Source organism: Molothrus aeneus, chromosome 22 (assembly GCF_037042795.1).
Source record: "Molothrus aeneus isolate 106 chromosome 22, BPBGC_Maene_1.0, whole genome shotgun sequence".
NCBI classification, from domain to species: domain Eukaryota; kingdom Metazoa; phylum Chordata; class Aves; order Passeriformes; family Icteridae; genus Molothrus; species Molothrus aeneus.
In genome coordinates, this window is record NC_089667.1 from 4,428,826 (window position 1) to 4,530,780 (window position 101,955).

Here is a 101,955-nt window from a genome sequence, read left to right on the forward strand (position 1 = left end):
AAGTCGCTCGTGAAAAAAATGTTTGAGTTTGGAGCTTTTCCAGGTTGGAGCCTTCACGTCCCTGTCAGCAGAAGCCTCTGAGTTAAGAGAAAGAAATTTGCAAAAATCTGACACCTGCCACTTTCCATTGAGCTTTGGGTGGAAAATGTCCCTGGCCTCTTCCATTTTTAATGTCAGAGCCAGCCTGGCGGAAAAGATTACCTCAGGTAAAGTCATTGGGAACAGGAGCTGCTGCCAAAGCCCTCCCTGCTCACAGCTCCTCCTTCTCCAGGGATAATCCTCCACAGGGAGCAGCACACAGCCCCCACAGCCAGGATTTCTGCTCTCAGCGGGGATTGGGAGCCCGGGAATGAATCCTGATGGGATTCTCCTCACCAGAAAAGGGGCAGTGTCCTCTTTGAAATTCCTTCACAAGAAAAAACATCTCATTTCTGGAGCTGGAAGAGAACAGAAGAGGATTTGTGCTCTCCTGGTGCATTTGGGAGTCCAGGATCCAATCCTGATGGGATTCTCCTGTGCCCTCTGCAATTCCTTCACAAGAACAACCAGCTCATGTCAGGATCTAAAAGAGAGCAGAAGAGGATTTCTGTTCTCGGGGGTATTTGGGAGCCCAGGAGTGAATCCTGGTGGTGTTCTCCTCACCAGGAATGGGGCAGTGTCCTCTTGGAAATCCTTCACAAGAAAAACCAGCCCATTTCAGGATCTGGAAGAGAACAGAAGAGGATTTCTGCTCTCAGGGGGTATTTGTGAGGCCAGAGCCCAACCCTGATGGGATTCTCCTGGCCAGGAATGGGGCAGAGTGTCCTCTTTGAAATTCTTTCACAAGAAAAAACAGCTAATTTCAGGGTCTGGATGCTAATAGAATAGGATTTCTGTTCTCCTGGTGTATCTGGGAGCCCAGAGCCCAACCCTGATGGGATTCTCCTCACCAGGAATGGGGCAGTCCTCTTTGAAATCCTTCACAAGAAAAACCAGCCCATTTCAGGAGCTGGAAGAGAAGAGGATTTCTGCTCTCAGGGGGTATTTGTGAGTCCAGAACCCAGTCCTGATGGGATTCTCCTCACTAGGAACAGGGCAGAGTGTCACTGACATTCCTTCACAAGAGAAAACCAGCCGATTTCAGAATCTGGAAGAGAACAGAACGGGATTTCTGCTCTCAGGGGGTATTTGGGGGCCCAGGACCCAATCCTGATGGGATTCTCCTGTGCCCTCTGCAATTCCTTCAGAAGAAAGACCAGCTCATTTCAGGACCACAAAGAGAACAGAACAGGATTTCTGCTCTCCAGGTGTATTTGGGAGCCCAGCATCCAATCCTGGTGGGATTCTCCTTGGCAGGAATGGGGCAGGGTGTCCTCTCTGGAATTCCTTCAGAAGAAAACTCAGCTCGTTTCAGGAGTTAGAAGAGAACAGAAGAGGATTTCTGCTCTCAGGGGGTATTTGTGAGGCCAGAACCCAGTCCTGGTGGGATTCTCCTCTCCAGGAACAGGGCAGGCTCTGTGCCCTCACTGAAATTCCTTCTGGCTCCTTTCAGGAGCTGGAAGAGAGGCAGTGCAGGAACCTCCACTTCACAGGGATTTCACAGCTCTCAAATGCCCCTTTGAGAGCTGTCAAATGTCTTCAAGGGTAGAATTTCCTTAGGAAAAAGTCTGGTTTGATCCCAAATCTGTAGGATTGTGTATTTTAGCCCTCCCCAGCCCGGGGTCCAGTAATAATTAATGAACAGCCTCCTCCTCTTCTACATATCAGCACTTCCAGAGCTTTTTTTGTGCTGCAAACTGGGGAGAAAAAAAGCATCTGAGGATCTATCAGAGCTTCCTAGAGCCAGAAAATGATTGGGTATATTCCACATTTGTATAGAGGCTGCTCAGCTTCAGGTTTAAATAGATTTGGATTAGAAGCGAATCTCATGGAAACACTTGGATTCCCTCCTCAGTTCCCTGGAGAGACCAAGACCTCCATCCCAGCAGAGGCTGGAGACCCAAAAGGGCAGAATTCCTCCTCAGGAAGGAGCTCCAGGATCATCAGGGCTGTGCCACCAGGCTACAAGAAAAGCAGACAAATCCAAATTAAACTAATGCTGCCTTGGAGGGGATGCATTTCTGATTAGGGCTCAGTCCAAAGCCTGAAGGATGCCTAAATCTTACTAGACAACAACCAGGTCACTCAGACATGGAAACCTGGAAGGAACAAGGAATTCCTGAAGGAAACTCAGTAACAGAATAGTTGAAAAATGCTTCCCTTGTTATCTGTACAAGATAGAACAGTTGTGGCACGACTGGAGCAAGATGTTACCAGGTAGCACAGTAAATAAGGCTCATCTAATTAGTACTGGACTAATTACTTTAAAAAAAACCTTGGTCCTTCTGAAAAAAAAAATAGGATTTAAGTTCTGCCAGATCTCCCATCCCTGCCAGCACATGGAGAACCCAGCTCTGCTGTCACAGGCATCTTTTATGGAAAATCCTTTCCTTAGGATTGTTCCTCCTGAGAAGCTGAGAGGCCTGAGGAACAAAATGCAAACAATGGTTATCTGCTGCTGTGGAATGCAACAGGTGCATCTGGGATTGGGCTCATGTGGTTGTTTCTAATTCATGGCCAATCACAGCCCAGCTGGCTCGGACAGAGAGCTGAGCCCCAAGCTTTTGTTATCATTCTTTGCTATTCTATTCTTAGCCGGCCTTCTGAGGGAATCCTTTCTTCTATTCTTTTAGTATAGTTTTAATGTAATATATATCATAAAATAATAAATCAAGACTTCTGAAACGGAGTCAGATCCTCGTCTCTTCCCTCATCCTGGGACCCCTGTGAGCACCACCATATTCTGCTTCCTTCCCTGCATGGGCTCTTTGGGTATTCCTGCAGTCCCTGCTCCCCCCAGGACTCTCCAGGCTGGCCTGAGCCCCTGGCAGGGCTGGGCACCCTGACTCAGGCAGGAGGAGCCCATGGAGAGGGGTCAGGGCAGGCTCACACAGCCCCTCTCAGCCTAATGGATTCCTTTAGCACAACACAAATTCCCTTTTATAATCCAGTCCTCAGAACCGTGCTCCAAGTGCCACTTGGAGCTGAATATTATAACTTGAATGTTCCAAAATAGAAGGAAATAAAAGCAAAAGAGATGTCATTCTTTCCTCTCTGATGCCATGAGATACTGATGCTCTTTATTTATTGATGGAGCGCTCTCACTCCAGTCTAGCAATCTCAACATCTTCATGAATATTTCTGTGCACAGGGGAAGGAGATCCTTCTGCTTCTTGCCTTTCTGCTGGGACCATGAAAAAAAATTGGTTTCCTCTGAGATGCTGGGCTGTTGTCATTTGTCTGCCAAGGAACAGGAGCAAACTCACCTTGGCTCTCTGCTCTGCCTGAACTCCTTGAAATCCACAGAAATCCAGGTTCAAGTAGCCAGGAAGATCTTGGAAAAATATTAATTTAATGATGATTCATTCCCAGCATGGCAGGGGCCGTTCCAAACCCTTGAACCAGGAATGGTGACAGGAGGAGAGGAACAGAACAGGGACTCCTGAGGGTGATTTATCAGCCCCATGTGAAGGAAAAAAGGGGGAATGGGATTCCCTCATGAGTGGTGCTGGATGGGTCAGTCCAACACTGATCTGAAATGGGAATTCCAGCAGGAACCCGGGTCCAGAGTCTCAGAGAGGAGAGAAACAACTCTGCTGTCAGAAGAGATGAAACCAGAGCAGACAGGGGCAGCTCCTGCTCAGCTCCTGCCCCTCCTGGGGGGAAAGGGCAGCTCCCTGCTGCCTGGCCTGAGCAGTTATCCCAATATTCCCATTATTCCCTGTGCTATTTTCTGGGTCCCCCATGGCAGGAAGGAAAGAGGAATCTGACTCTATGTTCTTAGAAGGCTAATTTATTATTTTATTATATTACATTATATTAAAGAATACTATACTAAACTATACTAAAGGATAGAGAAAGGATACGGACAGAAGGCTAAAAGATAATAATGAAAAATTTGTGACTCTCTTCTCAGAGTCTGACACAGCCTGACAGTGATTGTTCATTAAGTTAAAACAATTCACACGAAACCAATCAAACTCTGACCAGTTGTCCAAACACCTTCCAAAGCAGCAAAACACAGGAGAAGCAATCGGATAATTATTGTTTTCATTTTTCTCTGGGGCTTCTCAGCTTCCCAGGAGAAGAAATCCTGGCAAAGGGATTTTTCAGAAAATGTGACGGTGACAATTCCCATTATTCCCATTAACCCCACTCCTGCCTCTCCCAGGCTGCCCCAATGCCCAAACAATTTGCTCAGAGCCCAGAGAAGAGCAGGGGAGCATGAGGGAAGCGATGAGACCTTTCCTGCTGTGTCCCTGCCTTTTTATTCCACTGCTCCAGCTCTTGTGAGGGCTGAATTTCATCCACTCCTCCAACACTGACAGGGAAACCTCTAAGAGCAGATCCCTTGTGCTCATTCAAGATTTCCTCTCTCCTCTCCAGTGTCCTCTGGGCTTAAATGGCTTTGATTGGTGCACCTGGGACTGTCAGGAGAGGTTCAGGGAACAAAATGCTGATTTGTATAATTATTAGTGAGCAGGAAGCTTCCCAGGTGTCCTTCAGTCAGTGTCACCACCCCAGTGGCCACACTGGAGCCCTGACGGGAGCTGAAGGAGCAGCTCTGGGAGCCCTCACTCCTGGCACTTCACATTAAATTAGTAATGCCCGTTAAATGGGGATCTTAGCTGGCATTATTTAAACATAACCTCGCAGGACATCGGCCTGGAGCAGCTGCAGCACAGAGTGAGGGGTGATGCAGCTCAGCCATGCATGAGTGTGCAGCAGCTCCTCTGTGCCTGGGGCTGGGGCCAGGCCCTGCAGGAGCTCCAGCAGGTTCTCAAGCACATGGACACCCAAACTCATTAAAACCAGGCTGAAAATCAGGATTTGGTAATGGATTCAAACATTTTTTAACAGCTTTGATATTGCATTTACATTGCCCCCAGATGGAGGAAGGAATGGTGAATCTGACTCTATGTTTTCAGAAGGTTGATTTATTATTTTATGATACTCTATTATATTAAAGAATACTAAACTATACTAAAGAATATAGGAAGGATACTTACAGACTATATTATATTAAAGATATACTAAACTATACTGAAGAATACAGAAAGGATACTTACAGAATGTTAAAAAGATAATAATGAAAACTTGTGACTCTTTCCAGAGTCCCAGCACAGCTTGGCACTGATTGGCCAATGAGTCAAAATAATTCACACTAGAAACCAATAAAATAATCACTTTTTGGACAAACAATCTCCAAACACATTCCACGTGAGCAAAACACAGGAGAAGCAAATGAGATAAAATTGTTTTCCTTTTTCTCGGAGGCTTCTCAGCTTCCCAGGAGAAAAATCCTGGGCAAAGGGATTTTTCCAGAAAATATGAATGTGGCAATTTGAGGCCTTCCATTTGTAGGTACCTTCCTTAAATATCAAGAATCTGAGTTTAGGTGCCCAAAAATCTCAGGGATTTCAGGGAATCTTAAAAGAAATAGAAGGAATATGGAAGGAAAACATAAGGAAATAGAAGGAAAATGGAAGTTAATAGGAGGAGGCTGGAAGGAAATAGAAGGAATGGAGAAGGAAGTAAAAGGAATAGAGAAGGAAATAGAAGGAATATGGAAAAAATAGAAAGAATATGGAAAAATATAGAAGGACAATAGAAGGAATATGGAAAGAAATAGAAGGAATATAGAAGAAATATGGAAGGAAATGGAAGGAATGGAGAAAGAAACAGAATGAATAGGGAAAGAAATAGTGAGTGCTGAGCCTCATTGAAGGGATATTTTCCTGCTGATACCAAATGACTAATTGTGCTTTTATAATCAATTATTGAAGCCTGGATGAGAGAGGAGAGCTCCTTCAACAACCACTGCTGTACAAAGCAGGCTCTGGCTCCCACAAAGTACAAATCAGCCTTTCCTCCAGTGGCTGATTGTGAAAAGAAATCTGTGTCAAGGGTTCTATTTCTCCCCTAACATTTTTTGTTGTCTCTTTTGAGGTTTGTTTGTGTCATTTGGGGTTTTTCCCCCCTTGTATTCTTGGTGTTTTATTTCAGTTGCCACCCCAAAAATGGAACAAAAATGGGTTTTTGCTCAAGAGATTCAAAGTGATGAATGAATTTTGTTCTTTTTTATCAAGAAGCTGCTCAGATCATTTAAATCGAGTGAGAGAAGTTTATACAGGCAATCTTGAAGAAGGGACAAAAAGGAATCAGCACCAGGGGGGAGTCAACAGCAATAGTAGGAGTTTTGGGCAGAAAATGCAGCTTTTGGATAAGTTTTGGGTGGTGGGGACATTAAAACACCACTGAGAAGAGAATGAGCAGCTCTGCAGCACTGGGGAACAGCTCAGGCTCAAGGATGTGATTCCTTGGAGGAGGAAGGGCAGAGTGAAAGGAATAAATTGATAGAGGGGCAATCAAAACTTCATTTTAAAATAAAGTTTTGAAGCTTTAAACCTTCTTTACAAATGAAGTTTTGTTTGGGGGAGGTGGGCAGGCAGTGCAGGGTGCCAGCACTCCTCTGCCTCTCCCTGGGGAGGAATTGATCCCATTAAATGCATCAGGGAATTCGCAGCAGAGCCAGGGACATCTTCTGTCACACCCCTAATGCACAGAGACAGGCTCAGTGCTGCCTGGCCTGCAGAAAAATGAATTTTTCTCCATTGATTCGTGTCCTGCTCTGAGAATCAAGGGGGGGTTAGGTGCATCATTAAGGAAATCAGGTTTGGTCAAGCGTGTGGGGAAAAGTTCTGGAGGAATCTTGGGATTTGGTTATGTGGGATGGACAGAGCTGCTCTGTGGGAACTGTGATATCCACCCAATCTAGATTAGAGTTGGCTAATCAGGCTATATTAGATAAAAATGCTGTTTAAAATGTTGTGATACAGGGAGGAAATCAGTTCTGGAGAGGAGGAGCCAAATGCTGCTCCTGTCTCCATCTGAGGCTGGAAGGGGCAAACAAAACTTGGATGAAACTGGGTGCACAAAGATGATTTTTGTTCTTTTACTCTCTCTGGATCTATCGAGGTTTTGTTTCCAGGACTCAAAGATCCAGATTCTGATCTTTGTTGTCTTCCCATAAATACCTGCAGAGCTCAGTCATCAACACCAAATTCCTTCAGAGCTTCCAAGAGTTGTGCCCCTCGTTGAGAGCTTCATAAATATTTCTGTATTTCATAAAAAATGAACTGAAGGTGACCAAAAGGATCACCAAGCCCAGCAGCTCCTGGCTTTGCACAGGGTTAGTTTTCATCCCTGGAGAGGCTGAGCAGCATTTTATCCCTGATTTTTTTTTGTTAGGCAAAGTATAGAGAAATGGTGTGTGGGTGGAGTAACACAGGGAAAGGAAAGAAAGCTTGGAGAAGTGGAGTGTGATGTCCCAAACCACAGGCTGGCAGCCTTGCCCATGGTTTGCTGCCTTCCTGCAGGCTTTACAAACACTTTCATAACTGTTCTGAGGGGAGGAATTTCTGCTCTGCACTCCAAGGCACCGAGGTGGGTAAATCTGCTTTATCTCCCTTCTGCTGTGCAGGCTGGGTGTTTCTTTATGGGGTACCTGAGGTAATTTTAAACATTTGCTCCTTTGCGTGAGGGTGAAGCTGAAGCTGGGCTTTAGAGGTGTAAAGGTGTCTCTTGTGTGCCTTAAAATGCCCTTTGGGAGGGAGTTCAAACTCACTCCCCGTAGCCACCAATTTCTGCTTGATTGAGCTTTGCCCTCATCGGTGAAGCGCAGCTACGACAAGAAATTAAATCAGTTTTTAGGGGATTTCTTTCCCTCCTGAAAACACAAAAAGAAAACCACGCAGCAGGAAGAGAGAGGGTTCAGCAAGCCTGAAATCTCCAATTTCCAGTGCAGAAAAGAGCCCAGAGCTAATGCATCCAGGGGAGCATGTTTGTCCTCCTGAGGAGCTTTTTCCAGGACTCTCCCTCCAACCCCTGAGTGTCAAATCTGATTTTTTTTTTCCATGCTGGATTTTTTTTCTCTTTTTTTTTTTTTTTTTTCTTGCCGCCTCCAAACTTAACTGTTTTGCCACTGGAGAAATCCTCTTGTTTCTCTGTTAAATATCTGTATTCTATGCTGGAAATCAAGCTCTACCTCACCCACATGACTGGTCTTCACTATTAATCCCAGCTGAAGGCAGGGAGGGGCTCTAGTGGGAGGCAGCCATGTGGTGAACATTGAGCTCAGTGTTTTCCCCCTGCTTCTCTCCTCTCCAGACAGGCAAAATTGTTCTGTGCTGCCGTGGATGTGAAGTCCTCTCCGTGCTGCTTCTCCCCCAGAAACTCCCAGGGCCTTGAATCTGCAGCCCTCAAAAAAACAAAAAAAAAAAGAAATCTGGCTGGATCTGGCTGGAAGATGGAGCAGGGGATGAATAGCAGGAGGGAAGAAAGAGTGAAGTTGGTGATTTTTCTGGCACATGGATGCAATTACACTCAGTGCATTCCAGAGGCGTTCCTGTGAATGCTCTGCAGGTCTGCCTGCTGTCCTTGGGAGAGAGGAAGAAAAAAGGAGGACAAGTCCCTCTTGCTGGGAGACGGAATGTCTGCATTTTCAATCCTCTTCTTAGGTAGGTTGGCTTTTTTTTGGTGTTGTTTGCTTTTTATTTAATCAAACTTCCACCGGTCTGCTCCGTGTGCCTGAAATTCATCGCTGGCGAGTTGGAGAAAAGGGCTTTGTAAGGAGGAAACTTTTGTGGAAAACTGTGAATTTCAGTGGTGTTTGAGCTCTGATCCTTTTCTGGTTGCTTTATGAGCAGGTTGACAGCCAGAGATCTCTGATTAATCCAAATTAATTTTAAAAAGTGCTGGTCAAACAGGCTCATTTGGGAACGTGTGTTTGTTGTTTGAAGAGAGCAGCGCTTTTCAGGGATAAAGGAGAGAGGGGCTTGGAGCTCTTGGGCAAAACAAGGTTGAATAAAATGTCTTTGTTTCAGGCAGAGTGTCAAATTTGTGTAACTGTGTGGAATTGTTGGGCACTGAGCGTTCAGATGTTGAAAAGAAAAAGGAGTTATTGTTTGCAAGGGGTGGCTGAGATTAGAAACAGATGTGTTGGAGTGCAGCAGGGGGAGAAAGGGATGAGAGAAGGGGGAAGGAGACAGAGAAAAGAGAGAGGGGCTGATTTGTTGAGGAGGAGAGAATGGGAAAAGAGGAAAGAGGGAAAAGAGAGTGAAGGAAAGCTGGAGGGAAAAGAGTTGGCAGCCCTGAGGTGTCTGAGGGGCTCCTGTGCCTCCCTCCTGCTCAGCCCGTGCTGCTGACAGCGCCAGCCCTGCCTGGGCAAACCCTGCCCCTTCCAGGACCTGCTGGGCGCTGGGACCTGGCACAAGTGTGGGCTGGGCTCTGCCTCCCTGCCAGGAGCTGGGGCAGGGGCACAGCAGAAATGGGATTCTTGAACAGCTCCAAAGGATTGTGGCAGGCAAAGCCCAGTTCAAGGCTCCCAGGTGCGGGATGTGGACTGGAGAGGGAGGTCTGGTGATCAAATTCAATCAATTTGTGCAGCTGCTGATAAATGGAGAAGTGGCTTTGGCCCTGGGGATTGGGAAGGTTTTTTTCCTCGGTTGGGCCCTGAGGTTTTCTGTGCTTTCTCTGTGCTGGGGTCTGGGTGTGCTGGGGGATCTGGGCACTGCAGGCAGCGCTCTGTGCCCTTTGTGCCCATCTGCTCATTTGTGCCTCTCTGTGGTGGGGAGCGCTTGAGAGAGGGCTCAGCCCTTCAGGACGTGGCTCTGTGGAAATTTGGGACACAGAGGGGTGGGTTGCTCACCTTGCTGATGGAGACAATGGAGACTGCAGTCTTTGATCCCATTCAGCTGCTGAATATTCCAATTTGTGGAAGGTTTAGGGTGAGAGGAACAAACTGTTGCTGCAGAAAAGGTGGGTTTGTCTGTAATATAACAACAACTCAGCTTTGCTGCTTTTATCTATAAAACACAAGTGGCTTTATCAATTGTCTTGGTTTACAAGGCAGCTGTTTGCTAGGGAAGGCAGGAAGCCTTCCTGGAATGGAGAATTTAAATTATCAACGTGTCCTCAGCATCTCCACCATGACAGGAACACAGGAATGCCCAACAAAAGACACTCTGCCCTCACCTGGAGTCAGCTTCCTCAGCCTCTCCTGTCCAAGCACTGGTGAGGGGAGAATTGTCCTCAAATCTCAGAGCAAAACTTGGAATTTTTGTTTCCTGGCCCTGCAGTGGGCACTGAACTTTACCTGAGCTTTACCTGAGCTTTACCTACCCTGCCAGCAGAGGACTTGCTCTTCCTGCTCCTTGGCCAGCTTTGCTCACCAATATTAGAAGCAAGTCCAGGGAAAAGGAAGGAAATGTTGTGGTTCCCTGCTCCTGGATCCTCCTGAGCACAGGGAGGCTGGGGAGTCTGATTTGCTGGCTAAAGCCAGGATTTTCTGCAGTAAAAATCTACAGAACTGCCAGGAATGTCTTGCTGCTTTTTTTTTTTTTTTTTTTTTTTGCTGATAAAGTGAAGACTAATGTGGAAAAACCCAGGTTTTAGAGAAGCCTGGAGAGGAAGGTTTGTGTTTTCATCATTAAACATCCCAGAAACGTGGCTAATATACACAAGTCTTGTCTTTTCCACTGTTTACCTCTCCGGGGCACACGAGCAGCTGTGTGAGGAGACAGGAAACAGGGGCCAATCTGTTTGAAGGAGACTTTACTCAAACAGGACAAGATGAAAGGCTTGGCTGAGTGTGGACAAGAGCTCACTTTGCCAGGAGAGGCTGAGGAGGGGAAGGTGGCCCTGTGAGCTCTACATGACTGTGACCAGCTGAGCAGTGAGAATCAGGTGTCACAAACTCCCTTTGTGCCACTGCACCCTCCAAAAGCAGAATTTTGAAGTGGTTCTTCGCTCCAGAGTGGAAAGAGTTCGTAATAGGGTGTTGCATTTTTCACCCAATAAAGAAGTAGCCAAAGTTTTCATTGAAATGTGTTCCTGAATTGGTTTAAATTTTATGGGGTGGGAAATCTCCGCCTTTCCCCCACTCCAAGTCAATCACGAGTGTTTCTAATGACTGACAATGAAGGAAACAATGAAGGAAAAAGATGATTTTTCTCGTGATCAGAACAGCTTGGAGGGGTGATTATTTGTATGCCTGGCTCTGTCACAGGTTCCATGTGCTTTACTGGTTCCATGTGCTTTGTCACAGATTCTGTGTGCTCTACCACTGGCTCCATCTGGTTCCATGTGCTCTGTCACTGGTTCCATGTGCTCTGTCACAGGTTCCATGTGCTCTGTCACTGGTTCCCTGTGCTTTGTCACAGATTCTGTGTGCTCTACCACTGGCTCCATCTGGTTCCATGTGCTCTGTCACTGGTTCCATGTGCTCTGTCACTGGTTCCCTGTGCTTTGTCACTGGTTCCATGTGCTTTGTCACAGATTCTGTGTGCTCTACCACTGGCTCCATCTGGTTCCCTGAGCTCTGTCACAGTTCCATGAGCTCTGTCACTGGTTTCTTGCACTTTACTGGTTCCCTGTGCTCTGTCACTGGTTTCTTGCTGTCACTGGTTCCGTGTGCTCTGTCACAGATTCTGTGTGCTCTGTCACTGGTTCCATGTCTGTCATTGGTTTCCTGGGCTCTGTCACTGGTTCTGTGTGCTCTGTCACTGGTTTCCTGTGCTCTGTCACTGGTTTCTTGCTCTGTCACTGGTTCCCTGTGCTCTGTCACTGGTTCCCTGAGCTCTGTCACTGGTTCCCTGTGCTCTGTCACTAGTTTCTTGCACTTTACTGGTTCCCTGAGCTCTGTCACTGGTTCCTTGAGCTCTGTCACTGGTTCCCTGTGCTCTGTCACCGGTTTCTTGTGCTTTTTCCTTGGCTGGGGCTGCTCTGAGTGCTCTGCCCTGCAGGCGCTGCTGCCTTTGGGGGTCAGAGCAGGAGCTGTGCCACCCCCAGCCCCTCACCCACCTCTGCCATCCTGCTGGGCACTGGCCCCTTCCAGCAGCGCTGGGGGCCACTCACCACAGTGAAGGAAAAGCAGCACCTCACCAGTGAGAGGAATGAGGGATTTGTCTTTCCAAACCAGCTGTGGGGCTGCTGGGAGATAAAACCAGCACTGGGAGATAAAAGAAACAATGGGAAGGATTCCACTGATTGATGAATGGAATAAGAGATTTGCTTTTACAGATAAACTGTAGGTTTGCTGATAAACAAAATTAGGCATTGGGAGATGAAAGAAACAATGGGGAAGAAAAACCCCTAAATTCTGTAAGAATTAAAAATGAAAAGGGAGGGTTATACATTAGAGGGGAATCTTTGAGAAATCTTCAGTATCAGGTGTTCTGGGAAGTCTGAACCTCTCAAGTACCTCAGAAATGGGGAAGAGAGAGAAGGCAAATGTGGCTGGGAAATTGGGATAAAAAGGAGGCTGCATCCTCCAAAAATTGAGAGACCCCAGGGGAATGGCCCATGGCCTCTGCCTTGATTGGAATAAAGTTCCAGGACTGCTCTGTCTCCTTTTTGGACATCAACCTCTGGTGTTTGTGGGTGAATTTTCCTAACACCAGCGATTCTGTGGGAGCCCTGTGGGAGCTGGGGTCACTCTGGGGCGCTGCTGAGGGTCAGGGTCCCTGCAGAGCAGCTCAGCTTTGCCCTGCACGCTCTGAGCTCAGGGATCTCTTTCAGCACCATCCCAGGGCTCTGACCCTGCTGTGCTGAGCCCCAGCTCCTCCTGTCTCACTGCACAGCCAAAAGGTTCTGGAGCAGCTCCTTGCAGGCCCTGCTGGCGTGAGGAATTGCCTCTGACAGCCGGCATTTGCCCAGGTATCCACGGCTGGTAGCTGGGAAATCTGAGCTGATGCAGAGCTGGGGCTGCCCGGGGCTGTGCTCTGCTGGGAAACCCTCCTGTTCCTGCTCCCAAACCCTCCTGTTCCTGCTCCCAAACCCTCCTGTTCCTGCTCCCAAACCCTCCTGTTCCTGCTCCCCAAACCCTCCTGTTCCTGCTGGGAGAGCACAGCAAACAGCAACCCCAGGCTTTGGCATTCTGCTCCCCAAACCCCCCTGATCCTGCTCCCCAAACCCCTCTGTTCCTGCTCCCCAAACCCCTCTGTTCCTGCTCCCCAAACCCCTCTGTTCCTGCTCCCCAAACCCCTCTGTTCCTGCTCCCCAAACCCCTCTGTTCCTGCTCCCCAAACCCCTCTGTTCCTGCTCCCCAAACCCCCCTGTTCCTGCTCTGAGAGCACAGTGTGCCCTGGCCTTGGAATCCTCCTCCCCAACCCCAGGCCTTGACATCCTGCTCCCCAAACCCTCCTGTTCCTCATGGGAGAGCACAGTGTGCCCTGGCCTTGGCATCCTGCCCCCCAAACTGTGAGAGCACAGACAACCTGTGGGGTGTCCTGCCCTTGGCATCCTGCTCCCCAAACCCCCCTGATCCTGCTCCCCAAACCCTCATGTTCCTGCTCTGAGAGCACAATGTGCCCTGGCCTTGGCATCCTCCTTCACAGCCCCTGGTCTTGGCATCCTGCCCCCCAAACCCTCCTGTTCCTGCTCCCCAAACCCTCCCATTCCTGCTGTGAGAGCACAGTGTGCCCTGCCCTTGGCATCCTGCCTCCCAGACCCCCCTGTTCCTGCTGGGAGAGCACAAGCAGCCTGTGGGTGCTGATCTTGGCATCCTGCCCTCTGAACTCTGCCATTCCTGCTGGGAGAGCACAGCCAGCAGCAACACCTGGCCTTGGCATCCTGCTCCCCAAACCCTCCTGTTCCTGCTCCCCAAACCCCCCTGTTCCTGCTCTGAGAGCACAATGTGCCCTGGCCTTGGAATCCTCCTCCCCAACCCCAGGCCTTGGCATCCTGCTCCCCAAACCCCACTGTTCCTGCTCCCCAAACCCCCCTGTTCCTGCTCCCCAAACCCCCCTGTTCCTGCTCCCCAAACCCCACTGATCCTGCTCCCCAAACCCTCCTGTCCTGGCCCACAACAAAGCAGAACCCACTGGGACAGTTGGTTTTTCAAGAAGTGCCCCCACTCTCAGTGGGAATTGGGGATTTAGTGGGTGTTTCTCCCTAGCATTTTGTGGAAACCAAGGGGGCAGATTTCAGAGAGCTTAAAAAAAAATGAATGGATTTTTATTTCCCAAAAACCAAAAGAGAGAGATTTCAGGTTCCTTCAAACAAAGTTTATGGTTCTGTATTCCTGCTGATTTCCCAGGAGTGAAAACCAAAGGAAATAGTTTTTAAGTTGTTTAGAACAAAGCTTGTGGATAGTTCTTAGGTTGTTTAGAACAAAGCTTGTAGACTTTTATTCCTGCTGATTTCCCAGAAATAGTAGAAAGCAAAGGAGATTGTTTTCAGGTTGCCTAAAACAAAAGTTAGGGGCCTCTATTTCTGCTGATTTTCCAGATATTTCCAGAATTTCTCAGTGATAACTGGAAAATAGCAAATATCTTATATATTTTTGTTTTCTTTGGCTCCTTCTCTTGCCTTTGACTGTTCCATGGTGTTGCAGGTTGGTGGTACAAGAGCTTTGCCTCACTTTTTTCTAACATTTAGCACCAACCTTGGCTCAGAATTGGTGTAGAAAAAAAGAAAAGAAAAAAGAAAATAAAAAAAAAAGAAAATAAAGAAAAAGAAAATTAAAAAAAAAAGAAAAGAAAAAAAAAGAAAAGAAAAAAAGCCAACCTGCAGCTGGGAAAAGAAGTTTTGTGTGTGATTTTGTGTCTTGATTTCACTTCCCTTTTGTCACTGGCTCCTGCAGGAATGCAGGGAACTTGGCGGTGTATTTAGCTTTTCAAAAGGACTGTTCTCCCCAGGACAGCTTCGTGGAATTGATAATAATTCTCTCAAATTCCAAGAGCAGGCAACAAAACATCAACTGTGAGCGATATTCATTATCTGTTAGAAGAATTAAACTTGGTTTTCCTTCCAAGCCTTCATCAGAGCACAGCTCTGGGAATACCTGAGGAAAGGGAATAAAGGAGAGCAGGGGGGATTAAAAGGAGCCAGACATGACTGAGCTGCTCTCTGGCAGAATATCAGGGTTAACTCTCCTCTGAGACACTCCAGCTCTTCCAAAGCCAGGGATGGTTTGCATCAAATATTTGCTGTCGAGACACTTGATGATGAATTGCCTGTTTTTCTCTAGTGGTGCTTTGTTTTGTATGAAATAGTTGGGATTTTTAACATCTAACACCAAATAAACTTTATTTTGGAGGGGTTTTTTTTAATCCAGAAAAGACATTTTACCATGAGGAGGAAAAGGAAGAAAACCTGCCAGAAAGAGGCAAAGCAGCCAAATTTGTGGAGGAAAAAAAAATTCATTATTATGGGAAGTAGAGGCAGAGGGGGGGCAACTTTTCTGAATTCCCCATGGAAAAAAAGCCATGTTTTAGCTTTGTACCCACCCTGGCTTTGTCCCCTCCATGCAGAATTAGTGGTTTGGTTCTGGGGGGCCTGGCCCACCTCAGAATGACATTTTTGTGTGAGAGCAGCACAAGTTTCTGGCCAGAAATGCCACTGCACAAGCAGTGGGGATCCTGGTGTTTGTCCTGAGGATCACAACCAGCACTCCTGCTCTCCTCCAGGCAAACACGGGGCTCTGTAGGGCATCCAGCACCTCTGCAGCCTGGGATTTGTTTTCACAGCCAAACAATAGAGATTTAAACACTCTTAAATGTGTTTGGAAAATCTTTGAAGTCTAAATCTTTGTTACACTGGGCTGAAATTTGTGTGTGATGCCAATAAAATTGGTGTTACAATGCTACAAATGGTGCTGCAAGCTGCTTTCTGTGCCTTTTCCCCACAATTTTACTCAAAACACACCTTGAATTCCTAATTAAACAGTGCCCTGTGTCAGCCCAGGCTGCAGGCAGAGTTTGTGCCTCTGAAATCTGTTTTATTGTGCTGCAGAAGAGGCTGCTCCGGGCGCAGAAGGAGCTTGGTGGTGCCTTGTTGAAAAGATGAATGGGTCTGGTTTGGTTGTTTTTTGTGTTTGGGATTTTTTTTTTTGGTTATATTTTCTTGCGTTGTTTGGTTTTTTGTTTTGTTTTTTGTTTGTTTGTTTGTAGGTTTTTTGGGTTTTTTGTGGGGCTTTTTGGGGGGTTTTTTTGGTTTTTTTTTTGATTTTTTGTGGGTTGTTTGGTTTGGTTTGGTTTTGGGTTTTCTTGGGGTTTTCTTGGTTTTGTTTTTTTTTTATTATTTTTTGTTTTGGTGTGGTTTTTTGGGGTTTTTTTTTTGTTTTGTTTTGTTTTTTTTCCCCAAAGCTGTGCCTTCATTTGTTTTTAGAAAAGCTCAGTTTACAGAAGCAGCCCAGCAAAAAGTCAAGGGTGAAGCCAGGTCAGGGAGGTCTGGGATGGAGCCTCAGACGCCAGGACAGCGCGGGATGCAGGGCAGGAAGCACAACAATGGAAAATGTGCGAGAAGTCACCAAGCACGGGGCTGGATTCCAGCACTGCTGGGGGCAGTGGCAGCCACCTCTGGGCTCTGCCACTTTTGGTCCAGCCCCACCAGGGCTAAAATGTGTTGGCTTTGAGTCAACAAGGACCTGGAGCCCTGCGCTGGGTTATCCACCCAGAATGAAGCTGCTCCTCCTGGCCAGAGATACCCCAGTCCTGGAAAAGGAGGATGGGCACCAGGCCAGGCTCTCCTAAACCTTACCTTGGCACCCTGGATTATTTATCTGGCTCCTTAACGAGCTCTGGCTCTTCTTTGCAACGAGTTGTAAAGAGAACAGAGCAGCTTGAAGGTGCTGGATGGACAGAAAGCCACAAAACCCATCCTGTCCTCATCGGCTCCTTCCCTTCCTCCAGGAAATCATTTGGCAGCTGAAAAAAGGCAAATATTTCACTGAGAACTTCCCAGCCCCAGCCCCAGGGTGTCAGATTTGCTGTCCCAAGGGGATCAATACCCATCACATCCTCTCTCTCCTCTCTGGAGCTGCCAGGTTTGGGGTTTTTTTGGGTTTTTTTTGTGGCAGGAAAACTGTCAGGATCTCTTGCTTGTGAGAGTGACCCCAAGAAGAGTTGGAAAGTCTCTTTTCCCAGCCTGGTGCTTGATGAAGGAGTCAGAACTCTTCATTTCTCTGTCTCAAGGTTGTTCATTGTTCCTTATCTATAAAATTCTTTCTCCTGCCCTGCCGAGGTCCATCCAGCAGGACAGTTCCAGGCACTCTGCCTGCCCCCAGGGCAGGGTTATGTCTTTATACTAAAAACTACCTGTACAATGTTTACAATTCCTTCCCAATACCCATCACCTGTGTTAGACACTGAGCTTCTACTCCAAACCAATCCCAAAGTGCCACCATCACAGCAGAAGATGGAGGCCAAGCAGAAGGAGAAAGGCTGGATGTGCCCGTGCTCACAGGGGTCTGAGGATGAGGGAAGAGACGAGGATCTGACTCCATGTTTCAGAAGGCTGATTTATTATTTTATGATATATATTACATTAAAACTATACTAAAAGAATAGAAGAAAGGATTTCATCAGAAGGCTGGCTAAGAATAGAAAAAGAAAGAATGATAACAAAGGCTTGTGGCTCGGCTTCCTGTCTGAGCCAGCTGGGCTGTGATTGGCCATTAATTAGAAACAACCACATCACAACATCACAGCAGAAGATGGAGGCCAAGAAGAAGGAGAAAGGCTGGACATGCCCAGATTCCTCCATCTTGCCCCCTGAACCCCCATTCTAAAAACCCCAAAATTCTACTTTTTCACCCCATGATAAATTCACCATCACTCTACTTAATTTGCCGTGGCTTGCAGATCTTCATCTAAGGTTGGTGATTTGCTCCATGGGTCATAATCAAACCCACAGGGGCATCCTGGGCTCTGTGCCAGGGTCTCTGAGCCCCCTGGCAGGGTCCTGGCCGTCCTGGACAGCCAGAGGGGTGTGCTGGGTTCCCAGAGCAAACCGGGCTGAGCCCTGGCTGGGTGCAGAGGTTGGAGCTCAGGTTTGTGCCTGCAGCTGAGGGAAAAGGTCACTGAGGATTGGGTGGGTTTGTGACATTGCCTGGCAGGAGGGAGGCTGCTCTGAAATGGAGCGTGCAGGGTTAGAGGCAAGGGATGACCACGGCTTGGTCACTCCAAGAGAGAGAATTTATTCCCTTTTTATTCCCTCCACATTGCACAGAGAGCATTCAAAGCACATCTGAGACAGGGGGAAGCTCACACACAGGTGGGTGCACGCTGCAGATGGTGATGGAGCACTTGGAACACCTCTAAATTAAAGTCATTTTAACTTAAAAGCATTTTCCTCCTGATCCATCCCCAACTGTGGGCACAGCAGTGATGTGCAGATCTTTAACAAACAGCAGAATCCAAGCTGAAATCCTTCACCTGCCACCTGGAGGGAGTTGGCTTTATTTTCTAAAAAATTCTGATATTTATCACCTATTAATGTTTTTTTTTTTTGTACCACTGTGCTGATGTTAAAAACAGGACCACACTCCTGGTACTGTATCTCTTCTAAGTCCCCTTTTAACTCCGTTAACAATAACCAAACTAACAGGATATTCTTAACAATTACCCACTGTTTTACAGCCGTTTCTAACCCATTTTTAACCCTGAGGAGCTCCACTGGTGGTGTGAAGTGCTGCTGTGCTCTCAGAGAAACCTCTCAGAAAGGAAATCCTGGGCTCTGAGTTGCTTCATGCTGCAGATGAAAAAAGGAAAATGAGTTTTTAACAAATGCGTGGAGCGTATGGTGGCTGTGAGCTCTTTTGAACAGATTCTTTCCCCACGTGCCTGGATGGGCTGTTAGGAGCCCTTTTCAGAAATGTAAAACAAAAAGAGAATTACTCCGTTCCACTCCCTCTGTGCTTCAGCAAAATATTGGAATGAGGTGGCTTTCCAGTATTAGGAATGTTGGAGGTGGGTGCTGATGAGTGTCACAGATTACTCAGCCTGTGGTTTTCCTTGCAGATGTGACAGAATTTCAAAGGTCACAGCAATGTTTAATAGAGACTTGGACTTTTATTGGCCAGGTAGGGCCAGAAATCACAGGGTGCCTTTGTGTGTGTTTGTGCTTTCATCCAACACAGCCAGCCTGGAATATTGAACTGAACCAGAGCCAGGCACTTCTTCTTTTTTTTTATTTCATTAAAAAAAAAAAAATTGCAGGGTTTTCAACCTTGAAGGCAAATCACTTTATGACTTCATTGTTTAAATTTAGGTTTTGTTTTGCGGGGGGATCGTTAGACTCGAAGCAAAAGCCTTGTAGCCCAGGGACTGTCACTTCTGATTACTTCCAGTGACACTTCCAATTATTTCCAATCACAATTCCAGGGACAAGAGGGAAAAAAAAAAAAAAAGGAGCCATGTTCTCCAACACCAGGGCTTTATTTTCCCTTTTCCTTTTCCTTTTCCCTGCACAGCATTTCTGGGAGCTGTGCAGGGAGAGGTGCAGAGGCGGGTTTGGAGCAGGAATTCCAGGCTGGATGTGCTGCACTGAGGCTGTGGGGTGCTGGGGATGCTGCTCTGGACCCTGCCTTGCTGAGGACATTGCCTGGTGCTGCCCAGGCCCTGGCTGGCACTGGCACTGCCCCCAGAGCAGCAGCAGCAGGCTCAGCATCCCTGCCCCTCCTGGGAGCTGCACAGGAGCTGCTCCTGCAGAGCAGGACACAACATGGGACACGGGGACCTGCTGGGAGAGCTTGGGTGAGCCCCAGCCACGCAAAACCCTGGGTTTGGTGCAGTGAGTTTGGCCCAGAGACACAAAAAATGCTGGGGGAGCTTGAGGGACAAAAGAATCTACTGGTAGAGCTTGGGTGACTCCCAGGGACACCAAACCCAGGATTTGGTGCAGTGAGTTTGGCCCAGGGACACAAAAATCTGCTGGGAGAGCTTGGGTGACTCCCAGGGACACCAAACCCAGGATTTGGTGCAGTGAGTTTGGCCCAGGGACACAGGAATCTGCTGGGAGAGCTTGGGTGACTCCTGGGGACACCAAAGCCAGGATTTGGTGTAGGGAGTTTGGCCCAGGGACACAAAAATTCTGCTGGGGGAGCTTGAGGGACACAGGAATCTGCTGGGAGAGCTTGGGTGATTTCCAGAGACACCAAACCCAGGATTTGGTGTAAAGAGTTTGGCCCATGGATGCAAAAAAATCTGCTGGGAGAGCTTGAGGGACACAGGAATCTCCTGGGGGGCTCAAGTGATCTCCAGAGACACCAAAACCCAGGATTTGGTGCAGAGTGTTTGGCCCAGGGAGGAAATAATCTTCTGAGGGAGCTCAGGTGACTCCTGGGGACACCAAAGCCAGGATTTGGTGCAGTGAGTTTGGCCCAGGGATGCAGGAATCTGCTGTGAGAGCTCAGGTGACTTCCAAGGGCACCAAAATCCAGGATGTGGTAGAGAGTGTTTGGCCCAGGGACACAAAAAAATCTCTGTGAGAGCTTGAGAGACTCCCAGGGACACCAAAACAGAATTTGGTGCAATGAGTTTGGGCCAGGGACACACAAAGGACCTTGGGACACTGAGCACATCCAGAGGGGACAGCGAGGCTGGAGAGGGGCTGGGAACACAAACCCTGAGAGGAACCCCTGAGGGAGCTGGGGGTGCTCAGCCTGGAGAAAAGGAGACTCAGGGGTGCCCCCATCACTGCACAGCTCCTGAAAGGTGCCTGTGCTCACCTGGGGCTGGGCTCTTTCTCCAGGAGCTGACACAACCAGAGCACACAGCCTCGAGCTGCACAAGGGAAATACAGGGTGGATAGCAGGGAAAAGTCTTTCCCAGAAAGGGAGATAAAGTTCTGGAATGTTCTGCCCAGGGAGGTGGTGGAGTCCCCATCCCTGGGTGTGTTTAACAAAGCCTGGATGTGGCTCTGGGTGCCAGGGTTCAGTTGAAGGGTTGGGGCTGGGCTGGACTCTGTGATCTTTAGGGTCTCTTCCAACCTGGTCATTCTGTGAGTTCTGTGATTCTGGGAATTCTGTGATTCTGGGAATTCTGTGATTGTGTGAAAGGAGCTGTTTGGATCCATCCAATTCCATGGAGATGCTCCCACAGTGCAGCTTTGTCTGTGGTCTCTGCTCTGGGCGAATCCTCTCCCGTTTCCATTGTTTCAAGCTCTTGCTTGGAGACAAAGGGAATTTTAGCCACACAAAGCAGAGCTTTTTGTGTTGACAAATGCCATGATTTTTAATTTTTTTTTCTATTCAAAGGGGAATATGAAGCAATGGTGAGTGTCTTCTGGTCAAAGAAGCATTCAGGATGTTGAGGTTCCAGCCTGGATTTTGCCAGTGATTCATGATTTAGCGGTTCAGGACTCATTTTTAAATGCCTGCTCATTGTGAGTGTCTCCATTTCACTGGAAATTGAATATATTTGGGAATTTGAGAGTGTGGGGCCACCCAAGCTGGGTCACACCGAAGGAGGTGGCACTTGGGGTGACATTTGATGTGTCCTTTAATCACCCCAGGTGTCTCAGTGTCGACTAAAGCTTTATATTTTTGTGGTTTAGATGTGTTAGGAAAATTCATCCACAAACACCAGAGGTTGATGTCCAAAAGGAGACAGAGCAGTCCTGGAACTTTATTCCAATCAAGGCAGAGGCCATGGGCCATTCCCCTGGGATCTCTCCAATTTTTGGAGGACTCAGCCTCCTTTTTATCCCAATTTCCAGCCACATTTCCCTTCTCTCTTTCCCCATTTCTGAGGAACTTGAGAGGTTCAGACTTCCCAGAACACCTGATCCCAGAGATTCCCCTCTAATGTATAACCCTGCCTTTTCATTTTTAATTCTTATGGAATTTAGGGGTTTTTCTTCCCCATTGTTTCTTTCATCTTTCAATGTCTAATTTCATTGATCAGGAAACCCAAAGTTTATTTGTAAATCTCTTTTCCCATTCATCAATCATTGGGACCTTTCCCATTGTTTCTTTTCTCTCCCAGTGCTGGTTTTATCTCCCAGCAGCCCCAGAGCTTGTTGGGAAAGACAAATCCCTCATTCCTCTCACTTAAATCAAGAGAATGTTAAATGAATTTAAAAAACTAATTATTTGCTGTGAGTGATTTACCACTGTGCCTTCCCACCCTTTTTCACCATCCCCTAACAGAGGCTGTGCTGGGCAGAACGTTGTCCTTTATTTGGAGCAATAAAATTCCATTTCCCCGAGGAGAACCCTTGGAATGCAAACCCTTTTTATCACTTTTCAATGGCACATGACATATGCAGGAGCCTTTCCCCCGCCCTGTGATGCAAACCCAAGTGTGCAGCATCTCCCTTTGCTGCTGGCTGCAGCTTTTCCCTCCATTCCTGCCCTCGGGGTTGTCCTCTCAATATTTCCTTTTCTTCCAGCCTGCCCAGACAAACCAGCAGCTCCAGCAGCCCCTGGCAGCCTCGGTGCTGGAGCTCTTTTATCTCTGTGTGCTCGTCTTCTCTCCAGGGTCTGGGGCTTTTAGAAGCTTTTCTGGGGTCTGGGATTCTCTGTTTCTGTTGTCTCTCCACACTGAAAGCTCCTGGTTTAGCAAGTCGGGCTCAGGAACAGCTTCAGCCCATGGAAGGCAAAATAATTTCCAGTTCCTGCAAGGATGGAGCTGATTCAGGCAGGAGTTAGCACTGCTCCTCCACCCTTGCTGCTGATTTAAATGCTGCTTCATTTTTTATGATCATCTTGTAAAAGCAGAACAGAGGGGGCGGGGGGGGGAAACTCCAAATACTAGAGAGCAAATAAATTGTGTTTTTCTAAAATATCTGTGTGGGGATTGGAACAGAGCTCGCTCAATGCTCTCTCCTGGAAAAGACGGAATAGGATCTGCCTGACAGGGAGAGTTAATTGCCTCAAAACTCCTGGGTTTAGGAGTTTGTGCTGTTCTTGCCCCTGAGGAGATCCAGTTCTCTTCTCCCCTTGCTGATTTAACGTCCCAGCTCTGTTGTGACTTCTGCTGTGCCTCTGAGAGCTTTTAATTCATGCAGGGGACGCAGTGTGTGGTCTCCTCGTTAGCAGAGCTGATAATCTTATCAGCAAGGGAGGGAGAGGCTGTCAGAGGCTCTGGGGCTGCTCTGGGTGAGGAGAAGGAGCTGGGTTTGGGTTTAGGCTGGCTCTGTGAGGAAAGGGCAGGAGCAGCTCTGAATTCCTGCTCTGCTCATGGTTTGAATTCATTCAGGGCTTTATTTTTCTGTGTCAGCACTGTCAGAGCCTATAATCCTCAAGCAAAAGAGGCCATCCCAGCCCAGCCCAGCAAGAGAAGGACTCGGTGAGGAATCCCCTTCAGCAAGGATGTGACAAGCAGACTGACAATGTAGAAGAAAGGGGGGGGGGAAAATATCCTGAGCCAATATGCATAAAATTAGGGCCTGATTATGAGGCAGAATTAAAAATAAACCGGGCAGAATTGCCCTGGTGGAGGGAGCTGGTGGAGCTGCAGCACGGGCAGCTCCTGGTGCCAACAGCAGTCATTGAGCAGGTGATGATGATGATGATGAGGGTGCCTAAAAATCCTCCCTGGCTGCTGGAGCCAGGCAGGCAGGGCTGGATGGAGCAGAGAAATGGAATTTCTTTTAAAAAATCACTTGAAACAGCAGCCACTGCTCGTGTCCTCCTGTCCTATGGAGTTGTGCATAATGGATGAACGTGCTGGGAGATGCCAGGGAAAATGTCCTGGGAGCTGGGGGGATGAAAAACCCGGGAACATCAGGGCTGGGCTGGGCTCTGGGGCTCAGACAGGTTCTCCTGGTGGGCAGAGGAGCTCTGAGCTGGATCTGCCCCTCAGGTGTCCTGGAAAACAGAGCAGGAGAGCAGGACACCCCCCTCGAGCTCCAGGTGGGGCTGGAGACTTCCTGCAGGAGCAGTGGTGACTGAAGCACAGAAAACGGCATTTAAAACGTGGGTTTATAGCAAAAAAGTCAGAATTCTTTGTAAGGAGGCAGGATGGGAAGACAGAAAATTGTGGTTTTTCTTCCAGTTCCAGTGGTGACCGTGTCATCTACTGGAATGAAAATTTTACTGCTAAAATTCCCTGATGTCATTGATTAACTCATCTCCTCTCATCCTGCTGTTGATGAGCTCATCTCACCTCACCTCCAGTCCCACAAGCTGCTTTTAACAAATCCTTTTGGAGCCCCAGTGGTAAAAATTTTTTTTTAAAAAAGGGAAATGTCTCATTATGTAATGGAATTTCTGGTCTTGAGACAAAATGGGGAGTATTGGTAAATAATTTGATGATGGTTTTTTATCAGGCTGCCCTTTTCAAAGGGCTCACAGCTGCTGTCTGCTTGCATTTGTATTTGGTGTCGCTGGGATGGAGCTGTGCCCTGACAGAGGCAGCTCTTGCAGCATTTAGGGAAGAAGGCTTTGAAATCTTAAGGAGCCACACGAGCCCTTGCCTGAATTCTTTATAAATTTTGTAGGAAACACACTCAACCAATACTTCCTAAAAGAGGAAATGCTTGAGTCCTGTCTCCTGTGTTTAGAATAAACAGAGTCCAGATAATTTAATCTAAAAGGAAAATGCTCTTTTGAGGATAAACAGCCTGAATAAAACATTTCTGAGCAAAGCCATGGTTCACATCCCCCCCAGAGCAGTTTGGATCCTGCAGGACGCCAGGAGCAGCTCTGAGCAGGGAATTGGCCTCAGCCCAGCCCAAATCCTGCTCAGGACACCCTGTCCTGCCTGGCACCTCCCAAAAACCCCCCTGCATCAGTCGGGACCCACAGCTGGGCACATCTGGTTCTCAGAAATGTCCAATATTGCCTGGCAGACACTTTGGGGCTGTTTCTGGAGGTTAATGAGGGCCAGATGGACACTGGGGCAGTCTGGGCTGCTCTAATCTGCAGCTCTTTGATTGTGTTGATTTTATTTTTATTTTCTTTATCCCCTCTCTACTAAGAAAAAATAACAAACAATTTCCAGTGGGATGAAGCTGTGGCTGCTTTCTGCTGAGCTGGCTGGGCTGGAGCAGCTCAGGAGGGCAAATCCAGGCTGGAAAGGGGGAAATGAGGGATTCCTGGCACTCCATTAAATAAAAACTCCTGATTTTATTTTATTTTATTTTTATTTTCTTTATCCCTTCTCTACAATGCAAAACCAGCAATTTCCAGTGTGATGAAGCTGTTGCTCTTTTCTGCTGAGCTGGCTGGGCTGGAGGAGCCCAGGAGGGCAAATCCAGGCTGGAAAAGGGGGAAATGAGGGATTCCTGGCACTCCATTAAATAAAAACTCCTGCTTTTATTTTTATTTTATTCTGTTATAAAATAAAAAGGAGTTTGAGGCTTTGTCAACCTCACCAGCTCTTTAAAATAACATTTAGCAAATGCTGTTTTTATTTTATTATTTTTATTATGATCTATTATTTTTATTTTATTTCAATCCCTTCTCTACTAAGCAAAAATAATGACGAATTTCCAGTGGGATGAAGCTGTGGCTGCTTTCTGCTGAGCTGGCTGGGCTGGAGGAGCCCAGGAGGGCAAATCCAGGCTGGAAAGGGGGAAATGAGGGATTCCTGGCACTGCAGATGCAGCAAGAAGAGCAAACAGGGATGGGAATTGTCAGGGCAAGAGTCACACATGGGAGGGTCCTGGGTGCCAGGATGTGGTACAGAAAGATAGGGACAGTCAGGGCTGGGATACCGCTGGTTTCCAGTTATTTCAAATTTACTACATATAAAAAATCTATATATAATATATAAAAATATAAATAAATATATATTATATATATAAGTATTTAAATATTAACTATTTAGAATAATGGGAATCCAGTAATTTTAAATGTTCCTTAGCATAAGGAAAAAAATCCAGCTAAAAGCCAGTTATTTTAGAAATATTCAATATTTTTAATAACTGGAAACTTCATAACTGATACTTTAACTTTGCCTGTTCGCTTGTTCCCAGTTATTTTAAAGATTTCTTTGCTTGTTAGCTGCCTTCTATTTATTTCAAATATTTTCTTAACTTGTTAGTTTGTTTCTAGTTACTTCAAATATTCACTTTGCCTGTTGGCTTGTTTCCAATTATTTTAAATATTTACTTAACCTGTTAGCTTGTTTCTAGTTATAATAAAGACTCACTTTGTCTGTTATCTTGTTTCCAGATATTTACAATATATCACTTTACCTGTTAGCTAGTTTCCAGTTATTTAAAATCCTCCTTTACCTGTTAGTTTGTTTCTAATTTAAAATATTTTAAATCTTTAAATATATTTAAAATATTTAAATATATTTAAAATATTCCTTCACCTGTTAGCTTGTTTCCAGTTATTTAAAATCCTCCTTTACCTGTTAGTTTGTTTCTAATTTAAAATATTTTAAATATTTAAATATATTTAAAATATTTAAATATATTTAAAATATTCCTTCACCTGTTAGCTAGTTTCCAGTTATTTAAAATCCTCCTTTACCTGTTAGTTTGTTTCTAATTTAAAATATTTAAAATATTTAAATATATTTAAAATATTTAAATATATTTAAAATATTCCTTTACCTGTTAGCTTGTTTCCAGTTATTTAAAATCCTGTTTCCAGTTATTTCTGACGCCTCAGCTGTTGTTTTGTTTCCAGTCCTTCCCAGGAGCAGGTTTGAGGCAATAACCCCCAACAGGGTAAAAGCTGCAGCGCTGCCTTTTCCCGGGCTGGTTTTTCCCCATCCCCAGGAGCCAATTCCCCCATTTTCCCTGGATTGTCCCTGCCCAGATCAGCCCTGGAAGGAAAATATTTCAAATGTTGCTGATACTGTTTTATTTAACATTTATTTACTGTTTTGTTTAGTTGATTTTTTAATTTAATGATTTATTTTTTTTAGTATTTTGCTGATACTGTTTTATTAAACTGTTTTATTGAGCTCCAAACCTGTCTTCTAAAGGATTTGAGGGACTGAGTGCTCAGAATAAAAATTAGGATTCTGTTTGGCCTTGATGGGATGGACCCAGCTTGTCATGGGAAAAAGGGAACCAGACTGGGGAGGGGACTTGAGCTGAGATTTTTCATGGTAAACATCTGAGTGAAAATAAAAACTACAGACAGTTTATGGATCTGAGCTGCTGAGTTTGAGTGGATCTGGTGTTGAGCTGAGATTTTTCATGTTTCATGGTAAACATCTGAGTGAAAATAAAAATTACAGACAGTTTATGGATCTGAGCTGCTGAGTTTGAGTGGATCTGGTGTTGAGCTGAGATTTTTCATGTTTTGTGGGCCAACATCTGAGTGAAAATAAAAACTGCAGACCCTGGCTGATTTTGTGGATCTGAACTGCTGAGTTTGAGTGGATCTGATGCTGGCTGTGCTAAAGGCAAGAGGTTTTCTCAAAGGGATGGAGGAGTTGGAACAAAAACGCTCTGAGGAGCCTTTGAGGGTCTGAGCTCTGGCTTTGGGACAGTTTTGTCAACATGGTGGAGGAACAAAAAGGGTCTGAGGAGCCTTTTGAGCTCTGGTTTTGGGACAGTTTTGTCAACTTGGTGGAGGAACAAAAATGGTCTGAGGAGCCTTTTGAGCTCTGGTTTTGGGACAGTTTTGTCAACTTGGTGGAGGAACAAAAATGGTCTGAGGAGCCTTTTGAGCTCTGGTTTTGGGACAGTTTTGTCAACTTGGTGGAGGAACAAAAAGGGTCTGAGGAGCCTTTGAGGGGCTGAGCTCTGCCTTTGGGACAGTTTTGCGCAGCCTGGGCGAGGATCTGCCCTCCCACAGCTCCCTGCAGCCTCCGGCCGCGCCCGGTGCCTCTGGCTGGCTCAGCACAGAGCCCGTGCGGAAACGATCAGAGCGTGGCGTTTGTTTAGGAGCCGGTGCCTGCAGAGCCTGGGCTCGGGCTGGGTCACGGAAAATTATTTCATTATTATATTATTTCATTATTATATCATTTCATTATTCTATCATTTCATTATTTTAATTTTATTATTTTCATTATTATCTATTCATTATTATCTTATCACGTTTTATTATTTTATCTACTATAATATAAATATTTATATTTATAATTATAAATAATTTAATATTTATATAAAATATAAATATTTATTGAATAATGTGTAATAATTAATAATAGTAATTTAATCTATAAAATATAGATTTATAAATAAATTTAAAATTTATATAAATATTTTCTATTTATAATTATATTTATTCAGAACAGGAATTTATTTATAATAATTTCTATTATAAATAAATATTTATAAATAAATATATTATATAAGTATAATAATAATATATTTATAATAATATTTATAATAATATTTATTATTATTATTTCTATATAATGGTATTATTATTTATTATTTTTTGTTATGTTTTTAAAATTATTTTATTTTATTTTATTTTAATCCTTTCGCTACTAAGCAAAAATAACAAACAATTTCTGTGGAATTTGTAGGCAACCCTGACAAGGGAAGAGATGAGAATCTTGACTCCATGTTTCAGAAGGCTGATTTATTATCTATGATATATATTATATTAAAAGAAAATTAGATAAAAAAGCTATACTAAAAGAATAGAGAAAGGAGACATCAGAAAGTTAGCAAAGAAAGGAATGAATAATAAAAATCTTGTGACTGACTCAGAGTCTGGCACAGCTGGCTGTCATTGGTCATTTATTAAAAACAATTCACATTCAACCATCCAAAGATGCCGCTGTTGATGAACATCTCCAGACTATATCCCACAGCCATCAGATAATTATTTTTACATTTATTTTCTGAGGTTTCTCAGCTTCTCAGAATCAAAATCCTAGCAAAAGGATTTTTCAGAAAATCTGTCACATTCCAGAGCAAATATTCCTGGCTGAGTGTGCAGGTGAGCAGCAGGCTGGGTTACACCCGCCCAGATGGACAGTGCTAGGATAATCCTCCCTCCTTTCGGGGAATCTAAACTCATGGAGTCATGGAAATTCCAGCCTGGCTTCTCGATGAGCCCTGGATCCTGACAGCACCTGACAGCTGGGGCTGGTCCATGCTCAGCCTGCCCGGGACAGGGCAGCCCCTGCTGCCCTGCAGAGCCTCTGAGAACCCTCCAGAACAGGGATTGGAGCTGGGAGTTTGGCAAATGCAGGGTAGAAACTGAATTTCAAGCCATTTTCTGTTTCAGTTTTCTGTTTCACAAAGAAAAAGATGCTGCTGGAGCTGCAGGCTGCAAATGCTGTGGTGAATGGTGTGGCCTCTGCCACACTGAAACCTGCTGGAACTCCATGGAAATCCCCAGTTCTGTCCTGACAGCTCTATTGCTAAACAGTGCAGTTCATTTCTGCAGTTTGATTATTGGTTGGGACTAAAATTGTGCACCTAGCATTGTTCACCCCATTTGAACTATTATGGGCTTAAAATCCCGTAAAATTCTGAGCTAAAGCTGCTTCTGCATCACCATCGAATGCAAATATAGGCACAGAAATTTGTTTTAATCACTGCACCGAGTCAATTCTTGGACTCTAAACCTGCTGAAACTCCATGAAAATCACCTATTCTGTTTTGACAGATCTATTGCCAAATGGTGCATTCAATTTTTTACAGTTTGATTACTGGTTAAAACTTAAATTGTGCACTTAGCATTCTTCACCCCATTGAACTGTTATGGACTTAAAATCTCTTAAAATTCTGAGCTAAAGCTGCTTCTGCATCACCATCGAATGCAAATAGAGGTACAGAAATTTGTTTTAATGACTGCACCAAGTCAGTTCTTGGACTCTAAAAATGTCTCTGCTGCACTAAAACCTGCTGAAACTCCATCAAAATCACCTATTCTGTTTTGACAGATCTATTGCCAAATGGTGCAGTTCATTTCTGCAGTTTGATTACTGGTTGGGACTTAAATTGTGCACTTAACATTGTTCACCCCATTGAACTATTATGGGCTTAAAATCTCTTAAAATTCTGGGCTAAAGCTGCTTCTGCATCACCATCAAATGCAAATATAGGCACAGAAATTTGTTTTAATGACTGCACCGAGTCAGTTGTTGGACTCTAAAAAAGGCCTTGCAGGTGCCTGACTCACTTTCCTGTTTTATTTCAGTTTGTCTCTTCAAATATCTTTGGTGACCCATCTCAGTCTCATATTAGAGGCCTGACTTCTCCTCAGCGTTATAATTTGTTCTAAAGATACCCACAAGGCTGCTTTTGTTCTCGTGAGAAACCCCAGGGAGTTTGAGGCTTTGTCAACCCCACCAGCTCTTTAAAATAACATTTAGCAAACACAAGTTCAGGAAAAATAAAGAGCCAGAGGGGCTGGAATGCAAGTCCAGGCTGCTGAAGGGGTGGCATTTAAGTGGGTTTGAAATTGCGAGGAGTTGCACTGCAAAAAAAAAACCCTTCAGCTGTTTGTTTTTTCCCCCAGCCACGCAATAACATAAATATTTTAATTCCCAAATTCTCTTTTATGTGTTTCCTCATCAGTCTTAACTTGCCTGGTGTCTCCTTTTGCAAACAAATATAAAGATGCCACAGTCACAACTTGGTTATTCTTTATGAAATACCTAAATAAGAGATATCCTTGGCACTGCAAAAAAACCTTCAGCTGTTTGATTTTTCCCCAGCTACTTAATAATATAAAGATTTTAGGTCTCAAATTCCCTTTTATGAGTTTCTTCATCAGTCTTAACTTGCTTGGTGTCCCCTTTTGCACACAAGTTTTAAGATGCCACAATCACAACTTGCTTATTCTTTATGCAGCACCTAAATAAAAGATATCCTTGGCACTGCAAAAAAACCTTCAGGTGTTTGCTTTTTTCCACAGATGCTCAATAACTTAAATATTTTAAGTCCCAAATTCTCTTTTATGAGTTCCTTCATCAGTCTTGACTTGCCTGGTGTCTCTTTTTGTACACAAATTTTAAGATGCAATAATCACAACTTGGTTATTTTTTATGCAGCACCTAAATAAAAGATATCCTTGGCACTGCAAAAAAAACCTTCAGCTGTTTGATTTTTTTCCCCAGTTATCCAATAACCTAAATATTTTAAGTCCCAAGTACTCTTGTATTAGTTCCTCCGTCAGTCTTAACTTGTCTGGTGTCTCCTTTAGCACACAAATTTTAAGATGCAATAATCACAACTTGGTTATTTTTTATGCAGCACCTAAATAAAAGATATCCTTGGCTAATGCCAATAATATCAAGCCACATCTCCAGCTGGCATCTGGAATTTGCCCAATTTTTAGCCAGAAAAAAGAGCAGAATTGAATTTTTGCTAAGTGGTAATTTGGCCTTAGATGTGAAAGCTTCAGATGTTCTATTTTTCAATGCCTCTGGAACAGAGTCCCCACATCCTTCCAAGAGCAGGGGAGGCTTGTTTGTAGCGTTTATCCTGAATTGTTTATTTATTTCATCTTACAAGTTCTTTGGGGGGAATCTCTGATCAGCTGGGCGATGGCAGCAAATAGGAAGCTGTGACATTAAAAGTAATTGACATTAAAATGTTGTGACATTAAAATGAATCACGTTTGATGGATGTTGGAGACTGAACCCACAGAGCTCGCGGGTTTGTGTTCCAGCAGGCTCCGACATTCACTCTGCCCCTCAGCTCCTGCAGCGTTTATGTAACTGCTCTCCCCTCTGGAACTGGGAGCTCCTGGAGGGCGCTGGGAGCGGAAGGAGAAGGGATTTCCTTGGAATTCTCCACCTGGGAATGGGAGGTGGAAAAGCCCTTTTAGTCCCCATCCAGGGAATCTGAGTCAGATATTCAGGATTGGCACAGACAAGGCCATGCTGGGGTCTTAATCAGCGCAAGATGAGGATAAAAAGGAAAATTTTGGGGTCTAAATCGCCATGAGACAAAGAAAAACGGGATAATTTTGGGGTCTTAGTCAGCACCATGAGATGAAAATAAAAGGGATCATTTTGGGTTTCTAATTAGCACCATGAGACAAAGAAAAAAAAGGATCATTTTGGGTTCTTAATCAGCATCAAGAAATGAAAATAGAAGGGATCATTTTGGGTTCCTAATCAGCGCCATGAGATGAAGATAAAGATCATTTTGGGGTCTTAATTAAAACCATGAGACGAAGACAGAAAGGATCATTTTGGGTTCTTAATCAGTACCATGAGATGAAAATAAAAAGGATCATTTTGGGTTCTTAATCACCATGAGACAAAGAAAAAAAGGATCATTTTGGGGTCTTAATCAGAACCACAATATGAGGATAAAAAGGATCATTTTGGGGTCCTAATCAGCACCATAAGATGAAGATAGGAAAGATAATTTGGGGTCCTAATCAGCAGAAGATAGAGAGGATCATTTTGGGTTCTTAATTAACACCATAGGATGAAGATAAAAAGTATAATTTTGGGTTCTCAATCACTGTGAAACCAAGAAAAAAAGGATCATTTTTGGTTCTTTATCAGCACCATGAGATGAAGATAAAAAGGATCATTTTGGGTTTTTAATCATCACCAAGACATGAAGATAGAAGGGGTCGTTTTGAGTTCTTAATTACCATGAGACAAAGAAAAAAAGAATCATTTTGGGTTTTTAATCAGCCCCATGAGATGAAGCCAGAAGGGATCATTTTGCTCATCCATCCTTGGGATGTTGGAGCAGAGCTGCTGGAATTGGTGTGGAGCCTTTGTTCCCTGTGCTGTGACAATTCCAAGCAGAAAAACCTTGCAAAAAAAAACCCCAAACCCCCAAAAAACCCCCTTGGCCCTTGCAGTGTAAACAGGGCCGTTTCTTGTTGCCATTTTTAGCAATAATGGGGAAATATTTCATTCCTGTAACAGCAGTGCCAGGTTCAGGAGGAAACATTCCCGGCTGCCAGCTCAGCTCCCGCGGCACCAGCACGGAGTGAAAAGAAATTGAGATTTTCCCTTCAGGGCCTGCAGCTCCTCAGAGCTGCAGGGGCCGTAGCAAACCTGATTTTACAGCCAGGAGCGTGGGAGTGCCAGGAATAATCATTAATTCCATATTTCTGGGGGCAAGAACCGTGTGAAAACTCCTCCAAAGTGGGGAGAGCTGAGGCAGAGCTCACCTAGAGCTTCTCCCTGCAGGCAGGGAGCGAGGCAGGGATGCAGCATTTTGTGCTTCCAGGACATTTTCCAGCTGCCTTTTTTAGCCATGTGGAGCTGGAGGGGCCTCAGAAGAAGGAAGGGATGGTTTGGGCAGGAAGCCAGGTGCCTCCTCACAGCCTGAGCTCAGGGCTGGCTTCGCTCTCTCTCTTAGCTGGAAATCAGGAAGAATGAGCTGATTTTGGGGGTTTTTCCCTTCCCACTGTGGGCTGTGTGAGATGCCAATCTCTGGATGTCAGCACAGCTTTTTTTCCCATGATACCTTGCACGAAACTCCATAAAATTTGTATTTTTTTGAAGCAGGAAGACTGAAGGCCATCAGTTAATCTGGAGTTAAAGCTTGGCCTCATTGTTAGGGGACTGAAATCTGCCAGCAGCCAGGTGAGAGGTTCCCTTGGCACGGAGCTTGGGGATTGCAGATTCATCCCAAAATCTGCCACAGGCTGGGTTCCTCCCAACCTTGTTACACCCTGAGTTACCCACTGTGCCTTCAATATCTGATTTTTTCCCTTGCAAACTGAAAGCAGAGAGAGCTGGGAGCTTCAGTGAAGGGAGCACAGAGGTTTTAGCAGGGGGGAGTTGTGATTTTTGTCCCTTTTTATTGCCCAGGTGGCACTGCGGGATGTCTTTGCTAGTGCAAGAAGTGAAAATAAAGAGGTTTAAAACAATAAATAATGCCAATACTGAACACAGTATTTCCTTTGCATGGAGCTTGTGCATTGTAGATTCACCCCAAAATCTGCCACAGGCTGGATTCATCCCAGCCTTGGTCATTCCTGTTGTATCCTGAGTCACCCACTGTCTGTTCAATATCTGATTTTTTCCCTTGCAAACTGAAAACAGGGAGAGATGGGAGCTTCAGTGAAGGGAGCACAGAGGTTTTAGCAGGGGGGAGTTGTGATTTTTGTCCCTTTTTATTGCCCACGTGGCACTGCGGGATGTCTTTGCTCGTGCAAGAAGGAAAAGTGAAAATAAAGAGGTTTAAAACTGTAAATAATGCCAATACTGAACACAGTATTTCCTTTTCTGGGCAATTTTCTGCTTCTCTTTGGTGCTACATCCCTGAGAGAGGCTTAGAGTTGGAAGGGACCCATCAGGATCATCAAATGCAGCACAGGACACCCCAACAATCCCCCCACGAGAGGTTATCCCCAATTCCCAGATTTGGGAAGTAAAAATCAGTTAAAAATGAACTTTTTTGGGGCTGTTCTGCAGAGGTGCTGGAGATTTCCAGCTGGGGATGCTGCCCTGGGTGAAGGGGCTGAGGGTGAACAGCAGAGCCCAGGGTGCTCAGTGCTTTCATCTGGGATTTCTTCTCCCTGAAAATGCCTTTGGAAAGCAAGGGGGAGAAGCTGGGGCGGCTCCTATTACAGAAAAAATGGCTTTTCATAGAGAATTCAAACCAGAAAAAAACCCCATGAGTGCTGCACAGAGCAGCCAAACATTTTGGTGGCTTCTCGTGGCCATTCTGGCTCCAGCACTCTGGGAATTTTCAAAGCCAGAATGGACCCGGTGGAACAGTAAATTGTAATAATTCAAATTCCTTGCAGGAAAGATTCTGTGGGGTTTGCAGATGTAAACCTGGGGCTGTTTGCATTTCCAGGCTCACAAGAGGGAATGGAGCCAAAGGAAGCAAACTGGGCTGGTTGAGTTTCCCAGTTCTTGCCTCAATTCCCCAAATTAAAGCTTTGAATAATATCAGGCACTCTGCTAAAATAAAACCTTAATATTTGCACATTTTGTGCCTCTTTTTGTGCTGCTTTGTGGCCAGTTCATGATTTATTAACAGTCATTTTTCTGGCACCTTGAAATGTCACTGCTGCCCAAGTAAATATTGGGAAAACCCCAACATTTCATGGAAGTTCGTACTTGAAAAGTCATAAAACAATATCAGGTGATGGATCTGATCACTCACTTGTTTATTTTCCTCTCTATGTGATGGGAAAAAAACCGGTCCTGGAGTGGAAGTGGGGACAGCTGGGACCTGTTCACAGATGCTGTCAGCACAAAAAGGGGCTGAAATCATCAAATTTCAGCGGGACAGAGGCTGAATTCATCAAATTTCAGCGGGACAGAGGCTGAATTCCTCACATTCTGAGCTCAGCTGTCCCACAGACCACCCAGGCCGGGTTTGGAGCTCATAGGGAGCCCCCTGTCCCTGCTGGGGGTGCCTGGGGTCACTGTGGTGCCACCAGCCGGGGCGTTCAGGGGCTCCTCTGCACTGGGCAAGAGCTCTCCGTGCTTTTGGGGCAGTTTAGGGGTTCCAGTGAAGCCTGGGGGTTCAAAGGGTGGGATTTGACTCTCAGGGATCTGTCTCTGACTCCAGGCTTGGAGCTTGGCACAGAAGAGTGGGAATTGGAAGGGATTTCTGAGGGTTTCTGGCTCCAGCTCAGCCAGTCCAGTTTGGAACAGCCCCAAGGATGCTGATCCCACAACCTGTGAGGTCTCATTCCATGATCCCACAACTGTGAGGTCTCATCCATGATCCCACAACTGTGAGTCCTTATCCATGATCCCACATGCAACCTGTGAGCTCCCATTCCATGATTCCACAACCTGTGAGCCCTCATTTCACAATTCCAAAACCTGTGAGCTCTTATTCCATGATCCTACAATCTGTGAATCCCCATTCCATGATCCTATAACTGTGAGCCCCCATTCCATGATCCCATAACCTGTGAATCCCCATTCCATGGTCATAACCTGTGAGCCCTTATTCCATGATTCTGTGAGCTCTTATTCCATGATCCTACAATCTGTGAATCCCCATTCCATGATCCCATAACCTGTGAGCCCCCATTCCATGATCCCATAACCTGTGAGCCCTTATTCCATGATTCTGTGAGCTCTTATTCCATGATCCTACAATCTGCGAGCCCTATTGCATGATTCCACAACTGTGAGCCCCCATTCCATGATTCTACAATCTGTGAGCCCCATTCCATGATCCCACAACCTCTGAGCTCATGTTCTGATCCCACAACCTGTGAGCCCCCATTCCATGATTCTGTGAGCCCCCATTCCAGTGCCTGACCGCTCTCACTGTGATTTCTTCCCCTGAAATCTGTCTGGGATTCCCCTGTTTAGGATTTCCCCCATCCACCTCTGAGAAGTCTGGCTCTGATTCCTTTAATTTTCTTGTTCCCCCTGTCAGCTTTACCCATTCCCCCCGAGGCACTGCAGCTTTTCTCACTCAGATTGGAAAGGACAGAAGCGAGATCAGAGAAGCTGCAGCTTGTCCAGGAAACCCAGCCCGTGCAGCAGGGCTCCAGATTCTGCTTTAGCTCCAGCTAAAACATTGTGTGAGACAAACGCTGCAATGAGCCCAGGCAAAGGTGACCAAGGGACTGAGGCTCTGCTTGGAGCAGGAATTTGGATTGGTGTTTCTTGGGAATTTTTTGAAATAGAATAGAATAGAATAGAATAGAATATACATTATGTATATATATTATATATAATATATATTAAAATATATATAATAAAATAATAATATACCTAATAAAATCTATATTTGGATTTGGAATTATATATATTGGAATTTGGACTTAGATTTCTTGAGAATTTTTAAAAAATATTATATTATATTATATTATATTATATTATATTATATTATATTATATTATATTATATTATATTATATTATATTATATCATATTCATTACATATATTATATAATATTATATATGCAATACATATATATTTGGATTTGGAATTATATATATTGGAATTATATTGGAATTTTGATTGGGGTTTCTTGGGAATTTTTTGAAATATTATATTCTATTAATTACATTACATATATATATATATATATAAATTATAATACAATATATTATAGTAATAATAATTTGAATTTTTTGACTCCTCTGTCCTGAGGTTCTAAAGCACTGCTGGTCAAACCGAGCTCTCACTTTATGGCAGGTGTTACAGGAATTCTCTTGTCCTCAAAGTGTGGCTCTGAACGATGATGTTTTGATCAAGCACAATCTAAAATAGCTGTTCCCAAGAAGGGAATGGTTTGGTACAGTCTGGTTTTTGTTTTCTCCAATCTTTTCCAATATTTCTTCAGCATCAGCTTTGTGATGTGTCAGGGCTGTGGCTGAAACCGCTCCTGGTGCTGAGGAAATCAGCTGCTCCAGCCATGGTGGGGACCTCAGCCTGACTCAGACATGGGAAACCTTCAGTGGTGGCTGCAGTGAGGTAGAAAAATCACAAAGAACGTTTTCATAAAACCTTCCTGCCCTGTCTTTCTTCCAAGGCTTTGCAAGTTCCCTGTGAAAGCAATCCTGGTGTGAGCAGTTTGTTAACATAACAATCTATTCCTGGGTGAAAAACAACCAGCACCTGCATAAACTGGTTTCACACAGTTAGAGAAATGAAAACTGTCTCTCACAAACAACTTTTCCTGCACGTACACCCCGGGGGTTGGAGTGACCAATCCAGAACTGGATTGGAGCGACCAATACAGAATTGATTATTAACCAAGAATTGGCAAGAAAGCTGCTGACCAATTGGAGTCCCACAGGAGGTCTGTAAAACTGAATAGAAAGGAGTTGTGTGAATAAACAAAGGGCTTTGCCACCATGAAGGAAATGGAGTCCATGTGTATTATTCCCATAATGGTGCTGGTTTCAAGGTTTCAAGGCCTGGGAGATGGGCTGGGAAGGAGGGGGGAGCCCAGCCTGGCTCTGAGAGCCCCCATTGCTCCTGGCCTCACTCCTCCATCCTGCCCTGACCTTCCCAGCGTGGTGGGGAAGATGAAACAGGAAAGCCTTATCAATGTGATTGCCTGGCAAAAGATTTTGGGAATATGGAAACTATAAGCGAGATTGAAATGAAAGCAAGCTTTGAGATCCCTCAGTTACTGAACAACTGGAAAACAATGGTGTGGCTGGGCTGAAGGTGATCCCCTTTTGATGGAACAACACCCTCTGCTTGCAGACAGGCCCAAGGGGCAGAGCAGACCCTACAGCTTGGCAGAAGGGGCCCAAAGAGGAGTTTTTAGGGTTTAAAATGTAACACAGGATGGTGATGTAATGATTCTTATAGGCTGTATGTAAATGCTGTAGGATTTGTATCTTGTACTAGATTGGTCAGTGAGAATCAGAATATTCAACACAGAAGAAGATTTATGGTATTGGAACAGGAACCTCGCTCTCTTACCCTTTTACTCTCTCACCCTCTCATCCTCTCTCCCCTCTCTTCTCTCAGTCCTGCTCTGAGCTGTGCCTGGCAGCTCCCAGCAGGGCCCTGCACCCAGGCCCTTTGCAATGAACCCCAAATTCCAGCCCTGGCTGCAGAGATCTCTCATCTCCATCCATCCTGACCGTGTTACCCCCCTCGCTCCTGCTCCAGCGTGTTTCCCCAAAGGTGCCTGACCTTTTCACATCCCATCAGCAGAACGCTTCAGCTGCTGCCTGAGTCCCATTTTCACCTCCTGCTCCTCCTCCTCCACTCCTGCTGGCTCAGTGCTCCTCTGCAGGGCTCCCTGACGTGCTGTAGCTCTCAGCCAGGCGTTTTTTAGGCTGATCCCCAATTCCTGAACTTCCAAAGGGCTCTGCCTCACTCGGGGCATCCCTGGCTGCAGGGATCCTGTGCCAAGGAGCTGCTTTGCTCTTTCCCAGCAAAGGTCACAGGAACACTTGGCAGGAGCCGTGTTCGACATCTTCTGGCTGGGGGTGGCCCCCAGCCATGGCCCCGGGCTTGCACGGATCCTCTGCTCTGCAGGACCCTTGGTATTTGCAGAATGAAAAATCCCTGTAACAGCTCAGCTGCTGGCAGGGGAGCCCGTGCTGGGCAGGGAGGAGCATCTGCTTCTTTCCCAGCCTTCACTCCCTGGCACTTGTTAGGAAAATTCACCCACAAACACCAGAGGTTGATGTCCAAAAGGAGACAGAGCAGTCCTGGAACTTTATTCCAATCAAGGCAGAGGCCATGGGGCATTCCCCTGGGGTCTCTCCAGTTTTTGGAGGGTGCAGCCTCCTTTTTATCCCAATTTCCAGCCACATTTCCCTTCTCTCTTTCCCCATTGTCTGAGGTACTTGAGAGGTTCAGACTTCCCAGAACACCTGATACTGAAGATTCCCCTCTCATGTATAACCCTGCCTTTTCATTTTTAATTCTTATGGAATTTAGGGGTTTTTCCCCATTGTTTCTGTCATCTTTCAATGTCAAATTTCATTGACCAGCAAACCTACAGTTTATTTGTAAAAGCAAATCTCTTTTCCCATTCATCAGTCAGTGGAATCCTTCGTCAGAAATGTGTTTTTTCAGAACATAGGGATGTATTCAGGTTACCTTGAAAATATTTTGGCACAACCAAAAGGCAGCCTGGAAAAGTGAAGAGGAAGTACTTAGGATGGTCTAAGAAGAAAGGAGAAATTTTTGTTTCTTTTCTCTCCCAGTGCTGGTTTTATCTCCCAGCAGCCCCACAGCTGGTTTGGAAAGACAAATCCCTCATTCCTCTCACACTGGGTGTGACATCAGTGCTGGGCTGAGCTCCCTGCCTCTGGAACTCATCCCTCTCTGGCCCCTCCTGCACTTTGCAGGTTTGATTTTCTACCTCAAGGAATGCCAAAGGTTTATTCTTGGTCTTCCCACCTGTATTTTTGACAGGCTGTTAAAAGTTGGAACTGAAAGTTGTAATTTGAGCGTCTTCCTGAGAGAAAGGAAATCGAGCTGCTTTCTGCTTTAGTCCTCCTGCCTTTTGCAAACATCTGACTTGGTGACTTAACTCGTGCTTTGAACTTTTAAAGATCCGGATTTTGGCACATCTACACTAAAACTGGAGAGGTTTCTAAGTAAATAAGCAAAAAAATCCCAAAGGCAACCAATAAACATGATTTGAAGAAAACCAACAAACACAATTTCCCAGAAGTTTTTAAATCTCCCAAAATTTTGATGGAAGCAAAAAAAAAAAAAAAAAAAAAATCCAATATTTCTTCATTTTCTGAGGCTGTTCCTTAGGCTGAAAATATTGCTGCACTTTTTATTGTGTATGGCCGTGCCCTTTTTAGGTTTGTGGGCTTTTGTCAAGTGGAATGGATCCAGAAGTTGGAATTTGGCATCCTCAGCTCCCAGGCTGGAACCCTGTGGGGAGCAGAATCCCCCTCGGGCCTTTTTCACTACAGGAGAACACCTTGGGTCAAGAAAACAAAACTATAAATATAAATATAATCATAAACATATATTGATATAAACATATAAATATATAAATATATAAATATTTATATATTTATATATACATATATAAATATATAAACATATAAATATATGAACATATAAACACATAAATATATAAATATATAAACATATAAATAAATATATAAATATATATTAGAAATATATATTAGAAATATGTATTAGAAACATATATTAGAAATATATATGTATAAATATATATATAAATATGCAGGAATCAATCATACTTTGTGTTAAATAACATTTTCTGTTTCCTGTGCCTGATTTTCCCCGAATTTCAGCATTTTAGGATCGCTTGCAGCAGCTGTGCAGCGCTGTCAGTTAAAAGAGCTGCTGTGCTCCCCTTTGGAGAGGGGGAATTCTTTCCAAATTGGGTTTTGTCTCATTTTAAAGTTCTCATGGGTGTTCAGTCCAATCCTTGGCTTGTGAGTGCTGTTGGGACAGAATTTGGGATCACCTGGGGCCAGGTGAGGCTCACACAGGGTGTGCAGTGAATTCCCTGGGAGATCCCAGCTCCCTGAAACGCTCCTGGGGTCCCTTCCAGCCCTTCCGTGGGGTTTGCACTCCTCAGCAATCCCCACTGGCGGTGCTGATTCACCGTTTGCAGCCCCACCTCCACGCTGAGCCCAGTGCGCTCTGCAGATGCCCCAAACCCTGCCAGGAGTGGAAAAAGTGAGGGAAAAGCTGCTCATGTTCTCAGAGTGCGCCTGCAGCTGGCACGGGGCTCTGCCAAACTCCAGGGGAAGTGCAGGGAGGGAGCTCAGCCCCTGGGAGGAGAACCAAAAATCTGAATTTCTGGTTCATACGAAAGCCAGTGAAAAATGAGGATTAAAGAATGAGGTTCCTTTCATTTTCTTACCTCTGGATTAGGAATATTTAAAATAACTGGAAACAAACTAACAGGTTAAGTAAATATTTAAAATAACTGGAAACAAGCTACCAGGTAAAGGAATATTTTAAATAACTGGAAACAAGCTAAAAGGCAAAGGAATATTTAAAATAACTGGAAACAAACTAACAGGTAAAGGAATATTTAAAATAACTGGAAACAAGCTAACAGGTAAAGGAATATTTAAAATAACTGGAAACAAACTAACAGGTTAAGTAAATATTTAAAATAACTGGAAACAAGCTAAAAGGCAAAGGAATATTTAAAATAACTGGAAACAAGCTAACAGGCAAAAGAATATTTAAAATAACTGGAAACAAGCTAACAGGTAAAGGAATAGTTAAAATAACTGGAAACAAGCCAACAGGCATAGTGAGTATCTTAAGTAACTAGAAATAAGGTAACAGGCTAAAGAATATGTTTAATAATGGGTAACTGGCTAAGAGGCAAAGTGAATATTTTAAATAACTAGGAACAAGCTAACAAGTTCAGGAAATATTTTAAATAACTGGAAACCAGCTAACAGCTTAAGTGAATATTTAAAATAACTGGACAAAGTAATTGACCCTGCCTACAACAGAATTGAGGAGAAGGAGGCTGCAAGCAGTGGGTTGACACTGTTGATGCCTCAGGATTTCAGCTTTTCTATTTTCCATCCATTTGTAACCTGCAGTTCTTTAGTGTAGAACTCTGAACTCCACACACAGTGGGAGCTGCTGCTTCCCCATTTGGGGCAGACACAACAATTCCTCTCCAGGCCTGGCAATCAAGGACACCTCACTGCCTCAGGGCCCAGAGATGGGAACAAAAGGGACTTGGGGGCAGCAAACTTGGGGTCAATGACTTCATCAGCTGAAGCTGGAATTGGCAGATTCACCCCCAAAATGCAAATGGACCAAACTTATAAAAGTGTGAAACCTGTGACCCATTGTCCATTTTTGGGTGTGGGCCCTGGAGGGCTTCATCTGCCCTAAATACCTGAAAACCTGAAGGAATAACAAATTTTTATCCTCTCAATTTTGCCTGGCCTCTGTTTTTAGGTAGCCCCAAAAGGCACCAGCGTGGCCGCCACCACTCTGGGCGAAGCTGCTGCTGCTCAGCCCCTGCAGTTGCACCTTGGCTCCATCTCTGGAGCCTTGCAGAGCTCAGCATCTCGCTCACAAGGCTTCTGGGGGTGATGGGGAGGAGCTGCTGCTGCTCACTTGGTGCCTTGGGGCGGCCGTGGCCGAGGTTTGAGGCTGAGTGGAGATGAAAAGTGACAGAGTGTTAATACATTAGGCATTCATTTTGTATCATATTAGTGGTGCTTGTAGTGGGTAAGTGAGATGTCAGAGCCTGTTATGTGCAATTAGGAGCCCACAACTGAACATCCCGTGGAAGTTACAGGGATGTGAGAGGAATGAGGGATTTGTCTTTCCCAACCAGCTGTGGGGCTGCTGGTGGATAAAACCAGCACTGGGAGAGGAAAGAAATAATGGGAGGGATTCCACTGATTGATGAATGGAATAAGAGATTTGCTTTTACAAATAAACTGTAGGTTTGAAGATAAATGAAATTAGACATTGAAAGATGAAAGAAACAATGGGGAAGAAAAACCCCTAAATTCCATAAGAATTAAAAATTAAAAGGCAGGGTTATACAATAGAGGGGAATCTTTAGTATCAGGCGCATCTCTGTACCTCAATCTGAACATCTCAAGTACCTCAGCCAATGGGGAAAAACCCCTAAATTCCATAAGAATTAAGAATTAAAAGCCAGGGTTATACATTAGAGGGAAATCTCTGGGATCAGGTGTTCTGGGAAGTCTGAACCTCTCAAGTGCCTGAGAAATGGGGAAAGAGAGAAGGGAAATGTGGCTGGGAAATTGGGATAAAAAGGAGGCTGAGTCCTCCAAAACTCGGAGAGACCCCAGGGGAATGGCCCATGGCCTCTGCCTTGATTGGAATAAAGTTCCAGGACTGCTCTGTCTCCTTTTTGGACATCAACCTCTGGTGTTTGTGGGTGAATTTTCCTAACAAGTGTCAGGGCTGAGCAGGGAGTGAAGGCTGGGCCTCAAAACTGCACCAAACCCTGCTGGAAATGGGACCAGAGGCATCTCTGCTCTGCACAGAGCAGCCAAATATTTTGGTGGCTTCTCATGGCAATTCTGGCTCCAGAACTCTGGGAATTTTGGAAGCCAGAATGAACCTGTGGGTGTAAATTGTGATATTTCAAATTCCTTGCAGGAAAGGAGATTTTGTGGGGTTTGCAGATGTAAACCTGGGGCTGTTTGCACTTCCAGGCTCACAAGAGGGAATGGAGTCAAAGGGGCAAACTGGGCTGGTTGAGGTCCCCAGTTCTTGCCTCAATTCCCTCCTGCAGGGAGGGATGAAGCTCACCCTGATGAGAAAAACCTCAAGTGTGAAAACCTCAAGTGTGAAAACCTTGTGTTTCCTGGTCCCTTTTTGGGCAAGTTCCGAACAAGCTGAATTTCCAGGACACCAAGCAGCAGAAGAGCACAAGCAGTTCACTGCCTTCTGATTGAAATCTTGATGCAAAGGGATGGGAAAGGGAGAATGAATCCTCAGCACAATAACATTTTTATTGGGAATCCTTATCAATCTCTCAAGTCTCTTCCAATCTCCTCAGTTTTCAGGGTTAGCTGATGCAACCTTCTCCTTGGATTTCAAAATGGGTGAGGAAAGATCTGATGGACAAATACTGCTTTGAAAACAGTTTTGTTGCTGTCTCTTTGGGTTTGTATTCTGGATTCTGCTCCGTGTCTGCCTTGGGCAGAGAACTTCATTTCTGTGTGCCTTCATTTGTGTGTCCCTGAACTGACAGCAACGAGAGATTCCCTGCGAGACTGAGGCCTAAGAATATTCCTCAGACAAAAGAAACCCTAGAAATGATCACTGAAACCATCTTCCTCCTCTTAATCCTTCTGAAAGCAGGTGAAAGAGTGAAATTTCTGATGTTTAGGGATGGAATTTTTAGGTCTTCTTGCCTTCAGACCTTTAAGGTACACGAAGCAACCCAAAAACGCCTGGGGAAAAAAAGGGAATATCAGAGAAACATAACAGGGAAATAAATAACAGGGAAATAACAGGGAAATAATAACAGGGAAAGAAACCCTAGAAACAATCACTGAAACCATCTTCCTCCTCTTAATCCTTCTGAAACCAGGTGAAAGAGTGAAATTTGTGATGTTTAGGGATGGAATTTTTAGGTTTTCTTGCCTTCAGATCTTTAAGGTACACAAAGCAACCAAAAAATGCCTGGGGAAAAAAAGGGAATATCAGAGATCCATGGGTGCTTTTTCCCTCCAGGAGTGCGAGATCTGCCCTGCAGGATTCCCAGCTGCATCGCTGAGGGGCTTGGCTGAGCTGGTGCTGGGAGCAGGAGACGCCTGGGCCAATGCCCTGATAAAATTACCTGGACCAAAGGCAAAGGGATTTCACACATTCCTGTGCACGGGCACTCCCTGAACCCTTAAACTGGGAGACGCAGGGCTGGAGCCTTGCTTTCTGCTCTTGGCTCTCCAGGGATGGAAAGCAGAATCTCCTGCTTGCAGTGGGGTTTTTAAAAGTGCAGGGAGAGAATGGAGAGCGCATCCAGAGCTGCTGCCTGCCTGGGAGGCTCCTTGGCCAAGGGAAGGCTGCAGTGCTTTATTTCCCAATATCCCCAAGCCTCTCTAGACTTTGGGCTCCGTGTGGGCTGGTGCTGCAAGTAAACTCTGCCATTTTCAGAGACAGAATTCTGCCTTTTTATTGCAAAATTTAGTTGCACGTGGTCGCTGGGTACTGCAGGGTTCGTTTTTCACTTGTCTTTAATCCATAAGGGAATCCTGAGGATTTCCCTGAGGAATACTGAACCTTCCTCTGGGGGCATTTGATGAACCACCTCGTTTAGACTCCAGGAACAGTGAATTTACACAGGGAAGAGTGAATTTACTCACACCACACTGGTGCTGTGCTGGTACAGCCACCCCAAATCCCCTCCCTGGCTCATCCAGGATTTCCAAGTGAAGGATTGCTGGGCACTGCTGATATTCCTGCTGGTAAAGCACCACCAGCCCAATTCCAGCCCCGCTCCTGTTGCAAACCTCTAAAAAGCAGAGGTTTTGCTCTGCTTTTGTTGGTTTTCCTGCTCTCCCTGGCCTTGCTCCCTCCTCTGCAGTCTCAATTCCAAACTCTTCACGTCACTGCTTGGAAGCTGGGCCGCGTGCAGGACTGTGCTCTGTTTGCACAGCTCCCCCAGCCTCAGCACATGTGGTTCCAATTCCAGAGGCTCTGCGGGGCTGTGTGCATGGGGATGGGGCCGGCCTGACCCCTCTCCTTCACCTCAGGGAGGGGGAGCCGTCCCTTATCCAGCATCTTTCCTATTTGGGATGCTCTTGCGCGGCCACCAAAGGGGAGGCGGCTGCAGGCAGCGTGCTGGGGCCAGCCCGTGGTCACTGGGAGCACTGGGGCTCTCTGCAGAAGACAACCCTTGGCCTGTGTGGCTGTGCCAGCCAAGGAACACAGCGAGCAGATGTCCCAGGGCACAGCCTGTGCTCCCTCAATGACCCTGGGGAGGCTGCGGCCGCCTCCAGGCTCCCTCCCTGGTGCAAGGAATGCACAGAGCTGTCTGCAAGGAGACGCTGCCTGCTGTTTATTTTGGCCTGAAATGCTGTCAGGGTAACTGTGAGGGCTGCTGTGGTCTGAGCATGAGTGGGGCTGTCGACCTTTTTGGGTTCTGCTCATAGCTCTGGGATGAAACAGCACAGCTTTGCCTCGTCCCGCTTTACCCACAGCAAAAGCTGGGGGAGGAATCCAAGGGGACGTGAAACTCTTTGTGTCTGACCAGCACAGCGGGGGAAGAGGTTTTGTTTCTCCAGAGTTCGATTTTAAGGCCCTCTGAGCCTCAAATGCTGGAGTGTGGAACTCTCTGCAGTGTCCCCCAGCTCCCCGGCCACGCCAGCAGCCCTGCAAAGTCTGACTGCACACGGAATTCCTTGGCCATAAAAGTCATTGTCAGCCTCCTGCTCCAGCAGCTGAAATCCTGAATCTGCTGATTGCAAAACGCTCAGGGCCTTTCTCGTCAGCACTGGATGGGGGGCGAGCTCTTGTTGTTAGAGCAACTCAGTAAATCATTTCCTATAAGGCTCCAGCAAGAGGAGACTCCAACAGATGTGAAACATCCAAAATTCCTGGCATGAGGGAGTGGTTCAGAGCTGCAACATGGCAGGCTGTCCTTTTTGTTTTGAACTCCCAAACACATCATTCTTGCACAGGCCTCATTTAGACACATCCTGTTTTCAGACACTTTGATTTTAGCACAAAACTGTGAGGAAAATGAAGGATTATCCAGCTGAAGGAACACCCTGGTGTAGTCCTGTGCATGTTTATTCTCTCTGGGCTGGTTTAAGTAGGAAGTTTTTGCTTATTTGTGTTGTTTTTACTAAAATGAAGTATTTCAGGAGTTCAGGTCTGGCTGAGAGCAGCAATAGCAGGGGATTTCTGCATGCACTGAGGTGTTTTTATCCAACAGCCTGGATTTTGGGAAGAATGGGTGAGTCAGGACCACAGGGAATTCATAAAATCACAGAATCCCCAGGTTGGAAGAGACCCTAAAGATCATAGAGTCCAACCCCTCAACTCAACCCTGGCACCCAGAGCCACATCCAGGCTTTGTTAAACACACCCAGGGATGGGGACTCCACCACCTCCCCTGGCAGAACATTCCAGAACTTTATCACCCTTTCTGGAAAAAGCCTTTTCCTAATAACCAACCTTCCTTCTTGTGAGACATAAACTTTGAGGAATTTAGGGATTTTAGAGGAGCTGAGGTTTTAGTTAGAGATCAGCTTTATTGGAGTTAATTGAAATCAATGGGTAGGCCCTGATGAAGTTAAGAGTTAGCAGTTAACTAATAATTGATTGCTTGGCAACACAATGCTGGGTTAACTGGGTTTATAATGAAGAATACAGAAACTGATAAATGGCTTTTAGGAGCATAAGAAAATTGTGGCCTCCTCTGTTCTGAAACCAATTGAAGACAGGAATGGGAGTTCTACCAAGGGTTCATTTGTCAGATTTGCATTGAAAATGTAGAAAGGCCAGAACGAGGAAGACTCCATTTACTTCCTCATTTTGGGACCCCTCCCCATGAAAGGGACCAGTGACCCATTTCAAGGAACAAACTGCACATGCTTAATGGCTTTGGAACTAATTACCATGCTTAATGGCTTTTGAACTAATTACCATACAGAGTGGGGAATGGGATGTACCAAAGTTATGAACATGTATTTGTATTTTGGGTATTCAATACCTGTATAGATAAAAGGGCTCTGTAATCACCTGTAAATTGAGGTGTGTATTTGGGAGCTATCCCACAATAAACAAACACTTTCTAACTCTAAACTCTTATAGAGTTTTTGGATATTGGCACTAGATCAATATCCCTATTGGGAATGGGATGTACCAAAGTTATGAATATGCATTTGTATTTTGGGTATTCAATACCTGTATAGATAAAAGGGCTTTGTAATTACCTGTAAATTGAGGTGTGTATTTGGGAGCTATCCCACAGTAAACACACACTTTCTAACTTTAAACTGTTCGAGAGTTTTTGTCTGTCACAATTGGATATCAGTACTGGATCAATATCCATATTTTTAATAAATCGCTTGGAAAGATCCCCTTTTCCCTCGGAGGAGTGGCACAGAGGTGAGGGTGACTCTTAGGGGGATGCCAGGGAGGGAAGCCCTGCCTGCAGGGGACAGCTCTGTGCAGGGAGGATGAGATGTGCCCCTGTCACACCTGCACCCAGCCCGGGCTGTGATCTTAACCAACAACAGCAGGCCCAGCACCCATCGCAGGTGAGCTGGGAATTGTTCAGACAGGCCACAAACTCTGTGTGTGTGTGTGTGTGTGGATAAATTTTCCTCAGCAGCAGATCCCAGGCGTTTCCTGAGTCACCTCCAACCTCTGGAGCTGCAGGAAAATCACAGGTTGCATTTCTGCTCCTCCCTGGACATCAGGAATATTCTGGTGCAAATCTCATCTTTGATAAAAAGCCAAAATAAATCACAAAAAGCGTTGCTGAAGGGAAAACTGCACAGATGTTCCTGAAGAAGCTGAAATTTTTCAAAACCTCTTCTGGATATTCACATTTTAAGTGAGCTTGGCTTGGCCTTGGGTGTGGTTTGGGCTGAGCTTACAAAGCTTTATTGTGTGTTTCTTTTATCCTGATTCTCTGAATCTTTTCTAGGCTGTTCCTCCTGATTCCAGCAGTTAAGTGATACAGCACAACCTATTACTTTTTAAATAGCAGAATCTATTTTTAGCATTGCTCCCTAATTCAAACCTTCTGAACCTAATGAAAGATTTAAGTCTGGAAGCTCTTTAGCTTTTAGGGTTGGGAATTTGCCCACAAATAAAAACGTCAGCAAAGCATTTGTTTCCCCTTTGATTCTGCTTGTCTGGTGATGTATATTTGATGTTGGGGTATGTGGGGGGTGTGTGTACACGCATTTAACTGTAACAGGTATGGAAACCCTCTGGGCTTCAGCACAGCATGGACATAAAAATGTGGGATCCTGGAAGGATTCAGGCATGAAAACTCTGCTTTGGGGGGGACAGAATTTGTGATAAGGCCAAACACAGCCTCGGTTCACTCAGCATTTGCTGCTTGCTGTGTTGCACAGGCTCCTTCCCTCTGCATCCATTTCAAAGGGCTGATTCTGCTGAAATTCAGCCCCTTTTATGACATACACTCACAATGAGGAGTCCTTAAAACATTGTTGAAACGAGTTCTGAGGAATTCCTCAAGCCTGACATCTTTGCTGAGGGATCCAGCCTGTTGTCCATATTTATTTCTTTTTAATTTATTTAAACTCTGCCATGTGTGCAAGGCAGAAGGGGCTGAGAGGGCTAAAAACCCCTTGGAGTCCTTCCCCTGATCAATCTGGGCAGTGTCTGGATGGTTTTGGGCTTGATTAAAATCTTTGTTGCTGTGTTTCCCTTGGAGATTTCAACACGGGGAGGGATGAGAGGATGGCTGTGGCTGTCTGCAGGGTGTGGGGTGAGTTATTGTCCCGGGAACAATGCAGGGAACAGTCACACAGGGTCACCCAAAGCCTTCAGGCCAACGCTTCCAAAAGCATTTTAAAACAACCAAAAAAAAAAATAAAAAAAGAACAAAAAAAAAAAAGAGTTGGGTAAGCAGGAAAAGCAATGCCACCTCCTCCTGGAGTCATGGGACAGGAGCTGAGCTGTGGCAGTTCCAGCTGTGGGTTTCTCTGGGTCTGGATCGAAGGCACTTGAGGCAGTGGCTCATGTTTGGACTCAGCTGTTTATTGTTTCTTCTCAGTAAAACAATTTCACAACCATGAGTTCTGCAGCAAGACACAAAATGGCCAACAATCTCCTGTTACAAGGACTTTTAAGACTAAACCATCCAATTAAGAGCTGACACCTGGATTATTTTCCCTTTTAACCCAATAACTGATCCCACAGAGCCCCCAGTGAGGACTTTTCTGCCCTATTACAAAATGCCACCCAAACCCATGGAGAAGAAGCAGCGTGAAGGAGAAACCCAGGACAGCGCCCTGTGCCCTCCATCTTGCTGCCATCCACAGCACACTAAAAACCCCAAAACCTAAACTGGGAGAATGAGTCAGGTCTGGATTGAAGGCACTTGAGACATCACACTCAGGTGTTCATTATTTCTTATCAGTGAAGCAGTCTCACTACTGTGAGTTCTGCAGCTTTTCATTAGAAGGCACAAAATGGCCAACAATCTCCTGTTCCAAGGTCATTTAAGACTAAACCATCCAATTAAGAGCTGACACCTGGATTATTTCCCTTTTAACCCAATAACTGATCCCACAGAGCCCCCAGTGAGGACTTTTCTGCCCAATTACAAAATGCCCCCCAAAGCCATGGAGAAGAAGCAGCAGCATGAAGGAGAAACCAGGACAGCGCCCTGTGCCTCCATCTTGCTGCCATCCACAGCACACTAAAAATCCCAAATCCTCAATTTCTCACCCAGTGATGCACCTGCACTGCTCTCTGTAACCTATTCCACACTTTTGTGGGTTCCAGTCTATCTTGAAGTCTTTAGGAAACTTTCTCCATGGATGAGGGTCGGAGTCAGTGCTGCCCTGGGGCCAGGGCACCCCAGAGCAGGCACAGAAATGTTCCCAGTGCCTGGGTTTGCACACTGAGTGAAGCCACAGGCAGCAATTCCCAAATTCCTGAGAGCACAAAGAGCTGCCCACAGGATGTGGAAGGGAGCAGAGGCTTTGCTGGGCAAGAACTGTGGAGCCTGCAGAAATGTGGCCCTGCTTTTGGACGTGATTTCTGGGAAAATCATCCCTTTTTCCATCCATCGTGTGCGGGATCCAGCCCTTGAGGCCACCCAGGGCTGGGGAGCTTTGTGAGGGAAGGTTTGGAGCAGCACAGGGATAAATAAATCCCTTTGCAGCCCCTGCCCTGTGTCCTGGCCAGTGCTGCTGGAAGGGGCAGACGCTCCTCTGGCAGTCTTTTAAATGAAACCTCAACTTTTAGCCATGGAAATGGTTGACACCTTATTTATCTGTTAAAAATCTCATTTACTTCAACTTTTAACCATGGAAATGGTTGAAACCTTATTTATATATTAAAAATCTCATTTACTTCAACTTTTAACCATGGAAATGGTTGACACCTTATTTATCTGTTAAAAATCTCATTTACTTCAACTTTTAACCATGGAAATGGTTGAAACCTTATTTATCTATTAAAAATCTCATTTACTTCAACTTTTAACCATGGAAATGGTTGAAACCTTATTTATCTATTTAAAATCTCATTTACTTCCACTTTTAACCATGGAAATGGTTAAAACCTTATTTATCTATTAAAAACCTAATTTATTTGGACTTTCCTTGCAAGGCCTCGCCTACACAAATACAACTTCAGAGAGTGTTTGTTCTTCTTTGGATAATCAAACCTAGAAGGGACCTGCATCCGTTTCTGCTCCTTTTTCTCTCCTGTGCCATGAATTCCTGCACATTTCTACACCTAAATCGCCATCTCATCCCTGTTTGCTGCAGTAAAACCCTACCCAAACTGCGGGGAATATGAGATTTGTTCATGTTGAGGTCTTTTGGGATTTTTTGTGGGTAATTTCTCTACCTGGCTCTCATGTTGGGTTATTGTAAGAGGCTGTTTTATCTTCCTTTCAGCATGAGGTTGACTGGAGGGAAATAAAGTGAGACTCCTGTCTGGAGAACCTGCAAAATTTAAACTCCTGTGGGAGTTTTCAGGCATTGGTAAAGCACTAATAAGGATTAAAGAGACAAATCAGTGGGTTGTAAATAAGATTTTTTTTTTCTTAATAGTGTTATGGAAAAGTTTGCACGGTGTGTGAGTTTGGTTATTGGGTCAGTGATGAATCAGCTCCAAATTATTTCTGATTTCTTTGAAAAAAATAAAGGGTGATGTGGAAATTTGTCACTATTCCACTGGATGTCTCCCTGGCCTTTCTCCCCATTTAGAAGAGGAGTTTATAAGCACAGGGCTCTTCCTCAAATCCACAGACAACTCCTGGGAGCAGCAAGAATCCCTCTAAGGTGTGAGCTCTGCTAAACCAAGCCTATCTAAACCAGAAAAGAACGAAAACTGCCATAACCTCGCAGAAAAAAACCCCATAATTTTACACGAAAAACCTCGATCAGGGTCAAGCTTAAAAACTCCAAACACCTCCCGAGGTTGTGCACGGACCCTCAGAGCTCCACAGGGCTTGGAAAAAGCGGCAGATGCGGCGTGAATGTCCCGGTTGCGGCGCCTAAATTAAGATTATTGATCAGCGATGTGGCTGCGCTAATGAGGGCAGCCCGCAGCAACGCGAGCTGCAGGGAAAAGCTGGATCCGTCCTGGGCAGGAATTGTGATTGTATTTGGCAGATGGAGCTTCGAGAGCAGCGGATCCAGTGATAAACTGGATTGTTTCTCCCTTTAAAGCAAGCAGCTGATGTGGCTGGGAAGGAGCTCTCACTGGGGGAGAGCTGAAGGCTCCACCTGTCCTAAAATTCTGAATATTTTATGGAGTGGATGATAATTCTTAGTAAAGTGTTCGGGAAGGAGAAATTAAATCTCCAAAGCTCAGCAGCTGAGGGATGGTTGTGGTAACTCGGAGGCAGAGCTGAGGATGGGAGCAGGGATAGAAGGAATTTTCTAAAAGTTGCTCCTGAAGAAATGGAAAAAAATGAGGGAGAGTCGCGTTGGGTGTCAATTTTCTGTCTGCTTTTCACTTGAAGGTTCAGGATCCACTGTTTAAATAGCATAAAAGTATATAAATAGTACATAATAATATTAAAAACACAGGAATAAATCCAGCCTGAGTAATTGGAACCTCTTGTGCTGCTGCTCTGTCCTCCAGGACTGTGTGTCCAGCCACACGTGGCACTTCCCAGTGCTCTGAACTTCCCCAGTTTTCAGCACTTTCGCAATATTTGGCCCAGGAAGCAAAATATTTAAATATTTCCTCCTACTTCATTTCACAGGGGGAAAAAAAAAAAAATAAAAACAAAACAGTTTTAGGGTTTTGTTCTGAACAGCAAAACTGCAGAACAACTCAAGAGAAGATCTGCACCCCACAGGCAAAGGGCAGCAGTGCCCCAGGGAAATCTGGGTGGGGAATTTTTGCTTTTGACCCCAAGGCCTGGAACCTTCCCTCGCTCTGATCTTTTGGGTCAGTTTTGACTGAGTTGGAGCTCCCCACGCTGGGCCCACGTTTCCAAGCTGGAGATGGGCACAGCCAGGAGCTGGTGGTGGAATTTTTGCGCCGTTTTCAATGGATGCAGAGCAAAAGCTCGAGCAGACAGCGCCCGAGGCAGCGCTGGCCCCACATCCCATGTGCAGCATCTCCGGGGCCGCTTTGGGGGCCTGCCCGGCCCTTTTGGGGGATTTGTCTCGCATCCCACGGGCTCTGCTTCCCTCTAGCGGCTTCGCTCGGCGCTTCCCTTTTTGTTTCTTTTTTAGATCCTGACAGACCAAAAAAAGCTCATAGGGTTTGGTTTTTTTGGCGCTGCTATTCAGAGTTACTTCCCAATCCTACTTATTCCACGCTTTTCTTAAGTTTAACCCTCTTCTTCCCAGGCTGGTTTCTTATTTCTGATGTGCATAATATTTATGATATAAATAATATTTCTGATATAGATATCTTTCAGAATACATAATATTTCTAATAAATATATTTCTGATATACATAATATTTCTGATGTATATATTTCTGATATGCATAATATTTCTGATATAGATATCTTTCAGAATACATAATTACATAATATTTCTAATATCTTTCTGATATACATAATATTTCTGATGTATATATTTCTGATATGCATAATATTTCTGATACCTATATTCCTGATATACATAATATTTCTGGTATATATATTTCTGCTATAAATAATATTTCTGATATGTATTTCTGATATGCATAATATTTCTGATATACATATTTCTGATATACATAATATTTCTGACATATACATATTTCTGATATGCATAATATTTCTGATATACATATTTCTGATATACATAATATTTCTGACATATAGATATTTCAGATATACATAATATTTCTGATATCTATATTTCTGATATACATAATATTTCTGACATATATATATTTCTGATATACAGTATTTTGAAGCATTTCCATATTCTTTCATGGTGTTAAATTGAAGCTGCTTGTCCCAAGCTCCCATTCTAAAAACCCCAAAAAATCTATTTATCACCCCGTGACAAACTAGCTCTTACTCTACTTAAACTTTCTTGACTTGCAATTCTCCATATAAAGGTTGGTAATTGTTTTTTCCAAGGGCTCAATCAAAGGCACAGGGGTCTGGGGCTCTGTGCCAAGGTCTCTGAGCCCCCTGGGCAGGGTCTCGAGTCCTCCAGGGCAGCCAGAGGGATTTCCTGGGTTCTGACATCTGGCCAATTTGGAGATTGAAATTTGAAATTTGTCTTCCAGCTTCCTGTTCCGTTTGGCTCAGCGAGGCTCAGACTGAGTTCAAGAGGGTGGCGGAAGAAAACGTGACCCTGCCCTGCCACCACCGCCTGGGGCTGCTGGAGCAGGGCAGCCTGGACATCGAGTGGCTGCTGCACATCTCCGAGACCGTGCAGAAAGCGGTGGGTTTGCTCAGAAAATCACTTTATTTCTGCCCTCACACCACCAGGCCTCCGTTTCCCAGCGCTGCTGTGATGATCTTTGCAGGCTGCTCTGATGAGGAGAGCAGGGTTGGGGGAAACAAAGCTGATTTAGAGAGATTTAGAATGTGGGAAAGTTATTCGATGCCTAACATGGATCAGGTTGGGTTACAATGGATTTTTTTATTTTTTTTTAATGTAGTCAGTCTTCATTAGGTCAGGTTCAGAAGCGCCCTTCAGGCTTTCAAAATAACCTTGGCTTTTGCAGGCCCAGTTTTTGATTCCTTGGTTTCAGGACAACGCAGATGTGAAAAACGCCAATCACTTGTTTTTAGAATTTTAAAAGTTTAATGGCAATAAAATGGTTATAAAAATAGTAATACAATTAGAGTAATAATAATTTGGACAATTGGAATTAGGACAATATGAGACAATAGAAACAAAGAGTTACAGACAGTCCAGGTACCTTTTTCTGGGCAGCAGAAAAAGGCCCCACGTTAACAGAGGATTAACCCTTAAAAGCAACAGCCTGTTGCATATTCATACACCTCATCCATGATGCAGAAATTCCATTCAAACACAGGATTCTGTCTGGGCAGTGTCAGCTTCTTCCTCTGAATCCTGACAGAGTTGTCCTGCCTCAGTGAGGCAGGCAGAAGTTCATTTCTCCTGATAATGGGGCAATAAATTCTCTTTCTCTGAAAGATTCAGGTGTCCTGTGGCTGCTATCTCACTGCAAATCCTTTCTTTAAGAAAAAAGTATCCTACATAATGTATTTTCTCTTTTAACATTTTGTTATAACCTAAAACTCTATTTACTACACTACTTAAGAGAATTAATCCAGCATTACTTTCTAACACAACACATCTAATATTCATTTGAATATTTGAGAAAAGCCAATCATAAAATACATGCATTTCTCACAACACAGTAGTTTAGTCTTTATAAAAATGAGGTCTGCAGGGACTTAAATTAGCACAGCCAAAGCTCCACGCTGCTTTGATGTGTTGTGGCACAAACTGATGCCTGTTTTCACACTTGTGCAGTGCCCAATATAAACGTCCAGCAGAAATAAATGCACTTTTTGCACCATTCTCAGGACAGAACCCAGGTTTTCTTCCCCACCCTGCCCCAGGCTTCCTGGGTGACCCTTGCCAAGTCACTCCCCTGAGATGTGCAGCTCCTGGAAATGCTCAGATTTGTTGTTCCACGTGAAAAGAAAACAGCAGCTCACTGTCTGCTCTGCTCCCAGGTGATCACCTACTCTGGGGGCCGTGTTTATGATGACCTGAACGAGGAGCAGAAGGGCCGTGTCTCCTTCACCTCCAACTTCCTGGCTGGAGATGCATCCCTGCAAATCATCTCCCTGCAGTCCAGCGACGCAGGGAAATACATCTGCAAGGTCAAGAACGCCGGCCAGTACGAGTGGGCTCGCATCACCCTCAAGGTCGTGGGTAAGGGCAGCTCCTTGTTCTTCCAAAAGGGGGAAAAAAGGAGAAATCCAGACTCAGTTCCTTGGGAGAGATTGGTTTCAGCAGGGTAGAAATACACTAGGACACCTCAAGATAGGGTTTCAGTGCTCAGCTCGATAGCTGCCTTTTCATTTTTTGGCCTCAGGAAGAGCCTAAAGAACTGGTCTGAGGTGTGATAGCACTGAACCAAGTACTGAACCCTCAAAAAAATCCATAAGGATCATCTCATGCACAATGGCTCCATCAAGGTTCCCATCTGATTACAAATCTTCCAGCAGATTCCTGCCTAGCACAAAGACACCTCGAGATCTTTATGAAGGAAAAGGAAAAGGAAAAGGAAAGGAAAGGAAAGGAAAGGAAAGGAAAGGAAAGGAAAGGAAAGGAAAGGAAAGGAAAGGAGAAAAATGAAAGAGAAGAAAGGAAAACGGAAAAAGGAGTTTTAGTCCCCTGAAATCATCACTGGTGCGATTCCTTCGCGCATTCCAGGGAAGGCAGATCTTTGTGAAGCTGTTTAAATGCCAAATGAAAGTTTCCAGAGAGCAAGCTCTGCTGTGATGCCCTGACCTGTGTTCTCCTTGTAGAGAAACCCTCCAAGCCGAAGTGCTGGCTGGAGGGGGAGCTGCTGGAGGGGAAGGAGCTGTCCCTGCAGTGCCGCTCCGCCTCGGGCACGGCCCCCATCTCCTACCGCTGGCAGCGCCTCAGCGAGGAGGACGAGAGGGCCGAGCAGCTGCCGCCCGGCTCCAGAGTCAGTGAGTCCGGCCTGGGCTTCCCTCGAGGCTGGGATCGCGGGGGGGATGCTCCAACACTGCTGCAACAGTGCTGCGGCTGCGCCGGGGGCTGCTCCACCTCTCCCCCTTCCTTCATTTCTCCTCTCTTTCCCCCTTCTTTCATTTCTCCTCTCTTTCCCCCTTCTTTCATTTCTCCTCTCTTTCTCCCTTCTTTCTCCCTTCTTTCTTCCTTCTTTCCCCCTTCTTTCCCCTTTCTTTCCCCCTTCTTTCCACTTTCTTTCTCCCTTCTTTCCCCCTTCTTTCCACTTTCTTTCTCCCTTCTTTCTCCTTTCTTTCCTCCCTTCTTTCCCCCTTATATCTCCCTTTCCCTTTGCTTTCCCCCTTCTTTCTTCCTTCTTCCCTCTTCTTTCTTCCTTCTTTCTCCTTTCTTTCTCCCTTTTTTCTCCCTTCTTTCTTCCTAGTTTGTTTCTTCCTTCTTTTCCCTTTCTTTCCCCCTTCCTTCCTTCTTCCTTCCTTCTTCCCTCTTCTTTCCTCCTTCTCTCTCTCTTTTTCCTCCCTTCTTTCTCCCTTCCTCCTTCTTCCCCCTTTTTTCTTCTTTCCTCCCCCCCGTGGCATTTTTCCGGAGCTGATTTCACCCCACAGATCAATTCGCTCCTCTCTGCACTGCCCACAGCTGAAATTCCTCCCTCCGTCTGATTAACCCCAGCGGTGTTTTCCCCTCGCAGACATCTCGAACCCCGGGCAGGTTCTGCTGAAGAACCTGACGCAGATGAGCACGGGGCTGTACCAGTGCGTGGCCACCAACGAGGCGGGCCAGGAGAGCTGCGTGCTGCAGGTGACGGTGCAGCGTAAGTACCGCCCTGGGCAGGGACAGACACCACAGACACCCCTGATGGCCGGAGAGGGGACACAGCAGAGATTTATTGAAATGTGGATATTGATCCAGCACTGGTATCCAACTGCGACAGACAAAAACTCTCTGAGTTCAGAGTTAGAAAGTGTTTGTTTATTGTGGGATAGCTCCCAAATACACAGCACAATTTACAGGTGATTACAGAGCCCTTTTATCTGTACAAGTATTGAGTACCCAAAATACAAATGCATGTTCATAACTTTGGTACATCCCATTCCCAATATGGATATTGATCTAGTGCCAATATCCAAAAACTCTCTGACAGTTTAGAGTTAGAAAGTGTGTGTTTATTGTGGAATAGCTCCCAAATACACACCACAATTTACAGGTGATTACAGAGCCCTTTTATCTGTACAGGTATTGAATACCCAAAATACAAATACAGGTTCATAACTCTGGTACATCCCATTCCCAATATGGATATTGATCGAGTACCAATATCCAAAAACTCTCTGACAGTTTGGAGTTACAAAGTGTGTGTTTATTGTGGGATAGCTCCCAATACACACCTCATTTACAGGTGATCACAGAGCCCTTTTATCTATACAGGTATTGAATACCCAAAATACAAATACAGGTTCATAACTCTGGTACATCCCATTCCCAATATGGATATTGATCTAGCACTGATATCCAACTGTGACGGACAAAAACTCTTTAATATTTTGGAGTTACAAAGTGTGTGTTTATTGTGGAATAACTCCCAAATACACACCACAATTTACAGGTGATTACAGAGCCCTTTTATCTGTACAGGTATTGAGTACCCAAAGTACAAATGCATGTTCATAACTTTGGTACATCCCATTCCCAATATGGATATTGATCGAGTACCAATATCCAAAAACTCTCTGACAGTTTAAAGTTAACAAAGTGTTTGTTTATTGTGGGATAGCTCCCAATACACACCTCATTTACAGGTGATCACAGAGCCCTTTTATCTATACAGGTATTGAATACCCAAAATACAAATACAGGTTCATAACTCTGGTACATCCCATTCCCAATATGGATATTGATCTAGCACTGATATCCAACTGTGACGGACAAAAACTCTTTAATATTTTGGAGTTACAAAGTGTGTGTTTATTGTGGAATAACTCCCAAATACACACCACAATTTACAGGTGATTACAGAGCCCTTTTATCTGTACAAGTATTGAGTACCCAAAGTACAAATGCATGTTCATAACTTTGGTACATCCCATTCCCAATATGGATATTGATCGAGTACCAATATCCAAAAACTCTCTGACAGTTTAAAGTTAACAAAGTGTTTGTTTATTGTGGGATAGCTCCCAAATACACAGCACAATTTACAGGTGATCACAGAGCCCTTTTATCTATACAGGTATTGAGTACCCAAAATACAAATACAGGTTCATAACTCTGGTACATCCCATTCCCAATAGGGATATTGATCCAGTACTGATATCCAACTGTGACAGACAAAAACTCTCGAACAGTTTGGAGTTACAAAGTGTAAGTTTATTGTGTGTGAAAAACGCCAATCACTTGTTTTTTTAGAATTTTAAAAGTTTAATAGTAATAAAATGGTGATAAAAATAGTAATACAATTAGAGTAATAATAATTTGGACAATTGGAATTAGGACAATATGAGACAATAGAAACAAAGAGTTACAGACAGTCCGGGTACCTTTTCTGGGCAGCAAAAGCTGGAAAAAGGACACCCGTTAACAGAGGGTTAACCCTTAAAAGCAACAGCCTGTTGCATATTCATACACCTCGTACATGATGCAGAAATTCCATTCAAACACAGGATTCTGTCTGGGCAGTGTCAGCTTCTTCCTCTGAATCCTGACAGCGCCTTCGAGGCAGGAAGAAGTTAATTTCTTCTGATAATGGAGCAATAAATTCTCCTTTTCTGAAAGATTCAGGTGTCCTGTGGCTGCTAGCTCACTGCCAGTCCTTTCTTTAAAAAAAGCATCCTACATGGCATCGTTTCTATTTCAACATTTTTTATAACCTAAAACTATATTTAGCACACTACTTAAGAGCATTAATACAGCATCACTTTCTAACACAACACATCTAATATTCATTTGAATATTTGAGAAAAGCCAATCATAAAATACATGCATTTTTCACATTGTGGGATAGCTCCCAAATACACACCTCAATTTACAGGTGATTACGGAGTCCTTTTATCTATACAAGTATTGAATGCCCAAAATACAAATACAGGTTCATAACTTTGGTACATCCCATTCCCCGCTCTGTATGGTAATTAGTTCAAAAGTCATTAAGCATGGTAATTAGTTCAAAAGCCATTAAGCATGTGTAGTTTGTTCCTTGAAATGGGTCGGTGGTCCCTTTCATGGTTAGGGGTCCCAAAATGAGGAAGTAAACACAGGATAACTTGCAGGACAAAAAGTAACTTTTGACATAAGTTAATCAGGTTTAGCCCTTTGTGTCCTGAGCAGCAGAGGCCAAAATCGCCCGAGGAGCCCCCCGAGGGTGTGTGCAGCCCCGGGCAGGGTGTCCTTCACATCTGCATACCGGGAAAGGGTGGAGGTCATCACCCCCAGCCAAACAATGGAGTTCAGCAGCTCCCGAAGCTGGGCCTGCTGTGATAAGTCTCCCAACAAAGAAGTCTCCTCCTGGAGATTCCACAGCTTTGGAATTTTTCTGCCCAGCCAAGCCTGAAATAACTGGAATATGGAATAAGGAAAACCGGTTTGCCTCGGGCATGTGAAGTAAAAGCGTCCAGGCGGCTTTTCTGGCAATTGGACTGAACTGGTTTAAAACCTCGCTTGGCTTTGCTAAACCCTCCCGAGGGACTGAGTTTAAGGAAACACCTTTCAGCCAGGCCCAGCCTGACCACTTTCATCCAAAAAGGTCGTCACAAACTATCAGCCAAGGGCCCATCACCCATGGGAAATGTTCCCGCATTACTCGGCTGGTTTGGATGAAAAAGGCCCTGCCCAGGATGGTTTCCTGTCCTGCTTTGTCTGCCTCAGCCAGGTCACTTACCCTCCTCATTTGAATAATTAATTTCAGAATAGGGCTGTAATCATTCAAGGGACTTGAAGGGGGGAACAAAATCCTCATGGGGAAACGTTAAGAGATTAAACATTCCTCTGCCATCACCTCTGCCCGGGTGCTGCCTGGCGCTGTGTTCCACACAGGGGCTGCCCTGGCTTTGTGTTTGCTGTGTTTTTACACTCTTAGAAGGGGATTTTTCCTCCTTATTTCAACTCCAATTTCAGAATAGGGCTGTAATCATTCAAGGGAGTTGAAGGGGGAAACAAAATCCTCATGGGGAAACATTAAGAGATTAAAAATTCCTCTGCCTTGGGTGCTGTGTTCCACACAGGGGCTGCCCTGCCTTTGTCTTTGCTGTGATTTTTCCTCCTTATTTCAACTCCAATTTCAGAATAGGGCTGTAATCATTCAAGGAGAGTTGAAGGGGGGATAAAATGGGGAAACATGAAGAGATTAAAAATTCCTCTGCCTTGGGTGCTGTGTTCCACACAGGGGCTGCCCTGCCTTTGTCTTTGCTATATTTTTACACTCTTAGAAGGGGATTTTCCCACCTTATTTCAACTCTGCCCCACAGCTGAAGGCCCAGCTCCTGTGGTTTCACCTTTGCAGAGGCGACTGCTTCACTCCCTGCCAGCTCAGCTTAGCTGGAGATAAACTGGTTCAACTTCTGTGTGGACACACACCTCAAAAATGAACTCCAGCGTGCTGCCCCGAGTTATTCCCTATGCTGGGACTTGCAGCACGGACTAAAAACTCACCACGCCAACAAGGGCTCACCAATAAATCTGGGTGTTTTTTTTGGACAACAGATGCACAAAACATCAGCATGATCGCCGGGGCGGTGTGCGGAGTGGTGGTGGGGCTCTGCCTCCTGTTCCTCGTGGTGAGGCTGACCATAAGGAGGAAAGAAAAGAAGAGATACGAGGAGGAGGAGGCGCCCAATGAGATCAGGTAACGCCTTTCGGTCAATGCCACCTCCCACACTCCCTGCCCGCACTTTCCCACCGCGGTTTTTACTACCTGCAGGCAGCTTTGAGCGTCCTCGCAGGTTGTTCTAAAAAGCTTTTTTTTTTTAAAGTCTCTGTGAAACATCGCGGGCAAATTTCGTGACTGTGAGAATCTTTGTGAAGACTTCCCGGAAAATCGGATTAAAGTCACCCCTCCTCTCCCCCGGCAAATTAGCACAAACCTCACCCAACCGTGCTCTCTCACATTTGTAATTTCGGTATTTTGAAGCATTTGCATATTCCTTTATGGTGTTAAATTGAAGCTGCTTGTCCTCGTGGTTCTGAGAGGGTTTGGGGCTGGTTTCCTTTCCTTCTTTCTTTTCTTTGTCTTTCCTTTCTTTCCCACTCTTCTTCCCTCACTTCTCCTCTTCTTTCCCCCCTCTTCCCACCTTCTTCCTTCCTTCTTTCCCCCTATTTTCTCCCTTCTTTCCCCCCTCTTCCCACCTTCTTTCCCCTTTCTTTCCTCCCTATTTTCTCCCTTCTTTCCCCCCTCTTTCCACCTTCTTTTCCTCTTCTTTCTTCCTCCCTTCTTTCCTTCCTCTTTCCCCCTCTTTCTACCTTCTTTTCACCTTCTTTCTTTCCTCTTCCCCCTTCTTTCTTCCTTCTTTTCCCTTCTTCCCACCCTCTTTCCCCCATTTCTCTCTTATTTTCCCTCTTTTCCCTTCTTTTCTCCTCTCTTCTCCTCTTCCCTTCTTTCCTCTTTCATTTTTTCTTCCTTCTTTCCACCTCTTCTTCCCTTCTTTCCCCACCTTTTTTTCCCCCATTTCCCCCTTTTCCTTCCTTCTTCCTCCCTCCTTTTCCCCTTCTTCCTCCCTTCTTTTCCCCCTTCTTCCTCCCTTCTTTCCCCCTTCTTTCCCCACCTTTTTCCCCCATTTCCCTCCCTTCTTTCCCCCTCCTTTTCCCCCTTCTTCCTCCCTTCTTTCCCCCTTCTTTCCCCACCTTTTTTCCCCCCATTTCCCTCCCTTCTTTTCCCCCTTCTTCCTCCCTTCTTTCCCCTTTTTCCCTTTCATTTCCAGCTCCTATCTGGCACACAGTTCAGCCACATTCTCTGAGCCCTCCTTGAGCCTTTGGAACAACTGTTCTCCCGGATTTAGCTCTGGATGAGCGCAGAGGGGGAGCAGGAGCGCTGGGAGCGCTGACTCCCGTTCCTGGAGCTCATCCGTTCCCCGCCCCTGAGCTCCGCTAAGCCGAGCCTGGGCTCCAGCCAAGCCAGCCTGAGCTCCTCAGGAAGGAAAGCGCTGGAAAATCTATTTCCAGGAATGACTCTGAGCTGCTGCTGCTGCTGCCTCCAAGAAGCAAAGCCCTGATCCATCTTTAGGTCCCCCTGTGCGGCCACCTGGCCCCGTGTGACATCTCTGCCCCACCAGGCGCTTCTGTAATCCCTTCAGCTGCTGATCCCTCTCAGCTCGTTCATCTTCTCTCCCCTTCTTTTTCCTCTTCTTTCTCCCTTCCTTCCCCTGCTTTTCTCCCTTCTTTCCCCCTTCTTACTCTTCCCTTCTTGTTCATTTTCTTCCCCCTTCTTTTTCCTGTTTCTTCCCCTTTCTTTCTCCTCTTCCTTCCCCCTTCTTTCCCCTGCTTTTCTCCTTTCTTTCCCCCTCCTTACCCTCCCCTTCTTTTTCATCTTCTCTCCCCTTCTTTTTCCTATTCTTTCTCCTTTCTTTCCCCCACTTTTCTCCCTTCTTTCCCCCTTCTTACCCTCCCCTTCGTTTCCCTCTTTTCCCCCTTCTTTTTCCTCTTCTTTCTCCTTTCTTTCTCTCATTTTTCTCACTATTTCCCCCCTTCTTACCCTCCCCTTCTTTTTCATCTTCTCTCCCTTTCTTTTTCCTATTCTTTCTCCTTTCTTTCCTCTGCTTTTCTCCCTTCTTTCCCCCTTCTTTTTCCTCTTCTTTCTCCTTTCTTTCCCCACTTTTCTCCCTATTTTCCCCCTTCTTACCCTCTCCTTCTTTTTCATCTTCTCTCCCCTTCTTTTTCCTATTCTTTCTCCTCTTTCCTCTGCTTTTCTCCCTTCTTTCCCCCTTCTTTTTCCTCTTCTTTCCCCCTTCTTTCCCTCCCCTTCTCTTCCCTCTTTTCCCCCTTTTTTTTTCCTCTTCTTTCTCCCTTCTTTCCCCCACTTTTCTCCTTTCTTTCTCTCATTTTTCTCACTATTTCCCCCCTTCTTTTTCACCTTCTCCCCCCTTCTTCTCCCTCTTCTTCCCCCCTCTCCCCCCCCTTCCTCCCCAAGGCAATCTCTGCCGGTTCCTTCCCCTTTTCCTGTCTCCTTTCCATCTGGAGCCTCTCTGCTATCACCTTTCACGCCTGCCCGTTCCATCCTCCCCCTCCTTGTCCCTCTCTCTCTGCCAGGCCCCGCTTGTGGCGCTTCTCTCCGTGCCCACGGGGCTGCTTTGGAGTGGATGAACCGGTTTCAGGCCTTCCTGCCCAGCCCGTTTGCCGTTCAGAGCCCACACAGAGCCGGGTGTGAGCAGCGTGTGTTTATTCCAGACTGATTCACCAGCACTCTGCGGGGCGGTGGGAGTTCAGTCCATCGAGTTACACAGCAGAGTCTGGACAGTTTGCAGGGCATTCAACTAATCCCCCCTTTCTTTCCCCGAGCAAATTAGCACCAACTGTTTGCTCTCGCGTTTGTGAGGTCGGTATTTTGAAGAATTTGCATATTCTTTTATGGTGGTAAAACTGCTTGTCCGTTGTGGTTCTGAGACGGTTTGGGAGTGGTTTTCTTTCCTTCTTTCTTCTTTTTTTTCTTTCCTTTATTTCCCACTGTTCTTCCCTTCTTTCCCCCCTTCTTACCCTCCCCTTCTTTTTCCTCTTATTTCTCCTATCTTTTTCCTCTGCTTTTCCCCCTTCTTTTTCCTTTTATTCCCTCCTTCTTTTTTCCTTTTATTTCTCCTTCTTTTTCCTCTTCTTTCTCCCACTTCCCCCACTTTTCTCCCATTTCCCCCCTTCTTACCCTCCCCTTCTTTTTCATCTTCTTCCCCCTTTTTTTTCCCTCTGCTTTCCCCCTCCTTTTTCTTCTTCTTTCTCCCTTCTTTTTCTTCTTCTTTCTCCCTTCTTTCCCCCACTTTTCTCCCTTCTTTCCCTACTTATCCTCCCCTTCTTTTTCCTCTTATTTCCCCCTTCTTTTTCCTGTTATTTCTCCTCTGCTTTCCCCCTCCTTTTCCCTCTTATTTCTCCCTTCTTTCCCCCTTCTTACCCTCCCCTTCTTTTTCCTCTTCTTTCTCCCTTCTTTCTCCTCTGCTTTCCCCCTTCTTCTTCTCTTCTTTCTCCTTTGCATTTCCCCTTCTTTTTCCACTCCTATCTCCTTTCTTTCCTCCACTTTTCTCCCTTCTTTCCCTCTTACCCTCCCCTTCTTTCTCCCTTCTTTCCTCCACTATTCTTCCTTCTTTCCCCCTTCTTACTCTCCCCTTCTTTTTCCTCTTCTTCCCCCTTCCTTTTCCCTCTTCTTTCCCCCTTCTTTTTCCTCTTCTTTCTCCTCTGCCTTCCCTCTTCTTTTTCCTCTTCTTTCTCCTCTTCTTTCCCCCTTCTTTCTCCTCTTCTTTCTCCCTTCTTTTTCCTCTTCTTTCTCCTCTGCTTTCCCCCTTCTTTTTCCTCTTCTCCCCCCTTCCTTTTCCTCTTCTTCCTCCCATCCTTTCCCCCTCTTTCCCGCACTCGGGGCCGTTCCCACAGCAATCCCCGGGTCACCGGAGCATTTCCCGCACCGTTTGACGCCCGTGTGTGCTGTGCTCCCTCGCAGGGAAGACGCCGAGGCACCCAAGGCTCATCTCGTCAAACCCAGCTCCTCCTCCTCGGGCTCCCGCAGCTCCCGCTCGGGTTCCTCCTCCACCCGGTCCACAGCCAACAGTGCCTCCCGCAGCCAGCGGACTTTGTCCACCGAAGCCACTCCTCACCTCACCCCGCCCCAGTACAGCCAGCGGCAGCTGGACAGGAAAGAAGAACCCAAAAAAGCCGATTACAACCACCTGGTGAAGGTGGCAGTGCCGGCCGCGATGGTGCCCGCGCAGAGCCGCGCGTTCCAAACCGTGTGAGCATCCCCGGAGCGTCCGTGCCCCGCAGCGCCGCTCGCACAGCACCGGGGAAATGCGAACATTGCCACGGCACCGGGGAAATGCGAACATTGCCACGGCACCGGGGAAATGCGAACATCGCCACGGCACCGGGGAAATGCGAACATTGCCAGGGCACCGGGGAAATGCGAACATCGCCACGGCACCGGGGAAATGCGAACATTGCCAGGGCACCGGGGAAATGCGAACATTGCCACGGCACCGGGGAAATGCGAACATTGCCAGGGCACCGGGGAAATCCCTCAATCGTCACAGCACCGGCCACTCAGCAGCGCTAGGATAGCGAGGGCTGCTCCTGGCAGCTTCATCGTGATCACTCGGGACTGTTCACACCGCCAGAACCCTCCCACTCCTTTCTGAGCGTCACTGAGGTTCAGACCCTTCTGATTCTGACACAGAAAGATTTGAGAAAGATCTTAAGGAAAAAATTATTGGAGAAAAAAGGGAGCTTCTTTTTAATTTTTTTTGTTAGTTTTTTCCCCTTTAAAAATGAGCATTAAAAACCTACAGCAGCAAAGCTGTGCTGTCGAGTAAAACTGTGTGAGTGAAAAGAAGCCAATCCTCTGATTCTGATAGAGAAAGATTTGAGAAAGATCTTAAGAAAGAATTATTGGAGGGAAAAGGGATCTTCTTTTTAAATTTTGCTGTTGTTTTTTTCCCTTTGAAAATAGAACATTGAGCATTAAAACCCTACGGCAGCAAAGCTGTGCTGTCAAGTGAAACTGTGAGTGAAAAGAAGCCAACCCTCTGATTTTGATACAGAAAGATTTGAGAAAGATCTTAAGGAAAAAAATATTGGAGGGAAAAGGGAGCTTCTTTTTAAATTATATTTTTTGTTGGTTTTTTTCCCATTGAAAATGAGCATTAAAAACCTACGGCAGCAAAGCTGCACTGTCAAATGAAACTGTGTGAGTGAAAAGAAGCCAACCCTCTGATTCTGATAAAGATTTAAGAAAGATCTTCTTAAAAAAATTATTGGAGGGAAAAGGGATTTTCTTTTAAAATTTTGTTGTTGTTGTTGTTTTTTTCCCTTTGAAAATAGAACATTGAGCATTAAAACCCTACAGCAGCAAAGCTGTGCTGCCGAGTGAAACTGTGAGTGAAAAGAAGCCAACCCTCTGATTCTGATAGAGAAAGATTTAAGAAAGATTTTAAGAAAGAATATTGGAGGGAAAAGGGAGCTTCTTTTTAAATTATCTCTTTTTTTTGTTAGGTTTTTTCCCTTTAAAAATGAGCATTAAAACCCTACGGCAGCAAAGCTGTGCTGTCGAGTGAAACAGTGTGAGTGAAAAGAAGCCAACCCTCAGGATTTTTTAAAAGGGATCAGCAAAGACTTAAAGATGCATAATATTCCAGAGAGGTTTTGTGGGCAGGGAGAAGTCTCTTGGACTGGGTTTGGGGACGTTTCTCGAAGATGTGCTGTCTTAGGTGAAGATTTTGAGGCTGAGGGTGTCCAGCCAGGTGCTCCACATTTTCTGCATTCAGTGAAATACTGGAGGCTTTAACTGAAGTGGAAATTAAAGGATCACCCCCAAAGGACAAGAGATGAAGCATTAAGGTGTCTGAACTAAACTCTACAAAAGACAAAGGACCTTTTCTGTCAAGAAAACAGAGGTGCTTTAATTGCCAGAATAAACTTCGGGCCAGGAGCCTGACTCTGCTTCCACGGGCAGCACTGCGGGGCCACGAGAGCCCCTCTGAGCCTTAGAGAGAGGAGAACTGGGCACTGAACCCAGCAGGGAGGCAGTGCCCACCTGGGGGGGTCACCAAGGGACCAGAAAGCCTGGATGGAGCCTTGGGAAGAGCTCTCAGCCGCTGCCAGCTGCAGGAGTGGCCAGGTGTGTGCTGGAGAAGCCTTAGGGAAAGTTCTCAGCCAGACCGAGGGAGCAGCACCCCCCAGCTGAGCCCAGGGCAGGCCCGAAGGGTTCCCTGGCCGAGGAAACACACCTGGGACAGGTAAACAAGCACAAAATGCTGCTCCCAGCAGGACACCCTTGTGTGAGCTCTCCCACTTCTACACCAAATGCTGGGCCAGGGCTGAGGCTCAAACCTTTAGCAAGACTCTTAAAAAATGGCAAGAATTGTAAAAACTACTTTTTGTGAGCAACCAGGTTAAGCATTTCCACAGAATATGAAGTTAGGGAAGGATGGGAGGTAGGGGCAGATGCAGAATTCTGTCACTGATTTCCCTCCGAAGGACTTGGCTCTGAGCACTGCTACACACAAGACACTGAGCTTGTAGGTTCTAGATTCCTGTATCCCTAGACTGGTGATTTTCTGTTTCAAAATTAGGGTGTTTGGGTGTTTTTTTCCCCTCTGGAGGGAGGGAAAGGGTTTCTCCAATTTGTGGAAAGAGCCTACAGAAGATGGCTGAGCACAGAAGAACCACAGATCTGTAATTCTTGCACTCCAGGACTGTCATTAATCTCCTTTTCTGACTGAGACCCAGAATTTCCAATTTCTATACTTCTAATTTCTATACTTCTAATTTCTATACTTCTTTGACAACCTGATCAAAGCCAAGCCCTGCTTGGGCTACTTCCACATGGGAAAGAGTTTCCAAACTTGCCCTGCACTATGTGAGAACTCCCCTTCCTAGGAGCAGTCCCTCAAAATTCCACTGCTTTCTCTACCCCAGATTTAACCCTTGGCAGGACAAATTCCTGGCGCTGTGCAGGGAAAACCATCCCAGTTTCAATAAGCCCTGGCATGAGGTTTTTGACAAGTTGCTCCAGCTGGGGGTGGATGCTCTGTCCTGGATTCCATCCTGGCCCAGCTGGGTGGGAAGCAGCAGCTCTGGGATCCCTCTGCAGTTGGTTTTCTCCTGAGCCCTGAAGGTTCAGGTGCTTCAAAGCACTCCTGGGCCACTCCAGAGCTGGGAAAATTCCAAAAGGAGGCACAGGATGGTGAGAGGAGCCTGGGGGTTGTTCTGTGGGTGCTCACAGTGCTGAACATTCCCTGTGCTGCGCCTCAGCGATGGCTTCTCCTTCAGCCAGGTTTTATGAGAGAACTTATCACACCTGAGATAGCCCAGCCACCCCAAACGGCACCAAATCAGCAGGATGGCTTCTGTGGTAGGGCTGGAAACAGAAAAAGATTTAATAAAAGGCAAAATAACAAAGCTCTTACAGAGAAAAAACGAGCCAAGGGCAAGAGGCTCTTGCTCCTGCTAAAACCCCCCACAAAAGGGGGTTCTCTTCTTTTTCTAGTTCTCCTCTATTTCTAGTTCTCTTCTTTTTCTAGTTCTCCTCTATTTCTAGTTCTCTTCTCTTTCTAGTTCTCCTCTATTTCTAGTTCTCTTCTTTTTCTAGTTCTCTTCTCTTTCTAGTTCTCCTCTATTTCTAGTTCTCTTCTCTTTCTAGTTCTCTTCGCTTTTTAGTTCTCCTCTATTTCTAGTTCTCCTCTATTTCTAGTTCTCTTCTTTTTCTAGTTCTCTTCTTTTTCTAGTTCTCCTCTATTTCTAGTTCTCTTCTTTTTCTAGTTCTCTTCTCTTTCTAGTTCTCTTTCTCTTCTTTTTCTAGTGAATTACCCAGGCCAGACCTCTTGGCCTCTGTCCACTCAGCCAGCCCCAGCTCTGAGGCGAAGTCCAAAAGCTCCTATGAGGCGTCTTTGTACCAAAACGGGAGAGAAACTTCTGGGCCTTTTGCCTTTTTAAGCAGACAAGGAACAATTCGGCCACTCTGCCAACAAAGGGGACATTCCCCAGCTGAGGATCCTCACCCTGAGCACAGAGGCCCGGGAGGGCTCTCCCTGAGTGCCTTCCCCGAGTCCCCAGGAGCTGCTCAGCACAAACCCAGCCCGGCAGCCCCAAGAGCCTGGGAGCCAAAGGGGCAGCCTTGATCCCAGCCCGGGCTGGCAATGAGCGGAGAGGAGCCTCTGCAGCCGGCAGGGAGCAGAATCTGCCCTGGCAGGATTTCCTGGAGCCCTTGGGCAGCCCTGGCAGCCTCTGCTGCTGCGGAACCTCGTGCTGAGAGCTCTGGGGGCTTGGGGAGGGTCAGTGCCTGAATCCTGCTCTGGGGGATCCATCCTGGCTGCTCCAGGCCCTGTTGGTTCAGAATTCCCAGGCCCTGGGATGGATGAAATTCTTGAAATTGCTTTTTCAAATAATTTTATACTTTGCTGTTTGAATAGCTTCTAAACGAGGGCTAGCATCCCTCCTTAGGGTGCTGAGGCTGTTTCTGTTCTTTTTACAGCATAAAATAGTTTGTGTGAAAGGTTAACACAAAATGCCCTTGAAGCTACTATTGGCCCTCAATCTAAAGGGTGAAAGGTTAACACAAAATGCCCTTAAATCCACTATTGCCCCCCAGTCTAAAGGGTGAAAGGTTAACACAAATGCCCTTAAATCCACTATTGCCCCCCAGTCTAAAGGGTGAAAGGTTAACACAAAATGCCCTTAAATCCACTATTGCCCCTCAGTCTAAAGGGTGAAAAGTTAACACAAAATGCCCTTAAATCCACTATTGCCCCCCAGTCTAAAGGGTGAAAAGTTAACACAAAATGCTCTTAAATCCACTATTGCCCCCCACCTATTCAATGCCCCCAAAACAACCATTCCTTTACTATTTGCTTTCCTTTTTCACTGTCACTCTGGGCTTGTTGGGATGCAGGAGATGTCCAGGTGTCAGCCTCAGCCCACACATCAGTGACTCACAGGGAAGGGAACAGTTCCTCACCAAAGGGATCATTCCAAGGGATTCCATTTTCCAAGCCCCAGCCCACCAGGAGTTGCACTAGGGAAGCAAACAAGCCAAACCTTGTTTTGTAAAATAGTGTATTAAAGCATTTACTGTCATATACCAGCTATTAATGAATTGTGTGATTAAATGCCTACATTTAATGTTACGTAGCTTTTTGTTTCTCAGCAGCTAAACTAAGCTTCCATCTCTGCTACCTGCTACGATTGGTGTACTTGTACTGTGTCTGAACAACTCAGAGGAAAGCAAATATTTATTATTGATTCCTTTGAATCAATGATTTAATAATTTTTTTTGGTTTTGGTTGGTTGTTTTATAAATAAAGGTGCTGCAGCTGAAGTGCTGCAGCTCAACTCAACTCGTACCATTTTCTGGGGTGTGATGGGTTTCATGCTGTCAAGCTGAATCCAAAGGGGAAAAAAAAAAAAGGCTGGAGTTAAAAATATCATTTTTAAGCTAAGCTAAGCAGGCCTATGTGCACATTTGCATGGGAAGCGTGGGGAAGCTGGGCTTTTTTTCCTGGGTATTTTTCAGTCTAAATGAGGTGACATTTCACAAAAGATGTGAAAGCCTGGGTGATGCATGGAGGCAAATGTGGTTTTATTTGGGGATAAACCCCGGATATTTGGGTATATCTGGGTATATTCGGGATATTTGAGGTTCTGGGATATTTTGGCTGAGGATGCAGGTGCTGGAAGCCACCCTGGTAAATAAATAATTTATTTATTTATATATATTATATATATATATATATATATATTTATATATATTCGGGATATTTGGGATATTTGGGGTTCTGGGATATTTTGGCTGAGGATGCAGGTGCTGGAAGCCAACCTGGTAAATAAATAATATCCGGGATATTTGGGATATTTGGGGTTCTGGGATATTCTGGCTGAGGATGCAGGTGCTGGAAGCCAACCTGGTAAATAAATAATTTATTTATTTATATATATTATATATATATATATATTTTTATATATATTCGGGATATATATATATTTATATATATATTCGGGATATTCGAGGTTCTGGGATATTCTGGCTGAGGATGCAGGTGCTGGAAGCCAACCTGGTAAATAAATAATATTCGGGATATTTGAGGTTCTGGGATATTCTGGCTGAGGATGCAGGTGCTGGAAGCCAACCTGGTAAATAAATAATTTATTTATTTATATATATTATATATATATATATTTTTATATATATATATATATATATATATATATATTTATTTATTTATTTATATATATATTTGGGATATATATATTTATATATATATTCAGGATATTCGGGATATTTGAGGTTCTGGGATATTCTGGCTGAGGATGCAGGTGCTGGAAGCCACCCTGGTAAATAAATAATGCCAGCACAACAACCCCTGGTGGCTTCACCCTCGCCCTGCCGTGACCTTCCTGCCGAACCGGCTCCGAGGTGAGCAGGAAACCTTGAGCTGCGCTCGGCCCGTCCGGATCTCCGCAGACAAACCCGGGGGGCAGCTCACAGCAATGCAGGCAGGGCGGGTGGGATTTAGGGGAGCTGAAGGGGCCGTGCTTGGTTCTCTCTCAGCCTTCTCTTCCCCCAGGGTGTTCGCGGAGGGGTCCAGACAGACATCGACAATCCTCCTGGCTGAAATTATTGCAAAAATTAATGCAACGTAATTAGTATTTAAAACAAAAGCGGGTGACAACACAGCGGTCTCGCAGGTGTGGCCTGTCTGTCCCTAATTCAAGTGCAAATCTGCTCCTGCTCCCGGTGGAGCTGGTGACATTAAAAACCCCGGTGAGTTCAGAGAGGAGCTGTGCAGTTGCGGACTTCTGTAGAGGATCGGGAATTTGGGGTTATTTTTAACCCGGAGCAGTTTGTCCTGACACGCTGAGAGGGGGGAACCCCTTGGGAAAGGGAAGGGAGGGCCTTGGAAATGGGGGATTTGCAAACTTCAGCGGATGCAAGTGTTATAGAAATGTAAGTGCTGCTGTGGTGAGCAGCAGGAATGCCTTTGATCGTCTCCCTTCTCCTCCCAATCCTGCTTCAAACGCTGAAAGAAGCAGTGCTAGATCCTCCATACACTAAATTCACTCCCCAAAATAACGTCTCAATCCATAATTAATAAAAAAAAAAAAAAAACCAAACCAAAACCAACTCCACACTGAATCCTTAAAGGAAATACTTCAGCCTGCCAAGCTTTAATGGATGTGATATCAAGCAAACGAGCTCCTTTTGTCCAGTTTAACAGCCTCTAATTTCTGACGGGATGAGTCATTGCAAACCGGCCTCCTCCCTGCACTGACTCACCGCAGTTTCACCGCCTCCCCCCGGGTGCCCGCTCATCCCAGAGTCACTGGGGCATCCCCGGCTGCTATTCTGAGGTGCCACCGCAATTCCCCCCGCGCTTTTAAAAAAATCAACCCCAAAAAACCGCCCCAAAGGCCAACAGCAGGGGGGCTGCGCTGGGCTCGGCGGGAGTTACACTGAGGAGCATCTCTGGAGTAACCCTGGAGCAGAGCAGCACAGCGGCCTGGATCGGGGGAGTGTGCTTTGCACACCTCAGTGGGAGTTACACTGAGGAGCATCCCTGGAGTAACTTTGGAGCAGAGCAGCACAGCAGGCTGTATTATGGACAGGGTGCAGTGTGCTTTGCACACCTCAGTGGGAGTTACACTGAGGAGCATCTCTGGAGTAACCCTGGAGCAGAGCAGCACAGCAGGCTGTACTATGGACAGGGTGCAGTGTGCTTTGCACACTTTATCACTTTGCTTAGTGGGAATTACAGTGAGGAGCATCTGTGGAGTAACCCTGGAGCAGAACAGAACAGCACAGCAGGGCAAGGTGTACTCTGGACAGGGTGGAGTGTGCTTTGCACACCTCACCTGGCCAGGTGTAGCTGCCTTTACCTCAGGAGGCACAGCTGGTGCTCCATGACACAGAGCCCCTTCCTTCCCCTGCCCTGCCTTTACCCTTCTGCACCAAATCCCAGCTCCAAACCCTTCCCTTGGATGCCACCCCAAAATCCCAGCTCCAAACCCTTCCCTTGGATGCCACCCCAAAATCCCAGCTCCAAACCCTTCCCTTGGATGCCACCCCAAAATCCCAGCTCCAAACCCTTCCCTTGGATGCCACCCCAAAATCCCAGCTCCAAACCCTTCCCTTGGATGCCACCCCAAAATCCCAGCTCCAAACCCTTCCCTTGGATGCCACCCCAAAATCCCAGCTCAAATTTCAGTCCTGAGCAGGAGCAGGAGGCACAAACTGGCAGGACAGCAGCGTCCCTGTGGGGCCAGCGCTGCTCCTGGTGTGGGACTGGTTCTGTGGGCTGGCTCTGGGTCACCACTGAGCCAGGGCACTGCGTCACATCCCCTCGTTTTGTCACCCCAAAGTGCCCAGGAAAAGGGACGTTGCCACCCTTATCTCAGGATGTGGCTTGCACACAGGAATTATCACAGACACACACAGGGAGCAGGCTGAGGGATCTGCTCCTGCGCTGGGTTTTTAAGTGTTACCAAGAGCATTTTTGTCTAAAGTTAATCTGGGAGAACCTGAAATGCTCTTTTGTGCTGTTTTTACCCCTTTTCATGGAAGAGAGCTCTCTTTTCTTTTACCCCTTTTGAGGAAGAGATCTCCACCACTGGACAGCAAAGACAGAACTTTGGGAGGGGTTAAAGGGTTAAAAAGGGTAAAACCTCCATTGTGAGGGGACTGAGCACATGGCAGGGAAAATCTTTTGCTCCTGGCACCTTTTTTCTCTATTCAGAAAAGGTAACCTTTGTTCTCTATTCAGTCTTGTGTTGTATTTTTGATAAGGGTTAATAATCCTTCCTAACCTATGAAAAGTGAGCAGCTGTTTCTCGCTCTGCCTTGCCTGTTTTCCCCTGTGCCCTGTGCCAGAGCCTGGCCAGGACTCGGTGTTTGTGTTCCCTGCTCCCAGAGCCTCCCTGGCCTTTATTCCCTGTAAATATTGGATGTAGTCACAGCCCTGAGCGTGACCTCAGGTGATTCCCGACCTCTGCCCCACTCCCCTCATCCCCAGGGACACCAAAAACCCCCGGTTTTCCACCATTTCCCCTGCCAAATGTTAGGAAAATTAATCCACAAACACCAGAGGTTGATGTCCAAAAAGGAGACAGAGCAATCCTGGAACTTTATTCCAATCAAGGGAGAGGCCATGGGGCATTCCCCTGGGATCTCTCCAATTTTTGGAGGACTCAGCCTCCTTTTTATCCCAATTTCCCAGCCACATTTCCCTTCTCTCTTTCCCCATTTCTGAGGAACTTGAGAGGTTCAGATTCCCTGATCCCAAAGATTCTCCTCTAACACATAACCCTTTTAATTTTCAATTCTTACTGAATTTAGGGTTTTTCTTCCCCATTGTTTCTTTCACCTTTCAACGTCCAAATTAATTTAGCAGCAAACCTAAAGTTTATTTGTACAAGCAAATATCTTTTTGCATTCATCACTCAGTGGAATTCTTCCCATTGTTTCCTTTCTCTCCCAGTGCTGGTTCAATCTCTCAGCAGACCCACAGCTGGTTTGGAAACACAAATCCACTGTTCCTCTCACAAATAAATTAATTCATGCTGGGAGCTGCGTTACCCACACGCCAAGGGGTGACAGCCTGTCCCGGGCCTGGACTCAGGTTCCTGATGGATGGGAATATTTAGGACTAATTATAAAATGTGGAGATGCTGAAATGGCTTTCTCTCTGTGGAATAAGCAGCTCCAGTGGCTAAAACACCCCAAACACGGCTTCCTCCGGGAGAAAGCCCGCGGGGTGAAGCGGGGAACGCCTGTGCCGTGCAGGAGGGAACATGGAGGATGCAGATTATTGTACTCGGGGGATTTGCTGAGCACACGCTGCGGGAAACGCCCGGCGATGGCTGCGGCTACGAGATCGGGGAACGCCGCCGTTCCTGAGGGGAAGGAGGGACCCCAGCGGGCACAGGAGGATCCCGGGGGCTGCGCCCAGGCTCGCCCCTCATGGCGCCGCCATCTTGCGCTTCCCCTTCCCCGCCGCTCTCCTTCCCCACCGCCCTCTATGCAAATCACCCGCCATTCCCGCGCGCCGATTGGCCCCTCCCGCCCCATTGCGAAATACGCAAATAAAGACCTGGCGCGCCGCGCGGCGATTGGCTGAAAAGCCCGCCAGCTCCCCGCACCACGCCTTCCGCTTGTGTCGTCACCAGCAATGCGGGCTCTGATTGGTCAAAGTGCGAGGAAAGGCGCGCCTACCGCGGGGTTTGGGGGGGCGCGGGGAAAGCGCATGAAGGTTCGAGAACGCGGGGCCGGCCGGCGCGCAACGCCCCCTTCCGGCGCGCGTCACGCAAGACAGGGACCAATCACTGACGGGCAGAGGGGAGGGATCCACGCGCTGATTGGTCAGGGCTGCGCGAGGGAGGCGTGGCCTTCTGGAAGGTTCTGGGCGGGTATAAAAAGGCAGCGCGGCGGTCGCGGGGCATTGAGCGAGCCGGAGCCGAGCTGAGAGGCTGCCCAGTGTGTGAACGAGAGACCCGGCCGGACTGCGGGTAACGGGGCTGGGGGGACACCACGCGGCACGGGAGGGGCGAGCGGGGACGCGGCTGCCTTCGGATGGCGTAGGGCGGGTGCCGGAGGCAACTTTGGGGTGCCCTGGAAAAGGCGGAGGGCCCTCCCGGGCGATTTTATGTCCTCAGGAACCGTTGTGCTGCGGGGATAGCGAGGGAATAGCGACTACTGACCTATCTTAGGCCGCTGGGGTGTTTTTTTTTTTAATCCTGGTGTTTCCGCATTTATCTCTTAAATGCGGTTTTCCGCGGGAGGGGGAGGAGCGGGGACTCCGCTTTATTCCCCCCCCCCCATCCTTTTAGGTTCTGCTGAGACGGGGGAGGGGAGAAGAGGGAGGGCTCCAGGAGCCGCAGCGCCCATCTTACCTCGCTGGGGGGCGGCCTGGGGCGGTGCCGGGGCATAGCGGGTGCTGCAGTGCCCGGGGGTGGAGAACGGCCACGTGTGGGATCCGGAGGGGACGGCTCCAAGGGGGGGGTCGGTGTCTCACGGGGCTGCGGCTGTGCTGGCACACGCGGCCCGCCCGGCGGGGACTCCATTTCCCGGCAGCCCTTGGACACGCCCCGCCGCCAGCGTCACGGTGCGCGGGCGGCGCGGGGCACGCTGGGAGTTGGAGTCTCTCGTCACGAGGTGCGGGGGACGCCAAGCGGCGGAGGCGGGGAATGCACCCGGTGTGCGCGGCTGGGCCCACGTGGGATAACGGGGCTGCAATTCCGGTATCATCCGGAGCTCAAAACGGGTCAGACCGGAAAGGATCCGGTTACCGCCCCTTGCAGTGGGACACAGTCCACTAGAACAGGCTGCTCCCAGCCCCACCAGCCTGCCCTTAAGCATTTAAAAAAAAAAGCCACAATTTTTCTATGCAAGCTATATTAGCTTCACTTTTAACTAAAATACTCCTATTTTTGGTTTTATTTTAGCCCCATCTAGCCTGCCCTTGAACATTATCAAAAAGACAATTTCTTTGGTCAAGCTTCATCTTCACTTTTAACTAAATTATTCTTATTTTGCCTGCTTTTTCAGACAAGATGTCGAAGGGACCAGCTGTCGGGATTGATCTTGGCACCACCTATTCCTGTGTTGGCGTGTTCCAGCATGGGAAGGTGGAGATCATTGCCAATGACCAGGGCAACCGCACCACACCGAGCTACGTGGCCTTCACAGACACAGAGAGGCTCATCGGTGATGCTGCCAAGAACCAGGTGGCCATGAACCCAACCAACACAGTCTTTGGTGAGGCTGCAGGATTGGCACTTTATTTAGTAGTTAAAGAGATTTTATCCTGAAAAAAAAAAATAGAAAAAAATCCATTTTTTAGTGAATTACTAAGAGTAAGGTTATGTACTTGAATTACTTGTAGCCAGAATGAAGTTGTGATATTAAAAGCTAAAATTTGTTGGAGGCGAAGAAAGTATTTGCCCTGTAGTTGTTTTTTCAGGGTAGTTAGTCTTGAGTAATCTTAACCAGTTGTTTCAATCTGGTTTTTGGCTGAACATTTACGGTATTTTAGAGGTAATAGCATTGAATTTATGCATGTAAAAGAAATAAAATTCTGTGTTTGTATCTGAGTCTTAACAGGGAAGTAATAATGCTAAGGATGGTGATGTAGGATGTTTCACATATTTAGTAAGAATATTAGGGTTTTAATTAGCAATGGCCATTATTAATGCATTTAACCGTTGTTTTCCAGATGCAAAGCGGTTGATTGGGCGCAGGTTCGATGACTCCGTGGTGCAGTCGGACATGAAGCACTGGCCCTTCACTGTGGTGAATGATGCTGGCAGGCCCAAGGTGCAGGTCGAGTACAAAGGCGAGACCAAGAGTTTCTACCCAGAAGAAATCTCCTCCATGGTTTTAACCAAAATGAAGGAAATTGCAGAGGCCTATCTCGGAAAGGTGAGGCTGGGGCTGAAGTGGGGTGTGCTAGGCAGTTGTGTGTGAGGATTGCCAGCCCTGACTGAGCTGTTTGCTGTGTTTGCAGACTGTTACCAATGCTGTAGTGACTGTCCCAGCCTATTTCAACGACTCCCAGCGCCAGGCCACCAAAGATGCTGGAACCATTGCAGGGCTCAACGTCCTGAGAATCATCAACGAGCCCACAGCAGCTGCCATTGCCTATGGGCTGGACAAGAAGGTATGGAGGGGTCCTGTCACTGATGCGTTTTATGAAAAATCCTTTTGCTAATATCTTATCTGAGAAGCTGAGAGGCCTCAGAAGCAAAGTGTAAATAATAACTGTATGTTGCTGTGGAATGCAACAGGTGCATTTTTGATTGGTCTCATGTGGTTGTTTTTAATCAATGGCCAATCACAGCCCAGCTCTCTTGAAGCAGAACAGCACAGCAGCCTGTACTCTGGACAGGGTGGAGTGTGCTGTGCACCCATGAGTGGGAATTACACTGGGGAGACTTTTTGGTCAGCCACAAGATTTTAGTGTCATTCTTTTCTATTCCTTGTTAGCTTTCTGATGAAATATTTTCTTTATTATTTCAGTATAGTTTTAACATACAATTTTATTTTCGTATATAATAAAGTATCATACATATATAATAAAATAATACATCATAAAATATCATATAGCATAAAGTAATAAATCAGCCTTCTGAAACACAGAGTCGATTTTCTTCCCTCACGCTGGGACCTCTGAACGCTGCCCCAGGGTCACTGTGCCTGGCCAGTGAGGAAGGTGTTGCAGTATAGGAATTTCAGTGTAGGTGTTTAAGAAGGAATTAAGCACTGAAAGTGTTTTTTTAATGTTTTCTGCAGGTTGGTGCTGAGAGAAACGTCCTCATCTTTGACCTGGGCGGCGGCACCTTCGACGTGTCCATCCTGACCATCGAAGACGGCATCTTCGAGGTGAAATCCACGGCGGGGGACACCCACCTGGGCGGGGAGGACTTCGACAACCGCATGGTGAACCACTTCATCGCCGAGTTCAAGCGCAAGCACAAGAAGGACATCAGCGAGAACAAGCGCGCCGTGCGCCGCCTGCGCACCGCCTGCGAGCGCGCCAAGCGCACCCTGTCCTCCTCCACCCAGGCCAGCATCGAGATCGACTCCCTCTACGAGGGCATCGACTTCTACACCTCCATCACCAGGGCTCGCTTCGAGGAGCTCAACGCCGACCTGTTCCGGGGCACGCTGGACCCCGTGGAGAAGGCGCTGAGGGACGCCAAGCTGGACAAGTCTCAGATCCACGACATCGTGCTGGTCGGGGGCTCCACGCGCATCCCCAAGATCCAGAAGCTGCTGCAGGACTTCTTCAACGGCAAAGAGCTCAACAAGAGCATCAACCCTGATGAGGCTGTGGCCTATGGGGCAGGTAATTAATCCCTTCACTTAGTGATGTAGGCCTGGGTTTCCCGCCTCAATCCTGTAGGAGTTCCCCTTGGACTTGCAATGATGAATCAGATTCCAAAGCCATTCGTAGTTTCCACCAGAAGTCGAAAGGCTTGTGATGGTGCAAGTACCTTCCTTGGATGTCTGAGCGAGCCCTGTGCATCAGCACAGCTCACAGGGGATGTTCTGCAGGGGTTTTTGTGCAGCCCTGTGCATCAGCACAGCTCACAGGGGATGTTTTAGAGGGGTTTCAGTGCAGCCCTGTGCATCAGTACAGCTCACAGGGGGATGTTTTAGAGGGGTTTAGTGCAGCCCTGTGCATCAGCACAGCTCACAGGGGATGTTCTGCAGGTTTTTAATGCTGTGTCTCTCTCCCCTCAGCTGTGCAGGCTGCCATCCTGTCTGGAGACAAGTCTGAGAATGTGCAGGACCTGCTGCTGCTGGATGTGACTCCCCTGTCCCTGGGTATTGAGACAGCTGGAGGGGTCATGACCGTGCTGATCAAGCGCAACACCACCATCCCCACCAAGCAGACCCAGACCTTCACAACTTACTCTGACAACCAGCCAGGGGTGCTGATCCAGGTGAGCAGAGAGCCCTAGGGTAGCAACAACACACAGTCAGTGCTTTCACTGGCTAACATTTCAAGTAATTATTTGGCCAGAGGTGTTAAACTCCTGTAACTTGTAAATTCCTGGTTGCTGTGATGAAAGTGACTCCAAAGCCATTCGTAGTTTCCACCAGAAGTCGAAAGACTGGTGTTGGTCCAAGTACCTTCCTTGGATGTCTGAGCGACCACGTCCCTTCAGGACAGTAATTAATTAACCCATTACGACTTTAATGACATAATGTGATGGTCCTTCTCCTTAGGTGTATGAAGGAGAACGTGCTATGACTAAGGACAACAACCTGCTGGGCAAGTTTGAGCTGACTGGCATTCCGCCTGCTCCCAGAGGGGTCCCTCAGATCGAGGTCACCTTTGACATCGATGCCAATGGCATCCTGAACGTGTCTGCTGTGGACAAGAGCACTGGCAAGGAGAACAAGATCACCATCACAAATGACAAGGGTGAGGATCTGCTGTCCTGAGGGTGGTGGCAGAGCACGTGAAAATGGATTTGTCAAGCTCTGCCTGCTGTTTGTCAGAATGTGATGTAATCAGATTTCTGTTCGTGTGAGCCTTTTTTTAAGTTGTGTGGTACATGATGATTTTTTAAGAAGGCATGTTGTGGGTCTCTTCTGTGCCCCCAGATTTAAATTGTGTAATGTTTGAGAATTGGAGATCATTCACTAACAAAGGAGGTCCTGACTCATGATTTGTGTTCTCTGCAGGCCGGCTGAGCAAGGAGGACATTGAGAGGATGGTGCAGGAGGCAGAGAAGTACAAGGCAGAGGATGAGAAGCAGAGGGATAAGGTGTCCTCCAAGAACTCCCTGGAGTCCTACGCCTTCAACATGAAAGCCACTGTGGAGGATGAGAAGCTCCAGGGCAAGATCTCTGACGATGACAAGCAGAAAATCCTGGACAAATGCAATGAGATCATCAACTGGCTGGACAAGAACCAGGTTTGTCAGGGTGCATGTTGGGTTCCACAGGGCAGTGAGAGCTGCAGGGGCACTGGTTGCTGTGATGAAAGAGATTCCAAAGCCATTCGTAGTTTCCACCAGAAGTCGAAAGACTGGTGTTGGTCCAAGTACCTTCCTTGGATGTCTGAGCGACCACAGCTGGGCAGCACAGAGAGTTCCAGTCCCTCCCAGGATCATGTTCAGGAGCAATGTGTGATGCCAAACCAAGCAGGAATAGTTGTGCCTCTGATGCAAGTCTGGCTTGGTGCTGGGGCCAAACCCTGGTGGGGATTGTTGAAACGTGTAACCCAGGCTGTGCTGCTTCCTCCTGGGCTGTGCCCACCGAGCAGAAGCGGCTGAGCTCTCGTTTCTCTCCTTGCAGACGGCCGAGAAGGAGGAGTTTGAGCACCAGCAGAAGGAGCTGGAGAAGGTTTGCAACCCCATCATCACCAAGCTGTACCAGAGCGCAGGAGGGATGCCCGGGGGGATGCCTGGAGGATTCCCTGGCGGTGGAGCTCCTCCCTCCGGGGGAGCCTCCTCTGGCCCCACCATCGAGGAGGTGGACTAAGGACGCTGGGAGATGCATTCCACTGGCAGTTGGTGTTGGAGACCCCCAGTCTTGGGGGTTGGAGTGAAGGACCCAATCCTGTAGGCACATCTGGGTTTATTTTGCCAGATTAATAACTCCATAACTGAGCTGCTGTAAAAAAAAAAGAAAAGAGGAAAAAAAAATTAAAAACGGAACAAAACCATTTTTTTTCTTTTCTGGGCATTTTAAATACTTGAAAGTGTGCGCAGGTGGGAGATGAAAACCATTGCACTTTACAGTACTGTAAATGAGTGGGAATGCAATTCATGTCCTAAAGAATAAAAACTATTTAATGGGCATCACACTGTCTCTGCCTTCACTTGTTTGTACCAGCTGACCAGTGCAAATAAAAGGAAAAAAATCCCTAAATGCAAATAATTGTGATGCTGAGCTGAGCATGATCCACGTGGGTATTGCAGTGGGAAAAGGGGTTTGGAACCAGGTGCTGCTTTGAGCATTTGGGGGCTGGGTGGATTTTTAAAAGGGGTTACTGACCTGTGGCAGAAAATCTAGGAATTAACCAGGTTGGAAAAGACCTTTAAGATCAAGGCCAACCTAGGAACTGCATCCTGTAAGTACAAGAAGAACTGAATAATTAGTTTTTCTTGAAGGAATTACTGGAGTATCTCAATTTGTTGGATGAGGCAGGTGACTGGAGGTGGAGAATTCACTGGCCAGGGAGAGATCTTTAGGTGATATTTTCAGCAGTACCTGGCTAAAATAATAGCTATTGAAAAAAACTATTACTCATGGTTTTATTAATATATTTTATGCAAATAATATTTGATGAAATTATTTTACATAATATTTTATGGCAAAACTCCATTGGCTGTATGTATAAATGTGTTTATTTAGTACCAGTGGAGGAGCAATTAATTTGCAGCCAAAATCAGAACATTCCTAGAGCAGTAGCAGTTGGAAGGAACCTTGGGAGAGATGATCCCGTCAGGCTGAAAAATATTTTGTGTTAGAGACCCTCTCACACTGTGGCACAGTGCGGTGATTTCCATCCCTGAGCCATTCCTGAGTCCTGCCCCAAGATCCTGGCAGAAATCCTCCCCTCAAACCCTGATCCTCCAAGTTCCAAGTGTTTTCCTTCTTTTTTTGGGGCTGTGCCAGAGCTGGGTGGGCACGGTAGGTTGACGTGAAAATTTAATGGGGAAAATTTAATGGGGAAAATTAAAACTCTTAATCACGGAATTCCTTCCCTGCTTCAGGGTTCAGCCTTTCCTCGGCAAGCTGGGATCCAGAACATTCCATTGTCCCCTTCCTTCTCCTTCCTCAGCTCCATCAGCCCCCACCACGCTCTGGGACATCCCTGGGCTGATTTGGGGTCAGAACCACCCCTGGGTGCTCATCCCTGTTCTATCCCAAACACCTCTGGAGAAATCCACCTGTCCCATCCCAATCCAGGTGCCTTTGGCCCGGGACAGACTGGAATGGGTGTCCTTGGTGTCCCCGCACTGCACTGCCAGCTCTGAGACCCCCCCTAATAATAACCAGGGAATAATGAAAAATTAATTAATCGCATAAAACTGAGGTGGAAATTAGAAGGATTTAAATAAATTTTAATTTGGGGATACTGCTGGTACTGCTGGTGCTGGGCCACCAGATAGCAGCACCTGCCCATGGAATCACAGAGGTCCCTTTTTTTGGGGACATCACTTTTGTGGGTCCCTTTTTTTGGTTGTCCATCAGGGTTTGGATTGCATCACCCCAAATTATTTATGGTGTTTAATCGAATTAATTATAAATATAATCCAGAGCAGCACCTCCCATTAATTGTGTGCAAGGTTTTTTGTTGCCTTGAGGGCCATGAAATCAGGTTTGGAAAGTGGTGGTGGTGGTTCAGGGTATTGAGTGGGTAAAGGGAGTTGTTGGGACCTGTCAGAGCTCTGGCTCACCCCCACAGCCCGGTGGGGCTCGGGGAGGGGGGTTCAGAGGGAAAATCCCACAAGCACAGCACAGGTCTGGGACATGTGGGGCTCAGAGGGGACAGCAGGAGCTGCTGCAGGGCCCTGCAGCCACGGCAGCGCCTCAACCGGGGCAGAAGGGGAACAAATGAGTGAAAACAATAACGAATTTGGGGGATTTTTGCATTGATCACAATAAGGAAACATCCCTAAAAAAAAACAGGAAAAAAAAAAAATAAAAACCCTTCAGGAGACGTGAGACCTGGATGTAAGGAAGGGCATGGATGGAAATTGCAGTTGGAGGCTTTCATTATAGGAGGAATTTAAAAGCGAAACGCAGCTGAGTCAGGAGTGCCTGAGCCCAGCTTGTCTTGGTGTTTCCATACCCTAAAGGACTCTGGGGCTGTTCTGTTCAGCTGAAATCAGCAGCCTGTGCTCTGCTGGAATTCCGCATTGCCCAGGATGCCTCCCGGAGCCAAACTGGCACCGGTGCCAACTCGGGCTGGTTTGGCAGTGCCAGGTGGCTCCTGCAGTCTGCCATCAGCAACCTGGGATGGTTAGAAGTTCAAGAGTTTTGTTTGCCAGGGAAAAGGCCTGGTGTTGGTGTTTGGAGCCTGTGGCCCAGGGTGGCCGGGTGGCTCCTGGAATTCCACATTGCTCAGGATTCCTCCCAGAGCCAAGCTGGTAACTCGGGCTGGTTTGGGAGTGCCAGGTGGCTCCTGCAGTCTGCCATCAGCAACCTGAGCAGGTGAGTTTGGTTCCCCAGGTAAAAGGCCCGGGGTTGGTGTTTGGAGCCTGTGGCCCGGAGTGGCCGGTGGCTCCTGGAATTCCACATTGGCCAGGATGCCTCCCAGAGCCAAGCTGGCACCAGTGCCAGCTCGGGCTGGTTTGGCAGTGCCAGGTGGCTCCTGCAATCTGCCATCAGCAACCTGGGCTGGTGAGTTTGGTTCCCCAGGTAAAAGGCCCGGGGTTGGTGTTCAGGGTTGTGTGGCCCAGGGTGGCCGGGTGGCTCCTGGAATTCCACATTTTGCAGGATTCCTCCAGGAGCAGGCAGTGCCTGAGGCAGGCCCGGATCAGTGGGTTTGAGCCAAGGCAGTAGAGAATCAGGGCCTGGGCTGCCTCAGGTGGGGCTGGGGTCTCAGGGATTGCACAGGGATGGGCTTGTTGTGAGCCACAGCAGAAAATTACTGAAATAAAGTGTTTTTCTGGACACAGCCACGTTCCATGTATTTTTGGGGATTATTCAGCATTTAAAAGCAGCAACATGGCACCTAATCCTGGCACCTGGGTGCCAGGTCTGTGTTTATTCCTAATCCTGTACCTAACAAAGTCTGGGTTTGTACCTAATCCTGGTACCTAATAAAGTGTGGGTTTATTCCTAATCCTGGTACCTAACAAAGTCTGTGTTTTGCCTATTCCTGTACCTAACCAGGTGTGGGTTTACACCTAGTCCTGGTACCTAACAAGGCCTGGGTTTATTCCTGTTCCTGTACCTAACAAGGGATTGGTCTATTCCTAATCCTGGTACCTAATAAAGTGTGGGTTTATTCCTAATCCTGTACCTAACACGGCATGGGTTTTACCTAATCCTGCTCCTATCAAGGAATGGATTTATTCCTAATCCTGTACCTAACAAGGCTTGGGTTTCTTCCTAATCCTGTACCTAACAAGGTTTGGGTTTTACCTAATCCTGCTCCTATCAAGGAATGGATTTATTCCTAATCCTGTACCTAACAAAGTCTGGGTTATTCCTAATCCTGGTACCTAATAAAGTGTGGGTTTATTCCTAATCCTGTACCTAATAAATTCTGGGTTTTGCCTATTCCTGTACCTAACAAGGTGTGGGTTTACACCTAGTTCTGGTACCTAACAAGGCCTGGGTTTATTCCTGTTCCTGTACCTAACAAAGCCTGGGTTTACTCCCCGCTCTTTTCCCAGCACACACAGGCGCTCAGCACCCTCCTCCTCCTCCTCCTCCTCCTCCTCCTCCTCCCTGCTCTTCCTCCTCTCTCCCTCATCACCACCATCCCCTCCCTGCGGGTTTCCCACCAGTGCCTGCCTCTCTTCCCAGGAATGATTTCCCACCGGGCAGCAGGGCTGATTTCACTCATCAAATCTCCCTGCAATCTTCCCACATGAAATGTTTGCCCGGCCCCACAAAGCACACCGAGTGTTAACGTGTCACAAGCTGCCTGCAGACAGCATTAGGCTGTAATTTGAAAGTGAGTGAAGTGATAATGCCACGCTCCCTGCTTTTGTGAGCCTGCATTAATGCAGCTCTGCCAGCACCAGGCATCGACTGCCACTAATAGTGTGAGGGAGGGTGGCAAAATTGGGGCTGATGCAGGAAATAAAGGGTATTGACCAGCCCACTGCAGTGCCACAGCGGCCTTTAATCTATTACTGCCCTTGATGGGGGTGTTTTAATGCAGCTTTAGTGTCAATCACATTTGCAGTCCCCACTCTGCCTGCTGGGAGCTGGGGTCAGGCTGTGCCTCAGAGCTCATGGGTATTGATCGTGGCCAGGCTCAGGGCTCTGGGTTATAATTATTTCATTAAACCATTTAATGGTTATCAAATATGAACCCCTCTCCTGTTCCATTTAGGAATTATTGCAATTGTTAATCCATGTCAAGCTTATTTTAGTGAAATTGGTTGATGCTCCCAAGTGCTGCTGTGCCCCTGCCTGTGGATTGATCCCAGGAGAGCCCCTCTCCCGTGGCTCCCGCTGGGATTTGGGGTGGGATCCCAGTGATCCTGCATTAAACATCATCCCAAATAACAACAGGCACAGCCTGGTCCCCTCTCAGAGCTGATTTTTGGTGGGGTCACAGTGGAGGAGACGCTGGGGCTCTTTCCTTACACCAGAACCTGGAGGAACAGGTTGGAGCCAGGGCAGGGTTAGGCTGGATTTGGGGAAAGGTTCCTCCCCCAGAGGGAATGGGCACGGCCCCGAGGCTGCCGGAGCTCCAGGGATGTCTGGGTTCTGTGGGGTTGTTCTGGTGTCTGTGCATGGCCAGGGGTTGGATTCAACCCTTGTGGGCCCCTCCCAGTTTAGGATATTTTGTGACTCTTTGGGAGCACATTCCGTGCCTCAGTTTCCCATGGAATCGCACTTTCTTCATTCTTCTGGGGTTTAGGGATGAAAAGGGCAAATTGTGACCAAAATCCTCCTCTTTTTCAGACAGGCTGTTCACGCCTGTAAAGGAGGGAGAAAATTCCCCTTCCAAAGTGTTCTTGAATCCTTCATGAGAAGACAAACAATTCTGATGTTTTTCCCTTAGAACCTTTATGAGAACACAAACAATTCTGATGTTTTTCCCTTAGAACCAGAGCGTGGCTGCATCCCAGCTGCTCCCAAATGCCTGAGGCAGCTTTCAGAGCACAGGCTGCTGCTGCTGCTGCTGCTGCAGGAGCTTTTCCCTCTTCCCAAGGTGTCTAATTCTCCACATGAGCACCTTGAACTGGTGTGTTCATGGTTCAAGGGGAGTTTGGGGGCTCCTCTTGGTTCCTCACCCTCCAGAAGTTCAAGAGTTGCTCCTGGCATGAACTTTGTGGGGTTTGGGCTTGGTTTTTAATGTTAAAGTGAATCGCGAGTTCCTCTCCACCACACTTTTCCTCCTCATTACACCAGGGTTTAATTCCTGGAACTGGGAAACCCCAGAGGAGCTGTGGGAGTCCCAGGGACTCTCATCAGCTGCCCCAGGGCACCCTCCTGCCCTTTCTCCCAGCCCAAATCACACAGAAGGATAAAAACTGAACCAGCCCAGGTGTGGGGAGCCTTTGGAATGCATTTGTATTCCAGATCCATTGGAGCCTGTATTCCTTGGCACCTTTCCATGAAAGCCCTGGATGCTCTGGAAGAAGCTACATCTTAATTTGAACAAAGTGATTCCAGTTTCTGTGGGCAGGCAGTGCAGTTCCTGCAGAGTCCTTTATCAGTATTCTGTGCTGCCTCCTGGCAGCTGCTCATTTGCTGTTGCCTCAACCTGTGCTGACCTCATTTTCTCTCACAGAGCAGTGAAGGATTTGGTAAAAATTAGTTATATTAGTGGCTCCCGATCCAGCCAGTTTATTTGTGATATGACAAATATTTCAGCCATTAGGATCTTTCCATCTCTTAGCAGCTTAAATGCACTCACTTATATTCCAAATCACTGCTTAATTTAAAAGCCTATTTGTGCAGATTGGCTCAGGCAGGGAAAAAACCTGCGGAACACTCACCCCTCCAAAGAGGGCTGTGGGATTGGATCCCCACTCCATAACTTCACAGAGCCTCTAATCACTGTGAGCACGTCAGGAGCACAGCAATTCCACGGAGAGAGGGTGGGAACACAGAAATTCCATGGAGGGAGGGCAGGAGCACAGCAATTCCATGGAAGGAACACAGCAATTCCATGGAGGGAGAGGGGCAACACAGCAATTCCATGGAGGAAGGGTGGGAACACAGCAATTCCATGGAGGAAGAGCGGGAGCACAGCAATTCCATGGAGGTAGAGGGGGAACACAGCAATTCCATGGAAGGAACACAGCAATTCCATGGAAGGAACACAGCAATTCCATGGAGGAAGGGTGGGAACGAAGCAATTCCATGGAAGGAACACAGCAATTCCATGGAGAGAGAGTGGGAACACAGCAATTCCATGGAGGTAGAGCAGGAACACAGCAATTCCATGGAGGGAGGGTGGGAACACAGCAATTCCATGGAGGGAGGGTGGGAACACAGCAATTCCATGGAGGAAGAGCAGGAACACAGCAATTCCATGGAGGGAGGGTGGGAACACAGCAATTCCATGGAGGAAGAGCAGGAACACAGCAATTCCATGGAGGAAGAGCGGGAGCACAGCAATTCCATGGAAGGAGCACAGCAATTCCATGGAGGAAAGCAGGAACACAGCAATTCCATGGAAGGAGCACAGCAATTCCATGGAGGAAAGCAGGAACACAGCAATTCCATGGAAGGAGCACAGCAATTCCATGGAGGGAGGGGGGCAGGAGCTGGGGCTGCAGGCCATGGGTGGACGCTGCTGCCTCCCCTGCTGGCCGTGCCTCAGTTTCCCCTCCTGATGCCCTGGGAAGGAGGCTGGACAGAGTTAAAGAATCAAACAGATATTTATGAAAAGACGTCTGTGCAAACCCAGGCACTGGGAACATTTCTGTGCCTGCTCTGGGGTGCCCTGGCCCCAGGGCAGCACTGACTCCGACCCTCATCCATGGAGAAAGTTTCCTAAAGACTTCAAGACTAGAACCCACAAAAGTGTGAAATGGATTACAGAGAGCAGTGCAGGTGCATCACTGGGTGAGAAATTGAGGATTTGGGGTTTTTAGTGTGCTGTGGATGGCAGCAAGATGGAGGCACAGGGCGCTGTCCTGGGTTTCTCCTTCATGCTGCTTCTTCTCCATGGCTTTGGGGGGCATTTTGTAATTGGGCAGAAAAGTCAGTTCTTAATTGGATAGTTTGGCTTTAAAAGACCTTGGAACAGGAGATTGTTGCCATTTTGTGCCTTGCTGCAGAGCTCATGGTTGTGAGGCTGTTTTAGTGATAAAAAATAATAAATAAACACCTGAGTCTGAACATGAACCACTGCCTCAAGTGCCTTCAGTCCAGACCCAGAGAAATCAATGGTTCCCCATCCTGACTCATTCTCCCAGTTTAGGTTTTGGGGTTTTTAGTGTGCTGTGGATGGCAGCAAGATGGAGGGCACAGGGCGCTGTCCTGGGTTTCTTCTTCACGCTGCTTCTTCTTCATGGGTTTGGTGGCATTTTGTAACTGGGCAGAAAAGTCCCCATTGTGGGCTCTGTGGGATCAGTTATTGGGTTAAAGGGAAAATAATCCATGTGCCAGTTCTTAATTGGATGGTTTAGTCTTAAAAGTCCTTGGAACAGGAGATTGTGGCCATTTTGTGCCTTGCTGCAGAACTCATGGTTGTGAGGCTGTTTTAGTGATAAGAAATAATAAATAAACACCTGAGTCTGAGCATGAACCAGTGCCTCAAGTGCCTTCAATCCTGACCCAGAGAAACCCACAGCTGGAACTGCCACAGACCTCAATGGATCCGCCTTGGGCAGCACAAGAGCCCAGCCAGGGCTGCACCCAAGATGAACCAAAATGGTCCCAAAATGAACCCAAAGATGAACCCAAATGGTCCCAAAATGCACCCAAGATGAACCAAAATGGTCCCAAAATGAACCCAAGAGGAACCCAAATGGTCCCAAAATGCACGAGCGCTCCTGGGGTCTCTCCCTGGGATCAGTTCTGCTCCATTTGCATCTTGCAGTTCATTGTCCCATTCCAGCTTTAGCCCCTGCAGTCCCATCCTTGTTTTTCTCTCTCCAGCCCATGGTGTTTGTGCTCCTGGGCTGAGATTTGGATCATTTGTCCTTGGTGCCCAGCTGGAGCAGGAATTGTTTTGGAATTTCTGCTTGTGTCAGCTGGGATGTTTGAACTCTAATTTAAACACAAAATAGCTCTAAATTTTCTAAATTTTTACAGTAGGCCATGGCAGAGGATTCTGACTGAAAAGAATTAACCTTGAAAAATTCTCCTGCACCTTTCATAATTAAGGAGTGATGGGAGACACATTTAATTGCAGGGCAAAGCTTCACAAATGAGAGCAAAGTGCAATTCTTGCTCAGCCTCACTCCTCAACTTGCAAGGCTCTGGGAGTTCAGATGCTGATGGAAGTGCATCGATTTTCCCCTATATTGAAAGCTTCCAAAAAAAAAAAAAACCACCAAAAACCCTCCTCAACAAAAAAATAAACCCCAACCCACCTCCTGGGCTGCAAGTCCCATGGTTCCAATTAAAATCACCTGTTAACTTAAAAAGGTCCCTTTTTAAAAAGGGTTTAAAAGATTTTCATTTAATTGATCCAATGTAAAATGCTCTTTACAATTACCACTATAAACTACTTGTTTCCCACTGAGTAAGACCCAATTTGAGATGTTTATCAAGACTTTGCACTCTTTCCACTCTCCATACTGAGTTCTTGAATTCTTTATTGACAGCCTGCATCTGCCAGCCAGGGATATTTTTAGTTTGTGGCAGGAAAGCTTTTAAAAGGTTCTAATGGTTTGATTTTGCAGGCTCTGTGGCCTCAAGGAAGAAATCAGCTCTAAATGGCCCCGTGAGTGCTGGGTGCTCCTCATTTCAGAGCAGGAAAATGCCAGGGTTTCACCAATTTCTCAGTATTTCCATCAGGGTTTAGCGCAAAAATCACCCTCCCCCTCAGATTTCTGGAATTTTTATCTCCTACCATGAACTTCTTTACAATTAATAAAATTGTGGCGCTGGTTGTGGAACCCTCCTCAGTCTCTGACTTGGACTGTGGGGTTTGTTTTGAACTTTGGGGCTGATCCCTTCAAACCCAGAATATTCCATGATTTGTCCTCAAATTATTATTATTATTATTATTATTATTATTATTATTATTATTATTATTATTATTATTATTATTATTATTATTATTATTATTATTATTATTGAATATAACATATAGTATCTAATAATAATAAAAATAAAAATGTGATATAATAATGAAATAATAATGAAATACCAACAATACTAACAATACTAACAATACTAACAATAACAATAACAACAACATTAATAATAATAACAACAATAATAATAACAATAATAATAATAATAATAATAATAATAATAATAATAATAATAATAATAATAATAATAATAATAATAATAATAATAATAATAATAATAATAATAATAATAATAATAATAATTCAATTGAGGTGAGTTTGCTGTACAAAACCCATTTATCTGACCCCATTTGCTGCCTCATTGTGCAGATTTAATTTCATTTTTTCAGCAGGAAAAGGATCCAGAAATCAAAGCCCACCTTGTTTGGAGCCTTGGGGCATTTCAGTCCGGGGAGTTTCCTTTGGGGAAAAGCAGCTCCCTCTTCCTTTCTCTGCTCTGGGAAAAGAAGAATTCTCCAATTTTTCATCCCAAGATCGTTGAATTCTTGCAGAGTTTCAAGAAATCAAATAATTCCTGGACCCCCAGCTCTCAGAAATTGTGAAATACGAATATTTTAGCAGCAAAAATCCTCTTTTTCTGCAGTTTTACACCTTTGAGGAAAGAAATTCTCCAAATCTTCAAATCAAGGAGTGTTGAATTCTTGCAGTGCTTTGAGGAATCAAACAATTCCTGGACCCCCAGCTCTCAGAGCTTGTGAAATATGAATATTTTAGCAGCAAAAATCCCTTTTTCTGCAGTTTTACACCTTTGAGGAAAGAAATTCTCCAAATCTTCAAATCAAGGAGTGTTGAATTCTTGCAGTGCTTTGAGGAATCAAACAATTCCTGGACCCCCAGCTCTCAGAGCTTGTGAAATATGAATATTTTAGCAGCAAAAATCCCTTTTTCTGCAGGTTTACACCTTTGACCCCTCAGGCTGCAGGAGCCAGGGAGCTGGGAATTGGCTTTTCCCAGAAAAACTGGGAAAAATGGGGAAAAAACTGGGAAAAACTGGAAAAATTGGGAAATACTGGGAAAAACTGGGGAAAATTGGGAAAAACTGGGGGAAAACTGGGGAAAACTGGGAAATACTGGGAAATACTGGGAAAAAACTGGAGGGGGGGAAAACTGGGGGAAAACTGGGGGAAAAGTGGAAAAATTGGGAAATACTGGGAAAACCTGGGGAAAATTGGAAAAAACTGGTAAATACTGGGAAAAAATGGGGGAAAACTGGAAAAAATTGGGAAGAAAACTGGGAAAAAACTGGGGAGAAATTGGGAAAAATTAGGAAAAAACCTGGGGAAAAACTGGGAAAAAAACTGGGAAAAACTGGGAAAAAACCTGGGAAAAAAACTGGGGAAAAACTGGGAAAAAAACTGGGAAAAACTGGGATTTGTGAGTCCTTCAGGCACCCAAAGGAAAGAGGTTTTTCCCCCTGGCAGTCAGCATGGATAGAATTGAAGAAACATCACCCCAGGAGAGATTTTTTTTTTCCTTGTAAACCCATTTGTGTCTCCATTAAAGAGAAGGAAAACTCTTCCTTTCGGCCCCTACACCTTGAGCATCATCCCCCAAAAATAAAAATAAAAATAAAAATAAAAATAAAAATAAAAATAAAAATAAAAATAAAAATAAAAGTAAAAATAAAAGTAAAAATAAAAATAAAAATAAAAATAAAAGTAAAAGTAAAAATAAAAATAAAAATAAAAGTAAAAATAAAAATATAAATAAAAAAATAAAAATAAAAATAAAAGTAAAAGTAAAATAAAAATAAAAATAAAAGTAAAAATTAAAATAAAAATAAAAATAAAAATAAAAATAAAAAGTAAAAGTAAAAATAAAAATAAAATAAAAGTAAAAATAAAAATAAAAATAAAAATAAAAAATGAAAAATGAAAAATAAAAATAAAAATAAAAATAAAAATAAAAATAAAATAAAAATAAAGCACAACCCTCCCAAAACAGGGGCTGGCATCTCCTGCACTCTGCTCTGCCTGCATTTCAGCCTTTCTCTAACATTATTTTTTGGGAAAAAAAAGTCATTTTTGGCTTTTTTTGTGGTTCTCTCAGCATCAATCCCTCAATTTCTCATTAATAAATCCCATTTTAAATGTGTTTAAACCCAGCCCAGCTCTCTGACCTGGGCTTGCTGCCCCTCCTAAATTTCCAAACTTAAATTAAACCTAAATTTCCAAATTACCCCAATTACAGTTTTCGATAAGCACAGAGTTTGTTTCCACACTTTAAATTCAATTTCTGGACCAAGAGAGAAAACCTTGCAGCCCCTGACTAATTACAAACCACAACATTTTCAAGTGTCCAGCACCAAGGTGATAAATATGGGCATAATTATGGGGTTATTGTGGGGGCTTAATTAGGAGAGCTTAATTAGCTCCTTTTTCCCAATTTTCATCGAGGAGCTCAGAAAAATCAAATGGAAAATATTTTCATTTAAAAGGCATTCCCAGCACAGGGGTGCTAGAAGAGATTTAATTATTCATTAATAGCTACAAGGAGGAGCAAACACCTTTTTTGTGCCAGGAGGGGGAAAAAATGGGGCTGTGAGCCCAAAAATGAGCGTCCAGCAGCTTGAACCTGGGATCTGCGGTCAGTCTGTGAAGGATTTTGGGATTCCTCTCCTCAGCTTTGCTGAGGTTTCATTTGCAAACTTTAATTTGCAAAATTTGGGGGTTTGGGGGGATGAGGCGTTGCTGTGAACTGCCAAGGAGAGCCTGGGCTCCCCAAGCTCCCCGAATTTCCTGATTTTGGTCCCAAATTTCCTCTTTTTAGGTCCCCTAACGCCACAAATTTCCTGAGTTTTGGTCCCAGGTACCCAAATTTCCCAGGTTTAGGTTCCCAAGAACCCCAAATTTCCTGGTTTTAGGTCCCCAAGCAACGCAAATTTCCTTTTTTTTGGTCCTCAAGCACCCCAAATTTTCTGATTTTAGGTCTCCAAGCACCCCAAATTTCCTCCTTTTTGGTCCCCCAGCACCACAAATTTCCTGATTTTTCATCCTCAAGCGCCCTGAATTTTCTGGTTGTTGGTTCTCAAGCACTCCAAATTTCCTGGTCTTTGTCCCCAAGAACCCCAAATTTTCTGGTTTTAGGTCCTCAAGCAAACCAAATTCCCTGGGGTTTGTCCCCTAGCACCCCAAATTTCCTGGTTTTAGGTCCTCAAGCACCCAAAATTTCCTGATTTCTGGTCTTCAAGCCCCCTGAATTTTCTGTTTGTTGGTCCCCAAGCACCCCAAATTTCCCAATTTTTTGTCCTCAAGCACCCCAAATTTCCTCTTTTAAGGTCTCTAAGCACCACAAATTTCCTGTTTTTTGGTCCCCAAGAATCCCAAATTTCATGATTTTAGGTCTCCAAGCACTCAAATTTCCTCCTTTTTGGTCCCCTAGCACCACAAATTTCCTCCTTTTTGGTCCCCTAGCACCACAAATTTCCTGTTTTTTCATCCTCAAGCACCCTGAATTTTCTGGCTGTTGGTTCTCAAGCACCCCAAATTTCCTGGTTTTGGTCCCCAGGCTTCACAAATTTCCCCAATTTTTGGTCCCCAAGTTCTACTCCATGTGCGGGAGTGCCCTGATGAAGCAGCACAACCCCATCTGATTCACCCAAGCACCCAAAATCTCCTCTTCTTGTTTTTGCCCCCAAAGCACCCAAACTCCATCATTTTGGTCCCAAATCTTCCCAAATTTCCTGCTTTTTGCTCCCTCCGGCTGCGCAGCGCTCAGGGGCTGTTCCAGGAACATCTGAGGGCGTTTGAACACCAAGGAGCCGAGCTCTGCTCATCCCAGCACCCTCCAAAGGGAAAAGGGAGGCTTTGAGGGGCAGCTTGGAATTCAGGTGCCCAGGGTCTCACTGAGTCTTTCTGCTGCTGAAATTTGAAATCTCTGCGCTGCCAGAGCCTCCTTGGAGCTGCCAGGGGCGGATGGAGCCTGGGAAACTCCCTCTGTGCATCCCCTGGGATCTTCATCCTCTGGCTGTGGGAAGAAAACCCCAAAAAATGCTCGTTTTCCTTCAGGTTAAACAAAATAACCAATTCCTGATGGCCACAAGCCACGTTTAACATCCCAGCCTCTGGCTATGGGAATAAAACCCCAAAAAATGCTCGTTTTCCTTCAGGTTAAACAAAATAACCAATTCCTGATGGCCACAAGCCATGTTTAACATCTCAGCCTCTGGCTAAAGGGGAAAAACCCTCAAAAATATTCATTTTCCTTAAAGTTAACATCCTTTAAGTTACCCTAACATCCCTAAAGTTAACATTCCTTAATGTTTAACATCCCAGCCTCTGGCTGTGGGAATAAAACCCCAAAAAATGCTCGTTTTCCTTCAGGTTAAACAAAATAACCAATCCCTGATGGCCACAAGCCATGTTTAACATCTCAGCCTCTGGCTAAAGGGGAAAAACCCCAAAAATATTCATTTTCCTTCAGGTTAAACAAAATAACCAATTCCTGATCCAGCTGGAGTGGTGGCAACAGGGCACAAGCCATGTTTAACATCTCAGCCTCTGGCTGTGGGAATAAAACCCCAAAAAATGCTCGTTTTCCTTCAGGTTAAACAAAATAACCAATCCCTGATCTGGTTGGAGTGGTGGCCGCAGGGCACAAGCCATGTTTAACATCCCAGCCTCTGGCTAAAGGGGAAAAACCCTCAAAAATATTCATTTTCCTTAAAGTTAAACAAAATAACCAATTCCTGATAGCCACAAGCCCTGTTTAACATCCCAGCCTCTGGCTATGGGAATAAAACCTCAAAAAATGCTCGTTTTCCTTCAAGTTAAACAAAATAACCAATTCCTGATGGCCACAAGCCACGTTTAACATCTCAGCCTCTGGCTAAAGGGGAAAAAAACCCTCAAAATATTCATTTTCCTTCAAGTTAAACAAAATAACCAATTCCTGATAGCCACAAGCCATGTTTAACATCTCAGCCTCTGGCTAAAGGGGAAAAAACCCTCAAAAATATTAATTTTCCTTCAAGTTAAACAAAATAACCAATCCCTGATGGCTGCTGGTGCGGTGGCAACAGGGCACAAGAAATATTTAACATCTCAGGGATTTTTGGGGGGTTTTTTGTGGGGTTTTTGGGGTTTTTTTTCCCCCAAGGTGCTGCACATCCCCCTGGATTTGGCTGCTCATTTGCTGGCCCTGAAATCCCTCCCCGTGCCCGAGCTGAGCAGATGAAGCCTCCAAGATTCTTCTCTTTCTTGTGCATTTAGGGGTGAAAAATCAGCAGCAAGGATTCAATTAGCATCATATCTGTGCCTGCACCCACGTTTGGGCCTGACAAAAGCAGCATCTGCTTCATTAGGAGTTGCTTAATTAATCCTGACATGGGCAGTTATTATATGGTAACAATGTCCTCTGGGTGAATGCTTGGAGGGGAAGGGATGGGGCAATCATGAAAAGATGATTTCCTTCTTGTTCTTGGAGCTCCTTTCAGCATTAAAAGCCGGGGCTGACCTCGTGCCTTGCCCCATTCACAGAGAAGTCCCTGATTTCTGACTTAGGTGGGCCTAATTTGCCTCTGGAAGTTTGGGGTTTATTTGTAAATTTATATAATTTTTTTTTCATCAGAAAATGTGTGGTCAACACTGACAGGAAGGTTTCTAAGCGGTGTGGGATGGATTCAAGTGTTACATGGAAATTAAAGTTGCCTTAATTGCTTTTTCTCTTCTTTCTTTCTTTCTTTCTTTCTTTCTTTCTTTCTTTCTTTCTTTCTTTCTTTCTTTCTTTCTTTCTTTCTTTCTTTCTTTCTTTCTTTCTTTCTTTCTTTCTTTCTTTCTTTCTTTCTTTCTTTCTTTCTTTCTTTCTTTTTCCTTCCTTCCTTCCTTCCTTCCTTCCTTCCTTCCTTCCTTCCTTCCTTCCTTCCTTCCTTCCTTCCTTCCTTCCTTCCTTCCTTCCTTCCTTCCTTCCTTCCTTCCTTCCTTCCTTCCTTCCTTCCCCTTTCTCTCCACAATACACAGAAAAATTTCTATTTTTGGTTCACACCCAGTGCATTGAAGCCCAGGTTTACCAAAACACACAAATCTGAACTCCATTAATCAGAATTCACCCATGCAGAGTCCCTTGCTCCCCAGGCCAACCCAGAAACCCCCATGAATCCCAGAATTTGTGAAATTCCCTTTTCCAACCCAGAAACCTCCTTGAAATTCCCTTTTTCCAATCCAGAAACTTCCATGAATCCCTGAATTTGTGAAATTCCCTTTTCCAATCAAGAAACTCCCATGAAACCCAGAATTTGTGAAATTCCCTTTTCCAATCCAGAAAAAAAACCCCAAAACATGAAGCTCAGAATTTGTGAATATCCATTTTCCAACCCAGAAACCCCCATGAAACTCAGAATTTGTGAAATTCCATTTTCCAACCCAGAAACCTCCTTGAAATTCCCTTTTCCAATCCAGAAACCTCCATGAATCCCAGAATTTATGAAATTCCCTTTTCCAATCCATGAAGCCCAGAATTTGTGAATTCCCCTTTTCCAACCCAGAAACCTCCTTGAAATTCCCTTTTTCCAATCCAGAAACCTCCACGAATCCCAGAATTTGTGAATTCCCCTTTTCCAACCCAGAAACCCCCATGAATCCCAATTTGTGAATTCCCCTTTTCCAGCCTCCCAGTGCCTTGGATTTGGTGGGAATAACTTCTTAGGGAGCATTAATAAAACTTGTGACCCTAATTGGAGGAAAAGCTGGACTAAAGCTCCAGGTTTGGGGCATTAATGGAAGCCAGAGGGAGCAGCAGAGAGGGATCCAGGCTTCCTGTCCTTTTAGGATTGGATGGCAACTAAATTAGAGAAGATGGCTTTCCATAATTTCTCCAAACAATCACTTAATGGGAGAGGTATAATTCCACGAAATAGGTGAATGGAGTACTGATCCATTTTATGGAACCATCAATAAACGAAACCTTGCCTGCTTTTAAGATTAAACTGAAGGGAAAAAATACAAAAAAAAACCAACAAAAAAAAGCCCTCCCCCCAAAAAAAAAGAAAAAGCCTACAGGCAGTGAAGGGAGAAAAAAAGAGTATTTATCTTTACAGAGAAAATTTGTGTGCTAGTAAAGTGCAGGCAGTGACAGGAATTTCAATTATTTAATCAAAAAGAAAATGCAAGTGGCTTTAAGTGTTGTGATTTGAGCCAGTGAAATCTAATGTGGGCTCACATTGAATATGAGGAAAATGGGAAGAAAATTAAAGCTGCTCCTACTTAAATCATGTGGTTACAAATGGTAAATTAGTTTCTCGATGTTTTCATTTAAGTGTTTAAGTGGAAGGTTTTATTCTTAATGTAGTGTTGTGACACAGAATAAAAACCTTATCTGCCTCTGTGGCTTTTTTTTCCTTCCCCCCTCCGTGCTGCTGCCTTAGAAGGCAAAAGGGGAAAAAGCTGCAGCAGCGTTTGGCTGCTTTTGTGAAAATTGGGAGGCAATCTGCTTTCACCAGGCTCATTAAGGTAATAGATGAATAATGGCTATTAAAAATGCACTAGGCTAAATGAATTTAATGCGTGTTGGGAGGGAAATTGCGCTTGCTGGAGGATACAAACTGGAAAATTCTCCTTTTTTTGTGGTGGTTGTTGTTGGAGTTATTTGGGGTTTTAAGGGTTGGTCTCTGTCAGGCAGAAATGCACACGCAGAGGTTTCATTTGGGAGCGTGAGGCAGCTCCTGAAGTCCTGAAATCCCCCAATGTTTTGGGGAATATTTTCCATGATTCATGGATCCCCGTAATTCTGGCTGTTTTCCTGCCTCCAAGCTTATGGCCCTTGCCTTGTAAATTAAATTTCCCACATTATTTTCCAATAATCATTGGCAAACTCTTCTGCCAAGGCCCAGGCTGGGCGCCTCCAAACTCAGAAGAAAATAAAATTTGGGCAGAAAACCCCTTTATTTTCTTTTTGTTTTTGCATTGTTAACGTGGTGATTTCATCTCCACCATCAACTTTGAAGAGCAAAAACCACATTTATTATTTATTATCCACATTATATATTATATATATAATAAAACACATGCATTATCTATTATAGACGTTATATTATATATTGTTATCTATATAATATAACATATTTATTATGTATTATACACATTCTATTATATATTATATATTGTTCTATATATTATACAACACATTTATTATGTATTATCCACATTATATTATATATTATATATATCTATATATATTATAGAACACATTATTATACCAATTATATTATACATTATTATATATAGTTATATATATTATATAACTCATTTATTATTTATTATACCCTTTATATTACATATTGTTTTATATATAGTTATATATATTATATAACTCATTTATTATTTATTATCCCCTTTATATTACATATTATTTTATATATAGTTATATATATATTATATAACACATTTATTATTTATGAACTAGGAACCCCATTCTTAAAAATATCAGAGGGATGGGGGTTCAATCAAGAGCTAAAAATCAGAAATTTCCTCCCATCAGTCAGAAATCAGCAGGTCTGGGCTCTGTGGGATTTTCCATCCCATTTCTCCAGCTCCAAAAGGAAATTCCAAACTCCCTGCAGTGATTTTCAGCCTTCTGCCCAGCCACTCCCATCAGGAATATTTGGCAAAATTTATATTTGAGGCTGCTAATTGTCCAATTAATTTGACTTAAATTGGCTTCTGGGAAGGGATTTAGGGAGGCACATACAAGCACCAGTTTCTTTCTTTTTTCCTTATTTTTTTTGTGCAGGAAATCAGGTTAGAATCAAATATCAGGAATAGCTGGGCTGAATTTAAAAAATGGGTTTGAAAAAATAATCTAAATATTTTGTTATTGGTTTGAAAAACCATCTAAATATTTTGTCATTGGTTTGTTATGTGGTATCCACCTGCAATCACTCCTTGTTTTAAATGACATTTTGATATTTACCTTTAAAATGAATATTAAATTTAAAATTAATATTAAATTAATATTGACCGATGTGAGAAGAGTTTTGAACATCAGACACCATCCCCTCACTTCCAACACCTCACCTTTGGCAATGGCCAATTCTTTCTTTTTTTCTTTTATTTGAGCAGGAAATCAGGCTAAAATCAAATATCAGGAATTGCTGGGCTGAATCAAAAGATGGGCTTGAAAAAAACATCTAAATATTTTGTTATTGGTTTGAAAAACCATCTAAATATTTCGTTACTGGTTTGAAAAATCATCTAAATATTTTGCTACTGGTTTGTTATGTGGTATCCACCTGCATCACTCCTTGATTTAAATGACATTTTAATAGTTCCTTTTACAATTAATATTAAATTTAAAATTAATTTTAAAATTAATATTAAATTAATATTGACCAATGTGAGAAGAGTTTTGAACATCAGACACCATCCCCTCTCTTCCAACACCTCACCTTTGGCAATGGCCAAAATGCCGTTTCAAAATGCAATTTCCACTTTTAAAGCATTATTTGAAGATGCATTTGTGAGATGCTGACTTGATTCTCTCTCTCTCTTTTTTTTTCCCTCCCCTTTTCCCCCCCAGGACCTGTCATCCACTTCTGGAGTGCTTAAAATAAAGTGCACAGATACAGAGGAAGCTGAAAGAGTCAAGAAGCCACATAATACAGAAATGTTTTGAGTAAAGTGTGTTACTCAGATCTTTCTAAAGTACATTTCTGCCTTTATTCTGAAGGCCACAGCACAGCCAACTCTGCCTAATGCAAGTAATGGAACCAATCTCTCCCTTTGATCATCAAAAAGGGGATTTTTTTCTCAATTTTATTGGGGTTTTTTTGTTTGTTTTGTTTTTTTTTTTTTGCAATCTGTTTGGGGCAAACATGAAAGAAAACAAGGTTTAATTATGCTGCAATAAAGGATAATTCTTTTTAATGAGGAACTGTGCTGCTGGGCAGGTGACACAGGAACAGCTCAGGTGGGACTTTGGTGATGGAGAAATTTGTGGGCTTAAACTGGGTGGAGAAAGCAAGCCAAGAGCACTGGGGCTGTCTTAAGAGATTTATAAAATCCACTTCCCAATAAAATTGAGCTTTTAACTGCAGCCTGAATGGTCAGAAAATCTGAGCTCAGAATTTGTGAATAACCACAGGAAAGCTCAAAATATAAACCCAGAAACGGGAGCTGAGATCTGGAGACGAACGTGCTCATTCCCCAATTTATAACCACTCCTTCTTATTCTGTATTCATTGTGATGATCAAATAGAATTTAAAGGCTCAGAAAAGTGGTTTTTATGCCACAGGTTGGCCTAAAATTGAATGAGACAATTCTGTTAATGAGGAACTGTGCTGCTGGGCAGGTGACACAGGGACAGCTCAGGTGGGACTTTGGTGATGGAGAAATTTGTGGGCTTAAACTGGGTGGAAAAACCAAGCCAAGAGCACTGGGGCTGTCTTAAGGGATTTATAAATCCACTTCCCAATAAAATTGAGCTTTTAACTGCAGCCTGAATGGTGGTTGGAAAATCTGAGCTCAGAATTTGTGAATAACCACAGGAATAACCAAAATATAAACCCAGAAATGAGAGATCTGGAGACGAACGTGCTCATTCCCCAATTTATAACCATCCTTCCCTCTATAGATTCATTGTGGTGATCAAATAGAATTTAAAGGCTCGGAAAAGTGGGTTTTTTATGCCACAGGTTGGATGTTTTCTGTGTGTTTGACACAGAGCTGGGTTTGGGAGGAGGTGTGGGGTCAGTCTGGGTGCTCCCAGCAGCTCCCTCTGACCTTGGAGTGCAGAATTTTTATTTTTGAGGCTTCAGAATGAAACGTTTTAAAGCTGGAAAGTAAAAAAAAAAAAATGGATTAAAAAGGGCTCAAAGTATTGGGGATTTCATTTTCACAAAAACCATTCAGGTTTTTGTGATCTGGTTTGTCCTCATGGGGTGACAGGGAATTTCTTTCCCAGCCTTTTATCCAACTTTAATGGCAAAGCAGAAATGAGGAGAAAAATCTGATTTTCAAACAGACCCAGACCCACTCAATACTTCAGGCTCAAATTGTTACCTGCATTCATTAAGTGGAGGATTTTTTGGGGGTTTTTTAGGGATTTTTGGTTTTTTTTTTAGGGATTTTTTGGGGGTTTTTTCAGGGATTTTTTTGGGTTTTTTTTAGGGATTTTTTGGGGTTTTTTAGGGATCTTTTGGGGGGGGGTTTAGGGATATTTTTTTGGGGTTTTTTTTTAGGGATTTTTTGGTTTTTTTTCTTTTCTGGTGGGTTTCAGAGAAGCGAACTCCTCTGTTACTCCAGATTGGGGTTATTTATTTATTCCAGGGGTTTCTCTGAGTGGAAAAGGCACCAGAGGTTTTCCATGGAGCAGCAGAGTAAAAATGAGGAGAAAAATCTGATTTTCAAACAGACCCAGACCCACTCAATACTTCAGGCTCAAATTGTTACCTGCATTCATTAACTGGATTTTTTTTAGGGATTTTTTGGGTTTTTTTTTAGGGATTTTTTGGTTTTTTTAGGGATTTTTTGGGGTTTTTTTAGGGATTTTTTGGGGTTTTTTAAGGGATCTTTTGGGGTTT

At 45.3% G+C, this 101,955-nt stretch overlaps 2 protein-coding genes and 3 non-coding genes across 5 annotated transcripts; all 5 read left to right on the top strand.

The window, feature by feature from the left end:
- The first annotated feature begins 8,471 nt into the window (after positions 1-8,471).
- On the top strand, positions 8,472-66,157 carry CLMP (CXADR like membrane protein). Its single transcript, XM_066564553.1, has 7 exons — positions 8,472-8,597; positions 53,940-54,097; positions 55,369-55,570; positions 56,170-56,337; positions 57,042-57,164; positions 61,046-61,187; positions 64,971-66,157. The coding sequence occupies exons 1-7, from the start codon at positions 8,492-8,494 to the stop codon at positions 65,260-65,262; spliced, it is 1,191 nt and encodes a 396-aa protein (XP_066420650.1). The 5' UTR covers positions 8,472-8,491; the 3' UTR covers positions 65,263-66,157.
- Positions 66,158-75,396: 9,239 nt separating this feature from the next.
- On the top strand, positions 75,397-81,328 carry HSPA8 (heat shock protein family A (Hsp70) member 8). The gene is made up of 9 exons (XM_066564322.1): positions 75,397-75,517; positions 76,557-76,766; positions 77,224-77,429; positions 77,515-77,667; positions 78,300-78,855; positions 79,254-79,456; positions 79,743-79,941; positions 80,205-80,437; positions 80,820-81,328. Exons 2-9 carry the CDS (start codon positions 76,562-76,564, stop codon positions 81,003-81,005), a joined length of 1,941 nt encoding a protein of 646 aa, XP_066420419.1. The 5' UTR covers positions 75,397-75,517; positions 76,557-76,561; the 3' UTR covers positions 81,006-81,328.
- On the top strand, positions 78,928-79,024 carry LOC136565792 (small nucleolar RNA SNORD14). Its single transcript, XR_010784927.1, has one exon. It is a non-coding gene; the product is annotated as a small nucleolar RNA SNORD14 (small nucleolar RNA).
- Positions 79,571-79,667, top strand: LOC136565794 (small nucleolar RNA SNORD14). The gene has a single exon (XR_010784929.1). It is a non-coding gene; the product is annotated as a small nucleolar RNA SNORD14 (small nucleolar RNA).
- LOC136565793 (small nucleolar RNA SNORD14) lies at positions 80,494-80,590 on the top strand. The gene has a single exon (XR_010784928.1). It is a non-coding gene; the product is annotated as a small nucleolar RNA SNORD14 (small nucleolar RNA).
- Positions 81,329-101,955: the final 20,627 nt, after the last annotated feature.

Excerpts from the sequence above, each read along its gene's own strand:
- CLMP (XM_066564553.1), top strand. The coding sequence starts at position 8,492 with ATGCTCTGCAGGTCTGCCTGCTGTCCTTGGGAGAGAGGAAGAAAAAAG. Across the intron at positions 55,571-56,169 it reads CATCACCCTCAAGGTCGTGG|AGAAACCCTCCAAGCCGAAG; the intron begins GTAAGGGCAGCT and ends TTCTCCTTGTAG. Across the intron at positions 61,188-64,970 it reads GAGGCGCCCAATGAGATCAG|GGAAGACGCCGAGGCACCCA; the intron begins GTAACGCCTTTC and ends GCTCCCTCGCAG.
- HSPA8 (XM_066564322.1), top strand. The coding sequence starts at position 76,562 with ATGTCGAAGGGACCAGCTGTCGGGATTGATCTTGGCACCACCTATTCC. Across the intron at positions 77,430-77,514 it reads CAGAGGCCTATCTCGGAAAG|ACTGTTACCAATGCTGTAGT; the intron begins GTGAGGCTGGGG and ends CTGTGTTTGCAG. Across the intron at positions 80,438-80,819 it reads ACTGGCTGGACAAGAACCAG|ACGGCCGAGAAGGAGGAGTT; the intron begins GTTTGTCAGGGT and ends CTCTCCTTGCAG.